Below are 144,179 nucleotides of genomic sequence, written 5' to 3' on the forward strand. Positions count from 1 at the left end.
TGTCTATGTTTAAAATCGTTTAAAAAAAAGAAAAGGTATTTGTCTTAAATTTGATATTCCAAAACACATACCGCACAAAACATATACGGGTACTTACGAAGTCTGGTTGGAATGTAGCCATCCTAGAGTTCAGAGTGTTTCCGAACATAGATTCCATCCAGATATCCTCCTTCGTCTTCATTGTAAAGGTGATTTTGCAAAAGGAAATATTTAACTAGGCACGGCAACTGTTTTGATGTATATCAATTCGGACTTAAGATAATGAACAAATTATTAATCGTGAATATGAATAAATATCTATATTCTTTCACTGTAAATTTCGTCTTTTTATGTCACGACAGCATACTTCAAAATATTGGACAAGTATTTTAAAAGAGCAGCGAGTGCTCTTCATTACAAGCGTATCGGAGCAAATCTGAGTTAGCCACACATGAACAATCCACGATGTCGCCGAAAAATGTTTTTTAATCCATTCTTTCATTCAGCGATTCTCTGGAATACAATTCACGATCAGATCTTTTCGAAAGTTGTGGTCAAGTTAATCATACAATACCATATATGGCACACCTTATACATTACGAAATAATGTTTGAATCTAATCACATAGTGATTTGAACATTAGCGTGTTGATGTGATGAGCCAGTGTCAACAGAAAGACGCGCCTGTTGGCCCGCGGAGTCAACCATGTCCTCATCCAAACCGCAATATCCAGGCCACTACATGAACTATTCACTAAACATTTCTACTATCTTGTCACGTTATTGTGTCGCTGGGAGGTAAGTATGGGCTGGTAATGTTGTATTGTTTTGATGTACCACTATTATGTAAATATCTCATTGTTTTAATGGTTTTTCAGAGATGAATTTTTGAGCCCGCGGCTCAGAATGGGTGGCTCTCAAATGTTATCGCCCTACAATACTTATCTACATAACTTCGATAGTTTTTTTTACATTCAAATTGCATGCGTCATTCCTCGTGTCCGCTTTACTTCAATACGTGAGAAATGGCATATTTATATATCAAAAATTTCTTTTATTTAAATATTTCACAGGTACTATACATAATTTATCCTGCAACTGGACTGCATTGTCGGAATACACCTGCCACATATAGTTTTGCTGTATTCGGCAGTGAAAGGAAAAGAGCACACGTGTAAACTCGACATAATTACTTTCTGAATTTACTTCTAAATTACGTTTACAATATAAATAACTGATGAAATAAACGATTTTATACGTTGAAATGAACAAGTTTATTTATAAAATTCATTAAATACCTGCCATAACCATTGAATTTTGGAACTATATTTATGTGAGAAGCAATTATTTCAAGGTACGTAATCAGGCAAATTCTGCTTAACGTCAACGTCATGTAAACAAAGGCTGAACAACAAAACTGTAGAAGTATTGATATTCTCATTTTCAATCAATGTTGCAGGATAAATAGAATATATGGTACATGTCTTGAAATATAAGCATTTTGGCTCGTGACAGAAAGACAAAAGTGGCTCGCACGAGGTTCGCCGCTTTTGTCTTTCTTCACCCTCGCCAAGATGCGGCTTGCATTTTAAGACAGTGGCCATGTTTTCTCTATATAATATGGTTGAGAGGGTGGGTAGAAACAAATGCCTAGGACACTTCTGTTAATCTGTGATAACCTTGTCAAGTGTATATCTATGATCTACTGAACATTGTTGAAAGCGGACATTTTTTCACTTGTGTACTTTTATCTTGTCTTCGAGATTGCAAGTGGTAGACAATAGGTATCACTCTCGTCCATCAGTACACATGTACTAACAAGTTATCAGTATGAGTGCATTGACAAACGAGACTGCTGTTAGAGGCTTATAGTCGCCGAAGTTCGCCTTAACCTGTAAGTCAAATTTTTAAAGTGAAGCGGTTCAGCATATACACTGCACTTGAAATTCTTTAGATATTACCAGATAAATGTGAATTGCGAATCAACTACACTACATCTCACATTTCTTTCGGTCAATTCGGATTTTCATCAGTCGCCTCCTAGGTTTCAAAATTTAGGTCCTTATCCATCGTCCTTCACTTTCGCTCTCTGCACTCCTTGAATATGTCATTGCAAAAATTCACGAGCGAAGTAATTTGATTGGTTTAAGGAGAAACAATCACAGGCGGATACGCTTCTTTTGAAGATTACAAAAGAGCGATACCCAACTTTAATGCCAGTTCAACAAAACGTTTGATGTACATCAAATGATCAAGCTAGTCTTCTCGTCTTGTCTACAAAGTGTCGCACATTGAACCTTCGATTTTGCTATGACATGTTCCACGGGAGCAGAGAGCGAAAGTGATGTAACCCCTACAGTATCGAGGACGGTCCTTACCGTCACCCTTACAGTTGTATGACGCAAATTAGTTAAATGACTATACTCTATCACTTTCTAAACTTGTACAGAAAGGTGACACTCACTTTTCATCTTTTCTACAATCTCATAAAATTATTAACAAGTGTGATATTCGGTGGGTGAAAATTCAATCACTATCGGACAAGCTGGAAAACTAATGCTGGGAAAGGACTTCCGGTACGGGATGTGAACGCCAACTATCTCGAACGTTGTGTTTCTGAATCACGTTTTTCTCAGATCGGCGAAAAGTTCTGGTTTCAAAGAATGGGAAATCACAGTTGTACCAATTGCAGCGCAAGAAACGCTATCAATTGTCAACGTCATATTTAGTGATCTCATTGGGAAATGTGCAATATGAAGCTGAACATGTTTGATGCTTTTAAATATACTTGCTAGCTCCGTAACCTACTTGTTCCCAATTGAGAATGTGACATTGCTTACTTGAATTGACAATTCGTGGCGGATGTCGTTCCAGAAACATGATACGCTTACTCTTCTGGAAAACCTTGTTTTATTCTCCTTGTAATTTTTCAGGAGTCTCTATGTGAATCTTTCCTCTATTCATATTTTGCACACGTTTCATGGAATTCGAATTTGAATTATGATCCTGTTGTCACGTTAGCATTTTCTTGAGCAACAACTTTTGATCAAGCGTAGCCTCAATACATTTGATCGAAAAACAAAGATCTACAACAAGAGGTCCATAGGCCTGAATCGTCATCTGACCATCGCATAAAGACCTACATATGACATAACAGCAGTAGCCGTCTTTCGTGGAGTTATTAAATAATTTTATGACATAACAGCAGTAGCCGTCTTTCGTGGAGTTATTAAATAATTTTAAACAGCTTAGAGCATTTTCGCAGTAAAGGCAAATTAAAACAAAGTCACACTCTTCAGCTTGTCAACATTCCTAAATTTCAGCTCAATGGCACCAGTGGACCTAGTTACATCTAATATATTTTTTATTTTTAAGATGGCAGCAATCATGGCTATATCAGATTTTGAGCCAACCAGAAAATAGCAACACTTTGTGACGATCGTCTCCGGATAATTTCAGATGAATCTCAATGGTGGAACCTGAGTAGAAGTTGTTATATAACAAGTGTTGTTCATGAAAACTATAATTGTACGATCATGTTACAAAATGGATGCATTGGCTATCACAGACTATGGAGGAAGTCGATTTAACACAACACTTTGTCCGCTTTCTTTCCTTAACAGCCGTACCATTTTTCAGTACTTATGGAATTTTAGAAGAAAGCAATTTTTTCAAGGTGGTGGCCATATTGGATTCTCCACTGACTCAAAAAATAACAAGACACTGTTCTTTGTCAGGACCAATTTGAAATAAATTTAAATTTGAGCTGAATAAAATTGAATGAACTGTTTGAAATAGGTGCTGTTCAGGAAACCATACTAGTGTTATCATATTACCAAATTTGTCATGTTGAGTTTGACAAGGCAAAAAATTACAACATTGTTTACTTATGTTTCAGATGTATTACAAGTTCAAGTGTCACATTTATCTAACCTGTTCACAAATGGTCAGTCAGTAATAAAGTACCATATAGACGTTTTATTTCGCCGTATACTATATACTTCATAGAAATAAATGTTATGTGTGTTTACAAATTGGTTTCCACATACACAATTCTTGGTATCCCAGTGGCTGTCAAGCTTATAGCTATACCATCCGACAGAGTGAAACGAAGGGCAGTAACTCTTAAAGATCAAAATGACTTTCTAAAAGATTTTGTTTCATTAAAAAATGCTTGCTGGGAATTTGAGTTCAAACTGTTTTTAATTATCGTGAATAAAGTGAAATTAAATCCCCTGCGAACATGAGTGATTATACAGTAACAACAGTAATAAAATAAAAAAAATCATTTTAAAGTTTCTTCATTTATACATATATAGGGGACTTCAGACATGACAAAATAAAACATTTACATGGCGTGGTTCTTAGAAGATGAGAAAAGCTGGAAGAATTCGAAACAAAATACAAAAAAACTTTTTCAAAAATATAGATCTGGTGATAAGTATACGGAAACCAAGATTTTGAGGAAGGGTTTCCATGTAGTACCTGGTGTCTACCTCACTAAATGCATAAGGGAGGACCATATTTTCTAGTATACTAGACATCGGGGAAGGGAGTACCTCATATATTGTCTTGTATACTAGACACAGAGGAAGGGAGTACCTCACATATTGTCTAGTATACTAGACACGGAGGAAGGGAGTTCCCCATATATTGTCTTGTATACTAGTACCTCACATATTGTCTAGTATACTAGACACGGAGGAAGGGAGTTCCCCATATATTGTCTTGTATACTAGACACGGAGGAAGGGAGTACCTCACATATTGTCTAGTATACTAGACACGGAGGAAGGGAGTACCCCACATATTGTCTAGTATACTAGACACGGAGGAAGGGAGTACCCCACATATTGTCTAGTATACTAGACACAGAGGAAGGGAGAACCTCACATATTGTCTAGTATACTAGACACGGAGGAAGGGAGTACCCCACATATTGTCTAGTATACTAGACACGGAGGAAGGGAGTACCCCACATATTGTCTAGTATACTAGACACGGAGGAAGGGAGTACCCCACATATTGTCTAGTATACTAGACACAGAGGAAGGGAGTACCTCACATATTGTATAGTATACTAGACAAAGAGGAAGGGAGTTCCCCACATATTGTCTAGTATACTAGACACGGAGGAAGGGAGTACCCCACATTTTGTCTAATATACTAGACACGGAGGAAGGGAGTACCCCACATATTGTCTAGTATACTAGACACGGAGGAAGGGAGTACCCCACATATTGTCTAGTATACTAGACACAGAGGAAGGGAGAACCTCACATATTGTCTAGTATACTAGACACAGAGGAAGGGAGTACCCCACATATTGTCTAGTATACTAGACACAGAGGAAGGGAGAACCTCACATATTGTCTAGTATACTAGACACAGAGGAAGGGAGTACCCCACATATTGTCTAGTATACTAGACAAAGAGGGAGGGAGTATCCCACATATTGTCTAGTATACTAGACACAGAGGGAGGGAGTACCCCACATATTGTCTAGTATACTAGACACAGAGGAAGGGAGAACCTCACATATTGTCTAGTATACCTCATATATTGTCTAGTATACTAGACACAGAGGAAGGGAGTACCTCACATATTGTCTAGTATACTAGACACAGAGGAAGGGAGTACCCCACATATTGTCTAGTATACTAGACACAGAGGAAGGGAGTACCCCACATATTGTCTAGTATACTAGACACGGAGGAAGGGAGTACCCCACATATTGTCTAGTATATTAGACACAGAGGAAGGGAGTACCCCACATATTGTCTAGTATACTAGGCATCGGGGAAGTGAGAACCTCATATATTGTCTAGTATACTAGACAGAAGGAAGGGAGTACCTCACAAATTGTTCACTATACCAGACTTGTAGTGACTAGAGAAATGAAACATGATACGAGGTATTTTAGCAATGCTGCATTAACTTGAATCTTTTTGACACTGAAGAAACAGGAAGACTATAAAAACAAGTTAATTTTTTCTTCTCATTACTTTTTTCATCCATGAGTTAAACATCCGACGTTCCATGCATGCACTCTATCAAATTTAGTGAATGAACATCATAACCAGGACGACGATGTTCTTTACACACTCATGTAATAATGTTTTGTTAATCACAGTTTTGATGTTCATAAATTCTATTCTCTAAATTTTCGCCATTGTCTTATGACCTTATATCTTTGACTCCAGATCAACTCACGTCCATACTTGGCATACCAGCTGAAATATATAAGAAATCTTCATTACTATAAGGTTATCGGTAGGAGATTTTAATAATTCTGAAAAAAAGTTAATTTTTTATCATAAAACACACACATTAACATTTTAAAAGCAGTGACATTCCCCTTTGTATAGTAAGGTAAAACTCTACTTGTATATAACACACATACATATAAGTCATTTGAGTGGTAACCATGGTAAACCGTGCTGCGATGCACCACTTGGTTAGAGAGGTCTCCTCTTGTTGAGCGATAGACTCAAAAACCAGAGGTCTATGGATTAAAACCAAGTAGGGGCATTGAAATAAATAATGACCTTTGTTACAATGACCGCCATGTGGGTACTTAAGATTAACATTTATCATTATTTTCACAAACATCGCTGGAACAGCTGTAAAATCAAGGACGGGTTATTTCCTGGAGGGGGAGTATGTTATGAAACATAACACTTGGCCATAGAGATCTCTTTATCTAGAGTTGTTGAATATTAGACTAGTCTACTGTAAGTGATGACTTTGAGATCAAGTGGAGACATTGTAATAAATAATGATCTCTCGTATTATACCAAATTTGTTCACATATGATTCTCTAAATTATCAGTTTTATTTATTTGTTTGAAATTTCAACTATCAATTATGAATTCCACATTTGATTAAATTAGATTAATTACTTAAACTTTATTTAATTTACAACAATTACGAAAGAAGACTCGATGAGAAATTCCACGTGTGCTGTTATACTGATACACAAACAGACATTTTGTTTTTCATTAGGACTTTGAAAGGTTAAAAATTGCATAGCTGACACAAATCTGTACACGAGACAAGAAAATAAAGTAAAGTTACTCACTATCCAAACAGTAAACCACCAAGATGAGCTGCGTGATCAAGCCTCTGCCAGCCCAGGATCAGCCCCAGTGTATCCATGGCGAGGAGGAACTTCACACCCTGTCAACCAAACAGTCGAATATCAGTCATCTGTGGCATGGCATTATCAAAAAATTACAAGTATAAAGAGGGAAACAAAACCTACATATATTTCATTTTCTTATTATAAAAGTTTGAAGAATACCATACTAATTCGTCTTTCAATGTTAAATATTTTATAAGAGAAACATATCATCCCACACTTAAATCTGACTTCCTTATACATCGTACTGTATTTATCTGTGAAAAAGACCTTACCCACACAATCATCAATCTAAAATTAGTAAGCTTCATAAATAAGCCCACCCCAAATTTAATAATAATTTTTTACACAAGAAAAGGGGACCTATTTTAGGGTTAATACAGTAGTGAGTAATATGCAAATCAGTTGTAAAATCATATAATTTCGTGATGATCAAATTTCACGGTTTTTCATAAAATTTTGTGGATGAATAATATTCACAAAATCAACTAGTATTAAAAGCACTATCACTATTACACTGTTTATCATTTAAAGGACAAAGGACTTCGTAGGTAAAGAATTCCACGAAATATAACTACCATAATAAAACAAATTGTATCATTTTTACCGCAGCTGTATTCACTTGGTTAATTTTCACTCACCCATTGTCAGAGAATCAATTCATTCAGAATCAGTAAAGGGGATTATTCACACTGTATCAACAGTCAGTGTTTACAGTTAAATATCACAATCCTTAAAGTCTTCACCTAAGATGCTTTGCATCATATTACGTGATTTGGATTTTCTGAGAAATATTCGAGTCTTGAACATTCGTTTAGATTATTACTTATTTAATCATTTGTAGCAGTGTTCAGTAGTATCGTCTGATTAACGTACAGGTAGTCATCCAAAGTCCCTCTTCATTTGTGAAGAGGTAGATTCCTTCCTTTTTGAATTTGTGGATGTTGTTTAATTATCAATAATGTACAATGCAAATTTTAACAGTAATACGCTGCATTTGTATAAATCATGCATTCATTGTATTAACGTATATATATCTTCTTATTAAATATGTAAATTTTTTAAAATCTTATGATCACACCTGAATTCTTACATGTAATTGTTTAGTGATATTTGCATAGTAAAGAATAGTGATTAAAGTTTTGGTGTTTTTCTTTTGTCAACATAAGTGACAAAAACCAGTACAAACTATCAAATTGCCATATTCATGAAGTTTATTTTCAGCGTTGTCTCCAAATATTGCATATCTATAATATCCATGGAATATTATCAGTGATAACCATTAAATTTCATTTCAATTTTTTCATCAAATACACTTTATATGTTGTCTCTCAATATTACACATCTACATGTCCATGGAGTATGGTTGGGGTATGTTTCAAACTATTGTCTATCTAGCTATAGGATGTCCTTTGAGTGTAGGTCTACTCAGTACTTTGAGTGTAGGTCTACTTAGTATGTTTTAGGTCCTTTGAGTGTAGGTCTACTTACCGTAGTATGTTTTAGGTCCTTAGAGTGTAGGTCTACTTACCGTAGTATGTTTTAGGTCCTTTGAGTGTAGGTCTACTCAGTACTTCGAGTGTAGGTCTACTCAGTATGTTTTAGGTCCTTGGAGTGTAGGTCTACTTAGTATGTTTTAGGTCCTTTGAGTGTAGGTCTACTTAGTATGTTTTAGGTCCTTTGAGTGTAGGTCTACTCAGTACTTCGAGTGTAGGTCTACTCAGTACTTTGAGTGTAGGTCTACTCAGTATGTTTTAGGTCCTTTGAGTGTAGGTCTACTTAGTATGTTTTAGGTCCTTTGAGTGTAGGTCTACTTAGTATGTTTTAGGTCCCTTTGAGTATGTGTAGGTCTACTACCGTAGTATGTTTGTAGGTCTCCAGTTTGAGTGTAGGTCTACTCAGTATGTTTTAGGTCCTTTGAGTGTAGGTCTACTTAGTATGTTTTAGGTCCTTTGAGTGTAGGTCTACTTAGTATGTTTTAGGTCCTTTGAGTGTAGGTCTACTCAGTATGTTTTAGGTCCTTTGAGTGTAGGTCTACTTAGTATGTTTTAGGTCCTTTGAGTGTAGGTCTACGCAGTATGTTTTAGGTCCTTTGAGTGTAGGTCTACGCAGTATGTTTTAGGTCCTTTGAGTGTAGGTCTACTTAGTATGTTTTAGGTCCTTGGAGTGTAGGTCTACTTAGTATGTCCTTTGAGTGTAGGTAGGTACTTACGAGTGTAGGTCTACTCAGTACTTTGAGTATGTAGGTTACTTAGTATGTTTTAGGTCCTTTACTAAGTATGTGTAGGTCTACTTAGTATGTTTTAGGTCCTTTGAGTGTAGGTCTACGCAGTATGTTTTAGGTCCTTTGAGTGTAGGTCTATGCAGTATGTTTTAGGTCCTTTAAGTGTGGGTCTACTAAGTATGTTTTAGAAGTTACAACGTTCTTACCGTATCCAAAGAGAAGCTGTGTGGCCAGAATATGTACACAAAAGGAACACTAAGTCTGCCTTCTGGTAGGAAATGCCAATACATTCCTAAAACGGCCATCAGAGCTCCAGACTGAAAATTAAGATTTATATCTATATATATTTATATATATTTCCATATATAAAAAAGAATTTTTAATTTCACATGCCTTCAACAAATTAAAAATTCTTAATATTTACTATATCTGGGTGCTCTGAAAACTTATTTGAAATATATTTTACATGTATAAATATTAACTGTACATAACATTAACTGTCATTCCATGTTAAGGATTCTAAACATGTTTGAATAAAAAGTAATTAAGTTAAAAACAAAAAAATGGGTTTTCATTTATAAACAGTAAATTTGAACTACTTCCCAAGGAGAACAATAAGACTATATAAAAATCATAATTTAGGTAAAGCACCAGATCTAGATAAAGACTTTTGAAATTCACCTTTGGCCATGAAAGGTTACCATCAAATTGTCAAATTTTAACTCCAACGGATATTAATCAAATTTTGTTCAAAAAATGTTTTTTCTCTCTATAAACATGAGTAAACTGTATCCCTTCCCAGGGGGAAATTTAAAACCTTGAGGACATAAAATGTACAATTGCAGTAAGCACTTTAAGAGGTTTCCATATATAAAAAAGCCCTTAATTCTACTATATCTGGGTGCTGAGAAGAGGATTTTTGAAATTTCAAAACAATGGACAAAAGGCAAATTTTAACTGAAACACACATGTAGGTAAACACAATAGGTCACAATGAGACTTTGTTATAGGTGGCTTTAAGTGTGTGATGAGTCTCAGCAAACAGAAACTAGCTTATCTTTTATCACATGAATGATTACATAGAAAATACAAGTTTCATAAAGACTCATACGAAATGAAAACTAATTAATGAAAATTAAAGTAAAAATGTGGAGAACATCAAACAGAATCATCCATTCTGTTGCACCATTTTAGTTTCATAAGGTAACAACATTGTCCATATTATGACATCACAAAATGTCCCGTGTATACAGTATCAGTGAAACTGATGAATGCTCATCGAAAACAACTTTATTTACCACAAAATTTCATTAAAGGGCAATAAATCTGTAATAAAGGAGTTGTGGTCCCTGAATTCAGCATGACCAATGTATGACCAATGTATGCATCAAATTTCATGATCCTAGTTTTAATGTAAACAAAGTTATTCTCATGACACAAAATTTCAACAAAGGGCAATAACTCTGTACTGAGGGGTTATGGGCCCTGACTTTGCTACCCTGCACCTTGTTTTTGTATGACTGATGTATACATCACCTTTCAATATTATTAACAAAGGGACAAAAATTCTATAATTGTGAGAATGAGGGCTCTAAATTTGATACACTATACCTTAGTATGATCTATGTATACACCAAGTTTCATGATCCTTGCTTATCTGCAGGCAAACATATGCCCCAGACATGAACGAATAAAGAAACAGAGAAACAAACAAAGTGGCGACTATATGCTTCCCCTGAAAAAATTTTGGGAGAGCAAAAAAATATTACCTGGGCAAATTCACTAGATAATAGGCGGATTATGGGATAAATGGGTAATTTCTCTGAATAAGAAAGTCATCATGAGGTAAGGTTATAAATACTTACAGCACCAAGAGAACCTGCAGGAAATGCTCTAGTTATCATGTTTACTTGACTCATCAGACTAGAAACCACAGCTACAAAAATAATAATATCGGTATGAATATCAAGAGACCAATGGGCTTTGACTTCACTATCTAAAGACACAAGTGTTACAGCAGTAGTGGTAGCAGGAACGACTATGAAACCATTAGCACTGTACTAATTTTATTTAAGGGATGTATGTTGAATTCATTTTTGATAACAAGTCATCATTCGAGGATGTTCTGTACAAGTTGTCAAATTTCTGGTTTTTTTTTTCTTTTTTAGTAAACTCTTTCAAACAACTTCTAAAACTGTTGTCGGCATCAAAATATCTTCACTTTGGGTCACTTTGTATCGGCAAAATGGTGTACGTCCACCCTCCTAATATCATAAAATTAGAATGTCTAAATATAGCACATTGGGGAATCCCAATCTTCATCACTGACTTGATCGCAGATTTGACAGAAGCAGTATTTTACACTAAAATGTATGACCTTCCCTCTGTCAACTGTCCATGAAGGTAGTTTCAATGTTTATGGTTTCAGTGGGATTTTATAGAAAAGTATCAAATTCTAGTCAATTGTATACTGTTTGTTAGAAGAATTGTTTTGGCAAGGATGACATTTCTGATTGTTAAGGATAAGATTTCTAGAATTTAAAATATTTTGCCCTTTGGATGGCCCTCCCCTGACTCACTGAAGTGCTTTCCCTAAGGATGCTTACAACCAAATATGATAAAAATAGCGTTGCTGGTTTTGCAATGTTTTCCTATGTAATCTGTAGTAAAATTTCACCAAATCTTTGCTTCATGTAACAACCAATGATTAATCAGGGTACCTGATAGCTAAATTGGACATGCCTGATTCATCCAGTTTTCCATTCTCTAAAAGATCACAGCGATAACTAACACTCAAACAATGCCACCAATGTTAATGTAACAAACATTCTGATTTGCAAAAGTAATATATTATGAAACAGTATGTATGAAGGTGGTGAAACCTTACCAGCACTAAGGTATACAGCCATGAACTGCTCGCGTCCAAGTTTGGAGGCGATATCCTTGAAAGACCAGAATACATACATGTTCATGAAAATATGAACAAAGTTCACGTGACTGAAGGAAGAGCACAGCATCGATAAACGAGGGTTATCTGTGGATGAAAAACAACATCTTCAATATAACATTACATCACTTTAAATATCAGCAAGATAAAATGGCAAAATATCAAAGTCTTTCAAAACAAAAGTAATAAATATCATATTGTCATTGAAGCTGTTTTCTTCACAATGTTAAATCACACTATTCTCCCTTGGATCTCACAGTAACCAGGAGCTTAGAAAATCATATACCGGTCATCATTGTTATTCTGATATGCATGAGAAAAAAACATAAATAAAACAAAGGTACAAATGTCAATGTGCAAATTGCCGCAACTCGGGTTCGAAAATAAGGAACCTCAACTAAGAGGCCACCTCTCTATAAAGGCCACTTTCATAATTTCCAAACAGTGACCGTTTAATATAGGTTAGACTGTATTTACATTTTTTTTACAAACAATTACATCTAATTTTGTTTAGATCAAGACCCAAGTCTGATATTCAGTGTCAGCCATGGTACGTGATTAGTCTTATGTTGACCAATATCAAATGCAGAAGGAACATTGCAAGTCAGTGTGTTTTTGTTGCTATAAAAAATTAGACCATATGGTGAAAAAAATACAGCCATATGCAAAACCTAGTGGTGGAACACTGCATCATTTTCATCAAAAGGTATAATATATATATATATATGTCTTACTCCCTTATTAGTCATGGTGTATATGGTGACCTGTTAGAAACATGGAGTGGTCAACAGTGACCTTTGACCATTTAATGACTGCAACTTTTAGATATAAAAGTTATGTCATTATGCAGTGATCTTGATAACAAGAGCGCCGTGGACACAATATACACCACCACAAAATATCAAGAGCGCCGTGGACACAATATACACCACCACAAAATATAAAGATAAAAAAGAAACGTGAAATCGCCACTTCCAGCACATCCACCCATTGTAGTAGTGACAATGAGCAAGTTTCGTGAAAATCTGATCATTAGTTTAGGAGGAGTTACATTCACAAGGCTCCACTATGAGCAAGCTACAGACACAAAGCTGAAAATTACATAACTCTTACAAAAATCAATGAACTGTAAAATCGCCCCTTCATGCAGTGTATAAAAACTAAATCTAACAAGGTTTTTCATGAGCGGTATCATTTGAAAAATGACCCTTCAACCCTAACTGCTGACAAACAAAATTTAATTGAAACTTGATAGTCAATTCAGTCGTTTTGATATGAACCTCTCCATTGATGGGTCCATGTCATATCATGTACTTAATCTTTCAATTAAAAACAGACACAAATGAATTATTATCACTCCATGAGAGCATAATTGTTTAAGTTTGTGGGGTGACTACTTTGCAGTTGTCCTGGTTTTAGCCAGGTCACAGGGATAAGCTGGTCATTTTATTTAATTTTCAATGACCATGAATATATCAAAATTAAAATCCTCCACGATGATCATTAACAATACAGAATTAAATTTAAATAAAATAAATTCTTACCAGCTGATAACAGGAAGTACCTCTGCAATGTTGATGCAAAGACTGGTACCCGCCACAACAGATATACAGCAAAGTTAGCAGCAATGATGCCGGCTACGACTTTGGGACCAGGTGGTATTTGATTCCATATATGTTCCATCTACACAACAACAAATCATTCTAAATGTTCTGGTTGGATAATAATTCAACATTTGTACCAAATCCTTAACACTGAGTTCATACATTAACAAGGACCGCCAGGGACAAGTTAAGCTCACTGATTGGGACAAAATTTAAATATGAAAAATAACAAAGGGTAATAAAAGAGTTATGATTCTTGTGCAAGCCCTCCTACTCATTGAAACCTATCTACCTAGGAGGTCTCATGTTAATACCCTTTATACTTTTAGTATCATGCTCCAGACAAAATATAACTATGGAAAATAACAAAGGGCATTAGTTCCTAAATTATGCAAAAGAGAGTGATGGTTCTTCCGCACTGCACTTCTCCTTGCTGTGATCTATCTACCTATAAAGTTGTATGTTGTCACCTTTTATAGTTTTTACCCCACAGCCCGAAAGGGTTGTTTTTTGTCGTCGCTCAATATCCAATATATAGTTATGGCCACCATCTTGAATTTGCATTCCACTCATTATCTCAAGAACAACATCACCTGCCATCACCAATTTCACTGGGCATGTGGGGTCTATGGACCTACACAACCCTATTGTTTTTCGTCGTTGCCCGATATCCAATATGGCGGTTACGGCCGCCATCTTGAATTTGCATTCCGCTCATTATCTCAAGAATGTCGGATGAGAACAAGAATTGAAACTTCCGTAGGTCCGTAGGCCCAACATCTCTAATGAAAATGGAGATTCGCAGTGATGTTGTGACATAGTGAGCGGAATGCAAATGCCAACAAAAATCTACAGGCTTATTTACGTCCATAGAGCCAAAATGCTCAGTGAAAATGGTGATCTCTGGGGATCTCATTCTTGAGATAACTTTCCACTCACCCCAACCACACATTTCCAACTTTATAATAAGGCTTTGGGGTATTGCCCGCGTTTGCGGAGCTATTTTTGTGTTATGCTCTAGACAAAACTACGACAGACTGATGGACTGATGGACAAATAGGCAATTATATACTCTCCCTTCAAGAGCAATAACAAATACATTCAAAATATGTCAAAATTTACATATCTCCTCATATTTGATCTGTAGAGATAAAAATCATCTTCATATGTATTCCATATGTGTTTGTCTATATACACGTATATTGATTTACTTATGTATTCCATATGTGTTTGTCTATATACACGTATATTGATTTACTTATGTATTCCATATGTGTTTGTCTATATACATGTATATTGATTTACTTATGTATTCCATATGTGTTTGTCTATATACATGTATATTGATTTACTTACATCTTGTCTGAAGCCAACCTTCTGTGTGGCACTAGCACGAAGGTGACGTTCAAACCTTTGAGTTTGACTCCTGGTATCTTCATAGTACCATATCATACAGCCAGTGAAACTGCATATACTAACCTACAAAGAGGACAATATTCCAATTCACTTAATTTTACCAATAAAATATTGAATTTTACTATCTTTCAGTCAGTGATGTTTTTGATTGTGTCAATTTGATTACACTAAAACAGATACTAAAGGAAGACCTATTATACGGGTATTTTGATGATTTCCTGATCAACAACCAAACAAAATTAAGAAAGGAACTTTTTGTTCACTCGATCCAAAACGTAAGAATTTTTTTTTAAACTGCAAATGCAAAGATAACCTTTTTAAAGACACTTACTCCAACTGCAAAAGCTAATGACTTCATTAAGGTTATCCCTGCCTCCCCAGTTCCTCCTCCTTTCGGTCCAGTCTTTTGTTGCCCTAACCCTCCCCTTGTTTCTCTATTTTTCCCGACTTTTTGAAAAGTTCTTTTTGGAGGCTGACATCTGTGTGTGTTTATCTGCAGCAGCTGTTTTGCTGGCAGACCTAGGCCTCTGTGTCTCACATGGATATGTGATGTATTCTGACTACTTCTACTAACAAAAGTTCTCATACATCTCAAACTGGATGGCGTGGCATGTTTATATGGTAAAGCCTGGCCATTGTATAGGATATGATGACAAACATTTTCACATTTCAGTTTCGATGAAAGCTGACGTAGAGATCCAGACTGTGTAGATATGCTGTGATAATTACAAAGTCCAACATTGTTGAGTGGTGTAACCCTGAAATTCAAGCATAGTAATTTTACATTTTTGTTAAAGTTAAAAACAAAAATCAAAAAAAGAAAAACAATAAAAAATGTAACGACCTTATCATTAAGTTTTTTCGTTGTCATAATTATGATTGTGGCGAGGATCGTGAGTAATGTATTCATGTTCGATCATCGCTTGACCTGTTATTTTATAATATATATCTCTGTTTGTAAGACCAAGTAGAGCAGAACAGCAGACATGAGCCAAAATGCCATTATGATTAAATGTTATACTGAAACTATTTGTTAAAAGTAATGTTACTTTCCGACAGCAAACAAGACTGCAATTTTCTGACTATAAAGATAACAACTTAATGTTGAAATTTATAGCGAGCACTTTATGGTATTGTGTGTGTGTGTGTGTGTGATAATTCAACTCCAACAACCTGCCCATACGATCAACTTTAAACGGAAGTATGGCAGGAACTTCATTACCCACAATACACTTGCCGCAGCACGCAATGAGAACTGCCGACCCGTTGAATGGATTAAAAATTATTTTGACCGACAAAATATCATTTTAAGCTCTCATGTAGAAATGAAATCATACTAAAAGTCTTAAATAATTCAGATGAATTTAACAAACATATACTTTAACGGTTTGAAACGAATATAACAAATATCTCGTTGAAAAATTGCAATTTTAACCATTCAAAATTTGAGCTCGATTGTGCTCTGATGTACCTGATTTCCAGTTTAATGTTCGGGACCTTTCGTCACTTTCCGTGAACGAGACGATGTGTTTCTCGTTCACGGAAAGTGACGTAAGGTCCAGATTTGACGAAAAACTCGCCCATCTCCTAACTATATTAATTCTGCAAGATGAGGATATTCTTTCGATAACTAATTATGATCATGTATTTGAATGTTTAGAAAATTTCCAGCAAACACTTATAAAGCACAATGATAAAATAACTATTAGTGGTGATTTTTTTTTTTTTTTGTGTGTGTGTGTGGGGTGGGGGTGTCCAGAATAATGCAGTTTATGTAATATATTGTGGCTTTCAATAACAGAATAGTCTCAACAGGGTTTATAACTTTACCCTCTATTTGCTACCAGGACAAGTTAAAATTGCTTCAAAAAACGAAGGTTCTGAAGCATTTTATGATTTGTTAATGAACAAAACGTAAACTCTAAATAGCAAAGAGAAAAGAAAACTGTGGGAGAGAACATTGTGATTTTAATAATGAAAACTTGTTAAACATAGCACCACCTTTACAAATCCGACTAAAACTATAATATATTGTCTTTCACCATATTTTGACAAAATCCTTTCTTTTTTAAAGCAAAGATGATAAAAAGTCCTCTCTCCAATATCTGTAACTCTAAAAGGGAAACTCTTATGCATTTATTTTGAAGATCTTTTTTATCAATTGTTATAGTCTAGATATGTTGTCAGTGACTTTTTTAATACATTTATTGTTACCACTGAAACTGATGACCATCATCAAAATTTCAGTTTTTCTGGGCCAATACTCTGACAAGGTAATTGCTCAAAACTGTTTACACTTAATAAGCTAGTAGTCTCTTTTGCTATGGGGAAGATTGCCATTTAATACTTTTTTTCTGTTACCAGTTATCTTAAACCATTCAAGGTAATTACCCGATACTCAATACTTTGTACAGGCATCAAGTTAGTACTCTAGTAGAAGTTCTCCATTTCAATACTTTGTATGGAACAATTAGAAATAACAAATAGAAATTAACTTGTTGTAATATTAATATATATGTATATATATATATATATATGATTGTGTGTTTTTCTTTTAAACAGCTTCGCGAAGGGAAAGTGTCACATTTTGCGTTATCTTGTCGTCCTTGTTTTGTTCTTCTTTATCTGCCTTCATGGTGTATGATTGTATGTGCATGACTTACTTACATATGGAAACTTTGTTATTTCAACTTATAAAAATCACACTTGTTGTAAGCAAGAGAGGGGTCTAACTTTGGGAGGAAACCTTTATCCCTTCTATCCCTTCAGGGAATCGAACCCCGAATGGCTAGGTGATAGACAAGTGTGTTACAACTGTGCCACCAAACCACCACCTGATCATGGTGATACAATATTTTCTAGAAGAAGAAGATGTGTTGCTGCTGCTGCTGATGATGATGATATATTGGTACATATGTATGTGTCAATGTTTTGTTCAAATCTTGCGAAATATACAACAAATTATAAAAAAACCACGCTTCAGTGCAAACATGGATCAGGCTGTTCAAACTGTGCATCTTCTTGACCAACTTGCGCTCGTTTTTAGGCAGTGCCTACTTCATATTATCGGTTATGCTGGTATCAATATTGATTTTTTCACAACCCGTTCTGTTTCGAGGCACTGTTAGTGAATGGGTTGGACACAACCTGAATCACTTGTGGGATTCTTTAACAGTTTTGTTGTTCAATCTTTGTTTACCTGATGTTGACGCTGCGCTGAATTTTGACGGATGACGTACGCTAAAATAATTGCTCTGAGCAGAAGTAAAGTTTCAAACTTCAACGAATATGACAGCGATTTCGGACGTTGTGAGATAAGCTAATACATACTGAAATAGCAGGAATCATACATAAAAATGTCATGATTTCTTTTTATTTCAACAGCATAATAGCTATATTTCACAACGTCCGATTCCAGCGATTGTGATCAGGTAGTTACACAACTACTGACAGTTATCTCTTCACGTCTTGCATCTGACATGTGATTTTCTTGATGACGAGAAAAACCGATATCTGGAGCTTTCTTTCAAAGATAATACTTTTGGATATGACCATGGTGCATAGCCTTAACTTCAATATATTCATTATAACTTACCGACATAGTCTCGAAAGAGATGAAATCAGTCGCACGGGAGCCGCCATAGTTGGTTGATAAAAATCACACACAAAAACAAAAACACGAAACGCAATATTTATTCGATCCCAATATACTTGAAATTTGACAACATATGGACAAAAATGAAATATATTCTTAAATGTAAAGTACTTTTACATTCACAAAGAATTCATGAGAAAGAAACAATTAAATATCATAAAGGCATATACCTGGAAGAGCTTTCCGTATATAATATATGTCTGCAAAGGGACTTTAGGTAGCATTCTACTAATGCAAAATTTCAATGTTTACCTCTTTGATAAAATCTTTGGGAAGCAAAATTCGTACTATTTTCACGTAAATTAGGAAAATATATATACTGCTGGGGTGTACTCTGGTTTTCCACAATTTCTGAAAGTGTTTGAATTATAGCAAATGTGAACCTTAAGGTAATTTTTTAGGAAATCCTGTTGCACTCCATCCAAGGTACTTGCATGGAAATTGTTAAGGTGTTCTGAAACTTGGTAAAGGATTCTAAAATGTTTGACATTGTTGAACCCATTGACCCTGAAAATAGGTCAAGGTTATTATATGAAGAAACTTATATTCTAGCATTAAATTCTAGGCCAGCAAAAATGTCTGCCCCAAGGAGAGTGTTACCAACTCGCCTGATTTTTAATTGACCATGTATCATGGCCTGCTAAATTCGTGGAAAATGATAGAATCAGCTGATATTTTGTTTCTCTTTATCAGTATTAAAAAAAAACAAACCAATGTTGGATCTAATTAAATAAAAAAAATGTTAAAACATAAAACATGATTTAGCTACACACAGATGGGATAACTATAGAATTGATTGTATGGTCTTTTATTGTACTTGTTAACCCTTTAAAACACTGTCAACCTTCTGATTTCGAAAGGGCTATGATCAGATGTTGGATGACAAGATATTGACGACACCGGGAGAAGATTTGTTCAGTAATTAATACATCTAACTCCGAGAAATAAGTCGAGGTCATGTAGCATTAGATTCATCTTCAGATGAAACAGAATGGTTTTGGTTAGTCTTTATTTATATTTTCTTTGTAGGGATACATATTTGACCCCTTTGACCTTGAAAACTGGTCAAGGTAACCTAAAAGAGGAAACTTTATAGCACTCTATATATCTGTACCCAAAGCCCAAATATCAAGACTCTTGGTCTTCTAATTGAACTTCAAAAGTTTTTTAAACGTTTTTGACACTTGTGACCTGGAAAAAAGGTCAAGGTCCTACAAACATAAACAACCTACAGAATTTAACCCCAGGTGCATATACTAGACTGTTCTTTTGGAACAATGTAATATTTGGAACATATTCTCAGAGATTTTACATAAATGACGTTAAAATCGTTTGTATAAGGAAAATATAGCTCTTTTTCATAGACATAGTAAAACTTTAGGACCATGGATCATGTAAAATTTGAGAAGATTATTGAAATTGACCCCTACCTGTGACCTTGAATATAGCATTTACATTAGGAAAAACTTCTTTACTATTCCATCCCACATACTTCATGGCAAAATATCAGTACCAAGTTGTTTATTGTTGTTTAGAATTTTATAATGAAATGATGAATGGACTACACCATAAGTTCACTAGATATGTTTGTATGTATAACTTGAAAGTATGGACAGTGTAAATGATGTCAGTGGAGATTATGAGCCCTCTATTGTGAGAAGACAAATTTTGTAATGTTTCTTGGCCAAAAGATTCTTTAAGCTCACATGAACATCATGCCATGTGAGGTAAAATTACGTTTTTTTTTAGATGTTCATCAGGTGGTTGGTCTTTCATTCATTTTTGCCTGTGGCATTTCTGTCCTTTTGTTATGTAAACTCGATTATGTGTCTGCCGTAACAGAATTATATCAAAGAGCTCAGTAAAACATTTGTCAAGGTGCAGGCAAAGAAACTTGCAAGCAGTAAACTTTGCATTTCTGTTTCCATGGTAACAGAGAGCTCAAATATGACATTTAGCAGATAACAAAATGGCCAAGAGCAACAACTAGCTTGGACACTGGACTGGTTTGGGAACGAGTCTTATATAGGTCTGCCGTGTTGTTGTCATATATATACCCATTGAAAATTTGACTGGATGTTCATATGTATACAACATCTGTCTGGAGATCTCCTCTCATAGTATTCAACCTATCTTTTTTAAAATCATTGCTGGCATAATCTTCTGATTCGTTGTGTTTGGAGAGTTACTGCCCTTTGATTTTGCATGCCGTTAATCTAGTCCTTGGGTCTTCAAAGCCGTCTCAGTTTTTAACCAGCAGTGGTCAAACTTCGCAGGTTTTATCACTATGACATCAATCTGTTGTTTACTGAATGGCAGTTTGATTGAACATTTTTTTGGAGCAGTTGTTTTGCACATTTTTAAAAATTTTAATTATTGTAACAGGGGACTAAACACTGTCGAATGAAATATCGAAATCTCCCACTATAAAGCATACCTGTCCAGAGTAACTGAATGATGTCTGTCAAATGCTTAACATACTGGAGATTCAAGTGAATGCATAATAGCATTTTCACGAAGTGGAGCACGAGAAAAAAAACACAAACTGTTGTGAAACCTTTTATTTTTCTTTTCTCTTTGTTGACATTTGTTTTCTGTTCACATTCACACATCGTCATCAACAAACAGAAGACTAACACAACATCTCACTCATGAACTCATTCTACATGATATCCTGGTAAAAGCGCAACAATTTCTCAGTAAATGTTGTAAGTAAACATTACCGCATTAACACAAGCCAATGACTGACCTGACAAGTAAATCTTTATATTTGTTTACCAAAACAAATTCCCATCAGTATTAACACAAGCCAATGACTGACCTGACAAGTAAATCTTTATATTTGTTTACTAAAACAAATTCTTTTCAGTATTAACACAAGTCAATAACTGACCTGACAAGTAAATCTTTATATTTGTTTACCAAAACAAATTCCCATCAGTATTCAGTCAAGTCTTCTTTGCAACTATCGTGTATCATTTTCTAGAAATTTCACTCAAAAAAGAAAAGTGGCATAAATTGAAGAACCAGGTACTTTAAAACAACACTGATTCACAGGTTTATAAAGCCTTGCAATCAACATTTACCTAAACAAATATTTTCATAACTGCAAAAGTTAGGAATTCCCCATTTTATTAACCATTATATTTGAAGAAACTTTTGATGTTGTAAGTATAAAATTTTGATGAGATTGCTTACAGACAAATTTGAAAACAAAACTGATTCTACTTCTGCAAATGGCATTTATATATCAAGGTAAATTTTCAAATAGTTTCGGGTAGTTTCAGTGATATCTTGTCACATCACCGCCAGAGACCAATTCATCTGTATTACTGATACCTCAACACTGAAAGATCAAACTGTAGTACCGTTACACAAAATTTAAATCAATGTACTAGCATCATACAAATAAAATACTAAAGATATTACAATTACTAGCTACGACCCAGGTTATCAAATACATACCAGTATATATATCTATATATAGAAAATCCTTCCATTCATTTGTAACGCATACCAAACAAATTAGCAGAAGTGGCAGTAAAGCGATTGGTATACTACACCTTCGGTTTGAAAAATAAAAACAAACGAAAAAAAAAACAAAACAAAAAAAAAAAAAAAAAAAAGAAAAGAAAAGAAAAAAATAAACAAAGAAATTGATATTTTATGCAACAACAATAATATTGTATTACCCCAGTAACTGAAACAAAATATCACAATCCATTTCACACAGCATTGCTATACATGGCAATACCGTTGTTTGCGAGGACTTTTGCCCTCATATCATCTCTCACTTCTTTATTTGTAGCAGATTCTGCATTTCTCCATTGTATTAAGTTTAATCACATGAATTAACACATTTAAATAATTATACATTTTCATGAGAAATGAAGACCTTGAATGAAACATCACCATCCAAAAATACACACAAAATTACTAGATCTGCAGGACAATTTTCAACACTTAACAGCAAGAAGGTTATCATCAAATGGCCAACACAAGCTGTAATAACTGGACTTTTCTGTACTCTAAACCAACATTCAAACTTACATGGAAGTCAGAAACTTTAACGACCTATATTTCAAATATTTTGAGCCATTGCCTATGAACTATAAAAATTCACAAAAAATCCATACCCTTTTCATCTTTCAATTTTTTTTTCTTTTTCACAAAGATTTCTATAGCTTTATTGTAAACCATAGGTTAATATATTTCAGAATGAACAGACAACACATTCTTATTACTTTCACAATTCCCTTGTGATATTGTGTATGCATGATGAAACTCTGGATAAATGTGAAAATCTACTGGGCTAACAGTAAAATATATCCATTCTAAGCACAGAAAAGTACACTGATTAGATGAAGAATGAAAGCCAAATCAAGATTTTACGACCAAAAAAATGAAAAAAAAAAAATAAAAAATAAAGAATCAATATCAGTTCACGATTTTAAATGATAATAACTTTATTCAAAAATTGAAAGATAAAATAATCTATAAAAACACTGATACTATACCAATGTGTTCTATTATAGATAAAATTTTACTGAATTCCTAGCTTTAACTGATTTTTAAGTGAAGTGATGACAACAGTATTAAGGACGTTTCTTACCAATGTATCATTGTCTGCCAGACTCAATAGTTCTCCTGGCGTTAAACCAGTCTGGCACATGCAGGAAGATATTTGTAAATTGCAAATGAAACATTTATTGTGTTCTTCCATATGTTACCAATAACAGCATTTTGAAAAAAATCTATATTCTCACTGAATTTCTTCAAAATATGTCCACACAGTGCCCCTTTAATGTAAGTTATATGAAAACTTGGTTTAAATTTTTGACGAGTTTGATGTTAAATTTTTTAGTGTCCTACGAAAACATGTATACAATTATGTACAAACTTTACGCAATGTCGTCCCTTGGACAGACTTAGTTATCAACATATGAATGAAATTTGCCTGTAGCGAATTGATTCAACAAAAGATTGACCAGTTGAAATAAAAATGCTATAGAATACATATATTCAGATGTCACTAAAACACCTCACTGTCGCTCATACCAAAACATTTATCCCTTTAACATACACAAAGAAATTCTGGGGGTACTTTAACAGATGAAATTCCTTTTCTAAAACTATTAAAGTAAATAACACAAATTTATACATAACTATACATGTCACAATACATGTTCAACATATAATGCAGAAAATGATCACAAAACTTATAATAAAGCCTTTTTATGTCAATGTCAGGGTGGGTGTGACCATGGACTACACGGTCAGACAAGTGGGTGGGGTGTTTACAGGTAACTGTTTTTTGTGTTTTGCACAGATTCATCACACACATCAATCTCCAGATCTTTTAATATAAGAATCAACATCACAGACCATGAAACTTCAAGGTCATATATTCTTCAATTAAAAGTCGCACTAAAAATACCCATGTTGTCAACTTCATTGTCACATACAATATACAGGACAAAAGAAGTTTTTCGAGCCTCAGATAAGGTGATGACTTACATCAGTTCAACATAATATCTTTCTTCCTTGCAAATCAATTTTGTAATTTAAAAAAAGGGATTCAACACATCATTTGTAAAGAATAGTGTTCTTTCTCCTAAATCACAATCGTAAAACTGTTTGAAGGGAACTGTCTCGTGCCCTTGAACTAAAGACTTGTCTATATTTATGCTGATGCAATCGTCAAAGGAGCATATTGAGAGTTCACATCCTAAATACACTTCCTTATAAGGATAAAAAATATCTGGAAATATAAATTAAATCCATCGAGCTCGTTTATAAATCCTATTCTGTAAAATGTACACATTATGGATACACCAGTTCATTAATGTATTCCATTTAACAACTTATGATAGTCAAATATTACAATGCACCAAATATGTACCTTTTAACAGCATCAGATTTATCAGCACACACAAGGTATTATATCAACTGAGTTTGTCACCTGTTGCACCATCAGAATCAATAATCAAGTATCCAGTCCGCTACAAGATCGTCAAAGGAATCGGTATATAGATATCTTGTCTCAATAACCAAGAAATTATCCACATCAATCCAGATACCATGCCTTTTGAAACAGTGTATTAAGTAATATATATATCCAGGGTCTTTTTTCCTGTTTTGATAAAATTCCTGGCTTTGTCTGGAATTACACTACACTGTGTGTCCTGTAGCACTGTCTTCCAGAAAAGTTATCTTAATGACTTGACTGTTGTAGGATTGATATGACCAAAAATAAATCTTGTCTCCTGTAGATCCTGTTGTGTGAAGAATGGTCGGGATGACATCTCATCCCCGTGGGACTCTCTCAGGTTCTTCCCATGAACTCCTGTTTAGGACGGTAGTGACCAATACACATTCTGCATCCTGGAGATTCCTTACAAAGTAAAGCTGATATACAAATATCCTGCCTCTTGTAAATAATGTTTGAAAAAAAAATATTATGTAACCTTCAGGATTTGATAAGGACCAGTATCCCTTTTCCATCAGAATGTGTCAGAACTAATGTGCATCAAATCTTCCGGACTGTAATGACGTGTAGGTATGCTATTAAATTGCCTTCTCCAAGTCTATTTCTCTGAAAGACGATGTTAGGATAGATGGAAGGATAACTGGCCTTCCTTTGTGGCCAGATAGAGTTTCTCACGCATGATCTCAACAGAGGAATAGTCAGGTAATTTAAGATAGTTCACACATGTCATCACAGAGGGCAAGAAATTGTCAGCATTTTCCGAGGCTTCAAATGTCTTTCTTACTACAGTGAGAGGTGGATTTAAACTCCGGAATCCTGCAACATAAAATGTGCAAGGGTGAAGTGAGAGCAAAATAACACACTTCCATAAAACAAATTCACACCATCTAGGGTGTAAGTGAGCTTGAGCTTTTCCGTTCCATGACATTTTCACAACAACAGAAAGGACCAGGATACTGACATTGGGTTCGATGCATGCTGGGATGAAGGCAAAGTTTGTTCAGAGGAATTACACTGACCTTACCACCTAACATTATTTGAATTTTATTTGTTCTTTAAAAACTTATTTTTTTCCCTATTCTATTCTTTCCTTTGTTGTTGTTCTTAATTAAATGAAAATTCTGTAGAAGAAATTGCAATAAAAAATCTATATATGTCAATACCAAGATGGTCATCTGTTTGTTTTTCAGATCAGTCTCAAAATCAAAAGGGCACAACAACTAAGGACCAAAGGGAACCTACATATGAAATTAGAGAAAGACCCATCCAGTAAAAAATAGTGATAACAAGAATTGTTTACAGATGGAAGACAGAAGGTGATTATTATAGTAATTTATTAATTATGGTGGGGAGCTGACCTCCGATGACTTACTCTTAATCAAATTAATGCATGTGTCCACAAACTGTTAAAATGAGAACAAGTAGATTTATTGAGCTTTATTTATCCATTAAATCAAGTGGCAATCCAATTCCAATGTTTTTTTAAAACTACAAAAATTGAGCCAAATGAATATCATTAGCAAAATTGATATTATTTCATGGCGGTACTTAAGAACGCAGAAAATAGAAGCTAAGGATGTAAATAAATAATGTTATGCTGGGATCATTCCTTCATAATCACATATCATTACACCAGAGAGACTAGAATTTCAGCTGTATAATGGAACTGCAAAGGTCATACAGCAGGAAATATACTAGTGATATAGACAACCACTCACCTCCTACAGGAAGGCGTGGCGATCCAGTCACAAACTGGAGGAACTTCCTCTGTTCTGTTCCATCATATGAACTAAGCACCTCGAACAGGAACTTGACCGCCCGACTGTCGTGGGTGTATCCATGATCGGAACGGCAGCTCTCCATCAACATCTTTACATCCCATGTGTCTGTGGCATTCCCACAGAATAGTTGCTCCAGCTGAGGGATGTGAAAGATATGAACTAAGCATTGACAAGAATGTAAAATTGTATGTATATATATTTTTGCTGTAATCTACAGCAATTTAGATATAGGACAGAAACATGAATGCCTCTGGTTCATTATAAAACTAAATGATAATATCTATGAATAGTATCAATGATATTGATATTGGAACCCTAGAACACAAAATTATCATCTAATTCATTTTCATTTTTGACATTGAATCAACTTCATAATCCCGGAGGATGTGAAATTGATAAGTTATGACTGACTTCAGGGTTTTTCGGGCTGATAAACCGTTAAGTGAAATTATTTCATGTTGCAATTTGCTCCTTAAGAGATCTTCCCAATTCACCCATTTTCTTCTGAAAGCGATGCTAAAATGCCCCATCAATAAAAAAAACATGATGAACACCATTTGCTTAACCCACTCCACTCCCTCCCCAAAAGAACAACAAGAGATCCCAAAGGAATCTTGGCGCCCATCATTGTTTGATCTTAACTTGTTCTGTGAAAGTAGAATCTTTTCTCTTCTTTTCTCTCCTCTTTCTCTTTTTTTCTTAATGATAAGACATTTAAACATTCCTTTGCAAAATTTCAGAAAGATCCATCCAGTACTTCTCAAAAAATAGCGATGACAAAAATTGTTGACTGACAGACGGATGGATGACGGACAGACAACAGACGTAGGGCAATTTGAATAGCCACCACCATAATGTAGAATTAAAGACAAAAAAAATTAAGATATCTCAATCAAAGAAATTGAACTTAGGTGAGAGGATCCAGCAACAGGCTGCCAAACCTGTATACGATATTAGGTCTATCAACAGTATGGTGATATTTTCAATGTCTGCAGAGTAAGCATGGAAACAACATACATAAAAGAATTTCAAATATATGTACCTCTTCTGGATAGAAACTCTGTAGTGTGCTTAGTGGAAAGATGGACTCAAATCCCTCTCTGAAGGCTTCAAATTGTCTGGAAACACTCTCCACCAAACTCCAATGTACCACTAACTGTAAAAAATAAAATCCTTAAACATTAATACAAGGTTTGTTTCTGATACACATTTTCATATGATCAGACAATTATTTATAATCATCACTGATTTGTCAAAGACAACGATGAGAAAAGATAATCTAGAAAATTACATTAGGACATGAATGCCACTCCCCACCCTCTTCCCACTGAAGTTTACATTTATCCTCAAATGATCAGGTGTAACAGTTGCTGTTATGATACTGTACCGTGAACATGAAGCAAATCTGTAGAGAAACTCTGAGGATATGATATTATTTAGAACAAGATGTGGAGTGATGTGACAGGAGGACACATCACTAATATTCCCAGTCTTGCTGAATAGTAGCCATTGTAAGGTTTAACCAATTTGACCCTTTTGACCTTGAATATGGGTAAAGGTAATTTCTTTCTGCAAACTTTGATAGGATTATTCTTAGCAATCTGTCAGCCAAATGATTGTTGATTCTAGGTCTTTTGGTTCATAAGAGGAAGTTGTCTGAAATTTTTAACAAATTTGAACCTTGTGATCTTGAATATATAGCTTGAGGTCATCTCTTTACAGTCAATTATGTGGGCATTTTTTTTATTGAGAAAATAACAAATTTGAAACTTTTAACATTCCTATTTGCAAACTTTTTCATGCTTCAACTCTGGAACATTCCAGCCAAATATTATAATTCTTGGCATTCTGTTGATTAAGTTGAAGTTGTTTACAAGGAAAAGATGATGCTGGATGAAGCTAACTTGGCCCTTTGGCTATATGGCTAAGTGAACTAGTAAATCAGCTTTGTGATAACTGAGATGTATCACTTCAACAAGTATCAAACATCACTGCAACAGACCTGTAAATATTCCTCAAGATTATCCAGGGTTACAGGAATGTCCTTGCCACCCTTTTTCAATTCGATATGGGCAGCCCCTGGAAGAGTAAGGTCGAGGGCCAGATCCTCTATACTACATCCTTCCATTGTTACGTTGTCTAGAGCAAGCTGTTGGCTTTCCTTTGTCTGCAAAATAAAGGAATTTGTCATGAAAACACAGCAAAACTTTTTTTCTTTATCTTTTCTCTCATTTTCTGGGAATTTTTTTTTCGAAAATAATTTGTGATTCGTTCATGAAAAGATGAGCAAATGACAATATCAATCCATTCAACAAATGAACAAACAAAATTCAAAGACAGAAATATTCTTTCCGTTGAAGGTAATCAAGACATTAAGCTCTATTTACATGGGATTTGTCGGCCAGGATGCGTTGTTTTTGACGGACAACATCTTCTAGTTGTCTGAAAGACTTGGCAACCACAGGATCAACATGCTGGAGGTCGCTTGAAGTGAGGCTGTGCTCTTGTCCCAGCATCCATTTGTAGAAAACCAAACTCAATGGCAGATCAAGCTAAAGGGATAAATATATAAAGATTACATCAGAACCAATTGATGAAATTGATGAAATACCAAAATTTAAATGCAACTCATTTGTCATTTAACATATTTACAAATCAGTTTGGTTAGAGAAGTCTGTCCCAATTCCAAAGTAATTAATATCAACAGAAAACTAAGGCCTTGTAATCATTTACAAACAAGTGGATTTTATACAAATCAATCACAAAAATTTGCAGAAGACAATTTCATCATGTTGCATTTATTAAACAATCCAAACACCAGTATACTTTTAGTTTAATTGTTGACATCATGTTATTATTGCAATAATGTAATATGTTTTTCCTATCTCTACTCTCAGTTGAGACAAGGTGTGGAAACACTTGTCCAAAGAAGAGAATTATTTCAGATACACTGCAGACAGAGCTATTAGACTTTTTTAGCAGAGTAAAATCCCACTTTGTTGAACTTGCATTGAATATTTGTAAAACTGATTATTGAATGGTCTCAACCAATGCCTTTGATCTTTTACCTTGAATCATTATTTCTCAAATACATTCCATTCATTGAACTGTTATTTGTCATTCCCATCCTTTAATCAAATAGGCGTTACATTCAGTAGACACTATCCTATTAAGTAATATTAATTGACATAATCAGGTGATACATTCAGTAGACACTATCCTATTAAGTGATATTAATTGACATAATCCCTAAGAGTTTGAGGTGGCAATGATTTATTGTAATACTAAACAATATCAATCCTAGACAAACTCTGGTGTAATTACTAGTAGAAATATTCCATGTCTAATTGCCTTAATAGAATGAGATCTTACCATTCTTGAGTCCATCATAGCTTTAGCCATGAACTTGCCGAGGAGCTTGAATTTGTTTTTCAGTTTAGTAACCACTGCAGCTTTTGCATTCCGAGCGAGAGGCAGAGGGAAAAGTCCACAGTTAGCATGATAGTATTCCTCACCTGTTTCTTTTCCTGAAAATGCAACACAAACTTTCATTATGAAGGTACAAAATATTGATACAGGATAATATTGCTGCATGGTTTTTTCTACTGACGAACAAATTGTGAGAGTGTTTTCCCCAACAATTGACATACAGAACTGAATTAAATGTACGCATTAAAAATTTCACCTTAATAACTTACAATGCAGAAAAGATTTGAATCCTACCTTCACTGTCCACATCCTTGACCACGTCGCCCCTCCACATCTCATATTCTCCCTTCTGTAATTCTTTAGATACAAGGGCATAAAATTCCAGTGTTGGACCCAAGCCGGTACCCACCTACAAAGAAAAAAATAGATACAAGAATAAGTATAGGATCATCTGATCATTAAGTAAACATGTTTCATCTACTATATTTTTTGTTATAATATCATTGATATTTTCCCCCCTAAAACACCATGAGAAATTAAATTTAACAAAATCATCACATCTACCTCTAAGTATGAGATTTAGTCGCTAAAACACATGATTGATCCAAGTTTGGATGGTCTAACACTTGTACTTTGTTGGTCTAGCACTTGTACTTTGTTGGTCTAGCACTTGTACTTTGATGGTCTAGCACTTGTACTTTGATGGTCTAGCACTTGTACTTTGATGGTCTAGCACTTGTACTTTGATGGTCTAGCACTTGTACTTTGTTGGTCTAGCACTTGTACTTTGATGGTCTAGCACTTGTACTTTGTTGGTCTAGCACTTGTACTTTGATGATCTAGCACTTGTACTTTGTCCGTAATAGTAGCATAAAACTTAAACATTGTGGAATTAATCCACAAAGTTAAAAACTTTTCGTAAATTGTACATGAAATTTGGAATCTGAAATGTGTTTGGGAATGACTATGTTTAGACCTACTTATTTCCTAGGTTATGGAAGCATTTGTTTTTAAGTAAACAACTCGAGCTAAATACAAAACTTGAACATTGATTTGACAATTAACAAAGTCCAACTAACCTCAAGTATAGGCTAAAATCATAATTGAAACTATATATATTGAACTATAAAGAAGAATCAGTGGTATCAGCTTTAATTTGTGATTATTGAAAAATTCTGAGTCAAAAAAACTAATGTATATGTCTCATTTAGTGATTCTGTTGTAGGCAACATAGTACAACAAAGAGAGAACTTTCCTTTTAACTCTTTCCTTTCTCAAGAATAGTACACTGTCAGAACCAATTTTACTGACAAGTCCAGTCACATACCTCATTTTCATACTGTATTTCCAGTAGAGCTCTGGAGTTTCCAAGGTCTTCCATGACCTTGTCAGCTTGCTTCAGTAGATCAGCTCGAGTCACTAGCCGCTGCAGAATATTAAGTTTTGGATTTACACATGAAACTAATGACAGTATTATCTGGACATATAAGATAATAAGTACCTCGGATGGATAGTAACCTTTTAACAAACACACAAATCTTAAGCTAACAAATATAATGAACAGCTACAAAATCTGAAGATTTTCTTTTATAATTTTGACCTTAATTGAAGATGATACACAAACTTGAAGATTATACTACCATAAGGCCTATAGCCATAGAAAATATCTTTTCAGACTTAGAAATTAAATTGCTTGCCTGCTGACCACAAACAATGTGATAACCATATGTATCCAATATTTTAAAAAATATTGACATTGTTTTTCCGAAAGTTAATTGTAAAACCATTGCAGCTTATTATTTGAATCTTTAGTAATCACTTTATCTTTTTTTCATAATCTATAATATGGATTTCTGTTGCTTACCCGTCTGCGGTCCAGTCTCGGGGCCACACGCTCACTGCTATCATTCGTACTGGTATCTCCTGAATTGTCCTGTAGACGCATTAGTGCTCGGTCACGGTCAAATGTTGTAGCATAGAATAGCAGCTGTCTTGTCTCAAATGGGAATAGGAACGGCCTGTAAAATGAGAAATGTATATCACTTAGTGACCTTGAAGTGTCTTCACAAATCTGATGACTAAAAAAATATTTTCTATAAAAGGCAAGAAATTTTTTTAATTAAAAGATTCAGGTGTGAGAATGAAATCAATATATGCGGAGTTAGACGCATAATATCCTGGAAATATACTAACTTCAAATGTGGGACTGCATTACATTCTTAACCGAAAGAAATTGACACTTTCTAAAACATTAAAACAGGAAACATCAATTACTATTTGTCAAGTGATAACTGTTCCTAGGTACTAGCATGTCAGTTATATTTGGTGAGATTCAGTAATACGTACGCAGCAGCTGCTATTTCTGCCAGCCAGCAAGGAAGGTTTCCTGTCATAATCACAAGAGGGTCCTGCAGCTGACGATTGGCTTTGGCTGTGAGCTTGGAACTTAGGAAATCGGTGAATGGAAGGATGGGCTTACTGGAAAACATCACCTGTAACACAAAGATATAATCACTGATTACCATCATAACTTCCTTTTGTTCTCATATGATTCAATATATCACACTTCACCATCCTAAAATGTAAACCATAATGCCTGCTTTTTAAAAATTTTAAGTGGAAAAATCGATTGATGTCCCAATTAGCATCAAAGACAATTCTAACAGATAACACTAAAAAAAAGGTTTCACTATTTATTTTGAAAACTGTTTTTTTTTTTAATTTCATTCTTAGATTTATTCATAGGACTTAATGTTACGAATCTATTTATGAATCTGATCGTATCAGACCACTCGATGAGTCACAGGGGTGTGTTCTTTTATCTGAAAAAAACTTATTAGTTGACTTTTTTAATGAAACAACTGATGCATAAATTTTGACAAACCTGTAGATGTTAATTCAATCCTTTAAAAAGTCTATGTTCAGTTAAGCCAGAAAGTCAATAAGATCACTAACTATGTCCATCTTTCATCAGGTCAATATGAATAAAATGTGCTAAATTTTGAATGGCAAGGTTTACGGCTATTCCAGTAAAATATCTATCTCATCCAAGGACTCCTCGTTCTGTTTAGGGCTATTCCAGTAAAACATTTATCTAACCCAAGGACTCCTGGTTCTGTTTAGGTCTATTCCAGTAAAACATCTGCACCACCCAAGGCCTCCTGGTTGTTTTCCCACTCCAGGACTTCTGGATTTGTTAAAAGCTATTCAAATAAAACATCTATCCTACCCCAGGACTCCTGAGTTTTTAAGGGTATTCCAGAAAAATATCTATCCCACTCCAGGACTACTGGACTTCTTTAGGACTATTCAAGTAGAAATATTTATTCCACCCAAGGACTTCAGGTTTTGTGTAGGGATATTCCAGTAAAATGTCTATTTCACTCCAGGTTTCATTTACGGATGAAATCCATAAAATTTTATTGATAATTAGCTTAGAAGAATAGGCAGGAAACCCAAGCAAGGATAGAAGTGATTAAATTCGGAGTCCTGGGGTCAAGTATATGTTTACTGGAATAGATCTGACCAACATTAAAGTCTGGCCCTCTCTGACAGCAATGGTACGGGGACTTATAATTACTGGTGAGATATACGCATCGATGATGAAATAAATTTTCTTTTCTACCCAAAACAACACAATTTCACATGTTTACCTCATACATGGTGGACCAGTATCGGTTAAATGCATGGAGAATACGTAGGAGGGCAATTACATCTACAGATGCATCTGTCACAGTAACAAACGCCGGCAACTTGTCAGTGAGGTAAGCATTTAGAGCAGGAACCATCATTGGACAGTGTCCTTCTGCAATGGGAAGGAACTCACAACTTTCATCACAGTAATTACACATAAAATATATAGAAATTTGCATTAATTTGACATTTCTGTGTATTTTGAGTTGCACTGTCAAAAAGGTTATCATTATTTTCCAGTGTTTCTCCCTGTTATCTATATGTTATAACATTAATGCTGATCAGTACCTGTCCACAGTTCATCCACCTTTTTCCTGTTAGACGACTTGGGACCCTTGATCTCAGGACGTGTTTTCTTTGGACTCGTGGCCATCCCTTCCTCTTGTTCTGTTGCCTGGCGATACCTAGAGGAAGAAATTTTACGTCATTTTTATGACACACCTCAGTTCTAAATGTGATTTTTTATATTATTCCATTACATCAAGTCTATCTCAGGGGAATGCTTACAGTTAAATTGGATTATTAATTTTCTATATTCCAGTTCAACCTTTTTGTAATAACTTAGCTATATCCTGCAGGAAGATACTTTCGAAAAACTTTCCACTGTAAGGCCATAATCATTAGGCTATTTCCAGTAGAAAGATATTCAGAATTCAGAAGATATTTTGTTACATCAGTATAATTATTCAAAACTACACTACAATACATCCTCAATTCAGATTAAAATATTGACATGAATTTGTTTGGAACTGTGTACAATAGAATCTAATAAAATATTGCATTTTCTTGATGTCAAGGCACATTAACTGTAAAATTGTATTTTTCCACGGGCTGACTTTTCATGGTTTTTTTCCTTAATTAAAAAATGTAAAACTGTATATGAATTTTCATTGATCTTTTAAATCTAAAACTGTGAAATTGTATATTTCCCTGGGCTGAATTTTAATGGATTCTTTTCCTCAATTTAATGACTAGTTGGAGGACACCCGATTTTGCAGATGAACAGAGCCCAATCAAGCTACTTGCACTAATTTTAACAGTTCACAGACATATGAATTTGTGAATAAGAAGTACCCTTGAAATCACTGAAAATAAACCCTCCATGAAAATTAACCATTTTACAGTATATGATAATTGTTTCCCAAAATATATTTATATGATACAGAATTATTGTAAGGGATAAAATATAGATATCTCTAAACGGAAAAAAAAGAGTTTTATTTCTATATGCATCTAGTGATGGTTAAAATTCATAGACTGTACCAGATGGTGTGTGTTTGCACCCAAATGCTGGCATGACCAACTGGGTTCTCCGTGTCTGTATCGGTTTCACTGCTGTCTTTTTCCCCTGGATTACTGTAGTTCTTGATGGCCTGGTACACCGTCATGTTATAAGGTAATATTCGTTCTCCTATCAAAAATTCCAACTTGTGTCGAGCTGTTCCCTGGCTTATAAACACAGCCGCCTGAAATGTTCCCAACATATTACCCTGATTATTTCAATATCTGATAAACTATGATAAACACAGCCATCTAAAATATCTCACAATCTTAATGTTGATGATAAAAACATCTGTCTGAAATATTCCTATCATATAAATTTGTTAATTTAAAAGTCTTGAAAGTCCAAGATCATTCTCAAAACTGCTATTTTCAACCAATCTGACTCCAGGAGAACTTACCAACATGGCTTTACATGAAACTCCTTGTCTTATAACTATGGATGTAGACAGATACTCTGTTTTTATATCCATAGGTTAATATACTTTAAAATTTTTTTTCAGTAACTACAATAATTATTTTCTGATATATAATCATGGTTGGTGAAAATGTATTTCAACACCAAATTTTTCCAATGACTATCAAGATTAATTTCAAATCTTAAGTTGCTAGATGTAAATACAGAGTTTGTTTCAGATTTTGACAATCCTTAAACTAAATGTGCATTTCCAAATATCAAGCTTGCAAGCTTGAAGATCCATTTGGTTACTCTCTGGTCCTGTTGGGTGTTCATTATATTTTCTTAAAATCATGATGTCGCTGCTCGATCTCCGGTATGCCAGGGTTGGAATACCAATCCTTTTTAAGCTTTTAAGCACTCTAATTAAGGTAGCTCTTTCAAAATGTTGTAATATTTTCGTGGGTTTTCTTTTTATCTCTTCTATGCATTGGCAATCTTCCTTTCATATAAACTATACAGTCTGCATATTCCAGCTGGTGTTTTCATAATGACTTGAAAATTTGTTTGAAAATATTACATCGTAACAAGTCCCAATACATTGGGTTTTATTTACCGTTTATGACAGTTAATACAACATTTCAAGTCTAAAATCTTTAAATTTGAAGATTTCACATTTCAATATGAAAGTATCAAGATCAATCAAAAAGGTGATTATTAAAACATACCATTGTATCATCCACATCATCATCTGAGTTGTCATCATCACTAATATCATCTTCTCCATCCTGCGACAGAAAAATGTTACATGCAACATTCCTTCAAAACTTTTGTTTTCTTTATTTTTTTCAGGACTATGTTTCACTTGTATCATTTTGCATGCAATTGATTGCTGTAGATATACATTTGATTCATTTTTGGCTCCACTGTATCTAATTATAAATTTGTAGTTAAAGGGTGTTTTATATCTGTGTGTATGTTATACAAAACAATATATATAGGTATTATTCTATAGCATACTAAGTACGATTTAAAATGTTTTATTGGAATACTGACCGGTTTTAATCTGCCATAACCACGAATAACTAAATATCTTTCAATAGCCTGGACTAAAGCTAAAGGATCAATTTTCACTGGTCCACCCTTCCACTGCCTTAGAGATGTACATGACGGGTGACGTTGTAGATTACACTGAAAGAGCAGACAATGAATATTCATTCAAAGAAAAACAATTAAAGAGGTAAGGATCATCATGTTTTCTTTAAATTAATTAACAAATTTCAAACCGAGGCACAAGTAAATAAACCTGAAATAAAAATTACAATGCTCTAATAGGTAGATAATTGGACAAGGTGAATCTATATCATTGCATTACATCAAAGACTGGTAAAAACAGACCATTAAACATTTACCTTTAGTTGGTGTGTATTGAAGAAGCGAAGGGCATTTGAGCCTCGTCCACTTGACGTGCTTCCCCCTGGGAGGTCATGAACTTTGACCTGAAACTGTAAACACAAAAATTTAGTAAGATCAGTGATAAAATGTGGAAGATATTTTACAATTTTTTTTAAGCCAACAACACATTCCAAAATTGAAATTATAAAAATCCATCCAAAATTTTGGTTCAGAACCAAGTTTTAAACTCTGAAAGAAGCATTAAGAATTCCATATACAAGTACTACATAGACGAAAGAATCATCAATAAGAGATTTTGCTGAGCTCTAATAATAGTCTCATAGAAAAGTTTGATTTAAGAATTTCTTAAGGAACAGTGGTAAAATTAGACTGCTGCTATTGTTTGTTTTCCTATTGTAAGCCATAGGGTACCTCCAACAAAACAACATTCATATTGTCATCAATTTTCAATAAATATGATCACATTTATATTGTCATCCTTTTTTGATAAACATGTTCAATAGCGTTTCCAGTTCTTTGATCACACTTCTCACCTGTTCAAGTTGATGAAGACATCCAATCAACTTGCTGACTAGAGCACACAATGAGGGAATGGTTTCTAAGTTAAAGTTAGTCTCCTTCACATACAGTACATCAGGTGCCTGGGCATAACAAGAAAAAGTCATAAACATTTGTGTACTGTAAACGTGGAAATTTTTATGGATACACTTTATGTGGGGTGTTGGGGATTGGTTGGTTGGTTGGTTATTTTCACCATCAATTTTCATTTCATTTCTTCTATAACATTTAAGCACATTACAAATTATTATGCACGGGGCAGATTATCGCATGCTAATGAACTTCGCGTAATTAGCAAAAAATCCCTCCTTGCGTTAATTTCCACGTTTACAGTTTAATTTGTATTGTCTTATAGATTTAAGCAATAACTTTGAATAACATACAATTATAATGATGAAAGAGGAATATTTTTGAAAATGACAACATAAAAACAAATAATCCTGTGTTTTTCAATATGAGGTGCACAAGTTACTGTATCTGTATCATCACATCATTGTCTACAATGCGACCTTCTCTATCAAGGATCAAAATAAATTTATCATAAATATAGAATCTTTAAAGTTTGAAAGGATAATGTTTGACTTACTGGACAGTTGAGGAAGACGTGAAGGAAGCGTCTGATCCTAACATCACGAGGAACTTCTCCTGTTGTTGAGGTCAGATACTGAAGGAACTTTTGAACAAGTCCACTATGGATGATTTCAAATGGAGAAACATCATTCTCTTTCATGATCTGGGCTATAACCTTTAGACAGTCTATGCCAGAATCCTCCTGAAAAAGCATATAAAATGTTAACGACAGCACAATCTACAAAGTCCAGTTCATTTTGATATAAGTGTATTCAATCTCAGGTTTCTCTGTTAGACATAATTCTCTATAGCAAATACGATTATGTCAGTTCTAGGTTTCTCTGCTAGACATAATTCACTATAGCAAATAAGATTAACACTATGAATTCATGGATCATCACAGACATGTGATTACCTTCCTTTATTAAGTGGACACATGATAAACCATCAGCAGCAATGTCTATGACCTTCATGTAAATCACAACCAGTGATAAAATGAGGATCACTGTTACCTTTAGTACTGATATGCCTTATAGCATGTCAACAGAATCTTGATTCAAACTCAAATTTAATAAATTTAGAGTGAAATATGAATGGAATAAAGATTCACACAGTCCCCTGAAAATCTACAAGAACGATAAGACCTGGTGTTTTGAAAGGGTAAGCATCTTCTGCTTCATCAACACCTGCCAAGTAAATCTTGGCCAATTGTAATTGGTTTCCATATGAGGACACAGTTAACAACACCATCCCTAACAAGTATCAAACATGGGATAATAAGTATCAAACATGTTTGATTGCATATCATAAGGGAAGTTAAATATTTCCACAATAATATCATTATGACACCGAAACCCTCATCAACCTGCATCTCTAAAAACCTTGTGTTTTAAGTCAATCTGTTAACTGTTATTATACTGTTCCTGACAGTACATACTACCTACCTCAACAGACAGATTTTCTGTTGCAGAACACAACCGGTTAAGGACATTAAGAGCCGGATGGCTGCTTCCCTGGCTTTCGGAATTGAAGTACTGATCAAGGAACCGAATTGCTGTAGACACAAGTAAACATCATTTACAGTAGTTGTATCTCATAAAACACCTAACAGATCACATCAAGCTAAAGCTTTTGATAAATTTCTTTGAATCTATCTTCAACATTGTGATTTAGCAATGCTTCCAATTTCAACATGGGATGATTTTTGTACCAGTACCGTAAAGAGTAATATATTATACACCACACTTCATACAATATTATTTCAATTATGGAAAAATCAGAGTTTTAAAAACTTTCTTAAATAAAATATAGAGTCAGAAAATTTGAACACTTTCTTAAGGTCACTTTAATATAAATATTTTCCTAACTGAGAATTACTATGAGAATTACTATTATCTTTGAATATCAAATTCTGATTTATATCCTAGTGTTGTCACAAAAGGATTTATTGTTCTTGTTCTTGTTCAAGCAAAGTAATGTAAAGACATGTCAACTGATTTGGTTTCTTCACACGATTCAGGTACTCCCCTACTTCATGATATGAAAAGATTTGGATTTATAAACTTGATGTTATTTAGTATACATCACTACTCTTCAGGAAGAAGTAACAAGAAATAACAAAGATAATGGCTTCCTGATTCATAAAACAAAATTGTGGGCAATCCAGTTCCCAACTTTGTTTATAAAACCTATAGCATACAAAAATGCAACAATCTTAATTTCAGACTAACTATTCCTACACTATACATGGAAAATGTAGGTGTCAGCGAACAAGATAAGAAGGGCCATGAATAACTCTGGTACAATCAAACCAGCTCTCTCAGGATCTCACCTTGTTCCTTGATCCAGGTCTTCACTTTTTCCTTATTACCAGAGCTAGAAATACTGATCTGCTTTTGGACACTTAAATCCTAAAACCAACATCAAGACAATTTTAATTAAAATATGCCATTCCATTTCTTTTCAAGCCAGCACACTATTAAACTTGTAAAGCTATTCATACCACTGAAAGAAAACAAGAAAACAATCATATGTTCCTCCAAATTCTGTTACTCAAGCTAAGAACAACTATTTCATCAACAACTATTTCATCAATATTTTAGACTGCCTTGAAAACAACATACCTTTTGACTGTAAATTATCCTTTTCAGTTTGAGTATACAATACACATAAGAATATAGTTTTCACCATATATACATATGTGGCTGCATATATTTTAGATAATGAATGTTTATACACATGGTCCTTGAGTAAAGAAGTATGTTTCATTTGCAGAAATGCAAGATGTTTCACTAGTATTATCTTCACATTAAGTGACAATAAGACTGAAAGGTTAAAGAACTCAGTACGACACTATTTAAATGTCATACAAGACTGTTCCAAAGTGAGCAGGGACTCACACTTACTACAATCCCCCATAATCAGAAAACAGTTTATGTGAATACTCCTTGAAAAATTCTTAAGTGACCTCTGAGCCTTTGATTTTAACAAATGACTACCACAATCTTTTTCCTGTGCTGGAGTGTGCAATGCCATATAAACTAATAAGAGTTGGAAGGTTGGTTTACAACACATCTTGTACACAAACTTTTCAATTTTAAAATGAATAAGTATGACCTTTCACCTTTAACCTTGACAGATAACATTCAAAAGAGAATGTTCCCCCCACTAGTATTAAGTGAACGGGTAATAAACATACATTTCGTGAGAGATTAGCGAGTACTCTTGGTTGTCCAGCCTTTGCTAGGCTACCCTTGGGTAATGAAGGTCGATCAGAACTGTTGGAACTCTTGCCCCAGCTGCGAGGATTCAGACTTGGTAGGAAGGACATTTTTGAACTTGCCCCACTGGACTTTGCTTCCTTGCCTTTGAAAAACAGAAAATCAATCATATTAACTGACTTTAATTATTTTGTGAAAATGAACATACTTTCATATTATGAATAGGCTTTTTTTTATTATATTTTTCAAAAACAAATTAATGTGATTACAAGACAAGGTAAAACAATTATTATTCACAAGCTCAAAAAACATGAAATATTACAATGTATTTGACCTGTCAACACAATGCAGGACAACATACTGTTTCTAATTTCCAAATAAAATGGTTGCATAGTTTCTGCATCAGTTTCGAAAAAAATTCTCCTGAATGGATGGCTGAACAAGCCACCATATACATTTTCTATAAATGTTCAAAAGGTAACATATATCGCCTGAATGCTTGGCTATGCCCATACAACCAATTAATCTTATGTTTTCAAATTATTTCCAAAACCAAACCTCAATTACTTTACAACTACAAGACTTCTTGGAAGCCACATATCGTAACTGAAAAATTGTAAATGCAAATACTTTTGAAAATGAAATTACTGGCAGCTTTCGTCCTACTAGAGCCGCGACTTGATGTAGGGGTAGTGGTCTTTGTAGCCAGATCTGTAGGTAGTTCCTCAGCAGAGTTACGTCCCTTACGTCCCAGGGACCTCTTTGGAGGTTTCTTTCTTTTTAGCACATCACTAAGCCGCCTAAGTTAAGAACATGTTGTACATCAAAATATTTACTTCAACTTTTTTAATTAAACAATCACAAAACAAATTAAAGGAATATATACAGTCAGTTACATATATTTACATATATATCAATTAATCATCACTAAGCTTCATCATTTTCATGGACTATAAGGACCAATCAGAGTCACTCTGATAATCTACAATCACCATCTTAGCTAGATATTTCTCATCTGTGCTTGATATACCATGGTTATGCTAGTGCAAATATTTTCATTGATTTATCGAAAGTCATTTTATATCCTGAATGAATAAGATTTAGAGGCGTTTTCTATGATAGAACGATGAGGTTTTACTTACATTTGTGTTGGACTACTGCATTGTTCATCTCCAGGGGTGGGGATGGAGGCCCCTCCCAGTTCGTGCGACCCAAGACCAGCATCCCGCCCCCCTAAGGATTCAGAGCTTTGAGATATACTGCTACTTGACTCCATTGTGCTGGAACTGCTCAAACTACTAAGCGAACTAGAGACTGAACCCGCCCCTGAGGGGTGGTTCTCTGGAGGGCAGGGTGGCTTCACTGGTGACACAGCCATGGGATCCGACTCGGCTAACTTCTTTATTTGGTGCATCACACCTAAAAATTGAACAGCATATAAAATCAATGTTGTGCTTAAAATTGTTGAGGCTGTGAATAACAGATTTATCCACTTTATATAGCAGGCAGACAGACAGTGACAAACTTCTAACTAAATGTCTAAGATCTTCACAGGATATTTTATTGCAATACTTTCCAACTATCAAAGAAGAGGTCATCTGCTTTAAGTTATATATTCAATGATAGTTGGGAGTTTTGAAAGCCTAACTATAAGTTAATTTCATAAAAGTTATGGTAAACTCATATTCAAAATATAAGTTGTGTCCTTTGAACACAGTCATTTCATCATCAATACAAATACATGCATGGTATAAGAACTTCTACTTCGTGGTGTTAGTTTCAACATAGAATCACCGTCAACGATATCCGGATCTCCACACCACATAGCAGTGTAGCATATTCTATGGTGACATAATTTAAAGAACAATCTTGGTCGAATCTCTCATCTTTTTGAAGATTTAGGCTGTACAAATTCATCTCAATCAGATTCTGAACTCAGTTACTGAAGAATGTAGATCAAATTCCGCATGTGTTCAATGCATTCTATAAAATAACCTGATTGTAAAATTTCCAGTTTCAAAGAAACTGATAATTTTTAAGATCAACACAGTTCTTTATAACCATACAGAGCCTATACAAATATCCTCTACAAACATCAATGAGAGGGTACAATGAATATCATTCTATTTACCCACTTATTTTGATTCCTTCTCATTAAGTTAAAAATCATGCATGTTTTCCTAACAGATACAGCGTTATTTCACTTAACAAAAATGTTACCTTCTCTTCTGAAAAATACACTGAAGATGTCAGCCAACTTCTGCATGAGGATGTCGGCCATCTGAATAGCTCCAACCACCACCTTCAGGTCCTGGGATGCCATCATGGCTGCTATGTGGCTACAAGGAAATGAAAGATCAAATCATTATCACACTGACATACAAAACTAAATGAAACATCAAAATGTAAGAAATGAATCATGTTTTTCTATCGACAGAAAAATTCTGTCAAAAGTTCAACGCATTCCCCTTATTGACATCTGTGATAAGTTTTCTCTCTCATAGAACGGTGATGGCACAAAAAAATGCATTGACTACTGCCAAGTGATCAAATTACAAGTACAATTTCACTCTATATAGTTAATGATGTTTTAAGACAGTTTACGATAACTTAATTCCTAGATTAAATATACTGATAAAAGGTAAATGCTTTATCTTGAATTTTTATAATATTTACCTTGAGACAGGTTGTGTTTTCAGGATTTCTTTAAGTAAGTCAGCATCCGCATAAAAGATCATTCTCAGTAATGTCTGTAGACATTTATGTCTCACAGTAGGCCCAGCCTGTCAACACAATATTTACATGATACACTTTTCATCATTTTCATATTTTGGCCCTATAGTATTAAGATGGTCTAAATCATCTGCCATATATGGACACCATTAATAATACAATGGCTGGCCTACATCTCTTCATCAACACTTCTTAATTCTAGGTTAGGTTATGTGCAGTGAATGTGAGCAACTTTGTTGGATGGTTGACAGGTTTTCTGTTTCTTTGACTCTACCTATGCCGGGTATTGTCTCATCGACAAATGTCAGTACTCTGACAATGTAATCTTGTAACCTTGTTTTGCAAAATGTTATATAATTTAATTCTTTAAATTGAACTCCTTGGATGTGGTCTCATAATAATAAATGTAATGTAATGTAATTTGGCAAATAAATGGCAGCTGACAAGTTTCAAACTTGAAATCAAATCGGCAAATTCCAATTCTGACACATCTGAATCCTCATTGTGTTGCTACCTTGAATCCTCATGTGTTGTCAAGGTAACAATTTTGAAAACATCTAAGTGAAAGAACAGGTTTTCTTTAAGTGATTTTTGTGCACAAATGGTACTCAGAAGTTAAAACAAATTTGTTGTGGAGATGGGAAGAGCAGATATTGGTGTATACATACCAGGAGATATAAAGATGAACAGATCTGAAAGAAGGCAGGTTGTCATCGTATATACTTACTGAAGAGCTGTATACCTCATACAGAACAGCGAATAGTGTCTGAATGAAAGCTGAGGCCAGAGCCATGTCTTCTTTAAGGATCTCCGCTCGTGAGTCACATCGTTCAATATTTGGGTCAGACGCAAGGGAAGATACTGACGATGCAGACGATGATGAGGATGTCAGGGATGTGGCTTAAAATGTAAAATACGGTAAATCAGAAAAACCTAAATTAATACAATGCAATAAGGGCAGAGGTGCTGAAAAATCACATCTGACTCCAGGTCAAGATGATGGGCTTGTAAATGGAGCATGAAATGTCATTTGTTGGTAGTAATTATACTGAAAAGCAAAAGGAATATGTGGGCTCATTTATCAGCATAGGCAAATTACAGACCATTCATTCAGGCAAGATAACAGCAATGTCATAATGCCTTATACAAAAATAAATTTTCACAAATCTTTTAACCTTCAATTTTGTACATGAAAAGGTACCACACCCAATGAATATGTCACCTACTTTAAGCAAGTCTATTTGTCCTTATATCAATCCTTTACAATGTTATTACTTTGCCAACAGATTTTTTTGACAAGTTAGCTTTCAGCCTTATCATTTACTAAAAGTAAGTAAATGTTCTAAAGCTTTCAGCCTGATCATTTACTAAAAGTAAGTAAATTTTCTAACACTAAGTCAAAGTTAAAATATCAGTTTAGAAGTAAGAAGACTTACCAGAGGCCTGTGGTGCACCAGGTACAAAAGGATTAACCTTCCTCTGAACTGGCCGTGCTGTGCCTGTATCCTCATTAATCTGTTGCATAGAATTAAAGTCCAGTGTGTAGGCTCGCCCCATAGTGGAAAGACTAACCTCATCCTCACTGGCCAGGTGGGCAGCCTAGTAACGGAAACACATCTTACGTTTATACGGTCTGGAGGTAAATAGTTAATAAACCACAGATAAAAGTCACGTCTTGTCATAGACAACACCAAATCATTTGTTAACAGACAACTTTGGAGACAGTATTAAAGAACAAGCCTTCTTTTTAATTTTTTTGAATCATTTTGAGATGAAAATAACATTGGATGACTCAAGATTAATTTCTGAACAAAAAAATATAAATTATCATCGCAGACAGATTAAGATTTTGTCAAATACTGCCTGTTGTACAGTGACTCACCTCCACAATCTTGCTGTCAATAGGTGTATAAGGGTGCCAGATACCACGGTCATCTCTCCATTGCCAGGTGATGGCCTCCAGTTGACCTGTGGACCCCTTACGCAGCATTGTATCAATAGAAAATATTCCATCTGTTGGCAGCTTGGGCATCAGCTCGCTAATGAACATTAAGAAATAAGCCATGATTTAATTGTTTTTAATAAGTGGCAATTACACATAATTTGTGGTTTTCCTCTTCATGACTCAAAACAGGTTTACAGTGATACATCCAAGCTGTATTAACATTTCCAACCCTTTAATATCACCTTTCTCTATATCTACATTTCCCTCTCTTTAATATAACTTTCCTTTGCATCTTTATTTCCCTCCCTTTAAAGCAATCTTCCTTTACATCTTCGTTTCCCTCCCTTTAATATCACTTTCCTTTTCATAAATTTACTCCCTTTAATATCACATTTCTTTGCATCTACATTTCCCATTCCTAAATATCAGCTTCCTCTATATCTACATTTCCCTTCCTTTAATATCACATTCCTTTACATCTATATTGCCCTCCCTTTATTATCACCTTCCTCTACATCTTCATTTCCAACCCTTTAATATCACCTTCCTATACAGCTATATTTTTCGCCTTCCTTTACATCTAACAGTTCTTATCCTTTAATATCATCTGATTTTCCAAGGTATAACAATTATGTACCCACCTCATATCCTCAGTCTTTCATCACAAATCAAAGCAAGTATTATTGCTGCAGTCTTAGAATTACATCGAACTTAATTAAGTTACCCACTTACCCAATAAGACACACTATCTCATATAGCTCCTGAGGTGTTCTGGATACAAGCTACAAAGAAATTATCCAATTGGCCCTTGTTAGTTACCATCAAATTTCAAATCTGTTATGGTGAGGTACATTTCAGAAACACATTTATTGAAATATAGCAAAGCATTTAATTTTCATCCAATTGATTGCAATATTTAAACATTAGGAACCAGAAATATATTAGTACTTTCAGTTCAAGGTGGTTAAAAATTTGTCAGCACAGTTACATCTGACAAAGGTTTAATTCACAATAAAACAAGTACAGATTTTTTTATGTATCTACATATTAAATATGAGACCAGTAACTTTTTTCTACATAGTATTTTCTGTAGTTTTTTCTCTTTTTTTCTAAATGGTATTTTCTGTAGTTTTCTTTCTATTTAAAGACGTCCAATCATATCTCACCTCTATATTTGGACTGGCTTGTTCAGAAGTTCCCACTAGGAGATAACACAGGGTATCTGCTATTTCTGAAATAAAACCAAGGACATACAAAAAACTTCATCCCTTTGGTATTTGATTTTTCTAGCTCTCCTGTAAAATCTGCATTTAAGATAAAAGATATCAGAGGAGGAGGCGGAGATGCTTATTTCTAAAATTAGACCTATGCTGGGAAAATCGACAAACAAGGGAGATATGTTTATCTCCAATGATGAGATTTTCTAACCTAACAAGTGGTAAATTACCTTTTACAATAAATGGAGCAAAGAATGTATATAAATAACACTTACTTTGTTTGAGAAGGAGGACAGCCAGGTCAGGACAGCTGGCACACATAACGGACAGCATACGTACAACCATCACAAACGTTCCCGTACTAACCACTGGTGGGCTGACTACCAACTATCAAAATCACAGTAACCAATTTTCAGAATCATAAACCGAAATTTGTAGCAGATTTAAACGTTATACCTCACACTGTCAGAAAGGTTATAATTTGATAAATCTCCCAATGAAAGTCAACTGTTGAGGTTGTCAGAATCAATCCTGATAAGCAATTCTATAACAAGATACAGTCAAGTCTATCTAGTCCTACCCAGCTTTTGTGGAATAAGACATCATTTTTCTATTCAAGATGTCAAACTAACACCCACAGCCTGCTGTAAAACTATAATGAGTTACTGTCCATTGCATAGAAATCTATCCAAAACTTTGTTAATTTTGATTCAACGATGGAGAAATTAGATTTCATATTTACAGAGTATGATGCCAATTCCTACCTGCAGTTATAAGTTTAAACCTTGTACTAGTAAAGGTGAAGGAAACAAGACCCAATAGTTTGATAAATATTAGGCGGATAACAGGACAAGAGAAAGCCTTCTCTATCTGATCAACAACACCTACCAGTTGTTGTATATTGGTAAGAAGTCCATGTACTGCTATCTCCTTCAGAATCCTCTGATCGCCTTGAAAATTGTCCACCAAACGGGAGAAACACAAACAACAGCTTTCAACCGACTTCTTATCCTAAAAAAAAGTCAAAATTATGCCTAATTTTTACTTCTATGTCTTAAAAAAATTGGAACTTAAGTACTGTGAAATCATTCATTTTCATGCAACTTTTATTTTGATTTTGTGAGTACACTTAATAAAACATCCAAGTAAGCATAAACAGACAGAATTATTGTTATCCCTGAAATGAAGTGTCTGGCAAGCGATCGAAACATTGATGTAAGAAATTTATCTTTTATTCCTGGGGTCATATAGATGTTTTAATGGAACGGACCCCAGAGGTTCTTAAAATTTATTCCATATCAAAAGCAATAGGATGGACAGGCAAGGGAAATGATATATCCAACAAATAAATGGGTGGGGCATGAAAAAGAGGCCTTTAAGAACCTTGTGCCTGTCTATATATTATCCTCCATGATAAACATTAATTAGAATTCAAATGTTCTTCTAGCAGGCTTGAAAAACAGACATATGGAAAGACACAGTAATTACTGCAAAATTTCAGTAGAAGTTTTGAAGTACCATACACCTTCAAATTCTGTTTGAAAATACCAGTAAAGATCTGTTAACTTGAGATTGAGGAATAAATTATACATTAATGGCCATAAAAGGGGACCACTTTAAGGAGATCTCTGTGAAACAGTCTACATAACAGGACCTGTTGGGTACTTACCTGATGGGTAAGACGAGCACTGAGCAAAGCAAAAGATTCCCTGATAAGGTGGAACTCTTCAGGACTGAGGTTCTGTACACAATTCGCAGTAATGGACAAAGCACTCCTTTGTGCCGACATGCTGAAGAAGTCCAGAAATGTCAGACAAGCTGATATACCTCCCTGTGGTAGGAAAATGGTAAAATCTCTTATATCAGAAAACATGAAGGTGTTCAGATCATAAAATCTCTTCTTGCAATGAAAAAATCAATAGCTCTTTCACTCTGCATTCCAGATTTTTTACAAACATCAAATTGTCTTATATTGGTGAAGTGTGCTACAGTTTTGAGAGCTTTTGACATTGACAACCATAATGATATTCCCTACCAACTAAACACATTATAACTTACAGCCTGCAGGATTGCTTTGCTGTGTCTTCGTGACAACATTTCCAACGCCGTCAATGACTGTTCTGCTACATCCATACACTGGATAGCTCGTAACTGTTGAATAATACAGAAAACTTTCATCTAAAGATGGACACTTATCATCTTAAAAATATACGCTTTTATTTACAAGTAGTTAATAAAGATTAATTTTCAGGGATATTGACGTATCCTTATTGAAAAATTTGTTCCATTTTTTCTTTTTTTTTTACAAAGAACTCCATTATGTGGAAGACTAGAAAAAAGACTGTCTTCTTTTAGAGGCAAAATATCTCAAAATAATTTTGACTTTGGATATTTCCATCATCGATTTGGTGAAAAAATGACAAAATATCCAAGAGAATCAAGTGGACTATAAACAAGTGAAAATTCTGTACCTAGGTACATCATCATCATGGTTAGTGATGTTTCTTTCAATTTAATAATGCCAAGTACCTTTTCCAGGAAGACTGGCACAGCATCGACAACCACCGCAGAGGACCGAGGTAGAGCTTCCATCATGTAGGTAAGGGCACGACAGGCATGGTTCATCATGTCAAAATTGTGCTCCATCTGTAGAAGTGTGATGAGGGCTGGCACGGCCTGTTTTACTGGGAAGCCTGCTAGAGTGTCTTCATTTCCCATCACAAGTAACTATTTGAGATAATGTCATATTATTTCATCAATAAATATCTTAACCCATTGAAGTATATTGTACAACAAATATATCAAATCAATGAAACATTTGCCTTTTACAGTAAATAATTGTATCATCATTCACAACTTATCTTGTCCTTGACAACCAGATCCTTGGTACAAATGGTGTACAAATAGTTCTCATCAAAACAGATTTAACTACCGAAGGTGTGCAAGTCAAACATTAATGAACTTTTTTCAGTTTAGAATGATTTCGCATTTACAAAATGGAGTAGGCTTTTAAAGTTTCTTTACTCAACCAAAGGAATGACATGTGATGAGGATAGTAATGTTGTTAGTGAGAAATCAGTTACCTGGCACATTTCAATAGCAGATGTGAGCTGCTGGTCCTCGTTTCCTGTAGACTGTAGGCCTTGTATCAACTGCTGAGCTTTACTGACTGTAGAAACAGATTTCATCATAAATCAATGTATATTTTTCTCGTAATTTCCAATAAACACAGCAAAATTAAATGTTTGCATTACACAATATATACCACTTTACTAAAAACATTTCACATGGTTGCTGTCACAGGTTAGAACTAGCTTCTTTAAGGACCAATGTGTCCTAGATGTCTTCCTCCGATTATATTTATAGCATGCATGCCTGTACATTCAATTATTTGTAGTAGCAAAAGCCCAGGTCCCGTTTTTTAGTTTTAATATCAAAATGAAATGTCAAAATTATTATAATCAGGAAATAAAGAAACACAAAGAATGACGATCTACAATAACAGATTAGATGGTATATCTACAATTGTCAGTCTAGGCTTTCAAAATCTCTAGGAATCTGATACAAAAAAAATTCAGAGTGTATATCATCTTACATGAACAAAACTGGCTACTACAGTGCTATACGAGTGCTATGTAGGACCTCAACCTACCTAAAAACTATATAATTTATTACATTGAAGTTGATATTGCATTACAGCGTGTCACTTTTTTGGGGTCAAACACTTTCAAAGCTATCATGAACGAATAAGTACGTCAGTAAGACATCGATACCAAACCTCAAACGAATGATGTTGTGGCCTTTGACCCTTGACTCATGACTAACAATCACCTTCACACACTAAGGCGTAGAACTTCATGTTAAGATATTATGAGATAAATGAACCAAAATTATTGAGAGGTTAGGTTCTCAACATAGATGTAAATACAGACAACAACAGAAAGATATATGTTAACACTCCATGCCTCCAACCACCTCCTCCAATCAAACTTCATAAAAACCCATCAACATTTGTACCATGAATGATCATCATAAGTGTACCCAGAATCTTGATCTCGTTAAATATTTGTCACTGGTTAATTACTTTGTTATATAGTCCAACACGCTACTGAGTGAGCTGTAAAGTAATTCTCCCTCACAGCCAGTTGGTACTTTACATGTGTTTTATAGTGATATACAAGGTACAATATAGAATCACTGTAAATTATGAACTAAAAACCTTTCAAACTGATATTGATTCAATGTTTGATGAAAGAGTCACAAATTGAAATGAATTTCCTATACATAAATATATAGAAATATTTACTATATTTATATGCATAAACTATATTTAAAATTTGATGTAAATGCTAAGAAAACCGTTTCCTTCATACAGGCAAATATATGCAATCAATGAACGCATTTTGAATAAACCAAAAATCTTCAAAAGGAAACCAGGCATTCAGGACAAGTGATACAACACAAATAATTGATCAGAAATTCAAAATTAATATTCTACAGTGTATTCTTGACAAAATTTCAACTGTAAAATCAGAATGACTGTATTAAGATTCTTATATCAAATTCCATACATTTAGATCTAAATCCTAAAGTTGGCCAAGAGGGAAGTATAAATAGTGTTATAATCTAAATTCATCTCTCTGCGTCAATTCATATTCTGAAGGATGCATACATTTGTAACAAATTACAGTCTGAAAGGTGTATACATTCTCAGAAAAGCAAGGGACAAAAAGCATGAAAGGAAAGCAAAAATAGAGATCAAAAACTGCAGAATGCAATAATGAATTTGATTCCAGGAAACATGTGACAGAGGAAATGATAAAGATTCCAAAAAGATTAATCACAACTGCATAAAGAGAATGTAAATCACATTTAAACTGGGAGATTTTCCTGTAACATTTCTTACGCCTATATTTATGACATATCATGTAAAAGAAAGGGTGATTACAAAATGTTTAAGAATATTAACTTCTTATTTTACAAAACAATTTTCAAAATTGATTCCCCACATATCCCAAAATGTTACTACCTATGTCTGAATCATGCTACATGTACCATTGCTGTAGCATCTCCCTGTGAACATAATTTTGAAGTATTTACCCGCAGTTACTGGTAATTGCCAAGATTCAGTTTGGTTGAAATGAAAGAGAAATTAGTAGTTAAAATTTCATTAATATTAAACTATATGTTAACTGTTAAAATACAAACTGACAAGGAAAAATTTATATATTGAAGAATACTTTCAGAAAAAAAAATATTAGAACTCATAATACATATTGTACTTCAATTATGAAATATTTCAGACGTATATATAATGCTTGTGAATTAACTGTCTGAAATCAACACTATTAGTATAGTAAATACATAAACAAGTTGAGAATTCTATTTTAAATGAAACAAAATACCTCAAGGCTCCCCCCTGGAAATGTGACCCATTACTGGCCTAAAAAAAGCCCTGTACCTAAAATATAATGTAGATAATGAAGGTCCTTTGATCTGTCTGGAGAGCTTGAAAGCGTTTGAACCCCATGGCCTCTATACATGAAAATGCTGATTTTACTATCAATATAAGGGTCATAATACATACAAATTGTAACTGAATGTATTCTTCTTGTAGAACTATCCTTTCAAGTAGAGTATCCATACCCCAAATGTACATGTACTGGCTGACTACTAAGTTTTAAAATTTACTTTTTATATATAGAAAAAGACCTAAATCCAATTCATAAACCAAACCTGATTTCCACACATACCAACAAATCCAAAAGGATTTGAGCACATACCAAATATACAAATTTTAGGTGACAAAGTTAATAAGATAACAGCATAAAGTGTTCCACAGACAAAAAAGGTCAATAATCATAGGAGGTGAGAGGCCCAACATCAGATTTCCGTATACTTCAATCATCTATCCCACAAAATAAGGGAATGGCATGCAATTTGCAGTTGTAGGTGAAAAAAACTTAACCAAGGATAAAGTGGCTTACAGGTTGATGGAAATAGTGTGATACTGTAGTCTCCTTCGGTAGTACAAGAGCGGTTATAATAATCTTATCAATAAAGTTTTAAAAAGTTAAATGAATAAACGGGACCCAGCTGTACGATACCAAAAAAACGTTCCTGGAAATTTTGTTTCATTTCGTAAGAAACCATGTTCAAGAGTTGAACAACTTTATTTAAGGATTCAAACATAGAAATACAATTTCTTTTTAATTTAGTTTGAGATTTTTTAAGATATAAAGAACTCAGTACTTCTGGGCCTAGCTTCAATAAACCTTAAATAAGAAGAAGAGGCCACTCACTGTTGCCTCCTCCCATTGTCCTGTGCAGGAGCTGGTGCATTCTGGGACCAAGTGCCCCAAACAGCTGGGAGGGAAGGCCGCGGGCCTCAAGAAGCGCTGGAACCAAACAAACAAAATCAACGTAAACACAAAGCCGTAAATAAATTCACTAAAGCTCACACAAAAGTACCTCCACAACATCCAAGCCTAGTGCTAAAGTCACTTGGTTAGTATTTACTGTGGAACATTGTCAGATTTACCTTGCCCACATTACCTGGTAAGCTGGAAAGTTTTGAAGACTTTTCCCTAAACCTTTTCTTATTATAAATTCTTGGCATCTGCCTAGTTTTTCAGATAACAAGACTGTAACATATAACAAGGTTCCACTGTATTCATAAGTGCATATTAAGTAAAAAAAGAAAAAAAAATGTTAAGAAACACTATATCGTTGTTTCAATCCAACCTGAATCTTGATCAATATCAACTCTAAATCTTGAAAGAAATCCTGAGAAGATCTGACATAGCACTAGACCACACAATGTGTGAAGATAAGGCAAAAGTCATAATAACAGTGCTGGAGTGCCAGGATGACCATACCTTCAGATGGTAGCTTAGTACGTTTGTACTTTAAACTCATTTTCTTTATGGTCCTGGCTGCTTTGAAATTGGAATAAAACAAATCAGTGCATCAAAATCACAAATGTTTAGATGTATGTAATTTAGGCCTATATTACAATACTTATTTCTTAAAATATCCCAGATATACACCGTAAATAATGACTCAAACCTACTTTCCTAGAAGATGGTACGTATTTTGGATTTTGATGAAACTGTATTTCCAAACAGCAGACATCTCCAACTTAGATAAAGAATTATTTCAAACTTGAAAAAAAACATTCTTTGCAACATAAAACATCAGTTTAAAATTCCGTAAAACACCCAGATGTAAATTGAGATGCAGAAAAAAAATATCAACATGTATGAAAGACACCAACAAATATTTTGTAAATCTGTGGTCAGATTGATAAAGATTTGACAAAAGACATGATCTTTTCTCTTTCTTCATTTTACAGTTTGCAATAATATATTTGAGCAGAAAAATTAAATGTTTGTATCTCATTTCCCATGAAGAACTCAGTCCATCTGCTCTTATGAAGAGCCTTATAGTTTTCATTCATTGATCTGGAGATGCTGTGTTCTCAGACACCCTTATCCACACTCAATTGTCTTTTTAATAATAAACATTTATTTCCTATTTTGAGCCCATAACCCTTTTGTCACACCATTCACATTTCAACATTCCTTAATCAAATGAACAATCAAAGCGAAAAATTCCACTACAACACAATCTTTTAAAATAAAGTTTGCGGTGAAAGACGCTGAGCACTGTATGGTATTACAGTATCAGTTCATACTGTTCTTGAGCCCCACAAGCTAAACATTAATATCACCAAGTGTTAGAACACTAATATTTCTACATTCTCAAATCATGAAGTAATGCGATATACACATAAAACATGGTAACTTGGCAAATGTTCACAATTTTCTCAGATTATTAAGAAAAGATGCATGACTAATGGCAGAGTAACCTGAAAAGTGATTGACAGAGAGACTTTCCGTCCCTGCCGAAGAAATATTGTTGTAAAGATGAACAGCAACGCAGTGTGTGAAACTTTCTTATGGATTACTAGACAAGAAAATTAATTCCATATCACAATATTTTTTCTACTTTGTTTTATCAAAATTTCTGTTAATTTTTACTGGACCAAACACATTTAAATTTTTACCAAACATGTCTGATGGGCACACAGTTTTGTACACAGATCAAAACTCTCATTGTATATCGAAATTCTTTTCTACCAATTTTTCATTCCTGGTTAACTTAAGTTAAAAAATTGTAAATAGCAAACTCTACTAGCATTTTTAATACAACATTAAACAAGACATCAGCAGTACTGGTATCATTTGACATACATATAGTAACTGTTACAAAATTTATGAAGTCTTTAGATTAATATCATAACCTGTACAATCTTTGCTTAATTCATGAAAACCTCTTTTATTAGGTTGCTTCATAGAACACTTTGTGGAAACATTATCAAGGACTCAAGGCTTAGGAACATGCTTTCAAGATTTCACAATTGTAACACCAAAAATAAACCCCCTTTCAGCTCATCCCATCAGCCCCCAAAGTGCATACACTTGCTAATTGAATATATGTAAGCAATAAAATTACTTAGTAGCGAAGTTGAACCCAAATATTAATTGTTAGTGTATACAGTTATGTGTACAGATCTATACAGTATCAAACTGAAGCAACCAACTGGGGGCAAAATAAAACATTTTGAAGAAGGTTCAAAAGAATACCCTCCAAACTTTGCCTGATTTGTATACAAAGTATCTGCAGGTACATACCAATTCAAAATTGAAAATTATTTTTAACAAATATTGTAGGAAATATTGGGACATAAGAGGAATCATGAGAAATGTGAAACAAACAGCTTACCTTGAAGTCTCCCCATGTCGGCTTCCTCGCTCTCACTCTCTGATGTTACTGCAGTGGCACCACCAGAGCTGGATGCTAAATATCAAGAGCTTACATTTACTTTCTAGTAACAACATATTATTGTTAATAAACATACAAGACAATATGGAAAATTACAGTCTCCCAACAAATACAGAATTATATACCAAGAATACACTGCAAGAGTACCTACCCATGGCCAAAAAGAAGAATTTCCACTGACTAGCAGTGTAGGAAACAGGGTCCAGATATATTTTTCTTTCATGTAGGTCAAAGGTCAAAATGTAGGTCAGAGTGACCTACTTTCAATATATGAGAGACAGAAACCAGAACAACCCTTTTTATGTAGATCTAGGGTGAAAATGTAGGACACTCAGACCTACTTTTTGATGCATGGCACACGACACCACCAAAGTTAACCAGTTCCCCAAGTATGAAGTGCCAGTAACTAGTTGTGTCGGAGACTGAGTCCAGACAAGGTAGTGAAAGGACAGATAGACAGAGGTACGGATGAACACAATGCAAAACTATAGTCCTGTCAGTTCCCATTAAGGGATAGAGGACAAGTAAGAGAAAACAACAATACAACAGAAATGTAAATTTCTCAGATTGTTAGAATATAGTGACCCATGCAGCATTTTGACAAATATGTATTGAGTAAGTTATTTTTTTCTGAATCTAAGGTTAAATTCCCTTTCAAAATATTATTGTAAGATCTCTGATCTGCCATGAGACTGCATTCAGTGTGAAGGATGGATTTGGAATGAAAAGTATGACTGTGTTATCATCTTACCTGCCACCGGAGGTTGTGCACCCTCCTCAGTGTTACGTGGTCTAGCGCCACTTCCAGTGTTGTCTGTAGGGTCTGACATTGTGCTGGAATGTGGTTTGGACGTCCCTCTAGTGTGGCTAGTACCACTGTCAGTGCCACCTGGTGGTCCTGGGCGTGATGTTGAGCCTCCTTGGCGCTTGGACAATGATGAGGAACGTCGACCACTTGAATGACAAAACAGCTGATATTTAAATAATTGTCGTCAACATAGTTAACTTAATGTTACATTCAAAACTTCCTTATTCCTACTCAAATGAACAAAATTAAACCAGCAATTATAATTTAAGACACCCGAACACACCTGCTACTAGCACAAGATCCCGTTTTCCTTGTGCGTCTGGTCCGCCGTAAGCCGTCAAGCCCCGGCGACTGGTTTTCAAGAGTAGGTGGGGATTGCTGGGTACTGTCTTTGTGTTCTCTAGCTGAACTGCCTTTTCCTCTTCGATTACTTGATTCTTCAATTTTTGCTTTTTTCGCTACAGAAGGCTGCAAGCTTGGACTTTGAGAACCTGACTGAACCTGTAATTACGAAACAAGCTTGATCATTTTTGCCCTGCCACAACATTAACTACATTAAAGTAGTTTCTTCACATCTTGGTCAATTTGATACTGTACCCACTGAAAAACGGTCTAAAATGTGATTGCACTAATTGCATAATGTTATCTATATAGAAATCATACGAAATCATCACTGTCTTCATTTACCAAAAAGTGATGTGCCAAATTAAGTATGTTTGCAGTATACTTCTTAGAAAACACAAAAATTCCCAACTCAGTGCTAATTAAAAGTTGTTGTTGTTTAAAAGTTAGGTTCAAAGGGCTTGGATGTTGCTGTTTCATCTGTATTTTATAGAAATTGATGTAAAACTGTCACAAAATAAAATATTGTGAATTTCTATCATTGACAATGATTATCATTATATCAAGAAAACGTCCTCTTATTACTCCAGTAGCACATGCACTTCAGTTTAACCATTTACTGTTGGAAATTTCATCAACTCATTTGCCATGGGCACCATTTCAAAAGTACTGAAGAAATGTTTCTCATAAAAATGTAATCCAGTTTGTGAAAACAAGTCCAAATGAGATCTTTGTGCCTACCTGTGAAATGCTTCTTTCTGCTGGACTGTCACTGTGTGATGAGAAGGATTTCCCTAGGATTTCTATATCCACCACGTTACTGTCTGTATGTAGTGATGAAATGGAACTCCCAGTGGCAGATTTAGTACACACTTTTTTACTATTACTCCACTTGTTGAAAGTTGTGTAATAGGGAATGCCTTCAATGACAGACGCGTTTGAATTGGACCGCAGGTTCTTTGATATTGTATATGTCTCTGGATCAGACTGATCTGTGTTTGATAAGCTGGTATTACTAGTTACTGTTGTTTCAGCCTTTTGTAGTTTCTCAATAGCTGATGATTGAGATATGTTGATAAGTTTTGCACCTTTCCCAACAATACCAGCAATTGTTTTTGAGAATGATTTTTTCCCTTTCTCTTCTACCTGGGAGACAGTTATGTCATTTACTTCATGTGCTGACACTGAAATTGATTTCCTCTTTTCCTTCTTAGCAGCTTTCTTCTTTTTCTTTGACGAACTTGGTTTATATGAAGCACTGTCGTTCCAGTCAAGTTCCTTGTTTGGGGTTGCAACCTTGCTGCTTGGGACTGAAACTTTGTTAGGAACAGTGACCTTGTTACAAGCAACAGTGACCTTGTTGCTGGGTGCTATAAACTTGTTACTAGTGCAGTGCTGACCTGTATCCTTTGAACACGAGGCACTTCTTTTCCTGTTGTGTTTCTTTTCAGTTGTAGACTGTGGCAACCTACAAAAAATATTTTTGAAATATGCTTTTAACACTTCTTATAAAGGAACAAGTGACTGCTTTCAAGTTTTCTTAAAGATTTCTATTTATGATTTTAGAAGTTTAAAAGGAAATTGGAGATGACCATTAATTCTGAATAGAAGTATTTTAAATTGTTGTCTTTTGTTCAGGCAATGAATTGATCAATACAGGATCTCTTGTTACTTTTAGCTATTGTAAACACAATCGTACAAAAACAAAACAAAAACAAAAGAAACCCATATATATGCATATAAAAAGACCAATAAAAGACAGAGATTGAGAAACAGTCAATTCCAAACAAGTGACCATCTACCATGTAACAATGGGTCTTAGGGCAAGTGTATTTGGGGGAGGGGAAAATTAAAAAAAAAAAAAAATCCCTCATGACTGTAACAAAGTTTCAATCTTTTGATACACTGAATAATATCAAGACTTGAAATGTCTTGCAAGATTGGGTCGAAATGGACAAAATGCAAACATGTAATGTTAGGTGTTTCCATGGGACATATAAGATACATAGATACAGAATTTGGCAGTTTTAGTAGAGTAAAACATAAGATCTTGATAAAAGGACTATAAATCCATTAGAACAATAAATATTAACATCAACTACATCTACAGGCCAGCAATATAGATATTCTACTGTACTGAATGTTTTACTATAATTTTAATCTCTGATCATGAACTTAAATGTTATGAATGTTAACTAAATATCAACATGAAGGTATGCTACTATTAGCCTTCAGCTCCCTTAGACACATTTTCCTTTGTTCTGTAACATCTTAGTATACTTCATGGACAGAATTTCTTCTTTTGCTGTAATATACTTACTGTGCCTGATCTTTAACCTTTGAATTGTCTGGAGGTTTGTTATCTGTCCCAGATTGGTGTCGTTGATTGCGTCTATGCGACCCCCCAGGCTGAAACTCAGGTTGGTCGGCCATAGGCGAGCTCCTGTCTCTGGCTCATGCCAGATGAAATATACCCTGAAACAGCACAAAAATCTTTCCTGAAATGTCGGTCTTTTCCAATTTCCATGTCACAATGTGATCTGTATCTGTTGATGTTTTAGAATAAAATTTTTTTTTTAAAATTGCAATGGACTTTGAATTTCAAATTTCAGCTTTTGAAGCCTAAAACGACATTATGACTTTTTACCAAAATATCTTGCTATGTTAGAAACATTCAGAATCACAATCTTGTTTACTATAAGTAAACAGAAGCTTTGCTATACAGGAACTTTGCTGGTTCACATTCATAGTAATGATCCTGGGTTTTTATTTTAAAGCAATGCATTCTCAAAACTGAAACTGATTCTTTCTATTTTCAGTTCATTTTCATTCAATGAATAGTAATGGCCTTTACAGGCTTTTATGATTATATACAGCTTAAAATGTCAAACTACTAATTGATATCCAGGGGTCCACAGACATCATAGAGCAAGGAGATGTGTTTTCTTTCTTTTTGAAACTGTCCACTGGAGCTTAATTTGAAAAGATTTTGTTACATTTTACGTCAAATTTGGATACCACGCATAACCATACATGACAGTTTGTCAGCTGGACTAAGAAAATTGTTTTGAAATGACTCAAATTCAGATGGTAGGCCTATTGCAGTACAATGAATTGTAAACATGGCCTTCTTGTCAGATTGGTATTGCTCTTAACCTGTCATTTGTCAACAGGACCTACACAATAACTCAAAGGGATGGACTTACTGAAAGACACCGAAACAGAATGTGACCAGGCATTGGGTTATTATTATCCTGTAAATACACTTATTAAGAGAGTATTCACAAGGTCACACAAATTCAGAAAACAACCATTAATTCCCAATTAGCAGTTCCTCTGCTCATTTTAAATTCCAGTCCATCCGTCTTTTCCTAAATAATCCCTCTTGACTTGACTAAATATAATATGTACAATATATCATAAGCAGTTTTGGAAAAAATCTATCCATAAAGAATGAAACTTTTCAATGAATATAGAACATTTTCACTTGACCTGACATAAAATCTGGTACCCTAGGCTTTGTTGACTGTCCAAAGAACAATTTGCATTGTTTTTTCTTTTCTCTTTTAAGAATTGTTTTCACTCATTACTTTATATTCTTTATACTTATTTAACTATTTACCACTGTACACAAACTTTTTAAAAATGTATTGAATGAAAATATTGGCCTTAGTAAAAGGATTTGAAGCATCAATGTATTTAAACTTAGACACAATATCTATCAGGACTATTGCACTGCACAAAAATCAATAAGTTGCTGATGTGCCTTTGTAAAAAATAACCAAATAAAATGGATTTGCTGCTATTTTGTACAACAAAAAGCATAATCAAATTACCTTTGCTTATAATTTTTTAATTATGATGCAAATTTTCCTATAACAACGCTGTTGACAACGACATAAAACAGCTGATTTTGATAAAAGTACAATTCTATACAAACCAAAACAAAATATGTGTCTTGGCATGTTTGCGTATGTAAGTAAATATGTGCTCCAATGTCACAATGTGCTTGATTCAAGCTACACGTAAACATACAAGAATAAGAAACACATCGAAAACAAATGGTAAGGATCACATTTCAACTTCAAACGCTTGTAACATAAGATTTGACTAGACTTCGTGGCATCCGAAGTTCCACTCTTCCTCCTCTCGGGATTCTCGCGTGATATCCATGAACAAGAAAGGAAAACAGCGACAATTAAAAGGCAAAATATTTCACAAAGAGCTACTTTTGATAAGAAGACACGGAATTAGACGATCATGTCATTGAACCACCAAAATAGCATGAACAAAAGCAGATACTGGTCTGGAAATTTCGCATCTGCTGCGATCTGACCATTGAACGGATTTCCGACTTACAGTTTTGTCATTTCTAAAGTTTACAATAATATCATAGAGTGAAAAAGATTCTTGTGGAATATTTCGAGAGTTGATTACCTCTTACATCCAGTTATTACAGTCTACTAAACCCTACAACATTGTAAAATAGATTAAAATTGCTGTCTTCTGCAGCCAGTTTTTCTTCTCGACTGTGTCTGTACAGATGATCAATTTATAGATGCGCACGCATGTCATGTTCCAACTTCCTGTACAATACACATTTAACTAGACCACATATTGCAGGTTCCAATGCCAGCACAGGTTTTTTTTTTCTTTTTTTTTTCTTTTTTTTACACATTTTCTTGTACTATTCTTTCTCTTTTCCACAAATAAAATCTGATATTTCAATCTATGTCCCATTCTTTTTTTCATTAAACCTATTTTTTTTCAAAGCTGCATAATTCAATCAAGGTACTAATGTTAGCATTGCATATATTTCTTTCTGATATTATCCTACCCCTGTTCTCTCAATAAAGTTTCTACGAGCAAGGTAAGAACATATTTCTGCTTACTTTCCTTATCAAATTCATTTAATTCTATTCCTAGTCATGTTCTACAAAATTCCAATATACGTTTTTCACATACATGGGTTTCCATGCATTTTCAACAAGAAACATGTTCAATGAAAAAAAAAAAATAATATCAAACATTTAACTAAATAAAATGATAAATTTGTACTGATTTTCATGAATCATATAAAAAAGGAAAGGAATGTAAGATTCTGTTTAAGAACTAGTTTATATATCTTGTAAGTGCATGTATTTGTTACAATAGTGTTTTAGACTGATTATGAAATGCAAATGTGGCAATATTATGTCTCCTCATTTCCTTATTTGGTGACTGTACAATGTATATGATGTTATGGAGATTTGACGTTATAGCAAAAATAAATGGATTTCCTAAAGTTAATCACAGAAAAGATAAGTAAACAACTGTAAGCTTATCTTTCTGTATTAATCCTAGCAGACTAGCAATGCAGGAGCATGATGTTTTCTCAAGCAAACCAAAGCACCATTTGATTATTTTCCCTTTTTTTAATTACAGAATCCATACAAATGTAACGAGTATGATGATTTCATAACTTGTTCAATAATGGGCAACATATAAAATTTTTCCACATTCAATTGTAAGTGTTGTTATTTTCTACTCAGGGGATTCAATTTTTCAATATTTTCAAGGATAGAAAAGAACTATGAAAACAGACTTTACAATAAAACTTATAAAGGAAATAATATCCTATGCGATGGTTTTCGTGAAAATGCATCCACTAAACATCATTCTTGTGGTAAAACTGGGAAAGTTTGCACGACGGAAGTATGACTTTGACAGTACTAAGCTAAAGCCAAATGAAATGAAGAAAAAGGTGTAAGGTGTTATGATACGGTTCAAATTATCATTTTTGAAACAAGTACATGTAATACCAAAAGGAAAATCAATTTAGAAAATACTTTCGATAATAGTCAACATTTTCTGTTTTTCTACTCTGAGGGAGTTTTCTCTTTTTTTTTTTTTATTAGGTGATTTGCTGTTGAAAACATACAACAGCTGATTTATCCTTACATCTATTCATAATCATACATACAAAGTATGGTGATCCAGTTTTAACCATTGCTAAAGTTTTGTCTATGAAAATGAAAAATGAGAGTAAAGAGGCAGAAATTTCAACCAATCGGATGCCTCAGTATGGTTGATATGGAAACAAAACTCATGTGCTATTGAGTTTACACTCTTTTAAATCAGCTCAAATACTACAGTTTTATCATAAATTTTGGTTTGGTTGCTATGGATGACAGCATATATAAGCATACTCTATATTTGCACACCCACACCAATACCTTACGGAGAAAGATTCATATGAATCACACAAGTAATTTTTATGAAAACTTAAATTCCATTTTTAGCAGTAATTTTCATGACCTTTGACCTTCAGTTATGAAGATCTATCCCATCTGACGATCCAGACAAGAAAAATCTCAAGTTGGAGAAAGTTTCCAAGAAGTTGTCAAGTTCATGTATGCTGTGGTTCATCTGCTGGATTTTCCATGGAAATTAGACTTGACAAAGTGACTAATTATGATGTCTCCCCACACTAATGTGAAGGAAGATATGTCATCCTTAATTAAAAGAGTTTTATACTCATTCATAAAATTTGTTACTGATCTAACTGAAATTTAACAATCATGGATATATCAATTTGTATACAAAATTTAGTTAAAATTGAACACAATAATATGGAATTCAGATGTTAAATAAAAACTAGTCACCAACTTCAAGTCAGGGTGGCATCAGTCTAACAGCAAAGTCAGCCTTGTATTGGTTCACCAGAACAAATTTTGATAGTTCCAATCAGACTGAAACTGATAAATGCTCGCCACACACAATTTTATTAACACAAGATTCTAACAAAGAAGAATAATTCTGTAATAAGGGAGTATTGACAAATTGGTATGACAGAGGTATACACCAAATGATTATCGTCTTTCAAAATACACGCCAAGTAATGCTTTTAACATGAAAATTTTAATAAAGGGCAGTAACTCTGTATCTAAGGGGTTGCATGCCCTGAATTACACTGCACATTGTATTAGTATGACCAATGTATACACCAAGTTCCATGATCCTTGCTGAACTATGGGCAAAGTTATGTTACAGACATGAAAGAAAGTAAAAATGGACAAAGTGGCAACTATATGCTCTCCCAAAAAATTTACAGGAAGCATAAAAGTCAGTCATCCTTGAACTTGACCTCTGGGTTCTGTAGAGATGCTGAATCTTTGTATAAGCTTGTGTTATTCTTTTCCGACAGCTATCAACTTTTACATTTATTAACTTTCAACTGTAACGAGGCGTCGCACACAATACAAATACCCACATGCATCAAATTTGTATGACATGGAAAAAGTTAATGTAAACCTACATGTGTTCACAAAACATCGCCTCTTTTAAGAGCTCGGATATGTACCCTCTGCAGTGCAAATGTAGGTTTCATTTTTTTTTTAAATGAATATCTCAGTTGAAGTCTACTGTAGTCAAACTGCAGCCTTTAGAGCAGTGACATCTAAATTTCAGCGAATTTCTATTTATAGTAAAGTTGACCTAGTTTTTTTACCACAGCAGGTCAAAACTTGCACTTGTAAAAAAAAGCAATCTTTGTGCACATGTGTGAGGTTTGTAAGAATCGGAGAAGTGATGGAGCCTTTAGAGCAATGATGTGAAAATTTTGTTGGTTTCTTTTTATAGTAACGGTGATTTAGTATTTGACTGCACAATGTTTGAAGTCAAAATCGTGTAAAAAGTGATGTTTGTAATCATGTGTCGGGTTTGGAATATTTGGATGAGAAATGCAGCCTGTAGAGTGGTGATGTCATTTTTTTTTCTCCATACAAACATCTTTTTTTTTGATAATGTTGAGGTGCATGTTTTAATGTGAATGTTGATGAGGTTAACAATGTATTTGTAGATGATGATGATGCTTCATTCAGTCATTGTGATGATGATGATGATGATGATGATGTACATATGACATGGATAGGATGATGATGATGCATGTGTTTTGATTAAGATGAGAATATGACATACATGTGCTTATGAACGTGAGGTTAAAAATGTAAACTATTGGATGATGATGATGATGATGATGATGATGATGACGACGACGACGATGACGACGATTGTATTGATTTAGGATAATGATGTACATTATAGATGAATTTCATGATGATGATGGATGGGTGGATGTTAGTGTTTTTGTTGATATTTGTATACTTCAATGTTTAAAATTGAAAAAAAAAGAAGTAAAATAAAAAAAGAAAAAACACAACTGTTTGTACAGAGGGTTTGATAATACTATATTACAGCTTGTTCTCATTGTCTTCGTTCATAGCAGTAACATTCGTGAATTTACTTCAATATGAAAATTTGCGTTAATTGCATTGAAAAAAGATTTTGTTCACAGTACTCCTAACAATTGTGCTAAAGAAATAACAAAAGTACAGACAATCATGAAGCACATTTTAATTTATATCTAATCAAGACACACATTTGTTTCAGAGACACACTCACAACCACAAGATACATTTTCTTCATAAAATAACATTATTGAAACGTTGCTGGATTTGAAATTTTCGTTTGCTTTTCCTTTCAAGTCAAAACCGAGCAACAAAAACCATTGCATTCTCATTTTTCTGAGATTTATTGAAATGCTAGATTTCCTGTTTGAACTTGCATATCCTTAATAGCAGGACAAAACTTTAACCTTCAGATATGACCTTATGCAAAGCATCTGAAGTTGTTTGTAAAATTCGACTATTTTTTCATTTTTGCATTTTTTTGATATTATCAGGTAAATTTTCTTTTCTAATATAATGTGTATTATGTAATAATTATTCCAACTTACAAGAAACAAACCTGTTTACATATTGCCTTGAACATTTAATTCAAAATTGCTTCTATAACTTTCCACGGTACTTAGTAAAGGCTGTTCTACTAAAAATATCTCCCAACCCAGATTCTGAAATAAATCGCGAAGTTCTATTTTTGTCATTACCTCTACGGGTGATTACAAAAACCCAACTTGGATGTCATTTCATTAAGTATAGATTTTATCACGTCTTCACACACTAACATACTGTGATGATTTTTATACCTATACTGTTTAGCCACAGGTTTACATGACTACACTGTAACATAGTTTTCTTCTGCAATAAGCGGGTCAATCTGTTTTTCCAAGTACATTTCAAGATAAGCTTTTTCGCAACAAGATCCAGGTAGTCATATAATGAGCTGACAAACATATAAAAAGACTTCTGTTTCAACCAGTGAAATCGTTGTAAGTTATATGAGGGAAAATTTGTCTTGATTCCTTGTAAAACCTTCTAGTTAAAACTCATTCACACCAACTAACACACACACCCTTAGATCACATGCTACATATATTACAAAACTAAGGTAAATCACACTAACTAGTATGTAAAGTGTACACAACCTTTACAAGCACTTTTTATACAAAATTCTAAAATGGCGATACATACTTGTGCACATAACATCAAACTAAACAGGGAAAGCTATATGTTGTGTCTTTTCTGGTAACGATACCATGATCTGAAGTGACAACAATGAGTAGTGGACGATGAAACAAATTCCTCATGACTGGTTCTGAATCGTAAGTTTATATACATGTGTATCAGAAACAATTACTCTGATGTCTGAAAGGTTTGCTCGCGTGTTCAGTAAAACTTCTATGATTATACAACACATTCAAAAGTTAACAAACCAGTCCATAATGCATAAATGAAAATGTGGTCAAAGTTAAATGTGCCATCAAATCAGAAAAAGACTGGTGAAGGTCACAAGTGTGACAAATAGATAGATGGACAGAAAGTATCAGAAAAAGACTGTGAAGGTCACAGGTGTGACAAATAGATAGATGGACAGAAAGTATCAGAAAAAGACTGGTGAAGATCACAAGTGTGACAAATAGGTAGATGGACAGAAAGTATCAGGGAAAGACTGTGAAGGTCACAGGTGTGACAAATAGATAGATGGACAGAAAGTATCAGAAAAAGACTGGTGAAGATCACAAGTGTGACAAATAGGTAGATGGACAGAAAGTATCAGGGAAAGACTGTGAAGGTCACAGGTGTGACAAATAGATAGATGGAAAGAAAGTATCAGAGAAAGACTGTTGAAGGTCACAGGTGTGACCACCAGGATAGACAGAAAGTATCAGAGAAAGACTGGTGAAGGTCACAGGTGTGACCACCAGAGGATAGACAGAAAGTATCAGAGAAAGACTGGTGAAGGTCACAGGTGTGACCACCAGAGGATAGACAGAAAGTATCAGAGAAAGACTGGTGAAGGTCACAGGTGTGACCACCAGGATAGACAGAAAGTATCAGAGAAAGACTGGTGAAGGTCACAGGTGTGACCACCAGAGGATAGACAGAAAGTATCAGAGAAAGACTGGTGAAGGTCACAGGTGTGACCACCAGAGGATAGACAGAAAGTATCAGAGAAAGACTGGTGAAGATCAAAATTGCACAGAGAAAAAGAAGGGTAAGGAAAGTGAAAGGAGACACAGAGGGCGGGTGTGTGGTTGATTAGAGGGTACTGGGAGGAAGGGTAACATAAATGAAATGAAGCAAAGGAAGTAGGAGGGAAGAGAAGTGAAAGGAGATTCAGAAAGTGAAAGAGGGGAGGTAAGGAAGGGGAGAGCAAAAGAAGTGAATGGTGACACAGAAAGAGCGAATGAAGGGCAAAAGTGAATGGAGACACAGACAGCAGGAGGAAGGTAAGGAAAGAGAAAGAAGACAGAAAGTAGGAGAGGAGAGTAAAGGGAAAGGCAAGAGAGGGAAACGGAGGTAGAAAGAGAGGGAAAGGTGTAAGCTTTACAGATTAAGAAATAATTCAATGCAATTGTAAGCAGTGGGGGGAAGCTATGCGTAATACTAGAGACATTAACGTGAGACTAAATAAATACAATTCTATCACTATACAAATAAAATATTTGGAATGATAAGCCATCATTGGCACAGTGTCCATATTTCTAATCAACAGGATATATACACAATATCATGTATCCAGAAAAAAAAAAAAGAAGAAAAAAAAACAAAACGTTTTGAGATAATATATCTCAAAATAAAGACATGAAGTTGAGAACAATGTTCTTCTGTAAAACATCCTATATAGACTTGTGGTTTCAGTGCCATTTAAAACTGATATGTTTGATTTGCGATAGATCTGGTGTAAAACTTTTAAATTCTTTACACGATGAACCTGAACTACACACAAAATATTTGTATGTCAAGTCAAGAAATTTGTCAATTCATACAAAATATCATATCCTGTGTCACAAAAAGGTGTCAGCTTTCAAGGTACACGAGAGATGTATGAGGATAATAGTGAACCTTGAAGTGTAAAGATTCTGTCAGCATTTAACAGTATATACCAGCCGTGTGTTTATCATGGGGTAGTTTTATATTGATAGTTAATCATCATACACACTTGTGAGTACATTTGTACTCAGCTGACACATTTTTACCACACATGCTACAGAGTCAGATGTAGTTTGGCACACATTTTTAACCCGATTAATGAAAGTACGAATTAAGTAGCAATTTAACAAATTCAGAAATTAGGATACATTCGATTTTCTTTCTATACCAGAAAATTTTCATCATTATCAATGTTACAAACTGATACACACTTGTGTAAAATATTACCTACAAGTGTGTATGTAGCACCTTATAGCAATATTGGTCTATGACCTTAGAGTAATACTGACCATGAACACTAATTATCTCCCCTTTGGAAGCACTTGTTAGCATTTTAACCTAAATGTTAACCTGTTCTCAAATGCTTATCTGATCTCACAATAAAATTGTTCTTTTCACATTTTTTTTTTTACATTTGGCCTTTTATTGAAATCACTATGGAGGAATAACGACTTATAATAACATGAACAGATATCGTATTGTAGTATATTTAAAGACAGTAGATGTAACCAATAGAAACCGTGATATGCCAAGTTGCTGTATAAGGACACAACTACAAAGAGACTAATTTCCGGTATGAATCAGGTCCAAACAGGACAAAGAAAAGAGGATGAATTTCACCTCAGATACCGTCTTAGTTTCAGGATGTGAAGTATTAGGTACTGCTGTTTATCATGATCACATGTGACAAACACCCAGATAATTCTGCAATTGTTTTTGTACTACAACAGAAATGCCCTGGTTCAACATTATCATTGCCCAATCATGCGGAAGTTCTTTGGTTGAGAGAACCACTTTGGAAACTATGGTAGTTCCACACTGAATGTCATGGTCATCAGGGCAGTTCTTTAAGGGAATATGCTCCCAAACTGATAGTGTCACTTTCATCATATAACGTAGTAGAGCTGGCAAAGCTACCCAGTGTTGGTGAGATGGAATCCTGTAACAGAGAAAATGGAAGAATATAACTACATGTGTTTCTAACATCAAGCACAGATGCATTCATATCTCATGGAATAATTCTGTGTCATCTTGAACCATATCAACCAGGTTTCACTAATGGTGATGAAATTTTTATTGTATGCTAAAATCAACAGGTCAAAAAATCTTCATGGTCAGTCCCATTCTGGAATATCCTTGACATGGAAAATTAAGTGTAAAATCCTAATATTTGATTTTCTTTATAAACTCTGGATACCATCAGCTATGTATACCAAGTCACTTACAGTGAGGTCCATACAGCTAGCCAACCGTTTGCCTTGGAGGTTCCCACGGGGAGTACCTAGGTATCTCTCTCGGGAGTCTGCGAATGGACTGAAAGCATGTGATACACTGGACACAGCTCTCTTCAGCCGACCCGGGGTCTTGTTGAAGGAAAATGCTCGACTGACACGCTTACCCAGTCTGAAAAAAAGAAAAAAGAAAAAAAAAATATATATAGAAGCTAACATAACGTGATGGACATACTAATCAATATGCACCCAAGCTCCCTCTCCCCCTCCCGAGTTATATGATAAAACTGAATGAAAATTTTTATTTTTCTAGAGAGATGAAAGTTATTAACTTTACACTAATAAGACAGTTACAGTCTAAAGATAACCTGAAGTTCTTAAATTAGAAAAAGTTTGAAGTGTTTATTTTGACCATAAGTATAAACACATCAACAGGTTTAAGTTCACTGATTTACTGGAAGATATTATCTTTGAGTTCCCTGAAATCTTGATCAATAAGTAAAAAACGAACAAAAGGAAGAGGTTCCTGCAAATGCCAAAAACTGGCTCAGTAAGACAGCAGTATGTGAAAATATGATATTTGAAGTTTCAAATGCTACAATTCCGGCATGAACACAATAGTTTACTCCTGTCAACTACTTTATATAACTGTTTAATGTACATGTATGTCCTTTGCCTCTACTTCTGTAGACATGATACACAGGGTTGTATGGAGGGGAATCCCCATGTTGTACTATGTCAGTTATATCACCTGATATCTAAATGAAGCTGATGAACTAGTGACTGAAATTAGGAATATTCAAGTACTGACTAGTAAAGACAGTGTTTATATATAATACACAAATTTTCTTTTCAATTCCATGCTTATTTCATCAGTCAGGCATGTGTATTTGAATGATTCTCATTTTAGACATACACTTTGAATGTTATCAAATTTTCCCGTGGACCTGTTAAAATGATCTTTCTTTAAATGAGAAATCAATCTGACTACCAGCTTCCAATTTATGTGGTAAATATTAGCATAGAGTGCACTGAAATACCTTATGATAAAAAAAATCTGAAAATTTATATTGAAGTGTTTCTAGTTAAAGTTAAGAAAAAAATGTCCCATGCATCCCTAATTGTATATATCACTTTTACTTTAAAAAACTAAAATTAAACTTGTAAAAAAATTCCCTCTTTAACAATCACAGGTATTACAAACAAATGTTAATATTTCAATCGCAGCTTGTAAAACTACCAATTTAACTACAGGAATGATGATATACTTTTAAACATACATAATGTTAACACATTATCACTTTCCAGCAAATTAGCGCAATGATGGATTCTTGTATCAGTAAAATATGTTGTACATGTATATAAACAATAAACAGAAGCGACAGCGCAGTAATGTTTTAGAGTTACACTTTCAGCACAAAAAGTGCTAAAAGCAGACTACAACTAAAATACATGTTTACAGCATTCTCTCATATCTATACATGCACAATGGTTTATCTGATAAAATACATTAAGGAGGTTTTACTGGCAGTGTTCGATGTTTATCGTGATAAATACTAGATTTTTTTAGTTGAGTAAGGAAAAGAAAATGCTGTCTACAGTTTTTTTATAAATGGCACATAACGAAGAATAAAATATGATCCTGAAAAGCAAACATAAGCAAGCACTTCCTTCGAGCAAGCACTGGACAAATTCGGAGTAAAATTGGTCAAACAGAACATATAGTACAGAAGTAAATTCACAACCTTAACCTTTGACCTCTGGACCTGAAAAGCGACCTTAAGCAAGTACTTCTTGTAAGTAAGCAACAGATGATGTTCCTGGCATAAATTGACCAAACAAAACTTAAGAATTGTGCATAAACTGATTATAGAAACAGTTATCTTGACCTCCGACTGCTGAACCTGGGCAACAATCTCTAGCAAGCCCTTTCTTCAAAGAAGCACCGAATGTAGTTGGAGAAAAAAAAAAAAAACAATTATAATATTGATTACTGGTGCAACAGTTGATGTTTTGATCCATTGATAAATAGGTAACCACAACGAGCATGACCCTAACGCTTTTAATTATCTTCGTAAACAAACTCACGCAGGTGCCTGACTTAACAAGCATGGAAGGCTAGGATAATTGGATAATTAACAGCCATTAACAGGTATAACACGATGAGTATGAGGACACTGATGACACCCGGCTTGGGCTGAATGTGTGCAATTGGTCAGAAAATGGTGTTTTAAGTCTGAAAATGTTCAATCCTACCTTATTCCCATAAAAGCAGGTGATATGTTCAGTATTGGTATGATCTTTCATAGTATCTGTTCCCACCGCGGTGTCCGAAAATACTTAATGAATCCAACATTTAGAAAAACAGAAGATGCCTATAGTCACAACCCCTGACTAGAAAGGCCGACAGGGGTGGAGAGAGCTGTATAATTTCATATGCAATTGCAGACACCAGCATTGCTGCCAGTACATCAGAACTGGATGAGCGTGCCATGCAAATCCAGAGAGGCCATAAGGTCACAGACTTCAAAGTACGGACGATAATTATGAAAATGATTATGACCTGTTTTACCACAACAACGAAAAATCTACCGAGGCAGATTTCCCTTCAGTGTTCTTCTTTGACAGTGACAATGATGAGGAGGGATTCCAAGGATTTCAGTGACTGTGTTTGTGTAGTGCATCGTAACGAAAGTGATCGGTGACTGTTTAGTGAAACATAACTTCAGTGCTATGAACTGCTTCAGTCGTAAGTTGTTTTTTTATATATATAAAAGTAATGAATTGCATTTCGAAATTTATCTTATTCTTTGTTGTCTTTATCTTAAATCTATCATATACGACCAACGACTCTAAATATAACTATGTGAAGGGAGGTAATCCCAAATGGCGCACAGAGAACTGGAGAATGATAACGCCTAGAATGGCATGTTCCTGCATATAGTACGCACCCCCTTTTTGACACGACAGTTTATGTCTAAAAAAGTGTGCACTATACGTACAAATTTACAGTATTACAATTCCAATCTCTGATCAGAGGAATAAAAAAAAAGTAAATTCTCCGGAAACATAAACTAGTTCTGAGCTTGTCTGTCTTCACTCTCTGTTGCTCAGTTAATTATCATTGGATTAAATATCATCACTTGTTGGCTGGATAATAAATTCTAAAATTTAATTCGTTGCTGTTAAATGATGAACTACCGTTTATATTTATACTTTGTGCTGCATAGCCGATACTGGTAATAAAAGTATATGATTATTTCATACCTTGCTGCTTTACTGAAAAACAAAAGGCAACCAACTGTCATAATTTGCTGAAGTAAGCCAATGGCACACTGTTTTATGGCTGATTAATAATCAAATAAAAGTCATCATTTTCTGCTTAGCTGATGAATAAACAATTGTGCTGTTTAGTAACAATGAAATTCTATCTTGTTAACGGTTTGAATGACTTACCTTGCTGCTTTACTTATGCTATGCTTGCCCAATTCACTTGTATTAATGTGGAGATCTCGGCCAACGACAGTCACCATTAGAGATTCCTATCACAAAACATATAAAAATCATACAGTGTTCAAACCGGGACCATGTATAAAACGTCACTTGATACATAGGCATGCTCTGGTAAGTCTACACAGCTGTATGTCTGTAACCATGTAATTTCATAACTACATCAACATTTAAAACCAGGTGTGGAAACTTTAAAATAAATCCCAATTCGTACTCAAATTTCAGAGCATCACGATGGATATGTCACTCCAAGGGTGGGGAACAGTCTGAGAGTCATGCAGATTGTGAAAAAGCATGACGGAGATACTTACGTGATCAGCCATACACACTATATGGGAAATACTCTTTGTAAGCTGCGTCATAAATTCTTTCTTGCTTTCTTCTCCATCTACCATGAAGCTGAATAATTTTTCTGTCATCTCGGAATTACTTTTAACTATTACACCAAAGGAATTTCGACAATCTGAAAGAAAACGCTATGGTTAACTGCGCTTGAGAATAGACTACATATCCATGTTCATGATGATGCAAATGCCTCGGATAAAGAACACCTTAGTCTCATTTCTGTGACCTTTCTGTGACTTTTCTGTGGCTATTTGTCGCAGGTGATAAAAAATGCATGAATGTAATAATCAAAAGTTTTGTTTTTTTTCATCTTCACATATTATGATATTTTTAACTGCAAAAATTCAACTTTTTTTAAAAAAGAAAATCTAAGACATGAACGTCACTGCTCCTATCAATATATGTAGCAAGTTCTCGTGAATTTGCAGAAGCTGTCAAATATGACCTGTATCACATCTGTTACTGCGGAATTCGAGAGAGAGAGAAAAAAACGTAATATATTGTGTAGAACATGATATTATGATACTAGGGGATAAATGTGAACCAAATCTATTGAGAGGTTCTCTAGATATGACATATTGATTGGGAACAGGGCTAGATGGAAATGGGTAATACTGTAACACTCCCTCCCCCTCCTATAAAGTGGAGGAGCAATAGAACTGCAGTGACATGCACTTGATTTTTCACCGACACAAATAGATACCTCTAACAGTTCATGTGTTTTTCAGGAGAAAATGTCCCGTAGAAGCAAGCTCTTACCCTCGTTCTCTACACAGTCTAAAACACGTTTGATTGCCGCCAATGGTATTAGTGTCAGGTGTTTGAATGCCTTCTGCGGAGTTTTCAGGAGGGCTGGTGACTTAGAGCTGTTGAGATACCGCGACCGGCGCTTACATAGCTGAAACAGCAAAGGAATGTTAAATTGCAATAAAAGATTTATACAACACAAAGTTATTAACAGTTCACATATCTTCTTATGGCTGATGCAGATACCACAGGGTGGTAAATGAGGTAGAGGAAAATATGTAAGTTTTTTCTTTATAAAAGACTATTACAATTTTATGGCAAGGAAAACAAGCTTCTACAAGTATGAACAAGGATATTCCTGTGACAATATCAATGTTCCACCTCCAAAGGATCTGTATGGATCTATTTTCATAAAATTTCTTAATTAACTATCAATACATATGCAAATGCACTTGCAGACTGAACCAAGTTTTTGTCTAATTTTTTAACATTGAGCATTTATTTTTCTCTTTAACTTTTTTGAAAAGAAGGTTTACCAGGGTAATAAAAGTATCATATATTCTTACCTCCATACTGTCAGTAAAGAGAAACAGTGAAAGGGGCATTCCTCGACCACAAAGATCATCCGACAGCTCAATCACATCTATACGAGCGACAAACCGTCGATGTGATGACAGCAATGTGGGCTGTTGGTTACAACAATGAAAAATGACATCAAATTACAGTAGCTATGGTGAAAAGTTTAATATACAATGTATTATAGTTTAATTTTCATTAGAAAAATAAGACCTGTTTAGCTGACATTCTGTTTAATCAAATCAATACAGCGTGCCCAGCAAGGTGTATGGTGAAACACGTTCTGGTGTATCCTCACATGTTTTTAAGTATACAATGAACATTTCCACTGATGGCATTTGCTTTTATGTTAAAGTGAAACATCAGAACGTCAACTGTTTACAATGGTCAACAAATTTATCTGAAACATTCACTCATTATCAATACAGGAAACACTGGTAATTAATGGAATTTTTTTTAGCTTAATCAAAAAGTTACCATTTTCACCCCTGATACCTCAATCGCTAGTTGCTGGCAGAAATAGACTAATTTAAACTTGCTATAGATTCATATTATTTTAAGACTAACCACTTTTTGTAAATTTTTAAGATAAAACGTGGCATGCTTTTGTATAGTGTATTAAACTTTTTTTTTTGTATCAGAATGATGTGTGTTTACTAATGATGATGATGATGATGATGATGATGATGATGATGATGATGATGATGATGATGATGATGATGATGATGAAGTTGTTGTATGAGCACAGATGACAATGAAGATGAGAATGATGTGTTTACTGATGAGGATGATGGTGACATTTTAATTTTTAATTTAATGTCTTCATATGATAAGTATTGTTATGATCATGTGCTGTATGAAAATCTTGAATTTTTTTTTTTAAAATTACATAAAAAAAAAACGTGGTTAATACTTACAGGACAATTATCTATGTCATTCATGATCTCAAACATGACCACTTGATTCTCGGTCTTCCTCTTGTCCTCATTGATGTGTCTGTAATTATACACACATTGTCAGTTTCTGTCAAACAGCAGATATCTATTCTCCAGCCTTATCATCCATCAACCATCGTTAAATCACATTCATATAAAAGCATGTCTCAAACAGAAGAAAAACACTAACAGCTAACAGATTTATAGACCACATTTGTGTACCTAGTGATATGAATAGTTGGACCCGACCTACTGATCTTAATTGCTTACCTTGACAAACCTTTCAAAACTAATATCAATATGTGCAGATCCATCATGATTTATGCCTAAAATGTTACATTTGAAAAGTTAACGAACCAGTTTTTCTGTGGCAGCAAAAGTGGCCATAATATTAAATTTCCATATAATACTGCGGTCGAATATAACATATTGATTGTATATATGTAGTACGACACTCCCTCCCACAAAGCGTTTGTTTCACATACCTGAGAATATCCTTATCCATCACTGGCTAATACAGTGTTTTATCTGCTACCTTTCTGTCTAGACTATTTCTAACAAGATTTTTACATCAAATGAAAACATCAGTATTATTACACATTAGTTGTTTCCTGAAATCTCACTCCTTGGGAAGACATTTTTTTTTTTTTCAAAAATACCCACTGATACATATATTTAAGAACAAGAAAAGTAAACATCTTGCACTCACGTCATAACTTCTTTGAGGATATTGATGGCCTTTTCAAGCTTACTGTTGTCAATGTTGTCCTTTGGGGTATGCTTCATAATATCTGTATACAAAATTGTATAATTCTCACACCATACTCATCACATTATCACCTTACACAAAGGTATCAGAAAATTTCTTTAGAAGTCTCACATTGATATTTGAACCAATAATTTTTTACTTTACATTATAAATCAGTGTTGTGATTTTTTTCTAATAAAAAATACAGTCCAGTAATACTCTAATAAATTTTCATTTTTATTTCTGATTTCAGCTGCAGTTTGATTTTATTCTAAGACACATGGATCAATTAGCTAAAAGCATAACCTATCTATCCTTTACAACTTAAAGTTTTACAAAAATGGTAGTTTTCCCTGTACTATTGTATCCATCCTCGATAATCCAGGGGTTACACTCACTTTGGCTCTCTGTCTCCCGAGGACATGTCATGGCTAAATTGAAGGCACAAGATAAGTAATTTGCACAGAGTGAAAGTGATCGTAAACCCTACAGTATGCAGGATGTATTGTATTAAACTTTAGTAGATTCCACTAAAGTCACATTTGCAATGACAATGATGATCTGTTAAATTGTGTTTCCCAGTTTTGGAGGGGGGGTGTTAAGGTTGGAGATACCAAGCATTAACTAGCAGCAACTGGACCGACAGTAAACACAAACCATTAAGTAGTAGTGCAATACTGGGAAGTCGCTGGACAGGCCGGATTAACAGCTCGGTCAACGTCTGTCGTCCACATTCCGGTTTCGACTGACACACCTGTGCAATAATACGATATTCTTTTTATCAACAAGGTCTTTAACTGATATCTTGTAGCTTACTGTGACAGCATGTATTTTTGTGGGATCCAAATTTTTGTGTGATTTCAAACTATGCAAAATCTGGACTAAAAAATTTCAGATATTAACATACCTAACCACCTCATGTGAAATGGATATCATTGTCCATTACCCTATAAAAAAATGTTATGGTGCAATATGGAATTCAGTTAATCCAAAGAACAGTTCACATACTATTGTAATAGATCATGAAAGATGTTGTGACACATACTTACCTTCAGAAAGGCGTGAAATCTAGGGTTAGTTTTATCACATTTAGCTATGGTTTCTTTCGTTTGTTCAAAATAGTTGACAAATGGTGGGTACGCTTTCATCAGAGCATCCGCCTGAAACATCAAATGTTGACACATTGGTATTAAAAGGGGCTGTTTGAGAACAGCATAGCATGGCCATAGATGACCAAACTCATGTATATGCAAATTTACTCCATTTAGGTCCTATAAATTAGATAATATAGTTCAATATATTGCTATATCCTCATTGAAATTTGCGATCTAGAACAGATGGAAGGAACTTCAGATTAGAAAACTTTACATTGTGAGGTAGGATGCCTCTGACACTAGCGAGATTACATCAGTACCCCTATTCCTTGAATAGAAGATTTAAAAAGAGACGTCTAGAGGAGCTGCTCGAAACCAGGAATAATAAAGAATTTTACCACAAATCTAGAAGAAATAAGGAATCTTTGTGAAACATACAAGATCAAACTCCAATACTCAATTACAGAAATGGCTATTGAGGGGTTAGTCTAATATAACTGACATTAATTCATCACAATCATAAATTTAACAAATATGGCAATGATTCAAGATCTTTGTGATAACAACAGACACAAATCCCACGTACATGGTTAAGGATGACATCGCCTATTCCTTTATCTTCACTCCAGTTCTCCACGATGCCCTGTAGTTCCTCCCAAATTTGACAGTGGACATCATAGATTGGTGGAATGTTGCCAAAAATGACTTTGACATGTTGTGGAGCCAGCAGGGCTCCACTGTACTGATTGGTCTTCTCCACCTCTGCTTTAAAAACCTGGTCATATAAAAAAAAAACCGCAACATTAGGGGTAATGTTGATAGATATAACACATTTCTAAATGACTACTAAAGCTTGAAATTGAAGAAAGGGTAACAGAATGAAATTTTGTGGGTGTCATGTTAACAAAGAAAACAAAATTCTGTCGGGGTTGCTAGAGGTAGCAAAAAAAAATTGTGTGGATCATTTTATTGGATTTGACAAAAATTCTATTGTGTATATGCATGGGTATTGAATAAATCTTATTGTATGGGTGGTTAGGGTGAAAAAATAAGTGCCTTTCTCCATTTCCTGACCCCTCACATTTAATTCTGAAACAGCTCTAGCGACTAATCGCTGCACTTAATCAAGGTTCTAACGATCTGTATTTTAAATGTTTTAAATTTGGGACTTCACATTCACAAGCTCATGGCTTCCATCAGCTGAAAAAAAAACAGTAGGAGGGCCACATCATTGTTCTATCAGAACACCAAGGTATATACTGCCTAATAACATTAACTTGGGATTAATGGGAAACATATAATTCAAATAAAGAAAACGATCACTGCCAGAGTGACTTTACAGATGCTGGCTCCTTGAAGTAGTTGGTGGGTACCTTAATGAACGTCATACAGGAAGTATGTTTTATGCCATCAAGAACAATTAGGGTGTTGCCCATGGACACAACTACCTCTGCACAGACAGGTCAGCTTCTCAGCTTCCTGAGAAACACAATCTGCCAACGGTAACTTTAAGCTATACGTCTCAAATCTTCACCTGAGGATACGTAGGCCAACGTTTTACAAACTAAGCTATCATGGCCCCTCATAGATTGGCATTATGATATTTACAGTAAGAATTGTGCTCAGGATTCCAACGTAGTTTTTTTCTGTCTGTAAAAATTCCATTACAACCTGCTGTCTGGGCGTGATCTTCATTGATAAATTGGAGACTTTCTCTTTCTGATCTTCTAAGGAATAGAGAGTTAAAGAAATCATTATCAGGCAATTACAACAGAATATTGAACAGGTGTATCCAGATCAACTGGTTAGGTATCTTAATGTTTGTAGTTTATACAACAAAACCAAAACAGTCGATACATAGAAGAAATCTTCTAAAAACAATCAATTATTTCAATAGAGTTAGGTTTTCAAACACTCTTAAATACTTATCATCATTTCAGCAGTTTTCTGATGTCTGTAAAAATACGTGATGATTTATGCATAATATCAAACTTCCAATCTTTAATCGATATCAAGAATTACAGACTGCTATTTATTGTTAATAAAGTAAAAATAAGTGAACTATAATGAGATTCTCAACCAGCAAAAACAAGATCAGGCTTCGAAAATTAAGTGAGAAATTTAGACGATAAGAAAACATAATAAGAAAGCATTTAGTGTCAATTTATTTCAAGTTTATATCATCCAACTGCATTGCCAAAAATACTTTTATACTCTGCATTGTGAATTAAATATAACAACAGGTTTTGTTTTCACTGAAACTGGATTTAGCCTATCAAAAATTCAATTTCAATCACATTAAACTTTTATTCCATACAATTCTATCTATAATGTTGTAACTTATCTACATGTTCCAGACTTACCTGTAACATAATCAGATTTATCAGGTGTATTGGAGGCATCTAAGAATGAACTCGGACTCATGGAGGTACGTCCCATCTCACTGGATCTTCGCTTGTAGAGTGGCGAGTCAAAGTCGCCCTCACCAGCCAGCTGTGCAATGTTTTCCTTTAACCGTTTCCTCTTCCGTGACTTGGACCCTGACATGCATCGTCCAGGTGTGAATATCGGGTTAGCAGAGGAGGGCATCTGTACACAAGAAATATATCTTATATACAAGTTTTGTCTCTTTCATAAAAAACAGCAGTAAAACTCATTGAAGTTATTATATTATGGAAGAAACACTCATAAAATATTTGCAAAGTGATAATCAGTGACTATAACTGAAACTTGTTTTTTTACAAATCTAGTCGTAAGAATTCAATTCTACTAGGTAGATCCAGCCTCCCAAACCAATGTCTAGAAGGAAAGCTTGTTTCAAGTACCTTCACTGACCTTATAATTGTAAGCATGCTCAGAATTTTTTCTATTCTTTCAGCACAAGAATTCATATTTACTAGATTCAGCCTCCCAAACCAAAGTCTAGAAGGTAAACTTGTTTCGAGTAGATTCACTGACCTTATAATTGTAAGCATGCTCAGAAATTTTTTTATGAATTTGTAAGAAGAGAATACATTCCAACTCAAATTCCAACATAATATTTAATCATTATCAAAGACTGGCATGTTTGAATGAGTGATACTGTTAAGGGTTTTTAGAAGTAACAACTCACCTTCTGATATTCTAGCAGGTTCTCATCAGCACAAGCCTCCATCTGTATACTTCCCCAAAACCACTGAAATCATCATCAAAAATGTCACACTTAAAATGATTCAGACCAAAAGCAAAACAGTTATTTATATTTTTCCAATACTTTGACAGGCAGTTTAGTCTTGAATGTTGGAGTAAATGGAACAGTGTGTCGTAGTAAATCTCTTTATATTTTCAAACTTCTATAAAATTTAACAGATTTGGACAAGATGGACAACACCTTTGAGATTTAGTTGAAAACAAGATCTCATGCAACTATATGTCTCACTGTCTTCCTTTGACACTTAAATGGATATATGAAAAAACAAAAATAATCCTGGAATGATACACCCAAACAAATACTAATTTTTTTTTTATCTGTTTCACATTTCTATGTCTTGCTTACATTCCTCTGTTGCTGTGAGACAAAAATATTATTGTTTCTGGTTTTGTACTTCCAATAAGATGTGAACTATCTACCAATATCTCATAACATAAATGCATTTTAATAAGAATGGCCTCAATTCCTCCATGGTTCAGCCAGACTGATTGCCACTGACCTCTGCCTTGACAACATAATGTGGCAGCATGGTGCTAGGTGGCAGCTCCTTGGTGCTGTGGTCATCCACCACCAGGTGTGTACTCTCATCATCTCCAACTGCCCCAAATGTGCCCCCTTTTAAAAAGAATAGTCAGTTAACAGTTAAGTCACAAGAGGCTTTCATAGGCCAAATAACTCATCCTCAAGTATGATACTTTCAACATTTATTGGCCGCAAGCAGAAGCATTTTCATACAACTTGCAAAAATTTTAAAACATGACTTTAAAAGTCTGGCTTTTTTCATTCATATTTTTACCATGTAGTAGCATGTCATAATAATTCATTTCTTTATAAATGACACCAAATTGGCTTGAGGTATCGCATGTACTATACAAAACTTTACACCAAAATATTTTCGCCCTCTCTTTTGTACCAAAGACTGAGGATTTCTGTGAGCTGGACAACAAAGTGATTTCTGAATTCAAATCTATTGATATCAATCTGTCGGTAATTTTAGAACCTCTCACCATTTTCTATAGTCAATTCTTCCATATGTTTTTGTTCTTCTTTGGAAAATCCAAGGAAGCTGAGACAGCACTTGTAGAATGGAGGCACTCTGTGAACCATCTGAAGAAAATAGAATGGATGTAATGTGTGAATGAAATCAAGCATATGTTCAAATCTACAACTGACTGCTCTTTTTGGATTTTTTTCCATCAGTATATTTCTCAAGTACTGAATTTTTCTGGTAAGAAATCCCTGTGTCAGAGTAATCTTGACACGTATACTTGAAAAGTATTTTGAAAATTATTGGTTCTGTCAATTTTTGTTTTTCTCTAATTTGTTTAACTTATGATCATGTCAATAGTAACTGCATTACGTGGTAATTGCAGACTACTTTGACTGAAGTAACACTTCTATATAGACGTTAGATAGACAAGTAAACCAAGCACATGAAAATTAGGAAAATACCCGGCAACTGCTTTCTAATAAATAGCAGAATATTTTGATATAAATCTTATTGGTTATTACACATACTTCAATATGCCACCAAGTTAAAAAATTAATAACAGCACAGCAGGAGGAATTTAGTCATGAAATTAGATAAAGACTGTGCATGGTGATGATAATTGTTCAAGTAAAAATCAGAAGTGGTCACCTGCTAGTGATCAAGTTCTCCCAAAGTGACATAGCACATGTGCCTCCATAAAAAAAATTGAGAATTCCTGAGATGGCAATCCACTGGTTTCAGTGTTAAAATACTATTACTTCAAAACAGACTTCTTCTGATTAATAGGAAAAACAAAAATTTTCAGCCAAAATATTTCATTTCAAACTTTTCTGAACTCTATATTAACTTATATTTTTCAAATATTTTAAGAGAAGCTTACAAGTTTGGCATCTGTGCCTTTTATCCCAAGATTGTTCCGTTCCTCCCATACACGATACAGCCAGTCTGAACTCATTATGGGGGTTCCAAAACTGACAGCAAACTGAAAACAATGTCACTATTATTTTAAAATGACAATTAAAAATGAAACAAAAGGCCTAGTGGCCTTGACTGTCACCTGAAATAAGCAATATTGAATATAAAGGTTAATGATAGTTATCAAGTGTCATGATATAGAAATTGTGACACTGAATATAGTAAGCCAGTGTCAATACATGCATGCCATTAAAACTGTCATCCTATACTAATAATTCTTACAAAATTATTTCCAGTGGGAAATAACAAACGTTATGCAATTTCACAAGTAACAAACATGTATTCCTCTAAAGGAACAATCGCATGAAAGTAAATTTTATATGACGTCTATAACTTGATTAATAATTGTTTGCGGTGTTCTATTGATGAAGGGAACAGCCATCAGAAGTCATACGCTGCAGTCAATATTCAGGTCTACTGCACAATGCAGAATTAGTATAATTACCAGGTATTACGATTTTCAGATTCATTTTCATATATATACAGGGCTCTCACTCCCCATTTTGGGACTGGGGCCCGGGGCCTTAGAATTGGGAAAAATAATGGTGTTTTCCTTAGAATTGGGAAAACTTGGGGTCTAAATTGGGGAAAAAAGATACTATTTTGCATTGGGAATTCGGCCCCAAATCTGGCAGATCGAGAGCCCTGATATATATATATATATATATAAAGGTGGTATTAGGGTGATCTGAAGCATCTAAGGAGATCCACAGTGTATACAGCTATGGTGTTTCATCATAACGATCAAGTTGATTGGGACATTTTTCAACACATTAGTATTCTTACCCTGTACTTTTCACCCTCTGTACTGTTGGCCACCAAGTGTGTGACCTTGGTGGTAATCTCCTTACGTACACTGCCACCCATGTGGTGAAGGAGGTCTGCAAGAGGTGCCTGAGGACAAAAACATTAAACATCTAGCAATCTACATTTAAAGGACGACTACCAATATATATAAATTACTGTATTACTAGTCCAATATTAAAATCTGAATATAAATTGTCAAAGGATAAAACAAAATTGAAAAATTGATTTTCAATTACGTTCAATTTGTTTTGATTTTTTTATTTTGTTGGATGGAAACTGATGTCATTACAAGATGTTGGGGAAGGTATCATCTCTGACAACTCACCAGTTCCTCGCGTCTGTTGAAGCCTGTGAAACATGTGATGACGCCCTGCATGGCTGTACAATAAAGGGGACGACTGTGGAACGGAATTGGCTGTAACCATAAATAATAGTGAAATTGAATTGTCTGTAAAATTTACAGTCATATGACATATCTCATTTAGATATATGACCTTCTGAAGTTATTTACTGGTAGGTTGGAAGGTTGGCGCAAAAAGGGATTCTGAAATTTTACAAATGAAACTGACTCAAAGAACTGAATATATGAAAACATTTATTGGACATAAGCCCATGCCTGGTAATAAATCCATCCATATCTAAGACTGTTGTTTATCCTTCAGTAGGCCCATCCATATCTGTAGCTGTTCTGTAGAATTACAAAAAATACCCCTCATCCCCAAACTTTTAGATTGGCGTTATGCATCCCCCTTTCTTGCCCCTCCCAACCCCTCCAACTTTGTAAACTCTAGCTGTAGGCTTAATTCAAGATAATTATATACATTTGTCAGTATTCTAGTTCCTGATGTTTGAGGAAGGTTTGTCAAGTAATAGTTAAGAGAAATGACTGGTCAAGGAAAATCTTCACATATTTACAGAATAGGACAAGACATATCTTAACATATTTTCAGGTCAGGACAAGGAAATTCTTTAATTTCCAATCAACTATACAGATCTATTGACTGAAATTGTTCATCAAGTATATATGTAAATTTAAACATAACATAAGAGATGATGCCAAGAATGAGTAGGAAGACCTTTAGAAGTTTATATGGTGTGAACATATAGTGTGTAAATTAACCTACTGAGTAGGAAGACCTTTACAAGTTTATATGGTGTGAACATATGGTGTGTAAATTAACCTACTGAGTAGGAAGACCTTTACAAGTTTATATGGTGTGAACATATGGTGTGTAAATTAACCTACTGAGTAGGAAGACCTTTACAAGTTTATATGGTGTGAACATATGGTGTGTAAATTAACCTACTGAGTAGGAAGACCTTTACAAGTTTATATGGTGTGAACATATGGTGTGTAAATTAACCTACTGAGTAGGAAGACCTTTACAAGTTTATATGGTGTGAACATATGGTGTGTAAATTAACCTACTGAGTAGGAAGACCTTTACAAGTTTATATGGTGTGAACATATGGTGTGTAAATTAACCTACTGAGTAGGAAGACCTATGGTGTACAAGTTTATATGGTGTGAACATATGGTGTGTAAATTAACCTACTGAGTAGGAAGACCTTTACAAGTTTATATGGTGTGAACATATGGTGTGTAAATTAACCTACTGAGTAGGATAACCTTTACAAGTTTATATGGTGTGAACATATGGTGTGTAAATTAACCTACTGAGTAGGAAGACCTTTACAAGTTTATATGGTGTGAACATATGGTGTGTAAATTAACCTACTGAGTAGGAAGACCTTTACAAGTTTATATGGTGTGAACATATGGTGTGTAAATTAACCTGACAGAATTACACGACTTGTTTTAGTTTGTATATATGACATAACCGATATATTTAAAATCAGCTGTAAGTGTTACTATTCACCAAGGAAATGGGGATATACACACACTTACATATTTGTTTTTGGCACATTGAAATACAATTGGGGGCCCGATGATCCTTGCTTCAGCCTTTAAAAGCTTGTGGTATACCTCCCCCTCAAACGCACTGAGGACAAAGACACTTTCTATCTCCGAGGCCCTGCGTATCAACTCCAGTCCAGTGTCAGACTCTTCCTGATCAAGTTCCAATGCCTATAAAATATCACAGAAATGTAGAAATAGGTAATGTATGTTGTAAAGGTGCTGGAGACATAGAGATAAGGAATTAAAAGTGACATGGTGGAGAGAGTTACAATTCTTGTCTTTTCAAAGTTTTGAAAAATCACAGCAGTGACAGCAATCTCTTGATGTTTAATCACCATACCACTGGAAGTATCTAATGATCATAGCATTCAGCTTTAATAAATCATAGCTCAGTTTCCTAAACAAGATTTCAACAAAAGATCATAATTCAAAAAGAAAAACAAACTGCCTTGTACAGTTCTGATAGACAGTATAATAACATTTATTTCACTGCAGTATTTTTTCCCTCTATTTTACAGCTGTTTCCCCCAGTCAAAATTGGAGTCATTTTCCCAAAATGAAGCAACTTCAAAAATATTTTCCTAATTTTCTGAAAATCCTACTTTATTTTTCCAATTCAACAAGGCAAAGGCTGCTGTAAAATCAACATAGAAAAAACGCTGTACTGTACCAAACAATCACTAGTATATGACATAAGTAATGCATGTTACTGGTATGCAATAAATCTCATATAATTTACAATCACAACTTCAGAGACAAAGTGCAAATACACTTTCACTGAGTGTGTACCTATGTTTCTAGATCTATAAGATGTGTAAATACACTTTCACTGAGTGTGTGTGTGTGTGTACCTATGTTTCTAGATCTATAAGATATGTAAACACACTTCCACTGTGTGTGTGTACCTATGTTTCTAGATCTATAAGATGTGTAAACACACTTCCACTGTGTGTGTACCTATGTTTCTAGATCTATAAGATATGTAAACACACTTCCACTGTGTGTGTGTACCTATGTTTCTGGATCTATAAGATGTGTAAACACACTTTCACTGTGTGTGTGTACCTGTGTTTCTAGATCTATAAGATGTGTAAACACACTTCCACTGTGTGTGTGTACCTGTGTTTCTAGATCTATAAGATGTGTAAACACACTTCCACTGTGTGTGTGTACCTATGTTTCTAGATCTATAAGATGTGTAAACACACTTCCACTGTGTGTGTGTGTGTGTGTACCTATGTTTCTAGATCTATAAGATGTGTAAACACACTTCCACTGAGTGTGTACCTATGTTTCTAGATATGTAAGATGTGTAAACACACTTCCACTGTGTGTGTTCCTATGTTTCTAGATCTATAATATGTGTAAACACACTTCCACTGTGTGTGTACCTATGTTTCTGGATCTATAAGATGTGTAAACACACTTCCACTGTGTGTGTACCTATGTTTCTAGATCTATAAGATGTGTAAACACACTTCCACTGTGTGTGTGTACCTATGTTTCTGGATCTATAAGATGTGTAAACACACTTCCACTGTGTGTGTACCTATGTTTCTGGATCTATAAGATGTGTAAACACACTTCCACTGTGTGTGTGTGTGTACCTATGTTTCTAGATCTATAAGATGTGTAAACACACTTCCACTGTGTGTGTGTACCTATGTTTCTGGATCTATAAGATGTGTAAACACACTTCCACTGTGTGTGTACCTATGTTTCTGGATCTATAAGATGTGTAAACACACTTCCACTGTGTGTGTACCTATGTTTCTAGATCTATAAGATGTGTAAACACACTTCCACTGTGTGTGTACCTATGTTTCTAGATCTATAAGATGTGTAAACACACTTCCACTGTGTGTGTACCTATGTTTCTGGATCTATAAGATGTGTAAACACACTTCCACTGTGTGTGTACCTATGTTTCTAGATCTATAAGATGTGTAAACACACTTCCACTGTGTGTGTGTGTGTGTGTACCTATGTTTCTAGATCTATAAGATGTGTAAACACACTTCCACTGTGTGTGTACCTATGTTTCTGGATCTATAAGATGTGTAAACACACTTCCACTGTGTGTGTGTGTGTGTACCTATGTTTCTAGATCTATAAGATGTGTAAACACACTTCCACTGTGTGTGTGTGTGTGTGTGTGTGTGTACCTATGTTTCTGGATCTATAAGATGTGTAAACACACTTCCACTGTGTGTGTACCTATGTTTCTAGATATGTAAGATGTGTAAACACACTTCCACTGTGTGTGTACCTATGTTTCTGGATCTTTAAGATGTGTAAACACACTTCCACTGTGTGTGTACCTATCTTTCTGGATCTATAAGATGTGTAAACACACTTCCACTGTGTGTGTACCTATGTTTCTAGATCTATGAGATGTGTAAACACACTTCCACTGTGTGTGTACCTATGTTTCTAGATCTATAAGATGTGTAAACACACTTCCACTGTGTGTGTACCTATGTTTCTAGATCTATAAGATGTGTAAACACACTTCCACTGTGTGTGTGTGTGTGTGTACCTATGTTTCTGGATCTATAAGATGTGTAAACACACTTCCACTGTGTGTGTGTACCTATGTTTCTAGATCTATAAGATGTGTAAACACACTTCCACTGTGTGTGTACCTATGTTTCTAGATCTATAAGATGTGTAAACACACTTCCACTGTGTGTGTACCTATGTTTCTAGATCTATAAGATGTGTAAACACACTTCCACTGTGTGTGTGTGTGTGTGTGTGTGTGTACCTATGTTTCTGGATCTATAAGATGTGTAAACACACTTCCACTGTGTGTGTGTACCTATGTTTCTAGATCTATAAGATGTGTAAACACACTTCCACTGTGTGTGTACCTATGTTTCTAGATCTATAAGATGTGTAAACACACTTCCACTGTGTGTGTACCTATGTTTCTAGATCTATAAGATGTGTAAACACACTTCCACTGTGTGTGTGTACCTATGTTTCTAGATCTATGAGATGTGTAAACACACTTCCACTGTGTGTGTGTACCTATGTTTCTAGATCTATAAGATGTGTAAACACACTTCCACTGTGTGTGTACCTATGTTTCTAGATCTATAAGATGTGTAAACACACTTCCACTGTGTGTGTACCTATGTTTCTGGATCTAAAGATGTGTAAACACTTCCACTGTGTGTGTGTGTGTGTACCTATGTTTCTAGATCTATAAGATGTGTAAACACACTTCCACTGTGTGTGTGTACCTGTGTTTCTAGATCTATGAGATGTGTAAACACACTTCCACTGTGTGTGTACCTATGTTTCTAGATCTATAAGATATGTAAACACTTCCACTTTGTGTGTGTACCTATGTTTCTAGATCTATGAGATGTGTAAACACACTTCCACTGTGTGTGTACCAATGTTTCTGGATCTATAAGATGTGTAAACACACTTCCACTGTGTGTGTGTACCTATGTTTCTGGATCTATAAGATGTGTAAACACACTTCAGGTATACCTTAACAGCAGCCTTAAGTTCTTCATTTTCTCTGCACTCTTTTCCAATCAAAATTACCAGTGGTTCCTTAACATCTGAAATTAAACAAGGACCAAAATTTCATTGAAGAATTTTCTATTATTACATAATATAAAAAGAAACAATTTTATTTACAATATTATCTGACTAATTCAGACTAGGTAGTTGTACAGGTGTTTGCTTAAATCATATCCTTTTCACTTTTACACAAATATAGACAAGACTGGTAAATTATGATAACATAATACATATCATTCTGGCTAGACTACTTTTTTTTAAAATAACAGACATAAAAATATAAAAATTAAATTATTCATTACATGCATCAATATCAAAACTATCCTTTCAGAAGACATTTTGAGTAAATCTTAATTGCTTCATTAACCATTTCTTTTTTGTTAAGTAAATTACATTCATGTATACTTTAATCAGCATTGATTGTTGTCATGAAAGTGTCTTACACACCTGGTGCAGATGCAAGTATTGTACCAGGAAATTTGCATAAATTTTACGCAACAAATTTTGATTTAAAAATATTTGTTTGCATAATGTTAAACTGAATTTAAATCAGAGATGTAAATGGCATTTAAAACTGTATTTCAAAAGAAAATTGACGTTGGCAGATGTACATTATCAAGACAGTATCTACGTACGGTAAACCTTCAGTTAGTTTGAACAAAATCAATACAAAAAAGGTGTGGAATTATAGGAAATTATATCTGTGGAAATTATTAAGAGTTTGAATTATCAGGGTCAACATTGCCCAAAATCAGGAAAAAGGGTCTAGCAAGATAGAACACTACCAGTCAGTGATAGCAATTCCTGAGGGAAAAAATGTCGATTATAAAATAATTATGTTTTTAAACACTTATTGCACTGCAATATATGTTAATCAATTGTTCAGAAATTATAGGTTTCAGTTTGTTTTTCATCTCGTTGGATACCTTGACGAGGAAACAAACCCATGAAAAAGCACATTTCTGCTTGTGTATTGGTGGAAGATAGCATTAGCATATCAGTATGTGGAGTTTAAATTGAGACTTATTATGACTACGGATTAATGTTTGTTAAAATCTTTATTAATCTTTTAATTACTGAGATAGTGTTGTGATTATCTTATCAAAATGTGAAGTGAAACAAGGTTGTTCTTTGACAATACACATGCTGACATCCGTGGTCTGTATATATGTTTACTCTATATACCATTCACCTGTACTACAGAGTTGGGGCCTCAAGTTGTGTTAGCTGGTGTGCACACAATATTACAGCACGATGCGAAAGGAATCACTACATCAATGCTAATAAATTGAAATGTTTGTGTATAATTTGACGCTGTCAATTGCTTTACGATGATCATTTTCAGCGGGCTACCTACAGCATTTCATGTTGATGTGAATAGTGACCATGTCCAGCAATCACTGAGAGGCCAATGTTTTCAGTTGTGGTCTCGCAATATGTTCAAACAATTCGAAACAAGACAAGAAAGGGTTCAAAGTTCAAACTATCACTAGTTAGAAAATTATTGGGTTTTTTACATTAAAAAATCATGTGTTTGAACTACCCGTCTATTCGAACAAACCGGAGGTTTACCGTATCCTTTAGCCATATGATAAGCAACAGCTGTACCAGCACATAATGTTTTAATAAAATAATTTTTAAATGTTTCAGCAAATAAAGCAAAAGCATGTATATTGATATAATGAAGTTATTACATTCACTTGATCAAGTGCGTCACTAACTTAATCTTAATCCTAAATGCACTACATCTGAAATACATTATTTAACATGATGTTTCATGTTAGTAACCAACTTATGCTAATGAATGGACTGAACATATTTAAATTAACAAATGCATAAATGCACTGCTCATAGGAGAGTGAGAAATATCAGGTTTATATTTCTTGAAATTTTTTTTAAAAAGTGAGCTAACTTTGAATTGTCAAATTATCTTGTCTGGTTCTTAAGACACCAAATGGGGATCTTATCTATGCCAATTCTTAATTTTTGTGTCTGTGGCCAGTAAGAGATCTCCGTCTTACCATGAATCTGTTTATAGTCTGGTTAGCTAGTAGTACTTCAAGGTTTTTTTTAATTTAAAAGGGAAATTACATAACAATCCAAGTTTCTAGTCTGTTTATGGTAAAAGGAAACATACCATTCAAAATTTGTTTATATTATTTTATATTTAATCCAAATTCCCGAAAATTTACATAATTCACTTTCCTTTCCAAATCATTGATTTTCTTCCAAAAATGAGACAATAATGTTTTTATTTATCCCAAACCAATGAGTGAAAAAATCAAATGAATAAAAAAAGAAATATTAATGCGTGAATTTAGAGTGTCATCTAATGAACCTCCATTGATTACAAAAGTCTTGATCAGAATTTTACGTACATTCACTAAACTAGCTTGAATTATTTCAAAATCACAATATTCTTCACTAAAATTTATGGTGTTGATTCCCTCCTAATAAACAGACAACAGACCCATATAATTTCCTTGTTTGGCAACAGTCTATAGTCAAACTGTTACACCATTTGTAAAATTGCCTCAGACCAAACTTGGACAATATCCTTGAATGGAAGAATGATTTTGAAGAACTTACATTTCTCCTATAGGGCCCTACATTTCTGATGTCAGAACTTCCAAATCAGGACAGAATCAAGCCATTCCCACAAATGAAAGATTTAAAAATGTTTGATCTATTTCCCTTACAAGGTCTAGCCCCTCCTGCCCCAGGTAGCCAAAAACCCAATATTTATACAAAACTGATCCCCTTCACCCATGCATGCCTCAAACCAAATTGGGACAGAATCAAGTCATTCCCAAAAGATATTTTTGAGAATTTATTCCATTCCTCCTATTTGTCCTTGCCCCAGGGTCCCAGACCTATTTCAAAATCCGCCCAGTTGTTCATGACTAGTAGAAATTGGAAGAAAAAGTTGATGGACAGACAACATGCCATAGCATAAGCTCACTGGGTGCAAATAATAAAAATATACTATTGCACAGAGGCACCTGGGTAAGTAATCAGCTAATGTTGATACCCAATCAAAATACCTGTAGTTTAATTATTTCTCCAATCTCTCTCTTCCTTGAAATAAAATATTGCCTGTGTGGTGAATAGAGGCTGTCTAAAGTGATTGAAGGGATAAAATGCAATTTAATCATCACTGCACTGCAATGATCTGAATGTTCCAGGTGGTACTATTGATCTCTTTGAAAAATAAAAATTGAAAGCTTCCAACAAATCTGTGTAGAACCAATAGCTCTCTGCTACTGTTGGCATCCATACCATCTTGTTCTTTATTTGGGGAAAAAATGACAAAAATCACTTGATTTCTGATACAATATCATATCACTGAATTGATGGTTAAAATCACAGTATCAGGTGAGACAGTCACTACCGTGATTTGATCAACGAAAATTTTAAACCATCATTTCATCAATGTATCTGTTCACATAAAATTATTTGATTGGTCTAGAGCAGGATCCAGGAGAAAATCACTGACCAATCACAGGCCGATATGCTCCTTTGAAGATTACAAATGAGTGACACTCTGTGACCAGACTAGTCTTTTTTATCTTGTTCACCAGGTGTTGCACACAGAACTTTCGATTTTGTCATGAAATGTTCCAGAGGGTAACCCCTGGAATATTGAAGATGAACATCCAACATCTGAAGGAAAGGACATCAGGAGTACTGACAGTACTGCATCTCTTCTCAATTCTGATGATTGATCACAATATGAGAGACCTTGCCTAGAGGCTATAATCAATATGTATCTATAGACATGAAATACAGGATGGCTTCAGGTTTATGTAAGTAGCCATTCTAAATGTAGAACCATCCCACCAGCATGCTACAATCATACATGACATCCCAATAATGTCAGTTATTTGTAATCTATCAAAGTATGCTACAATCATACACGACATCACTATAATATATGTTGTTTGTAATCTATCAAAGTATGCTACAATCATACACGACATCACTATAATATCTGTTATTTGTAATCTATCAAAGTATGCTACAATCGTACACGACATCACTATAATATATGTTGTTTGTAATCTATCAAAGTATGCTACAATCATACACGACATCACTATAATATATGTTGTTTGTAATCTATCAAAGTATGCTACAATCATACACGACATCACTATAATGTCTGTTATTTGTAATATATCGAAGTATGCTACAATCATACACGACATCACTATAATATATGTTGTTTGTAATCTATCAAAGTATGCTACAATCGTACATGACATCACTATAATGTCTGTGTTGTTTGTAATCTATCAAAGTATGCTACAATCATACACGACATCACTATAATGTCTGTGTTATTTGTAATCTTTCAAAGTATGCTACAATCATACACGACATCACTATAATGTCTGTGTTATTTGTAATCTGTCAAAGTATGTTACAATTATCGATGACATCACTATAATGTCTGTGTTATTTGTAATTTATCAAAGTAAGTTAAAATTATCCATGACATCACTATAATGTCTGTTATTTGTAATCTGTCGAAGTAAGTTACAATTATCCATGACATCACTATAATATATGTTGTTTGTAATCTATCAAAGTATGCTACAATCATACACGACATCACTATAATGTCTGTGTTGTTTGTAATCTATCAAAGTATGCTACAATCATACACGACATCACTATAATGTCTGTGTTATTTGTAATCTATCAAAGTATGCTACAATTATCCTTGACATCCCAATAACGTCTGTTATTTGTAATCTATCAAAGTATGCTACAATTATCCTTGACATCCCAATAACGTCTGTTATTTGTAATCTGTTACAGTAAGTTACAATTATCCTTGACATCCCATTAACGTCCCAATTATTTGTAATCTATCAAAGTATGCTACAATCATACACGACATCACTATAATGTCTGTGTTGTTTGTAATCTATCAAAGTATGCTACAATCATACACGACATCCCAATAACGTCTGTTATTTGTAATCTGTTACAGTAAGTTACAATCATCCTTGACATCCCATTAACGTCCCAATTATCTGTAGAAGTATATGCAGTCTTTGTCGTCATACTTACATGTACGATTATAAGTTTTAATAGAAAAAAAACAACCAAACAAAAACAGATGAATTTTATGGAAACCATTTGCAGAAAACATTTTTGAAATTTGATTTGATGTGTAAAAAAACCAAGGGAATATGGCAGACATTTTGATATGTTTCCGACTCTCTAAAGCTATCCTCAACTCTAGGACTAGGAATTAAAGGGTATGTCTAAACCTGCTATTTTATATGTGTTTCTATCAATTTTATTTCAGAGAAATTTTTATTCAGTGTTGTCGTTAAAATTCAGCTGTCTGCAAAAGGAAGTCTTTTATTCATCAACTCTATTTCAGGAAATATATTAGATGATACTACAACAGTTAATCAGCTGTTTTTTATGATCAATTACACCTGTTTCAGATCACCAGTCAACTGGAAAGTAATAATACAGATTAATAATACTAATTCAAGCATACACCACTCCCTGGGTTATAAATATATCATGTGCACTGCCCTGGTTATATGAATATATAAATGTGTAAAGGAGTTTAAAAGTATACATTGCACCAAAAGTATATATATATTACACATACCACTTCCCCAGTTACTATAAATACTAGATTTGGAGGAGGACCTGACAAGGGTACATGTCGACCTCAATATAATCTTGGATCTCGATGCCCTGACATCACGTCTGACTGTATCAAATCAAATGAAAAAAAGAGAAAAAACAACATATCAAAGCTTCCTGTTAATATCAACATATGAACATGAATAATATATGTAAAAATTTGCAAGGTATCGTAAACATGTGGTAAATGTTGGAAATTACAAGAGAGATCAAACTGTCAGAGGGCCATTCATAACCTGTTACTTTATTTCTCAAGGATTCCCCAAGTCTTTCTGAAATGGACAATGTGTTGATGTTAAGTGTTCTGTTAGAAATCACAATGTATCAGGGCTCCAAGTTGCGAGTAAAAATTGATAACCTTTAGCCAACTGGAAAGTCGGAAAGTGCAGAAACTTCCCATGGGTCTGAAAAGAAAACAAAGCGGCACCACTTCGTCACTTCATGGCTGGGGGAATTTTCATGGCTGAAGTGTGACAGTGATGCCATGTTTTGTACAATATGTGAAAGTTGTCTGTCCATGGCAGGAAAGACAGATTTTGTATCCAGAAACAGAGTATTCAAAAGGGAAACGCTCATCTGGCATAGTAAGAGCAAACGACACAAAGACATACGTGATTCTGTAGTAGGCAGTAAGAAAAGAGGGAGCACTGTTCAGAAAAGCTTTGAACGGCAAGTCAACACCGCGACGAAAAAACGATGCAGGATATGCACGTTAAATCCTTAACAGCATAAAATGTGCTGAAATCATCTCCTGTATGATTATATTTATCAATGGTATGGTATCACTGGGGTTATTTGGGTGTTCGAATACACAGGTGTGAAGTTTTGGGTGGGGAATTGGACGTACACGACGTGTGACAGGTAGCATGTGAATTCCTTGGGGCAGGGCGGACCAATACAGGGTGTATAGTTTGTAGTGCCATTTGAGCTTTTGCAGCCATACAGTGCGCTCGTGGTTTATACAACCCCCACCCCCACTCCAGATCGTTTATAATACATTAGCTAATGTGGGGGTAACAGTGTATTGATGATTTGGTTTTGATGTTCTTTCAGATTTATAGCAATGGACAAAGGCAACTCGATCAGGTGTCCGATAATATACTCCTTTGGAAGCATGGAACGGTCACGACGCAGATTGTCATATTTCTTGCACTTTAACCACATTAAAGCGCAAGATGCAGTGAGCTGTATTCTATATGACAGTGTTGAGTTTTAATTGATAAATGATTTATGTTCGTTTGAACTGGTGAATTAGAACATAAATGAAGTTATGAAAGAAAATTTGTCAGCTAAAATAAATTTTTTTAGTGGTTCTGTGAGAGGGAAAGCACAGAAAATTTACCAAGAAGCGGGCGGCCCAGACAATCGTCCGACAAGTGTAATCATTCGGATTGATAGAAACAATAGAAGAGGAACTACAATGATGTGTCTACACTTTGTAATAATGACACAATTAGTTAATTTGTCATGAAGAACTGTCAAAATAATTTTTTTTTTCATTTGAACATCAAGGAGAGCTGTTTCAAAGAAAATTACCATTTCACCTGTTAACAGGGAATAATGGCTTCATGTTGGACAAAACTAAACTGGACAGTTGCAAATGATTGGTCAGATATCATATTTAGTGGTAAGACAAAATTAGAAATTGGTACTGACAGAAAAGTGTATGTTTGGAAGAAAAAAAGTGAGTGGTTACGTCCCGAATGTGTGGGGGGGTTGTGCCCTTCACTGCCCAAAATTTTTGTTTCTGGGCATTGACAAGAAGATAACACACCCTGTCATTTCTTGACGAGAGCTAACAAATTGAAAACTGTAAATTATTTCAAAACCTTGCATTGGGTGGCTCTTAATGTGATTAAAATGTGTAACAAAATACAAGGACCTAACACCCGAAATGTTTGTGAGAGGTACAAAACAGAACAGGTCTTATCCCAAGTTATAAATGATACCTTGTCAAGAATGTATACAATTCACTGCCAGCAAAATTACAAAGTGTAATGAGAGCAAGGGTCAGATCACAAAGTATTGAAAATTTCACGGAATCACCTTTTTGTTTTGTTATATTCCACTTTTACATATCCCTTCCCTCATGAGTTTTTCTCTGACACAAAAATGGTGTCGCTAAAATGAGCCAACACTTAAAACCAGTGGCTGTATTGTGATTAACCGAATGTTACATTCAATCAATTTTCTTGAAGAGCCTGACCCACTCCGTTATAGATATTTTTTCATATTTTATGGAAATATTGTTGTATACTAATAGATAATATATAAATAAAGACTTGTATAAAGTTTCGAACTTGAAATTGAAAGGGTATCAGAGATAGCGGTGCCGGAATTAGTCTCATTAATCAATATATGAATATTGATGAGGAAAAGTCACATGATGCGTTCAGACGCGGTCAGAACCAAAACAAAAATAGAGGAAGAGGTTAGCAATACATCCATGTGACATCTCTTGTAAAAAGATTTTACCGATAAATGCAATCAATACTCTATATATCCTGTATAGAAATCATCTAACGTATGTATTGATCACATCTTTCAACGGTTAGATATGACACAAAAACCTGCAGATTACGAGAAAAAAACTACGATTAATTGCAAAGAGGCCCTCAAATGGGGGCTACAATACAGTAATGAACATATAGAACATTGTGAAATGGATCTATCTAAATCGAATATTCGATGGCAAGAGTATTTATGAATATGATTTTAGAGTGATACTACACGAGAGAGCCAAACAGAGAGCGATACAGAGTATGAACCAACCATCTTCCTTCTTTTTGCCTCTGAGTCCGCCAAAACACGCTTTCTTCCCCGCTTCCCTCGCACGCTTTCTGCCATGTTGGAAGACAGCAGATTTATTTACAGTTCTTTGTGCATGCATCAAAGGGCAGGACTTCCCGAATAATTATAAATTTTAAAACTATTATGTTAGATTGGTAGCAATTTACTTTAAAATTGCAGTATTACAGGGTTAGACAGAATTGTTGCTACCCGAGAAAAATAGAAAATCATGAATTTTTTATATAAAATAATACCGGTTGGGGCACTTCAATAGTGGGTCTGGCTCTTTAAATGAAAAAAAAATGATAAATACATTTTTTCAAAGATCTCATGAGAGTCATGTGAAAAGAAGGTTACAAAATCAGGGTCAAGTGGAAGTAATAGTCACCATTTCGATTGAAAACAATTCATAAATGAATTATCAACTACATTTGTACGACAGTGGAATTATGTCAAAATGCGCCCCTCCCCGCGTCAAAGTGTAAACACATATACACACCTCCTCGCATTTGTAAAATTAAACGGGCCGAGCGGTAACACGCAGCAATACGGGAGACCAAGTCTACTATTCCGCCTATTGTAAGGTAGGAGTATTTTTTTTCAAACAACCAACATTTCAGATTCTGCAATAATACACTCTTAGTTGACTGCACCGGCCAGTGTCATGACAATGCAATGCATCGACAGATAACATGGGGTCAGCAAATCTATATTGTAATCAAAATTGCAATTAATGAAAATAAACGAAGATCGTCATTTTTCATTGATCTCGAATACCTATTTTGAATAAAGTCATAACATATCCTATATTTAATATTTACCTTCCGCCATGCTTGTCGGCAATACCTTTCTTTGAAAATGGCGCTGTTTGAATCAAACGCGACGTTTGATTGGTTAATGGTATATTAAACCTCCCAGAGTTCCGTACCAAAACAGGAAATTGCACGCGGTGAGAAATGTCAAGGCCATTAACCACAGACAGCAAATCGGTGTTTGAGTCACGTAGGCTGGAATTTAACTTCGGTGAATAAGTAAACTGTTATTGTCAGCGTGCATTTTAATGCATGTTGTGTTCATGCATTATTGTAGGTTGCATATGTAAAACTAAATTTTGCATTGCACTCGTTAGGAAAGACACACTCGTAACTTTACAAACAGCTGACGGATGAGACATTGTCAACTCTGACGCTGTGTCCAATTTCGTAACAAGTTGCGGACACAGATTGGACACCTGACCGTGAACACGTAGTGTGATACGCAATTATACCGACGCAGTATTAGGTAAGTAGGATGCTTACCGATGATATGTTGGAATCAAACTTCTGTGTTGTAGTTAAGTGTAACCTTGAAATGCATCTTAATTAATTGAAGGTTGCATGATACATGAGCAGTTTCTTTCGTCTGTGAAATAACACTGCAGTAAATGTTGGTTAAACTGTTGAAGGCGAAATGAACGCAACAGTCATGTTGTATATGTATATCAGAAGGGCCACATCCTTTACTTGTAACTTATTCCCTATATACATCCTCTCCCCATATACCGGCGTAGACTTCGGTCAGCTACAGGTCTATAGTATTCATCTAAAATCAACGAAAATCTATTGCATCAACGTCTTCTGTTTTGCTGACTGACAAATAGTTTCAAGATGTCTTTCATTCTAGGGATAAGATTGAAGTACATGTACATGTAAGAGGTACGCATCAACGAAGAATTAACATGTTTAAACGTGTTGAATAACAAAAGAAAGAAAAACGCGGATAAATATTTTCAAATGTATACTGTCTGTCCCATTTCAGAGCGACATGTAAGTCAAAGATATCATCACATAGAGGCAAAAAAAAAAAAATGCAATTGAAATGACCAGGGCAATAATAAGAGTTGATTATAATTGGTGAATGAGAAATAGTTTGATATTTTATTATTGGAACATCAGTAGTCGCTAAATTGAAATAATCTGGATGTTTCAAATACACATGTCAATCACAAGTATTTCTTCTTCCTTAAAGAAATGAACACAGGTCAATCATCACTAAATGGAAGGTTACTTTTCAGATCTTATATAATCTTTAATTGATCTCAATATCCATCTAGCATGAGAGCAGATGCTCTTTCTCAAATCCCTTCACCTAACACTGCTCTATCTGTCTGTTAGTCCATCTGTCAGTTCATCCATCCATCATAATTTTGTCTGAAGCATAACACCAAAGCTATAGGAGATGTCATCATGAAACTTTATAGGTAGATCTGAACAAGGAGAAGTGCAGTACACAAGAACCATCACTCTCTTTTGCAGAATTATAGGAGTTTTTGCCTTTGTTATTTTTCATACTTTTAATTTTGTCTTGAGCATTAAATTAAAATTATGAACAGTATCAACATGAAACTTCACAGGTAGATAAATCTAATAAAGAAGGGCAGTGAACAAGAATCATAGCTCTCTTATTTCCCTTTGTTTGTTTGTTTTTTTTTCATTCTTAAATTTTGTCGCAGTCGAGGAGCATAACCAGTCTCTCACAGCCCTTGGTGTATTGATTGCGGTCAATCAGCTGTGACCAAGAAAATAATAATATTTGAATAAATAGTCAGAACTCTGTAGACTAAATAAATCCCTCACCAAAATTTGCTTGTAATCTGCACAAGAGCAGCATTATCTTATTTATTGCTTTGATACAGCCATGATATTGTTTAGTGTCAGTCACCCTGAAATTCAATTTGATTCTGGAGCCATGTGCATTTCAACATGCAACCATTCTACTCATCACATTTGAAACTAGCCATTAGGTTTTGAAAGGGAGGTACAGAGTACTATGTAAGTTATTGACATCAGCATATTGCCAACATGAACTTTAATAGGATTCATTTTTTTTTAACAAGAGCAAATCATTGCTTGTGAGCTTTCATTACAAACAAACTAACTTACTGCTCATGTGCAAACATTGATATGCTCACATTGCAAACATTTTTTTTTTTTTTGCATTTTTGACCATGGCATTCATTTTAGGAATGTTGATCCAAAACGATTAAGTCTATGTTGATTGTAATGATAATGCATGCACATATTCAGTATGTAAACTTGTACACAGTTATCTTAGTGGTATAAGTTTAACGAACACTGATTGGAAATTTTACAGAATTCACTCACAATTACTACATGAATGATTGGATCTGCATGTCTCATTATACAATGTTGTATTAAAAAAGTGATTTCAAGACATCAGTTAGATATTTCATACAATGCAAAGAAAAATACAGACATCGGTTAGATATTTCAAATAATGCAAGGAAATTTCAAGACATCGGTTAGATATTTCAAACAATGCAAGGAAATATCAAGACAGCAGATAGAGATGGGCAAACATTGAAATCTTTGCACGAGGATAAAGAGGACTAATAAAAACTTGCAGATATTTTAACCTTTGGCATAGATTTCCTCAATGGAAAAAGTAAGCTATCTTTTGCATTAGTTGAACAAGAAAACAAACAGGAGTTGATTTGCAATTTTATTAACCTGATATCTTATAACAAAATTATTTTTAGCACAAAATATAAAGTATGTAATGTATGTTATGTATGTTAGCGTGATTCATAGGTGATTAGTTTCTCAATTATTTCATCATTACTGAACATATTTGATGATTTTTGTTGTCCTATCACAGACGGCATATGTGTAAAAAGCATTAAAACAAGGATGTCCTGCGCCGTTTACTGATCCAAATAAATAGAATGTATGTCCACCACTGGCTTCAGTCACTGCTCTTACTCTCCTCGACATTGTCCCCATCAAGGTGTTTATTGTCCTTTGAGGGATTTTATTCCACTCCTGAATAAGGACCTGCATGAGTTGAGGGACGTTAAATGGGGCGTTGACACAATTCCTAACCCTACTGTGCACACTGTGCAAAACTGTTTTTGACACTGATTATTTCCAGACCCTCAGGTGATAACACTATTGTTCCACTGTAATACATAGACTGTATTCACTATTTTACATGTATTATTTTACCGGAGGGAAACTGCATTTTTATGGCATTTACTGCGTTATAAATTTAGACAGACAATTGATATCCTTGTCAAAGTTGAGAGAGAGATTCATTTACAGGCATATATTTATTTATATGTGAAATCAATGAATATGTTGTATTTGAATGTCCTTTCTGTTAAAAATTGGTATAATATTGATTGTTTGATCACAATAAAATAAATTTACATCAGGATAGTTGATCTATGACTTGTACACGGAACACATGTTACAGAGGCTGTGGACTTGGCAAAAATAACAAATTGAATAATGATCTGAATCTGTTTAGATTTATTTGGTTACCAATTGATGAAATGAATATTACTTTCACTTTACAACCAGGATTCAGTCAGACGTTGAAAGGGTTACCAGTTATACAAGGCGTTTTCTCTCCTCAATAAGAACCTTGATGCTTTGATCCTGGTCACCCAGTCGGATTTATATAAGTAGATAGAACTTTTGCCTATTTGTTACAGGTATATTCCTACTTTGTGGATTATTATTGCTCCCAGATCAAAAGAACGGGGACACTTAGTTTTTGTGCTGTCTGTTTGTCTGTTGACGACTTTAACCTTGCCCATAACTATTGCACTGTAAAAGGTAGGACTTTCATATTTTGCATGTGTGTTCCTTGTGACAAGACCTTTGTGGCGGTACCAAAAATTTTTACCATATGACCTTGATCGTGACATTTGACCTACAGATGAATATTTTTAACATTGGCCAGAACTTTGGCACCATAAGAGGTTTAATATATTTAGACACGGAAAAGCCAATGAAATTTCACCCGACTTTTTGACTGTCACTACATCATGTGCATTGATATGAGCAATGTAACATGGATTTCTGAAATTATACACAAAAGCAGCATTTCTGTTTTGAAACATGTTTGAGACTGAAGCGATAAGTAAGTGTGGTGATTACTGTATAATCTCTTTATTTTCAGGTTAGTCACCATGGCCGGGTCAAGACTTGTGAATGTGATCAATCTAGGACGGATGGGATTCATGTCTGCATACAGTGTCCAGAAGAACTTTGTGCGTCAGATGTTGGATGCGGTAGCCAGTGGCCAGAAGGTCTTTGGCCAGAATGTCCTCCTTCTTGCCGAACACAACCCAGTTTATACCATTGGTCTGCGTGACCACACGTATACTGATAGCATGGCTAGTCAGCTCCGCTCCAAAGGGGCCGAGTTCTACAAGACTGACCGCGGCGGTCTAATAACATTCCATGGCCCTGGACAGTTAGTTGTTTACCCTATCCTCAACCTTAACGAGTTTGAACCAAGTATGCGCTGGTATGTTGGTGCGCTTGAAAAAACTATGATTAAAACATGCAAGCATTTTGATCTGGAGGCCACAACCACAGACAACGTTGGTGTGTGGATAGAAGACAGGAAAATTGGGGCAATTGGTAAGTTAGATAGGAAAAGTAAATTGAGACGATAGGTATTTAGTAGGTATAAGGAAGGGCAGTAAATTTGTAAGATAAAGGGTAAGAAAATTGGGGCAATAAGTAAGTATGATAGAGGATGGGTACTTTGGGTACCGGGTAAGTAAGATAGAATGCAGGTAAATTGTGGAAATTTTTAATTTATGATCAAACCATACAGAATATGAAATATTCCTTCTTGACATTTTTACTCGTTATTGCTATTCATATATCATGAATATTTCCAGATCATTAGGAAAGGGTGTTTCTTCCACCCCACAGTAGTTGGAAATTGAATGACTAATTATAATGTATTCTCTCTGATGGCAGGTGTTAATTTTTTTTGTCAAATGGCAGGTGTTGAGTCTAACGTTTTTTTTTCTCTCTATACGGTAGGTGTCCATGGTAGCAGATTTGTGACCCACCACGGTATCGCTCTTAATTGTAACACTGACCTCACCTGGTTTAAACACATTGTTCCTTGTGGCATTGAGGGTAAAGAAGTGACATCACTCTCCAAGGAGCTACAGCAGCCTGTACTCATTAAGGACACTATCAGTGCCTTCCTTCAGTCATTTGAGCGCGAGTTTCAGTGTTCATTCAGCTTTGCTTACATGGAAGACTCAGACTTGGATCTTATAACTAAAGAACATTTTGTCCACCAGAAGAAAAAGGTGGCCATGCGTCCGCAGTGGTGAAGTGTATGTATTTTGTGTGCCTGTTGTGTGTATGAGAATCTCAGAAGACTAGCAATATGTACATTTTACAGACAGAATGTTGATGAAGTGTTTTATTGAGAGGTATATTCTCTGTAAATCCTTAGTAAAAGGATTTTTGTGCTTTGTACAGATGGTCTTTAAGAAGTACGCTCTTTGAATGGTTTTTCCATGTGAATTATATGATCATGGGTCTTTGGGCGACTTCATGTTGAAAGACATATTTAATAAAAAGTTGCTATAATGATAAAAGTACTGTAAAATTATTTATTTTTGTGAGGCTTAATTTTCATGGGTTTTTTTTACAAAAAAGCATTTTCATTGCTCACTTAAACCACTAGTGCTAAAATTTCATGTCAGTGGTCTATTCATAATTTTGTGGGTTATGAGATTCCCAGAAAATAAATGAAAATTAAAATCTCATGATAATAAGTGGTTTTACAGTATGTTTATAGTTGGTACTCTTGAATTGAGATTTGTAGTCTCCAGAGGTATGTTTACATGTTTTCTAAACAGGTTAACCTTTATCGGAGATGCAATACTAATCGTTTACATCCTATATTCAGTAAGTAACAATAGTCACTAGAAAGATGCCTATTTTGTATTTTATTAATTGTGGTTTGTTGCAGAAATATTTGATTGGTTTAAAAAAAAAATTGATAAGCGGTTCTTCTCTTGAAACAATTACTTCTAATATTTGTCACATTTAGTGATATTACACGCATACTCTTCACATTCACCAAAGATTTCATTTTACCTCGGGAGAAAAAAGAAAATCTTTGCTCAGCGTTAAATTCACTTCAAATACAAAAACTTAGGTTAGCTTCCCATTTATTTCCATCCTGTTTCAAAGTGGGCAAAAGTGCTAAAAAAAATTGGCGTAAGTTCCCATTAACAGGACAATAATTGTGTCCACATGGTTGTAGACTTGGTACTTTGATAATGACAGAGAATGTTGAACTTCTGTGTTCATTCAGCCTAGAGATACAAAAATCTTTAAAATTTTTTGGCATGGTGTGCTAAAGGTCAGGGTCAGAGTTGCAAAAGATGAATGCTGGTTTGCACCCCAGGATGCTTAGGTAAGAACGCTGGGTCACAAAAGTTCAAATCTGGTGTTTAATGGATTACTAAAAATAGATTTTAAGATGCATGTTGTTAATTTGTTGAGAATCAGATTATACAGAAAGGTGAATTAAGGTGTGACCTGATGATGCTTGAGTTAAGAGATGCTGAAATTGTGATAATTCAATTTCTCTGTTGAACATACAATTTTCTAATGGAAAAGATTTGTTTTGAATTATTCTCTAGTAAGCTTAGCAATTTTAAACTGATACTAGTTGCATCATCACTCTTAATGTGATAGTTATAGATGTTTTGCCTTCTCGGGTACTTTTGGTGCATGTAATTGTGTGATATACAGTACATGGTTAAATTTTAGAAACCATTTAGCTACATTCATGGATACTGCCAAGTATAAATATTCCATGAACTACTGTTAGCTAAGTGAAATATCACTGCCATAATACAACAACTCTCCATATTGTTATTTCATATTTCTTAAACAGGTCCTTATTCTTTCACCCTGGACAGTTGTATCAACACTTGTTTACTGGTGTGAAATGACCTTGTTTCACTCTTAAGAGTTAGGACAAGGACTCACCTTCCATGTCTGTGACATCACAACATGCAACATGCAAAGCATTGGAACGACAAAGACACAAATGTAAGAAGGCCAGCAGAGAGAAGGAAAACATTTTTGTTCAATTGTTTGGGAAATAATTAAGATATTTACCTGTGTGGAGGTAAGAGAGCAGATCTTAATCTGAGGGGAAATATGTTTGAGGAAACATGTTGCTTGTCGAGTCTTTGCAATTTAATCACCTTTCCCAAGGGGTTGAGATCCCTCTCTCTCACCAACAACAGAGTGAATGGTTATATTTAGCCCACTATCGTCAGATATAGGATTTCCTTGTTTTAAGATGAATGACAGGAATAGAGAAAAAAGGAAAAGGGGAGAATAGATTTGTCTTGCATAGGACCAATAAAAATGTTTCAGTAGTGGAAGCTAAGATCTCTCTAGGATGTCTTGTTCTCGTACCCTTCTGGCCTCATTTGATAGAATGTTTGTGTTTTTGTTGTCCCAGTCATTAGCATCGTTAATGAGCTGTCATAGACGTGGAAGGGTCATTGAATTTTAGACATGCATTGTTACTTTGATATCATATCATTGTCCTGACTGGGGAATCCCCTGTCATATCATTGTCCTGACTGGGGAATCCCCTGTCATATCATTGTCCTGACTGGGGAATTCCCTGTCATATAATTGTCCTGACTGGGGAATTCCCTGTCATATCATTGTCCTGACTGGGGAATTCCCTGTCATATCATTGTCCTGACTGGGGAATACCCTGTCATATATTTGTCTTGACTGGGGAATCCCCTGTCTCAACCCAAGTGTGAGATAAGAAATCTCACACCAATGAAAAGGAAGGATATTCCTGTCCAGGGTAAGAGAAAGGAGGATCTCAACCTTCATGGGAAAGATCAACGAGTTTCAAAATTTGACAAGAATCATGTTTTAACAGCTTGATGATTAATCTTCCCCATCATGTTGTCATGTTTTATCCACCCCCTCCCCCCCACCACCACCATCCCACCTCACCCCTCCCACCCCACCCCGCCCAACCCCTCACCAAGGGAGTGGTAGATCCTATTAGTAGTCCCTCCATCAAATAACAGTACTATTGTGCTATCAATAAGAGATTTTTTTTCTCCCAATTGAAGTCTTTTCCAGAAATTTTCTAGTTTCTTTACATTACATTGCATTCATACAATGTTTCTCTTCTTTGAATATCATTCATTAATGAACAAATGTTAAGATAATTTAAACATGGATGTCCCACACCCACAGAGAACAATGAAGTAAATACATGTATGTATAAACAGGAACTGATTGTTTTGATCCATGCCACTATCTGGTGCGAAATGAAATTATTTTGGTAGATCGGCTGATGTTCCTTATATTTTAGTATAATTGAGAAGTATGGAAGACAATTTATTTAAACTCAATTTTGGTAGTACATACACATTTCCTTTAAGAATTGGTATATTTTGTGTAATATGTTCTTGCAGATTATCAGAACTTTGCTGTGGTCACAGAAACGTTAGTTCTTCTATCACAAAAATGCATGCGATAATATGAAATAGTAATAAAAAAAATACATTAAACATATTCATGTGGAGTTTTCTGTTTAAAACCAACCTATTTTGAAATTGTGCTGGAGTTATCTCCCTTCAAATATAAAATCTGGGGTAAACTATTTAGCCTTACATGAACATATGGTGATGTTTTTCAAATTGCCTTTAAAGGATTCCTGTTATTAGTCCACTACTATTAAATGTTCTTGTTATCCCTATTTCTTGCGAGGGACTGGGTAAATTTTTTTCCAGTTCAATATGGTTCATCTTGGTCTTGGACTGATAAGAAAAAAACAAAATGCCTGACAGGCAGTTGTCTTGGGATTTTGTCTATGACAATTTCTTATCACTATTTCATTAAGAATACTGAAGAGATTTTTCTAAAATTTCATCAGTATGTTCCCTTTAGTCCCTAGATGTGCCCTTTTAATTTCGGGACTGAACAGAAAAACAAAATGGTAGACGGGTGGCCATATTTGATTTTGAAATTTAGCTACATTGTTTTGTCAGAGGAACAAGATGGATCTTTCTCAAATTTCATTGCAAATTCATCTTGGCACTTTGTGGCATCTTTACAGTATTACAATATTGCGACTTACCATAAACTGATAATGACCTCAACCCAGCTGTCTTGGATTTTTTGAGAGCCAACATTTGTAGTCGCTTTTTCGTGAAAAGTGTGTGATGAATCATTCTCTATCTTCACATGTAGGATCCCCTGTGATCTCTAGGATGTTCACAATCGAGAAACTGACAAGAAATGGAGATTAAATAAAAAAGATTATCGATGTCTTAAAATATGCGAGAGTCTTCACAATTGAGAAACTGGAAAGATATGGAGATTTAATAAAATAGATTATCAGCGCCTTATGATATAAGAGGGTCTTCACATTTAAGAAACTGACAGGAAAAAGATATTAAATAAAATAGATTATCGATGTCTAAAATATAAGAGAGTCTCGTAAGAAGTTGAAGAGCTCATAAAAATATCCGACACATTTTCTGTGAATTTCGATTTCCGAAGTATCTTCAAACAAACTTGATGTTGTTATCATTCCTAACAACGGAAATTGGAAACAACCTGTTGATGACATTATTGAGAAATCTTCGCATCCTTTTAATATTCATAGAAAGTTTAAAATCAAAGTTGATAGGAAATGCCTCCAACAAATGGACATGCCCGGTGCCGTATTAGACAACCTAGCCATTATGCTAAAAAGTATGAAACTGGAAAGAAACTTAAAGTATTTAGAAAAACATGGTACCATTAATTTCATCAGCCCGGAATCTCTTTATAAAGAAACCGGAATTGAGTCTCTGTAGATTAGGATAATTCAGGTTCACAGGAAAATGCATAAATCCGTAACGTCTAGCAGTGGTATATATACTACCTTATGTAACAAGTGAAGGTAACGATCACAATGATTAAAATCCATAACTACATCATGTACAACATTATTGAACGATTTTTTCATTCTTCTAACTGTAAACAAGTGGAATAATTTGCCCTTTTGATATGCAAGGCTTTTCTTTGATATCTTCCTGAAAACTGCATTTAAATATTGATAGATTCATATATATACGTCACTGATTGTTCCTTCAAAAATTTGATTGAAAATCCATTTTGTAAACCTTTGTCAGATCGGATCAGGAAAACTGTCACCCTTTGAATGTACGCACAGCGTCCTTCGTCATCAATACATTGCCTTATCCAAATGTATCAATGCACTTTTTTATGGTTATTAAGTTCGTATCAATGCAGAAAATATTGATATTTTAAGACTGTTGAAACGTTCTTAACAAAAAGTACATACTTTGATCCTACATGAATGTTATGTATATCCTGCAATAGTGCAATGGTAGTGGGATGTGGGTCAATTACAGGCTATAAATTGTATAGCCTATACCGCGGTAGTGGGATGTGTGTCAATTACAGGCTGTAAATATATATACCTTATACCACGGTAGTGGATGTGTGTCAATTACAGGCTGTATATATATACCTTATACTACGGTAGTGGATGTGTGTCAATTACAGGCTGTAAATATATATACCTTATACCACGGTAGTGGATATGTGTCAATTACAGGCTGTAAATATATACCTTATACTACGGTAGTGGATGTGTGTCAATTACAGGCTGTAAATATATACCTTATACCACGGTAGTGGATGTGTGTCAATTACAGGCTGAAATTGACGACGAGACGATATTTAAAAAAGTGACAACCCTGTATATATAAAATGTAGTTTCGTTTAAAGACCCAGTCCCACTCCACGACCGATATTATTTTATATAAAAAAATCATGATTTTCTATTTTTCTCGGGTAGCGAAAGTTCTGACGACTCCTTTAATACCACAATTATAAGTAAATCACTACCAATCTAACGTAATAAATAGTTTTAAAAAAGAATTAAAAACGACACAGCGCTAATTCATTATTATGCGGGAAGTCCTGCCCTCTGACGCATGCGCAAAGAATTGTAAACAAATCTGTCGTCTGCCAACATGGCAGAAAACGTGTTTTGACGGACTCTGAGGCGAAAAGAAGGAGGATGGCGCGAAACCGTGATATATCAAAGGCAAAGATTTATATTGGCGAGAATACGGAAAGATGGAATCCTGTGAAGACCGAACTGAATTTTAAAACAAATCACGAAGTAACGGGTATTTTGCTCGACAGGCAAGAACTCAATACACAAATATAAAAATACGGGACAATTAAAGCTTACATATTTATGTTTGGTTATTTTGTGCATGTGATTAAACTATGTTTGTTGGTTTTCGTGACATATGATGACCTGACAGCTAGAGAAACTAAGACAAATACGGTGTTCTGCATGCAGCTAACGGAGATAAAAATTTCGGGGGCCCCTTGAGGGGAAATCATAACCAAGATTTTTGAATAAGTAGTCTTGATCTAGATACCATGAAATATCCTTAATTTCTCATTTTTATGTTGTCTCCAATTCAGAAACAAATCTGGTATATTTATCCTATAATTCTGTGCATCAGTTTTAATGCAACTAATAATATAGATACAGGTGTGATAAAAGTTAGCCTGAACCAGGGACTGCCTGAATTGACAAACTGTGAACACTCAACAGTTGAACGATTTAATGAATTAGCTATGTGAACAAATTTGATCACATCAAGGTATTTTAAAATATATAGATAAAGGTTATATGGATTATAATTATTGAGTCTCTTTATCTAAAAGTGTCAATCTTGTCAGTTATAGAATGAAAAGTTATAATGCATGTACAATGTATATATTTTCCATATGGATTCTACACAGACAAAACCAGGATGAGACATGAGTGCACAACCAAAAGTGATCTATACACCCATTACCAAGGAATTCATGACAGCAGAACCCATGGTTTCAGAAATTTCTTCAGTAGAGTCTGATGAGAGGTAAATTTATACATGTAGATATACATGTGTGCATAAAGTCTGTCATAAAATAAAAATTATTTCTTGTCCTAAGGTTGATTCTTCTACTGTTGACTTTGTTAGACCAGGAATAAAAAAAGGTCTATTAATTAACATCACAATAGTCTCAAGCTAATTAAAGTAGTAAGTTTAATGCATAAAGTGAAGTATATGTATTTGGATATATTTTCATTTATGATTTGGCAATATCTAATTCTTTTGTGCATACAAATGTTCATGGGTAGCCTTTGGTAACAGTATATTATATATATAATTATTTTGTATTGTATAATATTTATCGTACATGAACAATGAACTTATAATTTTGCAACTGAGAAACAACAGAATTCTTAACACTAACAATTCATTCTATAAAGTATAATAAGCAGCGTGTATGTGCACTCTCAGACCATGTACAGTAGTCTGATCAGTCTGCAAAATCACTTTCCGTTGTAATTTATGACTTCAGAGTGAAAGCATCGTCGTCTGAGGTATCTGGTGTCGGAGAACTTGATTTTTATAAAGAAATGGATGACCATCCCAGCATTTCCTTGTAAGTACAGTATATCACATTATGGATATAAGCAAACTTACTTGTGCATTCTAGATCTGCATGTATTTAAAGAAAATATTCTGGCTTGCTCCAATATTTAGGGGGCTGTGTGACCAAATGGTTTAGGCATACTACCATTAATTGCTATAACTTTCACCTCTGGGTCACATGTTTGAGGCTTATGTGAAGCAGTTGCCAGGTAGTACTGACTGCAAGTTGTTGGTTTTCTCCAGGTACTCTGGTTTCCACCTTATATGACCCTTGCTGTCCATAGGACGTAAAACAACAAAACTTAGAATAAAGAAATAAGTAAATAAATAAATGCTCCCAACATCTAAAACTTACCCATTCTTTAATTACTCAGACTTTTAGGCTATCGATAGGCAGTAAAGCAACAATGAAATAAAACCTTAACCTGAGTTTAGAATTATGTAAAATCTTAAAGCCATGAGTATCAATGTGTTAACATTTGCGCATGTCTATTTTGTAGCAGAGGAAAGAGAGTACCTGTCAGGAAACAGATGTCAACATCTTTCATGGATCCTTTCAAGTAAGATTACTGTATTCTCGCATTAAATTGTACGCAAAGCCTTAGCTTTTCTCTTCATTTTAACTGTTGATTTACTAGTTATCAGTTATATTTAAAGTGAAGGAGGTTTTAAAGAATCACACCATGTCTTTATCTTTTCTTGATCATATTTTTTTTCAAAGTTACATTGATGATCTTGTCATGATAATAGTTTACTTTATTTAGAGATTAAATGTTTAGTCAAAGGCTATTTTCCTACATAGTCCTTGGTTATTCTATTTTTTATGCCGGGGCCTGGAATATATTACATTATTGTTGCACTATATTTTCAAAGCCTGTTTGAAAGGAAAAAAAAAACAACATGGACCGAAGCTTTTGGATGAGAGCAAACTACTCCAGTACCTTAGACTGCTCAACCACAGAAATTACCTATACAACCTTGTGACATCGTCAAAGTTATCTGGTCTATATGTTTCTATTTTTTTTCATTGTATTTCAGCTTGACTATTGATGTGACTGAAGAATTGGATGAAGACAATCAAGAAGATGACCCCACTTTACATATAACACTAGGGTAATTAACAATTCATTTCATATCTTTTAATTATTATTTATGATGTAAATACCCATCAATAAATTTCTGTCATGCCATAAATTAATTTGGTATTGATTAAGCATTTCAAGATCAAGTACAATTCACATTCATGAAAAGTAACTCTAAGAGCTATTGAAAATATCCCAAAGTACACAATATAAAAAATTAATTTTATCTCCACTGGCACGAAGGGCCAACATTGTTTGTCTGTCCATCCCTCCGTCGTCTTGCGTCCATCAACTTTTCCTTTAAAAAAAACTTCTTCTGAAATAACGAAAGGTCTAGAGTTACTTTATTTGGCTGGAAGGTTCCTTGGATGAAGCCTAACAAAGGTTTTCAAAAGAAATGATCTTGACCTATAGACAAGGTCAAAGGGGTCAAATGTGTTAAAACCTGAGAAACAACTTATTCTAAAATACTGGAAGGTCTAGAATGATCATAATTGACCAGTATGTGCATAACAAAATTAAAATAAAGAGTTACCTTATTTTTACATCCTGAATATATATTCTGGGCCTCTTGTTGTTATGTTTAGTAATATAATTTAGTTATATTTAGTTTTGTTTTCTATCGGTTTTTTACATGGCCATCTCCTTTGCACCATGAGAGATAAACACTTGAGTTTGCATACATCCTTCAATATAAAAAATCCATTCAATTGACACTAGTGTCAATGACAAAGTTTTTCCTAAATGCATATTTTTTCATGAAAGTCTTCCTGTCATTTGTAACAAGTGAATTTTATACATCAACCATTTTACAGAGGGGGAGAAATTGAAGAACTGGAGGACAGAGCAGGGGCAGACATTGTATTTGGGGAGGAAGATGATGACGATGAAAGTGAGAGTGATGATGTTATTGATAAGGAAGTCATTGGTCCAGGAATCTCCAAAATGTCAACTGCAGATGATGTGGGAACCTTATTGGATGACAGTTGTGCCTTGGTATTCATCCATCAACTAAAACACCTTGCAAACTTGAAAGTAGATGGAAACTGTGTGGTGAAAGGAGGTAAATTGGGGATACAAATAAAATTGGATAAAGTAGGATCTGCAGTGTATTTGACCTGGGTGTGTATTTAACAGATAAGTATACATGACATATAGATTTCTTATTAGCTATAATTAATTCATTTTGATGAAATGCACACAAACATCAGGAAATTATGACTGTCAACAGATATTGTATTACAATATACACTGTATGTATTTTCAGTTAGAAACTTGTGGCACCGTCGCACGTATAATTGATTTCAAATAAGAGAGTTGAATTTTACATGTAGCAATACAGAGTTATCATAGATTTTATTTATCAAATATTATCCAGGCCCTGGGACCTTGAAACTTCTTAATATGTTATCATTTTTAAAAGTGAAAACTACCAATGAAAAATGACTTCACCATCATAACGTCACTTCTGATTGGCTGTTTTCAAATTTAAAAATGAGATTGTATGTAAGAGTTTTGAGATATTGGGGCCTGAAAGATGCCATTCTTGACTTGGTATTACAATGTAATTCATGTACATTTCTTATGATGAAAACAACATTCAATTTCAGGTATGTGGAAATTCTAATGTTAAATACAAATGAAAGATTCCATAATGGAGACTTGCTGATCACCTCCGCCTTTCTGTTATCAGGAAATAACTTCAAAAAATGCAGTTATTCATAAAGTTACATTTCCCTTCCAAATCCAGTTTCAACAGGATACAGACAACCTATCTTGTACCATAAATAGAAGATTATTGGTCTAGCCATCAGGAAGGTGTTTTAGAGCAGTTAGAAGATATTGAATTAATAGTTTCAGATATTTTTTCTTTCAATGAGTAATTTAAATTCACCTGTTCAAAGTGCAAGTAAGTTACTGCATTGGTTTGGTGTACGTTGTTCCATCCTGGGTCTTTTTTTAATTCAAAAAGTTTCTTATATAAACTAACTAATGGATTGAGGATACTGATATGAGTCTTGTTGCATGCTGGGTGAACGGCTGCCAAGTTTGATTAAGATCAGAGAGGTCAACAGGAGCAGAAAAAGCAATAGGCCCAGTACACTTTTAATGTGTAGTTATTTATGAGGTAATATTTGTTTGCAAATGTATTTCTTTTTCATTTAAAAATAAATTTAGCTGTGTCAATTAGCAGTTATATAAAGTGATTTCATCAGAACTATACACACACAGATATAAATTTGTACAGAGGCAGATGTATTATGTTTTAACAAAGACATATTTTAATATTTTAATATTTCAATATGTTAACCTTTTACCTCTTTTAGGAGATGGTCGAATGGATTCGCCAGGTCACTGTGTACAATACTGTACATACACCTTTATGGATAACAACTCCAAGAAAATTGTATCTGTAACCACTCTAGACAAGAGAAAAACATTGAGGAAGAGCACCAATATGGAAAAGGCAGGGTTTTTGAAGGGGATGAAGGAACTGCAGAACAAAAATATCAATGTGTCAGATGTGGTCACAGATGCACATCTCCAAATTGGAGCAGCTATGAGTAAGGATTGATGGCTTATAGTCAGCTTTATAATAATAAAATATTTTTTGAGTCATTTTAGGTGACATGTTTTGTACATGTTCATGATAACATAATGCATGATGTGGTACGCTTTGTGATTGTAAATGGAAAAGAGTTTCCATGTAATACATGTATCTTAGTTCATTTTTTCAAATGCAGCTATACTAGTACTATATCATGCTGAGATAAAAAAAATGCCAACTTTGTTCAATTGAAAAACCTTGACATTCTTTCAAGGTCATGGGTCAAAAATTCAAACAAAATCTTTAGACAACTTCTTTCCTATAACCAGAAGGCCTCGAATACATGTATTGATATAGTGCGTGTAGCATGCTGGGATAAAGCACAGCCAAGTTTACTCAAATGAATGACTTGCCTACTTTCGAGGTCAGACTGGCCAAATGTTTTTGGCATATGATTATTAAGACCCATGGGACTGGTGTATCTTTCTAAGATTATTTGCTTGAGAGATAGTTTCATGTATACATGGATACAGAATATTTTGTTTGCTGCCAAGAGATTTGCATACATATCTTCTGTATACAGAGCAAGGAATCTCTTGGCAGCAGTTGACTACTATGCCCACATCGTTCGGCCTGTCCTTCATAACAAAGATGGCTCAGTAAGGTATGCTATGTATTTATATGAAAACGAATAAGATTTTGTGGTAGAAAAAAGCAAATGAAATCTAAAACGCCTTTTGTAAAATTGGTAACCAAGTTACTCTGAATCTAGTTGTCGATTGCTGTAGAATGTATGTTAGCAATATATAAATTATGGTTGCTAAAAGCCCATTTGTGGGAATCAATTGTCTGTAGTCTAGCCTGCAAACTGGAAAACCTATAAATAGTTACCAGTATAAATTTTGTACCCTCAAGTTTTTATACCAGTTTCAGTGAAACTTCATACTTCTGTTGGGGATCATGTGTTTATATGAGTGCAATGTTTTTTCCCAAAGAAATTGGTTGCCATGGTAACCTGGTCACAACAAAATTTTGCAAATAACTTGGAGCTGGGTGGGGGTATTAGTTAGCTATTGGCTTACAATTCTAGTTGTATTTTGTATTCCAGATACCATAGAACATACAGTAAGAAATTGGAAAGATGGAATGCTGTAGAAGTAAAAGAGAAGAAAACCTACCATTATATCAAGGATCTCCTATCCAACATTTTCATAAGAAGAATTGAAGACAGGGTAGGGATGAAGGGCAAAATTGTTCTCGCAGCAACTGACCCAAGGCGCTTGTCAGCTCGTCTTGCCTCAACTGAACCTCCACCAACAAGAGAGCTGGTAGCTTCAAAGCAATTTCACTTAACAAGTTGAACTGGATATCATAACTGATTTCTTTAGATGGTGACATTGACTCTAGCATTCACTTTAATGATGATGATGTGTTTTTGATGAAGATGATTTGTTTGCTAATGATGATAATGGGGACAATAACATGTGATGATGAGGTTGCTGACGACTGATATGTTGTGAACACTGATTTTCCGATGATATGTGATGGTTGTTGATAATGATCATGATGATGCTACACTGTAATGATGGTGGTTGCTGATGTGCTGTTGTTAATGAAAATATTGTGACAATGGTAATGATGATGATTATGCATGATTTTAGTTGATATTAATGATGAATATGATGATTGATGATGATGATGTTTGGTGACAGTGGGGTGATGGGCTGATGGTGGTATGACGATAATGACTAGGAATAAAAGTAGATTCAAAGTGTGAATGAGTAAGTGGTTCTATGTGCAAGAATAAAAATTTATTAAAAATAATGATATAACTGAGTTACTGATCATTAACATGTAGCAAATTAAACTACGGTCATTATACTGAAACTTCAAAATTGGCATATGGGTGCACCATGGTGAGACAGTTATGTCGCATACCAAAAGTTTGTCACTGTGACCTTGACTTCCACCTTTGACCTCCATCAAAGTATGTTCGGTGGGGGACTGTAATTCTTCAAATTATCTTGTCATATTTATAAAGAAATCAAATACTTCTGAATTTTATTTACATTTATTCATTCTCTTTAGGCATGTTTTCTCATATGAATGAAAAATTGTGGAAAATGTCAGGAGTTTGATTACATGTAACCAATGACTACTCACTTTACAATCATATATACAAAGAAGACACATGTCGAAACTATATTTTACGACAAATATGATTTTGCAGAAACAAGTTATTCCAACTCATACAACTGGTAAAGGGTACTTTTCCCCTTTTTAAAAAGTGTAAACTTTTGAATTTAATTTACATTTATTCATTCTCTTTAGACATGTTTTCTCATCGGAATGAAAATTTGATGATGTTGATAATGTCGCATTGAGATCGAAAATCACTTCCATTAAACTAAGAATATAAAAAAAATCATTCGTAAATTCCTATTTTTGTCCGATTGAGGTTTTTTGCCTTGATAAAGTGTAGAAATGACTCTCAGAATGCAGGATTTTGCCAAATTTATATCAAAGATTTTCTGTGGGGTTGGACCCCCCCCCCTAGCAGGTTCACGCCTCAACTCAAGCCTTCCGCTCTTAATTTCCCCTTTATACATAAAAGGGCAGGAAAACAAAACAGCTAGATAAATCCCTGTCATTGTAAACACTCATGAAGGCGAAATTAGTCCATATGAACTTCACTGTATCCTTGATGGGATAAAGTCAACATATTGGCCATACTGATCAGGATACTTGTCCCGAATTGCCCACATACAACATCTTGGTATCACCTTTCTGGCTCCTGCTCCAAGGTGTCCATTTATCAGCAGGATGTACTACCTGTAGTTATTTACATCCCGGTCAGCATCAATGGCTAACACATCCTGCCTGTACAGCTGGGTGAAGCGCAACACCACATTATCCAGTATTCGCGCGTTGAAGTCCTGTGAATGAAAAAAAAAATCGGTTAATGCATCAGTATACTGATTAAGATTACACCAGTACCAATTTTGACTTAAATCTGTCACTTAACTTGTCTTATGTCCACAGGTTTCATGAATAGTAAAGACAGTAGTTTATAATATTGGATTATTATTGTACGTCCTTTCGACAGGTAGGGTCATTCAGGTGTATATGTTATTGGAAAAGGAATTTAGAGAAATCACCTAACAACTGACCTGCTCTACCCACTCTAAAATCATATTCATAAATACTCTTATCGTCGAATAATCGCTTTAGGGTGTCTTCTCACTTAGCCAACATTTTTAATTTTGGGGTATATAGGTAAGGTATTTTGTTGGCCAGGTGATACGATTTAGTCTCACTTTCCCAACTTTTAGATTTCAGCATTCTCACTTTCCCAACCTATAAAGTCCACACCTTTTTCACATATTGTTCTCACTTCTGTCTTACCTTGATTTACTATACTGTTCACCCAAAAAAAAGTCACATTAAATGCTTATGAATATAAAGAGTTCAATATGATAAAACTGGTATTTAGATATTGAGTAATTTTGTAACTGTTTCTGTTTAATATATGAACACTAGTCACACAGAAAACTTGTAGCCTACATGAAGAAGATAGTATCCACCCCTCCATTTTCTATGAAGTTGATGTTAACCTGTGCATTAGCCATCATTGAATATGAACGATTTGAAAATATGAAAATTAGCGCAAGACCTTTGATATGTTTTATTTTAATCCCAACCCAACCAAGCCAAGAAGAATTGGTAACACCCATCCAAGTTTTGTTGTCTTCTGTCATCACGTCCATGTTTTAATTAATATGAGTTACAACAACACTAGTATATTAGGTAAACATTTAGGTACACAATTACTATTATTTCACGAACTGGAACTATCAAATGATAAAACAACATTTAAGCACTTAATGTTAACAATATCTAATTATATTTAACAATGCTATCAATTATGTAAGTGATTAACAGAAGACACAACAACATCTAATAGGATATTATATATTTTAGAATTACTGCTAGCACGGAATAGATTTTGTTTTTGCGCTTTCAGTTCTAAATCTGTCATTTTGAAAAAAAAATATTGATTAAACACTTGTAAATACATTTCTTATTGATATCACAATTTAAACTCTTGAGATTAAGATTTTAGAACATATTAAATAATGCATGTAGATTTTAGTACATATATATTAAGTAATTGCAGCAAACATTTAAGACTTAAATATGATTTTATACATGAATTGAGTTAAATTTTTATTTTATAAATCATATTCAACTTGTCATTTTTATATATTCTGTCAAGGAAAGTAGGAACAGACTATAGCTGAAAATCACTCGGGTGTAAAATTTGACATGTTGGCCAGGTAGCACAGGTAAATTTCAGAATGTTGGCTAAGTGAGAATGTTCGACCGTGTCCTAGCCCCCATTTAAGGGCCTCTTTGCAATTAATCGTAGTTTTTCTCGTAATCTACACGTTTTTGTGTCATATCTAAGCATTGAAAGATGTGATCAACAGATACGTTAGATGATTTCCATACAGGATATATATAGTATTGATTGTATTTATCGGTAACATCTTTTTACAAGTGATGACACATGAACGTACTACTCACCTTTTCCTCAATTTTTGTTTTAGCGTCTGAACATATCACGTGACTTCCTCATCAACATTCATATCCTGGTGTTGATTAATGAGACTAATTCTGGCACCGATATCTCCGGTACCCTTTCAATTTCAAATTCGAAACTTTATACAAGTCTTTATTTATATATTATCTATTAGTAAACAACAACATTTCCAGTCAATAAAATATGAAATACATCTATAGCGAAGTGGGACTAGGTCTCTAAACTAGGCCAAAATATAAATGAACCAGAAACTTGACCCTGTGGTACAGCAGACTACCGAGGAGATAAAGGAATAACCTTTAGTCATGTCTGCCTCATACCTCTTAAGGTATCACACAAATACCTGTGATAACCTTGGCAGGAGGTAGGGACTATTATAGGGGAAAATATGGAGTATACTGCATGGATATTTGTCTGTCTGATGTTCGTGGTCTGCATACTAACCATTGTCACTACGTCAGGGACAACACCCGGAATAAAAGACATCTTCCTCGGACGGTGTCGGGCTTACCAAGAGCTCCTCCAGCCGTATCCTCAAACGTTTGTTGATATACGTTAATGTCTCTTTATACATGTCATAACAAAACATGTCGAAACTTTCGTTTTGTTTCTAACTTTTGCAGGTATTGTTCGACTGCAACTTCTTAAGGTTCAACTTTCGCGGTTTTTATTGAAAACGAGGTTATTAAATTTTAACGAAAATTCCGCAATCTGTTGTTATTGTCGAAATATCATTTAATCATCAGAGAACCGGCTGGTGACGGTACAGTCATGTCAACGATAATCTGTTTACGTGTGCAATTGTTTTCATGTTTAAGATTAGAACCCCACATGCAATATAACGTTCGCTTGTGGACATAGCGGAATAATATTACCTGTTTCTATATACGTAATGCACATTTGTTCTAAATTTGGTAACAGTAACAAAAATAGGCTTTCGAATACATATTTCATTCACGTTATAATTTTTTTTCGAGACAGAAGCAGTATTAAGATGATTTGATTGTGTACACCAGGATCCCTATTGAGTCTGGAAAGAGTTCCTTTTGAACCCCCCACCCAAAATGACTACCAGTAGGCCATAATAAGTATCTAAAAGGGTTTGTTTTAAGGGGTACCAAGAAAAATTGGGGCATGATCTTAAAAACAACCCTTTCAGACACTTGTATTATATTTACCAGGTATAATAACCCATTGGTAGCCACTTTGGGTGGGGGTTCAAAAGGAACTCTTACCTTGAGTCTAATGTTAAACATCTTTGTTTATCATAGCGTGCTGGATTGTAACTCAACTTGGGTGCAATTTGAGGCGTCTTTTGTGGGAAAGGATCCGTGTAAATTGACGTCCCAGGACTACAGTAAATTCGTAGAAACGACATTGTCTTCTGTTCCAGAAGATAAGGTAAGTGTGTGTGGGGGTGGGGGGGGGGGGGGTCTTTGATAGATATGTAGCGTACGTAAGATATAAAATTATATCCATGTTATAACCATCAAAGTACACTAGTCGCCATTTTATTTTAGCTTAAACAATGATTATAATTTTAAAAACATGTCCCGGTCAACTTATCAGGATTTGTGTAAAAACTAATAACAAAAACAACTATATTCCGGAATGGAGTTATTTTCCCTTATTCGGTAAAACATGACATGATTCGGTATCTTACAGACCAGTGTAAATTATACATAACAAATTATATGTGATGCTGATGCTATAGATATGATAGCTGACAGATTGGGAGTATTGTTTTGTGCTGTCTGTTTGTCTATTGTCAACTTCAACCTTTTTATAACTATTGCACCGTAAGAGGTAGGGTTTTCATATTTGGCATGCGCGTTCCCTGTAACAAGACCTTTCCGCTGGTACCGGAAGTTTTGACCATGTGACCTTGAATGTAACCCGTGGTCTACCTTTGAATAGTTTTTAGCATTGACCAGAACGATTGCACCATAAGAGGCAAGGTTTTCATATTTGGTATGTGTGTTCTTTGTGACAAGACCTTTCGGGTGGTACTAACTTTTTTTACCATGTGACCTTGACCGTGTATAATTAATACAATGAAGACACAGGTGTTTTGCATACTGTACATGCGACTAGCACATGACTTACACGGTACACTTTTAATGTCCTACTCCTGAATTTTGTTGCAACCGGGGACTTAGTGTTCCATAAAAAAATCTGGTTTCCTTCGATAATCAGAATTCCTCGCTAACAATCACACGTGGCTTTAACTACATGTGTGTGACCGGCCATGTTTACTATGCTTTACAGCAGGGAGGGCAATGGAATAGGGGAAAAGAGCAAATTCTTCAACATCCTACTTCTCTCGTAGGAATGATATTTACAACATCTTTGTCTAAAGCATTCTCAAGTGAAGGGTACTCAGTTTTGTATAAACGGTTAGTCTCGGTTACCTGGTGCCAGAGAGGTGGGGTCCAACTGGGAAAAAAGAGAAAATTCTCTAAAATCCTATTCTCATGTAGGAATGATTCGATTTTACCCAAATTTGGTCTGAAGCATTCTTGGACGAAAGGGCATAATTTTCCTATGAACGGCAGGACTCGACCACTGGGTTGGGGCCCAATAAGAGAAGCAGAACATGTTTATCCTACGTCATTTGTAAGAATGATTTTGTTTACATTAGGTCTGACGTATTCCTGGGTAAATTGAAATCAGTTTTGTATAAATGGTGGATCCAGGCCATCTGGAATGGGAGGGACAGTACCCATTCGAGAGGAAATTCTTTTTAGAAATGGTAGGATTCTGTACCAGTTTGGTATAAAGCGTGAAATATTTGGCTGACCCCTTGACAGAGGGGTGGGACCAAAACGGGCAAAAGATATATTGTTTGTTGTGTGTATAGAAATTTAGAATTTCGTTTCTTTCGGTTTGAATGAAGCTGCCGCCAAACACAAATCTAGCTGAGCGATACAGGCCCTATCAACCTCTTGTTTACGGTTACTTACGCCTTAGTAAAAAGACGTTCTATTGCAAGGTAGACAACCAATAATCTACTATTTATCAACCTGAACACATGATTTTTTAAATTTTTTTGTTTGTTTTTGTTTTATTTTGTTTGTTTTGTTTACTTTTTATCAAAGGCATTGTTTTGGTCAGGCACGTATCGTGTTGCGCATGAATATGCAGATGCGGGAAAACGTTTTATCACACTGGAAGACACATTGTTAGGTTACATGATGAACGGCTTGACATGGTGTGGACAGACAGTGCCACCTGGTGTAAACTATAAGAATTGTCCATCCTATAACGAATGTCCGGTTACTGCCAGTACTGCATTTTGGGGAAAGGCGTCGTCACAGGTAAACCACACAATACAAATACGACCTATAAGTTGTTAGATAACAATTTCAAGATCTGAATGGACGAATACTGTGAAGTTTGTAATAAAATCGATAAGGAAATGTAATTTGAAACATGCCCGATTTGCCTTGAATGATACATATCACTGAGTTTTGTTCAACCGAACCCTTGTTTACACTGGCTATTTTCAAAAAATGTAGAATGCACAGAATCATTTAACATAACCCTTTTTAAACATATGTAGTTTGCGTCCCAAGCAAAAGGAACGGTAACTCTCTTACTAGACGGGTCAAATCAAACCAGACCAGCCTACAGTACTGACAGGTAAGCCACTACAACATTTAATATTACATATTGGATTTCTGTATAGAAACTGGATATAGAATACAGATTTTTGACGCCATTCCTTTTCATGTTTTTTTTTATACATACTTTACCTTATAACAGAGTTCTCTGTAAATGGTCAAAAGTTACTACGATGTATCTTAAAAGACCGGACCATATTTAATAGCGTGCTGTTAATCAATAAAACAGAGTGACACATAAGGTAGAAAAAAAATATCGGAATCTTGATTCATACTCAAATTCGATGAAACTGACGCAAAATATGAGCAAATGATTTACATGAAGACTCCCCGAATAGTAAAAGGAGAAAATACGAACAGGTGGTCCGGAAAGGGAAAGCGTCGTTTGCTTCATCGGCGACATCCCACAATCCAGGTGAGTAATGTCACGTTCCCAAATTAAGAACAAGGTTAACAACAACAGAACCACCGGACAAACGAACGAGCATCAAATACGCACGACTTCATAGGATAGGAGAAAACAATGGGGGTCCTAATTGATTTTTTTTTATTTTACTTGTGTTCAATGTTCCATTATGACCTCGAATGTGACCAATGTCAAGTTGGATAATTTGAAATCGAACCAGTAATATTATCAGGCGTTTACATGCTAACACGATTTTGGCAAAATAACTACATTTAAAACCATAAAAAAATTGAAAGAAAATAAATGTAAAACCTGGTAAAAATCTAACATTTTGTGATTGCAAATAATGTTTTAAACAACGCATGGACCATCATACAAAAATGAGTTGCTATATGGATGGCAACGAGAACAATATTTCGTAACTACGGTGACATTTGGAAGTGAGATTTATGATTTTTTTATGCCGGGGCTCTTACAACATGAAAGCAGAAGAAAGATTTCTGGTAGTGTTGTATATCTGCCGGGGCCAAAGTTGGCTCATTTCATTCTTAAATATAAACGAATTTAAAACACAATAAAGCCATTGATTGGCGCAATCATAAACAAAATAGCTGAAATTTTCAGAATATCGTAAAATTGTGCAAGAAATATAAAAATAAATGATGATCACCACTTTTATCATACTAGGTTAGGTACGCTATTGTGTAAGTAGTGTTAAAGGACAGTCTGTAGCAAAACGTTGCGACATTCGCAACTTGGTAGACTACTGAAGTCAAACCGACAATTTTCTTTACAATGTAGTAATGATGGCAAGGCGGGTGATTTGTTTTGTACGTATCGTTGTGATAATCTACTGGAAATCCCTTCCTAAATTTTATACATTGTTAAAACTTCATATCGTCTGAGAATACAATACGTTTTTGATGTAACCAGATATCGCTAGTTATCGGGTTTGTAATCCATGACAATATGGACGATTACCAGGAAAGTATGTTTAGGTCGAGATGTATAAATACGAATTGTATTACGCGTAGCATGTAAAGTCGGAAAGTCATCGATCTTTTTTCTATTGATGAAATGACTATTTAGTTAGTCAAGCAGTATGAAATTGACACAGGAATGAAAATACACAACTCCTTATGAAAGTTTATATAATTGATTTTCAGACCAAATTTTATACATAATCTCATATCGAACTCGCTTAATTCGAACCGAACTCGCTTTATTCGAATATGCAGATACTGTGTAACTGTTCAAAAATATGCAATTTCGTTGGTTCGTTGTATCACGGTTAAATCTTGATCCGGAAATCCAGTATAACTGTTTTGTTTTGTCATTCCTTGGTTATCATAGTCATGGATTAAGAGTTACCTCGATATAACGGGGAAAATCCCGAAAGCTTCGAGTTAACGGAGTTTGTACGAGGTATATGTGATGTCTTCTGTGCAAGGTTATGTCTCGAGAAAGCGATGATGACTTGTGTAAATATCGCAGCACACCGTATTCTTTGAAGGAATATCAATAATTGTTATGTATTATTGTGAGAAAAATGTTTTGCTCCTGGGTTCAATCGACCAAACGGATGCTGCGGAGTTTGATACAGGCTGGTAATTAAAAATCAAGATGTCCACAGGCAACCGGTTGTTCGATTCCAGACGGAAATCCAAGCTGCCAACAAACATACACAATTAACACATTGTGGTACATGCAAACTGACCTCAGATTTCTGAGATTCTGTGATATGAATGATCAAATACATGTAACTGTATATCTAACTACGTATAATAACGAGTTAACGTGTAAACATTCTCCAGTTTACACCTGGAAACTAAACATTACTTACAGGGATTTATCAATATTTAGACGGCGAATGGCGTCGACGAAGCAGAAGACGCTTACCCTTTTGGAACATATGTTATAAGGTATATTCAGCCATCAACAACTGAAGACAAAAGACTAAGATTTCCTTAAATGTAGTGTCAGTCCCAATGGATCAGTTTACCTCTCTAACGATATAAGAATAATTCATCATTCTTGTTATTTAACTATTTTGCTTGTGCCATGTTCACTATAACCCGTGTACTTTGAATACCATTATTAAAACCTAAAAGTTACTTCCAAATTGTAAATCATTATGAGATAATAGAATTCATCCTTTTTTGGTTATTACTACAAGGTGTTTTATTCTTTGTTCCAATTACTTTTGTCTCCATATTCCAGACAAAAATGTAATTTCACTTTAAAGTCTTTCTTTGTGTTGTATAGTGCTAAATTATCAAATATAATGATTTATTTTTTTTATACATGATTTCGTTCTGAATTTAATAATAAACGTTCTTGTATTGACAGTCCATACATCTATTTCATTAAATAACAAAATTTCACTGTTTTCGAAATTATCATTCATCAAATATAAAGACATGTATGGTGTGAAACACAGGTAAAGTTCGGGTAAAATTCCAGATGAAGAAAGACAGCTTATATAAATCGGTATAGAATTGACCTGCCATTGTTTATTGAAAAACAACACCTTCTCGTTGTTTGGAAAAAAATATGTTGGCATTCAGAAAACACCTTATTAATTCGTGTTTTCAATATTGGCTTACAGAAATTACGTCAAGGACTGTAGTGTTAGCCAGTGGCAGAAGGCCAGATATAGCTGACAGAGGCTTGCAAACAGGATCAATATTGACTACAATAATTAGAGATCCAATTATTGATTCACTTACTTAATTCAATGTTTCGAAAAGGCCTGACTTGTAAAGTATTATAGAAAGGACAGCATCATTCTCACCTGTAACTGTTTGATACAACATTTTAATCTCCGCAGTTACTTCGCCAAGTTTGAGCTTCCTGCACTGTCTTCTGATGCAGTTAAAATGGTGAAAATTTATGTAGTGCATGACATCAACCAACCTTACAGGTAATGTTTGTGCTTAGAAATGCACGAAAAAAAATACGAGTATGTCAACATAATAAAAACCTACTCATTCAATATAATTTGGGCAAAATATGAACCAAAGAAAGATTTACACGGAAACTCATGAAAAATAAAATTCAAGATCCAGGTGCCCGGTAGAGTAAGCTTCATCGACGAAATTTTATTCTCCACGAAAATGAGTTTTCCATTTTCAGTATCTAATGGCAACTGACTGCAAAATAGTCGGAGAAACTTTCGAAAACATAATTGTATGTTTGAATTCTTTAGAACTACGGAGTTCGATGTAGGGTTCAAATTATGAGATTTTTGGACGAAAATACATCAAGCCTTGTAAGTCATACTGTAACCTTAGTAAAAGAGAAGACGTGTTACATCTTTTATACGTTACCTACTGTTTTTTATTATACAGAGAGACATGTGAAAATGGAACCCTGCCAGCTCTGCAGCAAGCTGTTAAGAATCATGGCCTGGGGTACAGTTGCCATGACAACCCACAGTAAGTGATGAACGCCTCGGTGTGATGTACAATTAGCTTTGTCCAGCATAATTTACGAACAAACAACTAGATCTGTTCATTATGTAAAAAATATTTTTCCGTGAATTAAATTTTGCTTCATTTTTATATTAATAAAAGTTAATGCCGTTAATACTATAACACTGGATTTAAACCTTTACATGCATGTACACGTTGAAAAACATGAGTAAAATTTAATACTCGTGAGCTGGGAAAACCGCCAATTACAATAGGATAGCAACAAGAACATGCTGTCAATTTAAAGCCCCAATATACGTAAAAATCACTATAAAAAAACAAACTTTATCTTATTTTCCCCGTAATATATGTAACAAAACAAATACTTTCCTTTAATTAAAGAAAATAAAACTGACTGTTTTCAATTTAAATAAAAATTGAAAAAATCGGAAAATAAACAATGTGGGACCCACAATAATTCATACATTACCGCTCGTAGCGATGACATTGCGCGTGCGCATATTCCGCGTGTGTAAACATGGCAGACACAGTATAGACGTTCACTAGTCGCTTCCTTTTTTTCCTATCATACATCAGGCCAGTTCTGAATTCTTCCGTTATAATTGTACGTCGTATCGTTTCTAAACTAATTATTCCTTCTAATAATTTCCCAAAACTGAATGTTTATCACAGGAATACCTGAAGTTTACGACAAGACTTCGCAAACAATGTTTGTAAACAAAAACTTACCGTAGACATATCTGCATGTGCTTCCTCTATAAGTAGAAACCTCAACTCTCGCGAGATCAGGTCATGAACTTTCCGACGTGGTTTGGCAACAATCGTAATTTCGATAGCGGCGTGTTTAAAATGGAGGCGTGTTTACAAATAGCGAGTTTCAACTGCTCATATATCAATACTTTATGCATAAAGTAATGGTAACTATTGTTTGAATAACTTAATTTTAACTACATCTTAGAGAATATCTCAATAATTATGTGTGATTCTACACTAAATTTTTGGTGAATGTTACATATATTGGGGCTTTAAACAATTTCAGCTGTTGAAATGAAATGAAGTATTCAGTCGCACCACGATGTATAATTATAAACAATCTTATATTGTACGAGTTCAATGTTGGTTTTTTATAACCATTTAAATATATTTTATATCCATCCACACAGACAGAACCTTACTTATAAGCAGAATACTGCAAACATTTGCGCCGAATGTATTGCACCTAAATGTAATTGCGCTTATTGCACTTTCTTAGTGTTTTCATTTCATCATTGCACTTATTTGTCAAATACTATTGGTGATAATGCGCTAAAAATGATGACGTCAAATTAATCATATTTACAACATTCTATTTTACATGTGTGATACATTGATGAATTATATACAAGTCACATGTTTTCTTTCATAAAGTTTTGTATAATTTTACTTATTTTATCAAACTTATATATATATACATTATCTTATCTCTATTTCTTAAATCATATTTCAGAGCTATTGTGCATCTTCTCTGCGTCGACAATCCAGCGAGTGTGATGTGTCGTATCACATACAATATGTATCGAAATAACCAGTTATTCGGTTGAGGAAACCACGAATTTCGAGAAAATGTTTTGATTAAATAATTTCTTTTCTTAAAGACCCGATTGTACACAGCGACAGTACTTCGAACGTTTCACCAATTACTGACCTTTCTTGAAGAACAATTGAAGAGGGGAGACCGTTACGATTTAAACATATTTTATTGTATCAGTTATATACAAGGGATTGGGCACAAGTTATCCAACTTATATTAAGCCCTTTCCCAACAACATGTTTACAAAATATACATATTCAAGGTGGCTTTTTAAATATATTATAGAAAATAAGTTCTGCTTAGATGAAAGGAGAGAGTAGAAAGAGAGCGAGATGGAAAGACAGAAGGTGAGGAGGGAGGAGAGAGAGGTGGATCAAAATCTATTTGTATTAATAATAAATTGCCGAGTGTGAAGACATATTTCACTGTTTTCGTCTTTGGATAATTCATTACTTCCATGTAAGATTAGCTGCAGGTCTACCGTTACTCTGCAATCAACATTTTGTTTATTATCACACAGTTATATATATATATATATTACAATACATAAACTTTAATACGATGTACAATGATACAATGTATAATATGATACAGATGATATATATATTAAACTTACAGTTTTTGATTGATGTATGTAGATAATGAATAAATCTGTGTAAATTATCAGACAGATGTCGTCTTAAAAAATGTACAATTAACATATTTTTTTTACAAAATCTGAAAAGTCAGACAAGTGGTAAATAAAAAACATATAACATTAAAACAAAACTGCGTTTATTTTTATCGAACGTTTTTCAATCAATAATTTGAAAACAACAGTTATTAGTGTTTGTTTGAGAAAATATCTATTTTTAATTTATAAATAAATCCACAATGTTACAGATAAGCCTTGTGTAACGACGACGTAATACGGTTTGATAATGCATTACATATTATCATTACGTTTGGGATGATAAATAAAGGTTGTTTTTTTAAGATTTTATACAATACATTTCAGCGTGTTAACACTGTAATAAAAATGGTTTTTGTATGTTGTATGTAATAAAGGTAGTCAATAAAGGTTTTGTTTATTGACGAAATCAAACATTTATAGAAATTTCCGGACGTATTTTTTTTCCTCTCGTGTATTTTCGCCGGCTGTTGATTAACCCTAAAATATGCTCGTCACCTTCCATGCCCTGCGTTATTTTCGTGTATAATGGTATGAAATTTAATCAGAGGGTACGTTGATAATGCCAGATTTAATTACGGCGTACTAATTCATGTTAGAAATTTAATCAAGATGAACCCTGATTAATGTGTATAACTGAGGAAGTTATCTATAGCGGAGACAAAAATAATAATATTTGTTCAGTGATGTAGGCTCCAGCTTTTACAAGATCTCGCCTCATTGTGACACTTGCTGCTCACGGCGTGATCAAATTAATACCCTGCATGTGTGTCACAAACATTACGGCACACGGCACATCAACTTTTTGTTTATTTTCATTGAATAGGTAAGTACATGTAAGTCAGAGATATTGATATAACACAATCAGTAAAACTTTACAACTGACCTTTATGTGACTATAACACGAATGTCGATCAAATACAAAAATCGTTGACCGTTTTGTGTAAGCATAACAACTATGTGTAGGTGTAAGATAAATAGTGAGAAATTATTAATTATTTATTAATTTTTAACATAAATTGGTAGACATCGTATATGTCTTCAGAAATTTAGTTCTATTTAACAAGACATATTCACTATTGGTAATATATTGCCAGGTTTTGCTTGTGACGTCACATCTTTTTGACCTCACGATAACCATGGTTATGTAATCTGAACTCACCGCTAACTTCAGCATGTGAATGGTTACAATTGCAACACAAATTATATGTTAAAATCATATGTTGTTTGATGTATTGTGTTGGTGATAGAAATGGACAAAATAAATTACCTAAAAACATTTTTACTTGCTGTTGAGTGAAGTACACAGATAACTATGCCACATTGTACAGTTTTAAGCACATGCAATCTTATGTTTTGTCCCTAAAAACAGTTGAACCATAGCAAAAATATATTTTTTTTAACATCGTATAGTTGTTCCAATAATTAAACGCACAATGTTATTGAAAATTGATAATTAAAAATCAAATCATAAATTATAAGGACAGAACTAAGTTTTGAACAAAACTCTAAACAACCTACTGGATTAATGTTAAAACTGGCGGCGAAAATTCGTTGTAGCCAAAATATCACAAAATTTTCAATATATTCGTATAAAGGTTTACAAATGAAAACTGTGATATGTTAGATGAAATATGTAAATAACTTTATATAAAAATATATTATACCTACACATACACAACTATGAGATATATCTATATTTAGAGCAATGTAATACAATTAACAAGGGAGACAATTTTTGACTCAAACTCACGATCTACGACACCAAATCACCTACACAAGAAATGCTCGACAGCCTAATCATTACGTCACCACGTCAATCCCAGAAATCTCATTTTACCGTAGATCTTGAGTTCAAGGCCCGGACAGGGCACGAGCCAAAACATTTTTCCTTCGTTGATTGTGTTTTAATGTCTTAAATATCATTGAATTAACACAGTGCATCATATACAGTAACGTTGATCTAAAGGTTCCAGATTTACAATATATAACTATAGATACATATAACATTATTGATGCCGTCAAAATTGTATTAATGTAAAATATCTGAAGATGAAAATGAAAGCGCTAATGCTTTTTTTAGTTTATCAACTTTCACTATAGTTACTGGGCACTGAGAATTTACCATGATTTTAATATATATCATATATATATGTATATTATATATATATTAAGTTTCATTTGGACACATATATAACTTCAGGAACATGTATGTATCAGGGACTGTGTATATTACGTTTTACGGTATAAGCTCAATCAATAATTAATTTTTTTTGAACACTTAGTTTACAACGTGCACCAATTTAAAAACAAACGCACTAAAAATAGAAATAATATAAAAAAAAAACAAATAACGAAAAAAAAAACCAAAAAAAAAAACAAAAAAAACAAAAAATAGAATATATAGCCTGGGACGATAATCAATTTTGGGAGACATTTAGCCAGATTTTCCTCTTTATTTCATACAAAATAATAGTAATGATTATAAAGATAGCGTCTTCAATTCGTCATGATTCAACTAAATTTCTTACATTAAAATTGTCGATGGACTCTATAAATTGAAATGTTGTGGGAGACATTTAGTCATAGATTGAACTATCCTTTACAATAAATTCTTCATCTATAGCCGTTTTTTATATAACTGCTCTTTACTGTATACATTTTTACAATACCAAAGTACCATAAAGTTGAGCATTTTAACGGTCGTAAAATTTGACATATTTGTCCTAAAAACTAAAAATTGATTTTTTTAAAAATTTCTGGCTTGAATTTAACTGTGTCGTGAACTGTTTACTCTATGTCTTCTCTCCCAAGTTGTATCTAGTTTTTCTAAAGGCAGGTTAGCATTTGTAACGTCGTCGCCTTACCGTCGTCAGGCTACAGGCAAACACTTATACCGTCGCCTTACCATCGTCAGGCTATAGGTAAACACTTATACCGTCGTCAGGCTACAGGCAAACACTTATACCGTCGCCTTACCGTCGTCAGGCTACAGGCAAACACTTGTTCCGTCGTCAGGCTACAGGTAAACATTTATACCGTCGCCTTACCGTCGTTAGGCTACAGGTAAACACTTGTTCCGTCGCCTTACCGTCGTCAGGCTACAGGTTAACACTTATACCGTCGCCTTACCGTCGTCAGGCTACAGGTTTACACTTATATCGTCGCCTTACCGTCGTCAGGCTACAGGTAAACACTTGTTCCGTCGTCAGGCTTCAGGTAAACACTTGTTCCGTCGTCAGGCTACAGGCAAACACACGTATCGTCGCTTTACCATCGCCAGGCTACAGGCAAACACACGTATCTTCGCCTTTCCGTTGTCAGACTACAGGCAAGCACACGTATGGTCGCCTTACCGTTGTCAGGCTACAGGCAAGCACACGTATCGTCGCCTTACCGTCGTCGGACTACAGGCTAACACTTATACCGTAACAAAGATAAACTATTGTCCTTACCGTAACTGTTCATGTAACACACAGCATTATATCTCACAGATAAACTGTTTTTCTTACCGTAACTGTTCTTGTTAACACACAGCATTATACCACACAGATAAACTATTGTCCCTACCGTAACTGTTCTTGTAACACACAGCGTTATATCACACAGATAAACTATTGTCCTTACCGTAAATGTTCTTGTTAACACACTGCATTATACCACACAGATAAACTATTGTCCCTACCGTAACTGTTCATGTATCACACAGCATTTATCACACAGATAAACTATTGTCCTTACCGTAAATATTCATATAACACACATCGTTATATCTCAAAGATGAAATATTGTCCTACACAATTTTAGTTCGTGTCAATTCATATTTTAACAGTGAACTGTTTTGATTTTTACATTCTTGTAAATTATAGAAAAAGAAATGAATCTGGTTAACCAATAGAAATCAAATCAATGCTTAAGTTCATAATTTTGTTGAACCTCTTATAAGGGGAGGCAACCTAAGTATGTTCACTTACACAAAAGTATTTAATAATAAATATGATACATTTAACCATAACACCGTACCTATTAGTGTCACAGATAATATTCAAATATAAGAAAATAATTACTTCTATATTTGTAATGTTACAGAGCCGTTGCGCTGTCTCCATCAGCCTGTCATGAAACATTCAATCTGTCTGATGATACGCCTTTCAAATAATAAAATATCACTACTGCTACATAACAACTCCAACTCTCTTTAAACCACTGCCACAAAACAACTCCAACTCTCATTTAACCACTGCCACATAACTATCCACCTCTAATTTAACCACTGCCACAAAACAACTCCAACTCTCATTTAACCACTGCCACAAAACAACTCCAACTCTCTTTAAACCACTGCCACAAAACAACTCCAACTCTCATTTAACCACTGCCACATAACTATCCACCTCTAATTTAACCACTGCCACAAAACAACTCCAACTCTCATTTAACCACTGCCACAAAACAACTCCAACTCTCATTTAACCACTGCCACATAATTATCCAACTCTCATCAAACCACTGCCACATAACAACTCCAACTCTCATTAAACCACTGAAACATAATTATCCAACTCTCATCAAACCACTGCCACATAACAACTCCAACTCTCATTAAACCACTGCCACAAACAACTCCAACTCTCATTAAACCACTGCCATATAACAACTCCAACTCTCATTAAACCACTAATTATCCAACTCTCATTAAACCACTAACACATCACAACTCCAACTCTCATTAAACCACTGAAATATAATTATCCAACTCTCATCAAACCACTGCCACATAACAACTCCAACTCTCATTAAACCACTGCCACATAACAACTCCAACTCTCATTAAACCACTGCTACAAACAACTCCAACTCTCATTAAACCACTGCCATATAACAACTCCAACTCTCATTAAACCACTGCCACAAACAACTCCAACTCTCATTAAACCACTGCCACATAACAACTCCAACTCTCATTAAACCACTGCCACAAACAACTCCAACTCTCATTAAACCACTGCCACATAACAACTCCAACTCTCATTAAACCACTGCCACATAACTATCCAACTCTCATTAAACCACTGCCACATAACAACTCCAATTCTCATTAAACCACTGCCACATAACAATCCACCTCTAATTTCCACCTCCATATCTAATCATACAACTACAACACCATCTCTGTATCTAGTTATATCACTACAACACCATCTCTATATCTAGTTATATCTCTACAACACCATCTCTATATCTAGTTATATCACTACAACACCATCTCTATATCTAGTTATATCACTACAACACCATCTCTGTATCTAGTTATATCTCTACAACACCATCTCTATATCTAGTTATACCAGAACAAAACCATCTCTATATCTAGTTATACCACTACAACACCATCTCTATATCTAGTTATATCACTACAACACCATCTCTATATCTAGTTATATCACTACAACACCATCTCTTTATCTAGTTATACCACTACAACACCATCTCTGTATCTAGTTATACCACTACAACACCATCTCTGTATCTAGTTATATCACTACAACACAATCTCTATATCTAGTTATATCACTACAACACCATCTCTATATCTAGTTATATCACTACAACACCATCTCTTTATCTAGTTATATCACTACAACACCGTCTCTGTATCTAGTTATATCACTACAACACCATCTCTGTATCTAGTTATATCTCTACAACACCATCTCTATATCTAGTTATACCAGAACAAAACCATCTCTATATCTAGTTATACCACTACAACACCATCTCTATATCTAGTTATACCACTACAACACCATCTCTATATCTAGTTATATCACTACAACACCATCTCTATATCTAGTTATATCACAACAACACCATCTCTGTATCTAGTTATATCACAACAACACCATCTCTGTATCTAGTTATATCACAACAACACCATCTCTATATCTTACTATGCCCTTGTCTTTAAATGAGTTCATCTGTGCAGCCCACTGCTTGTATCCTAGAATTAAAACACCTGCGCTAGGATGTTTGGACTTAGACAATCAGACGAATGCGATGGGCCAAGCTTGTTACACAACACTCAATGTGAAGACTACATCGGATTTAGCTTGTTTGCAGGTGCCATTTTCTCTTTTACCTTAAGCTCTATTACATAAATATTTGTGTTTTACACATATTCTTATAGAAGATCTCCCCGGTTTGTATCGGTAAATAAACCAGCGAAAGTATAAAAATATAATCCACAGCCACATAGCATTAAACAAACTATTAAAAAAAACGCCAACTCATCCACCGACAGGGAGCATGTAACAAACGCCAACCAATCCACCGACACATACCATTAAACAAACATCATCTCCGTCACCGAAATGCATCATTAAATAAACGTTTACTAATTTACCGACACGAACCATGGAAGAAACGTACCTAATTCACCGACACATACCAATATACAAACGTCTTCTAGTCCATCAACACGCACCAATAAACAAACCTCGACTAATCCATCGCCACACACCAATTAAGACACGCCTACTCATCTACCGAAAGGAACCATGTAACAAACGTCAACTAATTCACCGACACGCACCATTAATCAAACGCCAACTGATTTACCGACACGCACCATCAAATAAACGCCAACTAATCCACCGTCACGCACCATTAAACAAACGCCGACTTATTAACCGACACGCACTATTAAAACAAACGTCAACTTATTCATCCTCACGCACCAATAAACAAACGCCAGTTAAAAGAAAGATCCCGGAATAATCTCGCCCACGAAACTTTGTTATTTTTGCTTTTCTTTTTTTCTAATCTGTTGGATTTTGTCCTTCTTATCTGATCTTGTACTGAGAGATCTATACTAAACGCCTCAAGACTAAGCAACAAGAAAATTTGTTCAAAGACTGACGTACCAAGGAGGCGTTTGAAGAGTCCTTTGTCTAATGATGATAGACTAATTATTGTAAACACACAGTGATGACATTGATACTGCAAAGCAAGCAAATAATAATCAGCTCTGTTATTTATTTAGAAACAAGAATAGTGTCAACAACGTTCAAATGATTTTTTATGATGTTTCCGAAGCAATCACTGATTTTATCAAAACATCATTAAATAACAGATTTAAGTAAACAATGTACCTTGCGATAGGCTTCACATATAGCCAGGAGGAGCACAAGGTAACTCACATATAGCCAGAAGGAGGACACGGTAACTCACATATAGCCAGGTGGAGGACAAGGTAACTCACATATAGCCAGGAGGAGGACAAGGTAACTCACATATAGCCAGGAGGAGGACAAGGTAACTCACATATAGCCAGGAGGAGGACAAGGTAACTCACATATAGCCAGGAGGAGGACAAGGTAACTCACATATAGCCAGGAGGAGGACAAGGTAACTCACATATAGTCAGAAGGAGGACACGGTAACTCACATATAGCCAGGAGGAGGACAAGGTAACTCACATATAGCCAGGAGGAGGACACGGTAACTCACATATAGCCAGGAGGACACGGCAACTGATTTACTAGACCCATCTGCCTGTTAATATCTATTTCGCATGTTCTCACTGAAATATTGGAGGAACTTGAATGGTCGGAATTTCTTTTCAGTTGTGGAATGTTAACGATTTGGCGTGGCTGTGTTCCATCCTCTTTTTGACAGCAGCATGCCCGGCGGAAAACGGAGAGTGACGTTCCATATATGATGAAGTTCACCGAATTATTCAGAAAAGATGATGACAACCCAAAAAGCAATACCGATTGAAAGTAATAATTACCACTGAAAACAATGACTCCGGATGTATCAGTCAAAAGTATGACAGCCCCAATGTCTTTCGGTAAACAGGTGACCACGTAGAACATGCTCATCCTCAACAACATCCGGGTCATTTTTCGCTGATTCTCTGCTCTTCGTAAATCATTTGCGTCCTTAATTTGCGACAAAGATGGTGGATACTTACGAATGCCAACGATAATTGTAATGTTACATACCAGGTTTATCGTCAATGTTGTCATTCCATAGAGCAATTGAAACAAATTGCCATACCATTCAAAAACAGGTTTATTGTTCTTTATGGCTTGTAGCGCCATCTGGTATGTCGACCAGGACGACTTATCGCCCTTTACACCAATATGTACAAGTTCCGGAACACTGGATAACGGCACAAAGACAAACACGGTTATAACTATTATCATTGCTCTCTTTGGTGTACAAATGATGCGAACTTTCAGCGGTAGTAAAACGGCAATACACCGTTCCATCACAATCACAACTTTTATCCATCTCGAAATTCCGTCAAGATAAAAGATCGCCCTGGTCATAAAGAATCCGTTTATGACCAAGTTAGGTAGAACATTTTGGAAATGATGGTTACGATTCTGAACTATAAGGTAGAACATTTGCAAGATTATACACATCAAGTCCGCGACAGCTAGACTGATCAAAAGAAGAATCGTTGATGATTTGCGTTTTCTTTTTTGAAAGATGTAAATTGTCATAGAGTTTCCAAACAAACCCACGATTACAACAATAGGCAAGAACACACTATTCATCGCAATCATGAAACTCTTCATTAATGATGGGGAAAATGTGTGCCAGGGGCCAGCGACTCCTCCGTGAGTTTCATGCTTGTCAGTCAAGTTCAGAAAAGCATCTAAACAAGATTGGTTAGATGTTTGATAAATGTTCGTGCAGTTTCCATTGGTCATGTTAGCCATGTGTAAAGAAGCTGACGTATCGTGTTTAACCAAATGTCCATATAAGGTCAAAACAAAAACCTGTTTCTGTAATGTTTGCTCACAATTTCAATTGACAAATGTCAACTTTCCTGTCGCACTATCTGTCAAATTTGTTGTTGCAATCAACCCTTTGTGCTTTTCAAAAGACTTCAAAGTAAAGCCACTTCGCAGGTCAACCACTATTCAGGAAATGTGCAGCAAAACGCTGATCACATCCGACTCTCGACTGAGTACCCGTGGATAATGAGAGACACGGTAGGTTCGCTGGAGTTAGTGATTGCTTAATCGATCTCCCCAAATGAATCACACGTTTGTTATAAAGGCATGGATTAGATGTCTCTAATATTTACGTTTCCAGCTTAATAATTAAAATATTGTATTTGCTTAATGGAGTGAATACATATATTCGGAAAATGCTTTCTATGAAATGTTCAAAATGCCTTTTAAAGATTTTTTCTATTGAATGGTCAACAATGCCTTCAACTATAAACGTCTCAATACGTTCAATTAGACCTAAAAATGACATTTTGACAGGTTTCAAAGTAAAAATGAGGAAGACAAAATAAAACAGAGACAGCCATTTTGTTTCGTCATTTCCAATTCATAACGTGACGTCATTGTTCTTATCATGACATCACAATTAATTACTGTCTGACGCTACCAATGAACAATTTATTAGGTAACAGACGGATTAAGTGGTAGATGTAACAGTTATTTACTTAATATCGGTAAAACGAATATATATATATCGGTTAAGAGTAAATAGTCACAGTATTGGTCTCTGTGTACCACTGTCTCAAGTGATGTCAATTTAATTTACAGTATTTAAATCGTTGGCATATTGCTTAAGTATGGTATTACAAATTTTAATAAAAAAAAATAATGACACTAATCTTCGATAACGAAAATCTTAAATTACAGCTTTTCTATTTTTAAATATAAATATTAAAAATCGTTTGTTTCATATCCGGTAATTCTGAGTTCAAGTTTGCGGTTGATGCTCTTTATTTTGTTTGTTGGGTTCGTTGTTGTTACCTTGTTCTCGTTACAGAACGTGCCATTACTCACTTGGATTGACCAAGATTTACATAACGAGCGGCGTCGATGAAGACCAAGACGCTCTTTCTTCCGAAACACCTGGTCTTAATAATCAATTCAATAATCACTGTGTAACTTTTTTTTTTTATTATTTAACTCTGGATTAATGAATTTAAGTTGGATTTTGTTTTTGTCGTCATTTCGGTTTTTTCTTTCTTGTCAATGGAGGCATTACATATCGTATGCATAACATGGAATGCGATTGTAAATGGGTCTTATCATTAAGATGAAATTTATAACGCCACGGTCCTCGCCGTCATATTATCTATTATCATATCAGTACAAACAAGTTTAATATCTGGAGATTTATCAAGAAAATATGTGGTATTTTACTATGCAATAGGATTTAAAACGCCGACATCCATCGCCTTATTTGTCTAATCGCCATATTTTTTCATCCTTATTTGTAGATTTTTGTGCCATACGCGACGACATCATGTTAAAATATAAATACTTAATAAATGAATGACAATTTGATAGGCAAAAATATTATTTCAGATATATACCAGATTGAAAAAAACAACTTTAAAGGTTTTTGTGAACTAACGAGGCTTGATTCTGTTCTATAACGCCTAATTAAAACAGTGCCTTTACATTCTTCCATTACACTAAGGGGATTTCCGGTTCTGTTCCGGTTTACCGATCTGATTTGTCCGGGTCTGTCAAGACGTTTATTCTCTTGAAAGGTAGACTTCCGGTCAAGTGCACAAGGAATTCAATAACTGTTGTGATTCAGCTAAAATTACTGTCGCTGTAGCGTACACACAAAAGGATAATTGCTTATACACGAGCCTTGTTTTCTCGGAAGGTTTTACTCCTCTGAAAAGTTCAAACCTAAAGTGATCTGTTGCGACAATTTTATAGCAACACATATGAAAAGGGATATTTTAAGTATTCTATTCTTTTCCTGTCGCACTGTCTTCATCAGATGATGTGAATTCCCAGTTTTATAGAATTTGATATTGAATTATGAATCTGAATATGTCGATATTTTCTTGTTGTTATCACACAATAAATCGTTTTAATCTCTCCCATAGGAAGCCATCTTCATATCACATTAACCTTCAACCCTTCTCTCCACCACTACCAAGGAAAAACACCAAATATACAAAGCCACATAACACTGTTGAGCCCAATGAAAGGATGAACAAAGATGGAATTCCGAAAAAGCTAGGTGGAGCTACGAAACGGCTCGTTCAGTGGTCCAGAGAGAAAAAGATTACTACAATGTTTTGGCTATAGTGCTACCTTAATTTGTTATGTACAGTTCATCGTCGCATTTGTTTTATGCACTGTAAATAGATTATTATGCAAGTGATTCATCAAGTTATTGGGATTAAATGTAAAGCTAAAGGAACCAATTTTGATGACACAATGCAATGTATCGATGAGTAGTCTCGAGGAATGAAAACATTTTTTAGGTCGACCTCTATTGAAAATGAGCATTGCTGGAAACCCCGCCTTTCTTCATTGTGTCACTGATGAGCATTAGACTTTATTGTAAGGATCAATTGACGCGAGATAAGTTACACATTAGCAGTGCATCATAATTGTAGCTATGTTCAATTGCCATGACAACAGTTTAAGATGTATCTAACTTGTGTATGAAACGTTCACGCTTCTGTCATAACACTTCTTTGTATGCAGTGTGTAAATATTGAGGTAGGGGGTTGACCTAGACATGTTTTAATTGTTCTTATCAGGTTGATGACCTAAATCAAGAAGCTTTAGTTGCACAACAACACATCATCGATATAGATCCAAGAAATGAGTAGTTACAAAACCATGTCAGTAAAATAAGGAAATAATTTGTTTCTGTGTGTATGTCTGTAATACAAGTATACCATCATTCAAAAGATATTGTCGCCATCATCAGATGATAATGTCAGTAGTAATTCAGGCTTTTAAGATCAATTAACTGAAAATCTCTTTCCCGTTTATTATACTTTCATTTAGTATTCTCTTCATTTTGTGACAACATAAAAGATTGTGATAACTAAGAAAATATTTTCTGACAAAATCAATTTGCTTCTGATCTAAGCGTGCAATTCCCTGATCAATCTACGAGGATTTCCGTTACAGGAACATATATAACCACGAACAATCACCAATACAATCCATCTCCGAAATGCGTTTATTCTTAAATAACTCACAAACCGGGTTTCATGAACTTCTGATAACATTTCAAATTGTGTCTGTGTACTTGTTTAAGTTGTATGGAGAGGGCTTTCATAGGCTCTGCCTGTTGCCCAATTCCATTTGTCACCAACATCAAGACAATAAAATATTCTGAAATGAAAATTTTCAAATTGTTCAAAGGTTTGCTTAAAGGATATGGCAAAGAAAGTAACTGTTGAGAAATGTTTCTTAGCATCCTCGATATTCTGAGAGTTACGATCACTTTCATTCTCTGCACCCCTGGAACATCTCATGGCAGAATTGAAGGCACAAGCAAAGTAATTTGGTTGGTTTCAGGAAAAAACACTGACAAATCAGAATCTGATAATGTCTTTGTGAAGATTACAAAGGCACGATACCCAACTTTAAAACCATGACAATATATCGTTATGCAATCTCGAGATTCGTTTGATGAACATCAAAGGATTAAACTGGTTTTTTCGTTGTGTTCACAAGGTGACGCATATGGAACGTTCAATTTGCCCAGGACATTTTCCAGGGCTGCAGCGAGCGAAAGTGATTTTAACCCCTGGAGTATCAAGGATGGTTCCCTATACCATTGCAATACAGTCATCTTGGTGATTTGTTGAAATATCGACAAAAGTACTTCGATAAAAGCATCAATGATCTATTTATGATTGCTTTCCATTTACATGAAATTTTCCAAATATCCCTAATTAATTTGACGCTGATTTCTCCGTGTTTCCATGGTGAAATGTCAAAATTTTGTAAAATATGTTGCAGTCGTCATTACCTAATATATGTATCAGATAAATACTTGATATTATGAATCATGTGCACAAGTGATATTATCAAACATGATAAGAAAAACAATCTAGACAAAAGGCCCAAGAGAGAAAAACCCAGTTTCCTAACATAACCACAAAATTTCAGCTCAATGGAACCAGTGGAATCGAGAAGTTTACTAAGTATGTTTACAAATATACTGGCAGCATTATAAAACAGACAGGCCCGAAAAATGACACTAAGACAGGACCATCTGGGGATACATTCAGGCAAGTTTCAGGATGATCGGACAATCTCACTGGAACACGTTTAATATCGGTATTGTCTTGAGAAACCATTATTCCACTATCAAGCCCACCTTGACCTTCTAACGAGGTCGTACGATAACAACTCTTTGTTTGTTTCCCTGTGTTAACATCCCCACCAATTTTCAGCTCAATGAAACAAGTGGAACTCGAGGAAAAGTTTAAAATATGATTTTTCAAGATGGCGCACACGGCGGCCATATTGGATTCCGGCCTGACCCTTAAAATTACAACACATGGTCAAGACTGTCTCGGAATCATTTTAGGCAAGTTTCAGCTCAATCCAAATTGTAGAACTGAAGACGAAGTTTATATAGGTATGATTCGTGGAAACCATGATGATGAAATTATCTTACAAAATGGCGGCCAAGGTTAACAGATTGATTTTTTGGCGAGACAGAAAACAACAACACTCTTTTATGACGATTTGACAACAATTAACCTTATGATGATAATAATTTTGACAAAATCACAAAAAAACTTACAACAAACCAGTTGGAGAGGAATGACTATATGTCAGAAATTATTGACGGTGAAAAATAGTACTTTCTCATAATTTACATACACAAATATCTATTTTATACTGTACCTTTCGCTGTTTTATGGTTGTTTATTGTAACATGATACTAGTCCAAGGTGGGGCTAAATTGGTCCGTTTGTTGTAATGTTGAATATGGAAAAACATACTATAATTTGGAAGTCTTATTCCTGCGCTTGTTATCTACAATGTTTGGTCTTCTTGTTGATGTAGTATTTTAGATAATTTGTGACGAAAACCACAAGCACATGTTTCTGTCGGTTGAACACTAATGAAGCAATAACGAGCTACACGACATACTGAAAACAAATGCGTTGAAAATGCAATGGGATGATCATCACAATTCTTTTCTGTGAAACACAAAAAGTATGAGTACAATGAGTACCTTAACCTTGGCCAGCTTCCGTTGTGTTTACAGATCTCTTTAGAAATCGTTGGTTAATTATAATAATCAACACTACCAACACATCCGTCTTGTTCGCAAAAACTCTTCATATAGAAAAACTTGACTAGAAGAAACGGAAATGGTCTTATAAAGGTTAAGTAGGATATCTCCTTTAGGTAGACCAACCTGATTCAATACCGCAATTAAGTATCTTGATGTGGCTCCGTTGATAGATAATTGAGGTCTTCAGTAGTAATTAAGGAATTTTCCAGAATGGTAACCGAAATCTCTTCGATTTTTAAGCAGTGCTTTTGAATATCATTATGCTTCAGATAAAGTATTCAATTACTTGTCTGCATACAATATAACATTTCCTGCATACAAAAACAACAAGGCTAGTTTGATAACGAGGGAAAGCCTAGTTACACGTTATCCAACCTTTCAAAAGAAATGCTGGCTACGAATGCTTCAGAATTACAATCATTTCAATCACCTGTTGATGATAAGGATACGAACCTCCCTCTTTTACGTTGATTTAAACTTTATTTTATTTGGCAATTACATTTCATAAAATACATACATTTTGAACAAGAAGGATTCAGAACGAAATTAACAAACTTATGTTAATCTGTTTCCTTAAAAGTAAAAAGCAGGTAGATCGAATTAGGGAAAGGGAAAGGAAGAAAAGTTATAGGAGAGAGAAAGGGAGTAAGGTAAGTGGGTAGAATGAGTATATGGTGTAAGATAGACAAATACAAATGATAAGGAATACAAATTCATCCATTATAACATAAGGGTATCTTAATTGTTAATTTTGTAAACATGTAGTAATACAAACTGCCGTACTGTTAATTCATGTTTTAATACAGACAAGGTTTAACGTATATATCAGGGGTAAAGTAAAGTAGTGTTGGCAGTATCTCTCTCCTAATTCTCAAAACGTTTAGAGTGTAATATGTAAGTTTGGACACTATCAAATATAGCTTCCTTTTCTGCAAGTGGTAATAATGTATCGCCAAAAAGAGGAAGGTCAACAGAATCAACGGGAAGAAGGTGTCTACATCTTGTATGATTAGAACATTATATGTGGAAATGTTCAGTTGTTTCGTTTCCCATACCACAATTACAAATAGGACTTGCAACTAGATTTTTCATGAAAAGGTGGTCCTTAAGTGAACTACATTGCATTCGTAGTCTGGAATGATGAATTTGTCCTAGTCTAGAACCAACATAGGAATGTCGGAATATTGGATGTAAGGCCATTTAAATAATTCTTCAGTGTGTAAAGGGGTGGGTTATCTTTAACATGAACAGGTAGGGAATTCCAGAGATTTACAGCCGAATGAAGAGAAGAGTCTTTGTATAACTGTGTTCTACATGCAACTGGATGGAAGTTCGCTGCGTCTCTAGTGTTATGGTTATGCATGTCGGATTGACGAATGGAAGAAGATCAGTAAGGAATGACGGTGATAAACCGTGAACTATTTTATGAAACTGGATAATTTTGCTATGTTTGCGTCTGGTGGAAAGACTAACACAACCAGTCTCTTTATACAGGGCATCAATTATGGCAAGCTCGTAAGACTTAAGTAAAGACCCAACACTTTAGCTTGAATTGAATCTGGCCGTTTATTTTCTTAAACGACGGTTATTATAAAATACACAAATTTTACATATATTATAAATCCACAAAAAGTCTTAGATGGGGGTCCAAGCCCGCCAAATACAACTTAACAAAAAACAAACATTAATTAT

General features: G+C 34.7%; 7 protein-coding genes and 1 long non-coding RNA gene across 9 annotated transcripts; 4 read left to right on the forward strand and 4 right to left on the reverse strand.

The window, feature by feature from the left end:
• Window positions 1-5,534: 5,534 nt before the first annotated feature.
• Window positions 5,535-18,951, reverse strand: LOC132549553 (presenilin-associated rhomboid-like protein, mitochondrial). The gene is made up of 9 exons (XM_060213490.1): window positions 18,905-18,951; window positions 15,641-16,067; window positions 15,250-15,372; window positions 13,834-13,972; window positions 12,230-12,376; window positions 11,208-11,278; window positions 9,549-9,659; window positions 7,059-7,156; window positions 5,535-6,210 (listed from the first exon to the last, which is right to left on the reverse strand). Exons 1-9 carry the CDS (start codon window positions 18,949-18,951, stop codon window positions 6,129-6,131), a joined length of 1,245 nt encoding a protein of 414 aa, XP_060069473.1. The 3' UTR covers window positions 5,535-6,128.
• Window positions 18,952-21,510: 2,559 nt separating this feature from the next.
• Window positions 21,511-59,123, reverse strand: LOC132549516 (E3 ubiquitin-protein ligase TRIP12-like). Its single transcript, XM_060213455.1, has 42 exons — window positions 59,011-59,123; window positions 57,432-58,158; window positions 56,632-56,849; window positions 56,292-56,494; window positions 55,481-55,555; window positions 52,996-53,091; window positions 49,777-49,862; window positions 49,223-49,420; window positions 48,752-48,844; window positions 48,363-48,524; window positions 47,582-47,704; window positions 46,969-47,080; window positions 46,643-46,707; window positions 46,209-46,258; window positions 45,414-45,570; window positions 44,968-45,130; window positions 44,259-44,431; window positions 43,475-43,581; window positions 43,019-43,137; window positions 41,941-42,217; window positions 41,429-41,598; window positions 40,777-40,943; window positions 39,910-39,988; window positions 39,023-39,132; window positions 38,095-38,280; window positions 37,484-37,591; window positions 36,947-37,039; window positions 36,591-36,725; window positions 36,263-36,322; window positions 35,120-35,322; window positions 34,145-34,260; window positions 33,817-33,968; window positions 32,510-32,655; window positions 32,028-32,181; window positions 31,491-31,589; window positions 30,458-30,572; window positions 30,107-30,261; window positions 29,122-29,286; window positions 28,737-28,901; window positions 27,777-27,890; window positions 26,672-26,870; window positions 21,511-25,769 (listed from the first exon to the last, which is right to left on the reverse strand). The coding sequence occupies exons 1-42, from the start codon at window positions 59,121-59,123 to the stop codon at window positions 25,573-25,575; spliced, it is 6,405 nt and encodes a 2,134-aa protein (XP_060069438.1). The 3' UTR covers window positions 21,511-25,572.
• Window positions 59,124-68,897: 9,774 nt separating this feature from the next.
• LOC132549554 (protein ECT2-like) lies at window positions 68,898-100,912 on the reverse strand. The gene is made up of 24 exons (XM_060213492.1): window positions 100,901-100,912; window positions 97,961-98,003; window positions 94,312-94,416; window positions 88,638-88,711; window positions 85,122-85,301; window positions 83,538-83,627; window positions 83,192-83,299; window positions 82,311-82,412; window positions 81,447-81,546; window positions 80,939-81,054; window positions 80,362-80,424; window positions 79,613-79,838; window positions 78,858-78,976; window positions 77,836-78,024; window positions 77,205-77,315; window positions 76,813-76,909; window positions 76,117-76,198; window positions 75,390-75,468; window positions 74,463-74,582; window positions 73,909-74,047; window positions 73,116-73,267; window positions 72,751-72,836; window positions 69,289-69,466; window positions 68,898-69,002 (listed from the first exon to the last, which is right to left on the reverse strand). Exons 1-24 carry the CDS (start codon window positions 100,910-100,912, stop codon window positions 68,898-68,900), a joined length of 2,676 nt encoding a protein of 891 aa, XP_060069475.1.
• On the forward strand, window positions 98,122-106,535 carry LOC132549522 (putative lipoyltransferase 2, mitochondrial). Of its 2 annotated transcripts, none has more exons than XM_060213462.1 (3): window positions 98,122-98,420; window positions 102,105-102,571; window positions 102,986-106,535. In XM_060213462.1, the coding sequence occupies exons 2-3, from the start codon at window positions 102,115-102,117 to the stop codon at window positions 103,285-103,287; spliced, it is 759 nt and encodes a 252-aa protein (XP_060069445.1). In that variant the 5' UTR covers window positions 98,122-98,420; window positions 102,105-102,114; the 3' UTR covers window positions 103,288-106,535. The 2 variants fall into 2 exon arrangements, with proteins under 2 accessions (XP_060069445.1, XP_060069446.1); XM_060213463.1 differs by lacking the exon at window positions 98,122-98,420 and adding an exon at window positions 101,635-101,758.
• A 3,883-nt stretch (window positions 106,536-110,418) lies between these two features.
• On the forward strand, window positions 110,419-112,945 carry LOC132549533 (uncharacterized). Its single transcript, XM_060213474.1, has 4 exons — window positions 110,419-110,494; window positions 110,985-111,044; window positions 111,523-111,597; window positions 112,382-112,945. Exons 1-4 carry the CDS (start codon window positions 110,469-110,471, stop codon window positions 112,698-112,700), a joined length of 480 nt encoding a protein of 159 aa, XP_060069457.1. The 5' UTR covers window positions 110,419-110,468; the 3' UTR covers window positions 112,701-112,945.
• Window positions 112,946-113,366: 421 nt separating this feature from the next.
• Window positions 113,367-115,736, forward strand: LOC132549534 (uncharacterized). Its single transcript, XR_009554185.1, has 3 exons — window positions 113,367-114,130; window positions 114,698-114,778; window positions 115,223-115,736. It is a non-coding gene; the product is annotated as an uncharacterized LOC132549534 (long non-coding RNA).
• A 3,369-nt stretch (window positions 115,737-119,105) lies between these two features.
• LOC132549555 (ADP-ribosyl cyclase/cyclic ADP-ribose hydrolase-like) lies at window positions 119,106-126,187 on the forward strand. The gene is made up of 6 exons (XM_060213493.1): window positions 119,106-119,257; window positions 119,989-120,118; window positions 121,816-122,034; window positions 122,280-122,359; window positions 125,577-125,669; window positions 126,097-126,187. The coding sequence occupies exons 1-6, from the start codon at window positions 119,106-119,108 to the stop codon at window positions 126,185-126,187; spliced, it is 765 nt and encodes a 254-aa protein (XP_060069476.1).
• A 9,738-nt stretch (window positions 126,188-135,925) lies between these two features.
• LOC132549556 (rhodopsin-like) lies at window positions 135,926-137,143 on the reverse strand. The gene has a single exon (XM_060213494.1). It carries the CDS (start codon window positions 137,141-137,143, stop codon window positions 135,926-135,928), a length of 1,218 nt encoding a protein of 405 aa, XP_060069477.1.
• Window positions 137,144-144,179: the final 7,036 nt, after the last annotated feature.

The sequence above is a fragment of the Ylistrum balloti genome, unplaced genomic scaffold, assembly GCF_031769215.1.
Source record: "Ylistrum balloti isolate Yb309-2 unplaced genomic scaffold, AGI_CSIRO_Ybal_v1 Utg370064, whole genome shotgun sequence".
Lineage (NCBI taxonomy): Eukaryota > Metazoa > Mollusca > Bivalvia > Pectinida > Pectinidae > Ylistrum > Ylistrum balloti.

What these genes read in the sequence shown, in the direction of transcription:
- LOC132549553 (XM_060213490.1), bottom strand. Translation starts at nt 18,951, where the DNA reads ATGGCGGCTCCCGTGCGACTGATTTCATCTCTTTCGAGACTATGTCG. An exon ending in GGCTGTATACCTTAGTGCTG is followed by an intron (nt 11,279 to 12,229) that starts GTAAGGTTTCAC and finishes TTATTTTTGTAG; the next exon opens with CTGTGGTTTCTAGTCTGATG. An exon ending in ACAGCTTCTCTTTGGATACG is followed by an intron (nt 7,157 to 9,548) that starts GTAAGAACGTTG and finishes TTTGGTTGACAG; the next exon opens with GGTGTGAAGTTCCTCCTCGC.
- LOC132549516 (XM_060213455.1), bottom strand. Translation starts at nt 59,123, where the DNA reads ATGGCCGACCAACCTGAGTTTCAGCCTGGGGGGTCGCATAGACGCAAT. An exon ending in CGACATGGGGAGACTTCAAG is followed by an intron (nt 53,092 to 55,480) that starts GTAAGCTGTTTG and finishes GTTTGGTTCCAG; the next exon opens with CGCTTCTTGAGGCCCGCGGC. An exon ending in GTTATGGCAGATTAAAACCG is followed by an intron (nt 36,323 to 36,590) that starts GTCAGTATTCCA and finishes TTTCTGTCGCAG; the next exon opens with GATGGAGAAGATGATATTAG.
- LOC132549554 (XM_060213492.1), bottom strand. An exon ending in TAGTGTGTATGGCTGATCAC is followed by an intron (nt 72,837 to 73,115) that starts GTAAGTATCTCC and finishes GTTTTGTGATAG; the next exon opens with GAATCTCTAATGGTGACTGT. An exon ending in AGCATAAGTAAAGCAGCAAG is followed by an intron (nt 69,467 to 72,750) that starts GTAAGTCATTCA and finishes TCTTTTTTTCAG; the next exon opens with ACTGGGTAAGCGTGTCAGTC.
- LOC132549522 (XM_060213462.1), top strand. Translation starts at nt 102,115, where the DNA reads ATGGCCGGGTCAAGACTTGTGAATGTGATCAATCTAGGACGGATGGGA. An exon ending in CAGGAAAATTGGGGCAATTG is followed by an intron (nt 102,572 to 102,985) that starts GTAAGTTAGATA and finishes TCTATACGGTAG; the next exon opens with GTGTCCATGGTAGCAGATTT.
- LOC132549533 (XM_060213474.1), top strand. Translation starts at nt 110,469, where the DNA reads ATGGATGACCATCCCAGCATTTCCTT. An exon ending in GACCATCCCAGCATTTCCTT is followed by an intron (nt 110,495 to 110,984) that starts GTAAGTACAGTA and finishes TCTATTTTGTAG; the next exon opens with CAGAGGAAAGAGAGTACCTG. An exon ending in ACTTTACATATAACACTAGG is followed by an intron (nt 111,598 to 112,381) that starts GTAATTAACAAT and finishes ACCATTTTACAG; the next exon opens with AGGGGGAGAAATTGAAGAAC.
- LOC132549555 (XM_060213493.1), top strand. Translation starts at nt 119,106, where the DNA reads ATGGAGTATACTGCATGGATATTTGTCTGTCTGATGTTCGTGGTCTGC. An exon ending in CCAGCCTACAGTACTGACAG is followed by an intron (nt 122,360 to 125,576) that starts GTAAGCCACTAC and finishes TAATCTCCGCAG; the next exon opens with TTACTTCGCCAAGTTTGAGC. An exon ending in GACATCAACCAACCTTACAG is followed by an intron (nt 125,670 to 126,096) that starts GTAATGTTTGTG and finishes TTTATTATACAG; the next exon opens with AGAGACATGTGAAAATGGAA.
- LOC132549556 (XM_060213494.1), bottom strand. Translation starts at nt 137,143, where the DNA reads ATGACCAATGGAAACTGCACGAACATTTATCAAACATCTAACCAATCT.